This window comes from Periplaneta americana, chromosome 2 (genome assembly GCF_040183065.1).
Source record: "Periplaneta americana isolate PAMFEO1 chromosome 2, P.americana_PAMFEO1_priV1, whole genome shotgun sequence".
Classification (NCBI taxonomy): domain Eukaryota; kingdom Metazoa; phylum Arthropoda; class Insecta; order Blattodea; family Blattidae; genus Periplaneta; species Periplaneta americana.
Window position 1 is genome coordinate 145634826 of NC_091118.1, and position 144179 is coordinate 145779004.

Genomic DNA, 144179 nt, shown 5'->3' on the forward strand with positions numbered 1-144179 from the left:
ACCGATTTCAGATTTGAAATCAGCGATGAAAAAATACATAGAAACAGTTTAAAAATCTCATGCAACAGAAAATGTGAAAAAAAATCGTTGCCCAGTGTTATCTACTGGTCTTACCCATCGCAAATACATCAGTAAAGGCCGAAAATTGAACCCGAATTAGAGGAATAAGCCAGTGATCTAGGCCTAAGGTTATTGGTCGGTGGAATTAGTGAAAGTATGATGGTATATGGCGAAACAACTCCAAGGATTCGCTGTAAGGTTATCTGGTATTCGCCTTACGGTTGGGGAAAACCTGGGAAAAACCGAACCAAGTAATTAGCCCAAGCGAGTATTGAACCAATGGTCAAGCGCAGTCTCAGATTACGAGTATTATTCACTACACTCATGGCTTAGCACTGACCCACTGAAGAGACGAAGCTCCCATTTAAGGATAAGAAAATTTAATGCGAGAAAAATATGTTAGTGGAGAAAATGCACTTCAACAGGCTTCTATTATATAATACGTATAACAAAATACGTATAGAGCATTCCACCTTAAGAAAAAAGCATTGATCTTACGGGTCTTGGCTAGTACGTTGTTGCAGCAAGATGCCTCCGTTAGTAAAACGAGTGAGGTATAGTATCTCTATCTCACTCTCTTCCTAATACGTACATTGTTCAAGCAAGTTTATCGCACAACATAGGTACGTTGAATCAGTTGAAATGATAAAAAAAAAACCTATTATTGCCACAATGATACCTCAAAAAACATATATACTATATTTTATATACATTATAACTAGACTTCGGATATTTAGGCCATTAACCAACTTTCAGACACCTCAACTAGACTCCATAATGATCGAAAGTACGCATTAAAATACAGTTTTAGGGACCTAAAAAATTACTGTAATTACAAATAATAATAATAATAATAATAATAATAATAATAATAATAATAATAATAATAATAATAATTTATTCATAGTGTTCTGCCCAGGGGCAAGTATTTCACTGCAAACCCAGCATTTTCCAGTCTTTCCTATTTTCTGCCTTCCTCTTTGTCTCCGCATATGATCCATATAATCTTAATGTCGTTTATCATCTGATACCTTCTTCTGCCTCGAACTCTTCTCCCGTTCACCATTCCTTCCAGTGCATCCTTCAGAAGGCACTTTCTTCTCAACCCGTGACCCAGTCAATTCCTTATCTTATTTCTGATCAATTTCAGCATCATTCTTTCTTCATCCACTTTTTCCAACACAGCTTCCTTTCTTATTCTGTCTGTCCATTTCACACGCTCCATTTTCCTCCATATCCACATTTCAAACGCGTCTATTCGCTTCTCATCACTTCGTCATAATGTCCATGTTTATACTCCATACAATGCTACACTCCACACAAAGCACTTCACTAGTCTCTTCCTTAGTTCTTTCTCCAGATGTCCTTTTTCTATTAAAAGCTTCCTGTGCCATTGCTATTCTCCTTTTGACTTCTTGACAGCAGCTCATGTTACTGCTTATAGTACATCCCAAGTATTGAATAATAATAATAATAATAATAATAATAATAATAATAATAATAATAATAATAATAATAAGAACAAAAAGAAGAAGAAGAAGAAAACTGTTATTTTACTGGGTTAAGAAGTGCTTACAATACAGACTTAAGGTTATATGCAGCACACATTTAAATGTTAAGAAGCGCTTATAATACAAAATTATGATTATGTGCAGCACACGTTTTCTGTTATTAAAATGTTAAGAAGTGCTTATAATACAAATTTAGGATTATGTAATTATACCACACTTTTTCCATTATTAACGTCACACTATAATCAAACAAGAACCGAAGATACATGCCTAATGTCTTTGTTGTTTTGCTGACAGTTAAATTTTGTGTACTTCTTCAAATAAGCGTGTTTTAACAGTGTGAAATCTTCGCCTTAACTGTACCACCCCTACTTGTATGTTGTTTTTCAGCGGAGATCTTTGGCAAGAGAGCGGAAGACTATTCCATCAATTTAGCTGTTACCCCGTTATTCGTAAATTAAATATATGGTAATTTTAGAGGTGTAACACTATTTTAGCATACGAAATCGGTATGTTCTCAATGAAATGATGTTCTATGAATTAAATGAAACTAATTAATTCCCAGTTCTCAAGAAAAATACTTATAAATAGTTGCTGGAACAGCCTCCATATGTTGAATGCTATTTTCTTAAAGTGGAATCCTCCATAGTTTAACCACATTTACACAGTAAACAGTCATGAACTGCCACAAAAATCCTCCAAAGCTTTCATTCCATGGAAAGGTCATAGAAAAGTCGAATAACAGGTGTACACGAGGCAACGGAAAGGGGTCTTGCAGAAGATTGACAATGGAGGAGAGGAATACGTTAACAGATATAATAAAACCGGATTTAGATTTCCGAACTTGCATATTCATTTCGTTAAATACGGGTTTTTGTTGTATGGGATATCGTTGGAGACGAGTCATACTGTAGTTTTTAGAAATTGAAGTCTTTTAACTCTGAGTTTTAGAATCCGATGAAAAGGAAGGCTTGTAAAATATTCTGAAATACTCGTATATTGGATTCGAGTTCGAAGTTTCAGGTAACATATTAGTACATTTCTACTCCGCCTGTAGAAACTTTGCTTTCAAAGTTAGTAGGAATCTATACAATACAAAAAAAAAACGTTTCCACGGGTTGGCTACAAAATCAAACCTTTCACAGACAAAGAATTCCTTTTAATATTCGAGTGACAATCTGTTTCAAAAGTCCGTAAACAGAATTTATATCAAACAACTTGACCGCGTGTACTTCAGAAAATATTCCCTTTGAAAGAAAGCACATAGTCTGCTATTCGAAACATTTATATCGAAACAGATTCAACATTTTCAATACCGCATCTGCATATTGCATTTGCAATTGGCAAACATTAAACATGGAAAACATTACTTTCATAATATTCCTTGGTCAGTAGGTGATTTGTTTTGGGAAGTTCGTAAACTAATGATCATATATCAAGCATATGGGCATCAAATTAAATAATAAATAAAATTCCTCGGTTTCACTACCGTACTGTACTTATGGAAGACCCATTCACTTACAAACGTGTATTTATTGTTATTATTATTTTTTTCAACTCTATACACGAACGGCTAAAAGAAGATGAAATGCAAATTTTTTTAGTATTTATTGGCGATGGAGAAGGACTAGAAAGCGAAAGGCACGAGTCATTGTAACTACTACCACCATACTTCTTTATTACTGGTATACTACTAGGCCTACACTATTATTATTATTATTATTATTATTATTATTATTATCATCATTATCATCATCGATCATTATTATTATTATTATTATTATTATTATTATTATTATTATTATTATTATTATAGAGAGTTAGCCTATGCTTTCAAATTAGATGATGCAGGTTTGATTCCTGGAAACTGTATCAACTACTCGGTTATTTAACGTAGATAAAATTAACGATAGCAAGATGGCCTTTAAAGTGATGAGGCCAATTCGCCATGAATTACCTGACATTCGTCTTACAATTGAGGGGTGCTCTGCAATAACAAGGTATGTACACATACTTCGGTATAGTCGCCACAATGTATGTATGAAAACAAATTCAATAACTCGATTTTAACGAATAATACATGAAACTTACATAAATAAAATATCAATAATACTAATTTAAAAACGCAGATTTGCAAAGACCTTTCTTTGTTAATATAAACAATGTTACTATTATGCAAATCTAGTCTTTGAGGTAAGGCTCCCTGTAAAGCCTTATTATTCCTTTACCTTAAAATTATTCAATGTTACTATTACTTATTGCCGAACACTCACTTCTTACACATACCTTGTTATTGCAGAGCACCCTTCAATTGGGAATACCTTTGAAAAAACCCAATCCGATAATTATATATGATTATAATCAAGCGGAAATCGAACCCTCGCTCGAGCGCACACCCGGATCAACAATATTATTATTGTTTACTCAACTGTCCTAAGACAGATCTGAACCTCACAAGTGATACCAAGAAGGAACCACTTATGAGGCAACTGGACCAGGAGATAATGGGGTAGGGTGGCCAGTTCCTTTCCCCCTCCATTGCATACATCGCCGACTAGCTACATATACGTATTCTTAATATTGTAGTTGTAATCCCCTGGTAGAGGGGAAGAGAAGGCCTGATGGCCTTATCTCTACCAGGTTAAATAAATAAATAAAATACAGTAGTCAGACTTCAAATTATTATTATTATTATTATTATTATTATTATTATTATTATTATTATTATCATCATCATCATCATCAGCAGCATTAGCATTAGATTGATGAATCTTGCTCTGGATAGAGACCAATGGCGGGCTTATGTGAGGGCGGCAATGAACCTCCGGGTTCCTTAAAAGCAAGTAAGCATTATCTTTATTATTATCATTATTAGAATTATATTTATTATAATTATTATCATTATTATCATTATTATTATTATTTGCTAAACATGTATATGCTTGTTCACCCCTTTGGTCTGATTACCTGGTTGGATTTTTTCCGAGGTTTTCCCCAACCACAAGGCAAATGCCGGGTAATCTTTTCGCGAATCCTCGGGCCTCACCTCATTTCACTACATCTCGCCAAAAAACTGTAAAAAATTGTAGAAAATTGTAAAAATTGTAAAAACTTGTAAAAATTCGTAAAAAATGTAACCGTTATATTATAAAATTTTGACTTGCTCCACATCTTAAAGCTTAATTGCTCATGTAAGATCTATGGAATATAATAAATGAAATAAAAAATGAAATGTTCAGATTATTAAAACACTAGACATTCTACAGGTAGTGAAATACCTTAATCATGTGACCAGAATGGCACAAGGCTACTTCTTGAAAAACAAGCCAAATAAATAAGGTAGGAATCTAGTCTCCATGGAAGAAAAATTTCCAATTTCAATTCCGAAAACAGAATTGGGATTTTCTGTAACCAGAAATGATACCACCCGAGTCAAAGTGAAAAGGAGGTCTATATAGAGCGGATGATCAAGATCACAATTTTCCGCAAGCACAAAAATTCAAAACCCTAACGAAGACAGTAACTCCAAAAACGAGCAACAGATTAATAAAACAACTACTCATAAGAGTTTCAGAACAGATCCCTTTCTGTTTCGTCAGTTATGTACTTGCACACAGCTACCACAGAATTAATGGTTTTATGACACAAGATTAGCAAATAGAAATGACGGAAAGATGTTGGTATGAGGCGTAAGTCCCCTGGAGCACGATTCGGCACTTGTAACCCAGTGTCTTCAAAGTCGAGTCTGCGGTAACAAGCACTCCCTCCCCGAACCCTCGCACGCAGCGACGAGTCTTCTGGATCCCGGAAGGAATTATCCCCACTCTCAGCAGCAGAAATCTTGACGCACTGGGGCTTCCTGCTCTGAACTGACAGAATAACGCCTTCTCCAACAGAAACAATTTAATTGCTAGATCCTCTAATTTAGCAAGCACAAGATGCCGAACGCCTTGCTGACGGGGTAGCACACCTTTATAATATGCAGGTACAGTCCGCGTCACCGTTTTTAGCGGGTGAAGTAAGTAATGGAAACGTTAAGTGCGAGTATTTTAAATTTGCCGCAATAAGTCTGACAACTGTGGATGGCAAATGGCTGATGTGACGTGTATAGGAAGTGGTGCCATTCTCAGCTGCACTAGCAACGTGCTCACGAACTGGGCACTATATATCTAGGATACAAGCCAAAAACGCTGGCGGAACCCTAGCCGAATTCTCGGAGACCTTCCACACCAGACCCGTGCTCAAATTCCGGTAAACATAAATGCAATTTGTGATATACAAAGACGGTATTCAGGCAGATTTCCCGCACTATTTCAATGTTACCCTACCATGATTATTAAATGTTTCTTCATTAATTCATATAGATTATCAACAATTGAAAGAGTCAGGGATTCGTAATTGCGTGAAACGTTTGTGCTGTTCGTGCTTGTTATTGTGAGCATGGCTGGAATTTTAAGGATGTTTGGAATTTGAAATAAAAGTTTGATATTTATTTCAGTTTTTGTTCTCATAATTCCCGCATTTAAATTTAACAAAGCGAAGCCTCCTCGTTAATTTTACTTCATAATCGCTTCCTCATTTCATGCAGCCTAGTCTTGAGACGACAATGCAGTTGATAGTCGAAACAATTCACACATCAATATGACTCCAATGAGTGGTTTTAAATGATAATGAATAAATACAAGTAATATATCATTACAGAGAAGTGAAATATTTCAAATAGGCCCTAACACGTAACCGCTGAAAGTCCCTGAATATGGCGCAGGCTTCTGAGTGCTTAATTATGGGGAGAAGGCCCATATCCCTTCCACAAGTTTGAGTAATCCATGTCATGTAGGTATTCGTGCAGTTTGTTCTCAGCATATTAGTCACATTGTCATACAAGCTATTTTAATGACTTACGTACTGTACATTGTTATGAATCCTAATAATAATAACCAATAATTTTAAGTTGATTATTTAACGAAACTGTGTCTATTACTACATAGATTATTCGGCATCGATAGAATTAGCAATAGAAAGGCGGTATTTGGAAAGATAAGACTCAGGAATAGCCATGCTATTACCTAACACTTGTCTTAAGATTGGTAAAACCTCGGGAAAAATCCAGCTTGGTAAGCAACCCGATTGGAAATAAGATTCACGTCCGAGTGGAGTTATGATCATCAAACACGCCTCAGTATGAGCCACACCGGAGACTTATTAGAAATCAATATTATCTAGAAATCTATCATACTAGTCGGCCTGGTTGGCGCAGTTGGTTTAGCGCTGGCGTTCTATGCCCGAGGTTGCGGGTTCGATCCCGGGCCAGGTCGATGGCATTTAAGTGTTCTTAAATGCGACTGGCTCATGTTAATAGATTTACTGGCATGTAAAAGAACTCCTGCGGGACAAAATTGCGGCACATCGGCGACGCTGATATGACCTCGGCAGTTGCGAGCGTCGTTAAATAAAACATAACATGTTCTGTCATACTGATTACTTTCCATAGAATAAATTAATGATAAGAGTCCGTGTATAATGAAGATGTATGTAACCTGTACATGGTATTACTTATTTATAACACTATACAATAAATTTGAACTATTTTCTACCCTCTGAATAAAATTATGTGATTTCAGTTGCCATGGATATGGTGAATAAGGATCTGAAATTAAAAATCCTCTATCACATACCATTTTCACAAACAAGAGGTTATATTTTATTTATGGAAAACGCATAGTTCTGAAATCTTGAAGAGATATTTAAGCCAAGTAGACGTTTAGAAAAACATTTTTCATACTTTTCTTTTGTATTCACTTTCAGATGTGTCCCTAAGGGTCAACAATATTCTGCCATCATACTGCAGTTTCACCGTAGCACAAACCACTTTTGCATTATTGAAATAACCTGGTGGATACGTCCACCATGTTCTTTACTTGTTCCTCTCCCCCCCCCCCCCAAGTTCTGAGGAAAAAAGTCTAGACGGCAATCATGGATAGTATACATATTCGGGATTTAATAATGGCTCATATGACACACTCATATTACCTGGAATGTATGTATTTCGCTTAGGTCACATTTTACGAACATAATGTTTTTTTTTTTTTTTTTTTTTTTTTTTTTTTTTTTTTTTTTTTTTTTTTTTTTTTAGCGACTGTGCCACTCACACAGGAAACCAGCAATACTTGGTATACTTGTTGTATACCAAGAAATAGCCCAGATCTGCACACTATTTCCACTTGTACTTATCATAGTGTAAATAAGTAATTAAGCAAATTTCGAAAAGTTTCAGAAGTATCTTTCTAGTGAACAGACTATCCTATGCAAATACTATGGTTCAGCACGTGCTGTTCTGGTTCCTGATTCGTTTCCACTGTCGGATAACATCATACAGGATCTTCACCTTCATCAGTTTTGGCTTAGGAGGTGGAGTACAATAGTGAGGAACTGACTGAAGACAATAATGTGTTTTCATTTGGAGAATATCCTTTCATTTTTGTCAAACGAAAATAACAGTCAGCGACATGATCTTTGTATTCACGCCATACTATTGGTACCATAAATGGCATTGATGATCGAGAACACTGTAGCTACTCACGTAAGTTAATTGCACTTATTCCGCAACAAAGATGAGGAGCAAAAGGCTCATCTTTGTTCCCAACCTTTCTCAAGAATTAAGATTATGCCTTTGACTTTTTCCTGTATATTACCCACATATGTAACGAAAGATATTGGGACTACTATTTAAACATTTTCGAGACTTTTTCCACAGAAGTTTCTGACAGAATGTTACAAATTGCACAGAAACATAAAACACAACATAGCAGCAACCATCCTTACAAATATCATCTGATATCAATACTCTTCAATCAAAAATGCACGAAACCTAACTAGACAGCAGCACAAGACAAGCTGTGTTATATCTGAAGCAGATGGACGAACACAGAGATCAGAACATATCCTCAGAACATTAATTTTGCCTATTGTATATGAATGACAATTATTTTCCATAACAATAAACAACAAATAATAAAATTGAAATCCTAAAGAAATGGTAGGTACGTGATGGAGAAAAACTAAAATCATATTTGAGTTAACCATATAAAAATTAGTCATCACCACATGTTTTTATGCAGAGGGCAAAAATTGTGTTGTATAGTGATAATTAATAAATAATGCATTAAAAAGTCAGAAGAATTCCTGGAGTTTGGACTTTTCTATTCCTGATTATAAAACTATATCATAAGTAGGGAACGGATTTCTAGATGCTAAAAAAGAGAGAAATTTAGGACTTTAAAAAATCCAGTTTAGGACTTCTAGGAGTTTATATAAAATTAACAAATAATAATTTTAGTTTTAGTAAATATTCCATTTTAGGTGGAAACTATGCACAAAGAACTGGTGCTAACAATGAGTGCTACTGAACCGAAGACTCAAATTCTATCAGTGAAAAAGACTGACTTCTGATCGTTCAGTTTAATTTCGCATAACGGAGGAGCATTGACGCAAAAAATAATTTGCAAACTCTCGCCTAACCTGAACAATCTTCCACCCCTTTTATACTAGAATATTCTTTTCCAAAGGAACTTCCGTTTCAGAAAATTAGGTAAAAGCTTCTTCGCCCCTTCTAAGACCAATATAGAACGAACTTGCCAGAACAGTGCTTTTCTGCGGACTAAGATTTTTTAAAGGGGTGACGGGTGAAATTTTGGTCATTTTCAGTCATTAATCGCATTTTCGTTTTGTTGTAAAAATTTAATCAGCAATCTCTTATTTACTGTATATATTAAGCAAGTTTCAATGCCCTGTGGCGCTCGAAAGCATAAAAAATTACGCAATATCTAAATGGCTGCACCCTTGAACTTCAATTCCATGCAGACTTTACAAGCTGTTTTCTCACTTTTTTTCTGCACATTTCGTCAAGTTCGAAGTGTAATAGTAAAATGCCTTACAAGAGCGGTATGTTGACGTTTTCATGTTCGAGGAAAGGATTGAAAAAGCGAAACGTAGTTGAGCTTTTTTAATTTCCGAGAACATGAAAACAAACATACCGCTCGTGTATCGTACATTATTTTGTGCGAAGATCGTTTATTACATACCTGAAAGAGGAATTTCTAATTAGTTGCAATGAAATCTCCATCTTGGTTTCTATTCAATGATGGCAACTTTGGAAAACAAATATATCTATCTTCAACATTGTTCCTATAAAATGTTTTCTGTGTTTACTATACTCCAGCAGGCCGTGATATACGTCTGTCTTTTTTTCCCCCCAGTCTATAAATGCGAACTTAAAACAAACGGTAAGGTTTTGTAATGATTTAGAGTTTACTCAATTTTTGCAAATATTTAAAAACAATAATTAACAGTGCAATTTAGGTGAAATTGCAGTGGTAAGTTTCCAATTTATAATTATTACTATATTGAACGTCTTTAAAAATAATATGTTAAAAGCCTAAAGCAGTAAAATGAATATTATGACACTTAAGCGGTAAGAATAGGGAAATTGTTATGTGTGTTACGTTGGGAATACTGAATGTGGTATTTCACACTTACCGCGTATTGGTTTTGTGCGGAAAGCAAGCAAATACGCACGATCTCGAAAAAAAGACAGACGTATATCACGGCCTACTGGAGTATAGTAAACACAGAAAACATTTTATAGCAACAATGTTGAAGATAGATATATTTGTTTTCCAAAGTTGCCGTCATTGAACAGAAACCAAGATGGAGATTTCATTGCAACTAATTAGAAATTCCTCTTTCAGGTATGTAATAAACGATCTTCGCACAAAATAATGTACGATACACGAGCGGTATGTTTGTTTTCATGTTCTCGGAAAGTAAAAAAGCTCAACTACGTTTCGCTTTTTCAATCTTTTCCTCGAACATGAAAACGTCAACATACCGCTCTTGTAACGCATATTACTATTACAATTTTGATGCTAGGAACATGACATTTTTACTGCAAGTTCTATACACTGTGGTTATCAAATTAGATTAACAGATTTTTGATATGTTGATTACTTTTTGAATTAAAAAATAATTTGTGTAACATTAGGTAGTAGAAAATTAAAAAAATAACTTTTGACAAAATAATAATTTTTTTGTATATTATAAGGATATATTTCTAAAATATGGATGTCAGTGCTTTTCTAAGTACATCAAAGATACTGTAATTTTTTTCTACAACATATACTTAAAATTTGTACTAGGAATTTTTTTTTAATATGCTCCAATTTGTTTTTAGAAAATATCTGGGTAACATAGAAAATATCTGGGTAACATGCATGAAAATTTGTAGCATATATCATATGTGGAGTATGTGTGACAAATATGAACTAACTAGCTCAAAAACTACAGAAGTTAGAAATTTCACCCATCTCCTCATTTGAGTACCTTTTCGTTTTGTAGTTTTTAAGCATTTTTGCATTTTTAGTGCCGGCATTTTCATTTTAAATACACGCAAGATACTAAAAGGCGCTTTTCAGGCACAAACATATTTTTAGGCATTTATAGAAGGCTATGGTTTATTTAGGCGTTTTAGGCCCATAGAATTTTAATAGGGGGATCCTGTGTACATGAAATTTAGATATATCTGAATAACATACGACTAGGTCGTAGCAAACAAAATAGGTAGGGAACTAGAAATCCTTTCTCTAGCCATAACATTTGAAATAATAATAATAATAATAATAATAATAATAATAATAATAATAATAATAATAATAATAATGTAAACTGAATGATAACTTGTGTTGTCGTACTGAACAAGTCTGTTCCTGTAAATTCATCTTAAACATTTCAGGAGCTCTGAAAACTTGTTTCTATGTTAAATTAAAGTTCACACGCTGGAGTCCAGCTAGCAACCATAGCCCTAGGTTTCAATCTCCAACACAATCCAGACCGCGAGAACACATTCAACAGAGGCACATGAGGTATAGTCTGAAACTTTAAACGTTATTAGGTTTGTTGAAGCATTGCCATTAATACTAATCTTAACTGTGTTAGACAAACTTGTAAAATATCACCAGGGATGTGTCGTTAGAAAGGGATGAAAATACCCGACTAATTAAAATGGATTATAATAATATCTACTACTCCCTGTACTTGGCATCTCGCCACATTGTAGTTAGTAATTAATGGATTAATTACCTTGAGGGATAGCTCAGCACCGGATGGCTCGAGAATCATGTTAGTTATAGACGGTTAACAATTTACGGCGAGGTAACTTGCTGCAGCCGTATTCAGGACATATGTGGTTGGTTCATGGCTGTCTCTCAATTTGTCTATCCACTGATCAGTCATCCTATACAATAAAGGAGTAGTACTCTGCTATAGCTCAACTGTTGAAATATCCAACGGACCACGGGTTCGATTCTTTGCAGGGAAATTTGGAAGGAATAGCGTGCCTGTTTATCATGTTTTCCTCCAGTTTTTACCCCTCTATTGTCATTTGAGGTGGCCTTGTGCAAAGATGACCACAGAAGCAGATCTTCCATTTACAAATGAGTGTCCAATGTCTTTAATCGGTTAGTTAACGACCCTATATCATGTTATTTTACGTCAATAGAATTGGCTATAACGAAATGAGTCCTAGGATTCGCCACAGAATTATCTGGCATTCGCCTTATACAGTAGTTAGGAAAAACTCACGAAAAACAGATATCAGCCCAAGTGGGATTCGAATCTAAATACCTGTAATACACTAAAGCAATGTCCGTATAAATGAAAAGTTTCGTGTATTAGTGTATTCACATATACTTTACACAAACTACAGATTATAGGTTTTTTTTTCCTCTCAATGAGGGCAGCAGGGGAACATTCCCATGCACTACGACCCGAGGTCTATTGTGCGCCTCCTGGGATGAGTTGCAAACCCACCGATCCCACCTACGTCGAACTGAGGTAACCGCCAACACCCTGGCGACCAAGTCCATCCATCCTTCCAAATCCATGTACCATTCCATGCCAACAACCCCCACATTCCCCCCTCAAACGGTCTGAGGTGTAAGCCCCCTCTCCTGTCTCCTCAAAGGTCTCAGGCATAAGCCCCCCTCTCCCCTCGGGAGGGGAGTGGGTTCCGCTGCTGGCCACCAGCTATCATAGCTTGACATATCCACGGAGGCCTGCCGAGAGAGTCAGCAGCTTCGGAGAGCTGCCGCAGGTGCGAGCTGGAAACCAAGTAGGACAACTAGAATGATAGGATGATAGGAGAGGAGAGGAAAGGAAGTGGCGAGAATAAATGGGGTCCTATACGCCTGATAAAAGTACCTGATATTCATCCATAGGCAACTCGCCCCAAGCGGGGAATCGAACTCCGACCCGCTGGGTTCGGGAGCGAAGACCTCCATGAGACCACAGTGGTGGACATTAACGGGTTAATGAAAACGAAAAGTTGTAAAATCTTCTAATAATAGCCTAAAGGATAGTACAAATGTAAATCTATCGGTATTAAAAATACATTATAATCTAAGTCTTCGTAGGTTCCATTTTAAAAAGCCACCATTACAATCACACTTCCGTAAATTCCTCCACTTTTGTCTAATTTTTTCTTGATATCACTGATAGTTTGTACTTTTACTCCATAATATTTGGCCAAATCAATAACCCATTTTATTTTTTCGAATTTCAAGATCACTTGCAATAATTTGATTTACTAACTTATTTGAACAGTTTTCTTCAGCTTTACCGTCATAACAAGCTACTTAAAATCAGATAACTGCAATCCGTGAAAACAGAATTTAACTAAACATAAAAATCTCAGTTTTTCATACGTACAGCTGTTGGGCGTGTATAGCCATAACCCCCATGTTGCTCATTAAACGACCTTCTAAAACTGTTCAACTCTTTACCGCACCTTGTATATACACAAAATCAACAAATCAACATAATCACCATTTAACTCTACAGTGTGTAAGTTCTACAACCCTGCACATTTTAAAAACTTATTCCTTCGATAGTGTAAAATTATGTGAAATTCAAATGAATTCCTTTCTAAAAACAGTTTTCCCTTAAATGTTAAGACTATTTTAGTCAGTACTATCCATACGATTCTGATTTTACTCTTATCATTATAGGAAGAAACTGGTAAAGAACGATTTATTCCTGTACAGTTTTCAAATAAAATGGGAGGTTTTCTTGCAAATTAAATAAAAAGATTAACTCTTATCATTTTTTCCTGCCATTAAGAAGTCTGACAACACTACTACGGTCACTAAGGGACAGAATGCTGCTATTCAGACCTGAATGTATATGTAATCTTGAGTCGGCAATGCGTTGTTGCCAAAGTATGCAGATTTTCAGCCTGATTTTCTAATTAACCATGCACTTAATTGCAAAACGCGTAATAGATTTTTTATTTATTTTAATGTATGCTATTATCCCCTTCATTCTGCACATTTATATCACTTCCATTCTGTATACACTTAGCACAACTGTTATAAAGCAATTCTAAACATTTTAAAGGAAATTGTCTTTGTTTGCACACCACTTCTCCAGAGTGCTTATTACAGTTTCATTTTATCAAAACTTCTTCCCCTTCGGTAATTTTGTTTTTAGGCTCAGAAACAGGTGACTGTACAAGGGGGCAAAATCTGGCGAATATCGGGGATTGTCATTCAAGTTAAACACAACTTCATCAATTTTCTGCAACGCAAACAGCAAATTGTGAGCGAGTGCATTGTCTTTCAAGAACAGCACACTTTTGGAAAATTTACAAAGGCGTTTCTCCACAATTTTTCTCTTAAGTTTGGTTAATAATGAAGAATAATACAATTCCGTCACAGTTTTACCATGCTCTAAGTAGTCTGTCCTAACCAGGCGGTGGATTTTAGCATATTTGCATATTTCAGTCCTTAGTTGCAAATCATATTCTATCATTGCATAAATGCATTTCAAGTTATTTATGAACAAAGGTCAAGATTTTATAGTGCATATATGTATATTTAACGACTTAATGCATTAATATAAACGCATATTTTATTTTTTATTTATCTGATGCTTAAACGAAGATTAAGAATACGAAAAATTCACAGAAATGGAGTACAGAAGAAACACAGACATTGAAACACATTACAGTAATATTTTATTTATTGCAATCTGACAACATACAGACAGTGCACTACTGTCGGCGAATCATTGCTAACAATTTCGCGGTAATCAACAAAGCACTCCATAATGAAATGCACTGCTGACTGTGAAGATGTACCTATAATATAAGAGACCTTATGATGGATGAAAGTTGAGATTAAAAGAATATATAATCAAAACAAGAACGTAAATAAGATTTTGAGAGTTGTCACGAGAACGCTGCAATATAATAGACGCGGAAATTGCAGAAGTGTTGATAGACTTCTTTTCTCTAGCTAAACTCGAATTTCTCCACCTGTCAACAATAATATAGACCCGATAATGCAATTTTCTGTCTTCTACTTGCCGACGTGGCAAATCAGAATTTTTAATTGTATTGCGGTGACAAGTCAGAGAAAATTCGATAGTGTGTAAAGTGAATTATATTTTACAACAGCTTAGCCGCAAGAACATCAACAATCTTGGATTAGTTTTATCAATGATGCCAAACGAATATGTTCCAGAAGTGTACTGCTTAAGCAATGGATTGAAGGACAGGCAACTTTAACAACTGATGGTATCTCAGTATTCTAATGCATAACAAAAACCGTCAATAATACTAAGTTGCTGAAAATAAAACTTTTTTTAACAGTGCATATTATCACAGTCTAGTATATACAGTCACGAAGCTTGATTGTGAGGATAATAGAAACAACAGACTGTACCGGTACTATTTCGCATTGTCTGTGATGAGGCGATAGTAGTGATCATAGTGTCTATGGATCCATATTCCCTACGAATCGTGACTGTATATACTAGGCTGTGATATTATGTTATTTTAATGCATATACACTGGTTTTAAGTGCATATGTGCATGCATATTTTGCCGTTTTTTTAGTGCATAGTGCCCCCTAGTAATAATTATTCCTTCTCTGTCCGAAATAAGTGATACTCGAAATGCCGATTTTTAACGCAAAATTTCTTAGGACTGCGAGATTCAAGAGTGCATATACCATCTCGATACTTATTTTGTTTCTGTATCGTAATAATGGCTCCAAGTTAAGTCCATATTTACAGTAAAATCCAAAAAGTTAAGAGAATCTTCAAAACGGAGTGGCAATGAGACTTGCAAATTGTCATTCTGTGTCTGATCAGCGTTGAGGCATTTAAGAATCCATTTAGCAGATTATTTTAACATACCTAAACCACGATGTACGATGTGAAAGACACGTCCGTAGGAAATTTTCAAAATCTCCCATATACATTTGAGTCCAGTTCATTTGATACTTTAAAATCATATCATGTAGGTTACGGCATCCATATTTTCTGCAGTGATCACTGGAACAGATGTTTGAACACGGTGTTCATCTTTGATCTTCATTCTTCCTCTCAAATTTCGCAACTCAATTATTGTAATGGCGTACGAAAGACAATGACCTCCCTATGTAGGCCATCTATCACATGTGCATAACTTTCCTTGATGAGCAATCCTTTCAAAAATAGATACTTCATTACCAACTGATACTCAATTTTATAAAAAATAGAATCTCTTTGCATACATAGTTTATTTTTAAAATTCGCAACATAGAATCGGTTAAACCGGTATGGCATAGTTGCGCCCCGAAGAAATCAGGTAGCAGAATGTATATGGCATAGTTGCGCCCCGAAGAAATCAGGTACCCGAATGAATATGGCATAGTTGCGCCCCGATGGGCATAGTACACACGAAAATGATTGTCATAAAATAAATAAATTACAATAGGACTCCAATTTAGAGGAAGAAGCATTTAACTTGCAAGCAGAGTTGATTCAGTGCATGCGACGCTGCTGTCGTGTACACAACGAGTACTCGATACACGATAAAGAACAAGATTTAGCCAAGAAGAAAAACTTCAGGTTATTGCTCCAATAGAAACTAGTGAACAAATAAGCAAAATTGCTAAGCGATGTAATCTAACCTTATCTGTTGTTTACAGGATAAACAGTGACAGAGAAAAGATAAAAGCTTTTGCAGAAGAACTGAAAAAGAAAGGGGGTAATGTCAAGAAAAGAAAATCTATGAAACTTCCTGATAACAAGCAATTAGAGAATGAAATTTTTGAATGGTTCAAGCTAAAGAGAAGTGAGGGAATTCTTATGTCAGGTGAAATACTGCGTGTGAAAGCAACGTGAAGTTAATAAACTTGGTGTTGATACAACATTTAAAGCTAGCAATGGGTGGTTAAGGAATTTTAAAGCACGTCATGGCATTCGCCAGATCTCAATACAAGCCGAACAACGAAGTGCTGATACATCACCTGTTTCTCAATTTGTGAAGCGTCGATATCGAAAACTATTTATTCAGTGCAAGATAAGAAATGTCCGTGAGTTCTTAAAGAAATACTCTATATAGTCTATAAAATATGCAATTGATAACATTGCAAATGCTTGGAATGATGTATCCAGGGAAACTATAAAGATAAGCTGGAATAAATTAACACCCAATAGTTAAGTTGACTGTAAGGTATCTGATTAATGTTCAGAGATTATTATGCAATTAATTTTATAATTATTATGTCACGAAATAAGTGAATTCATGGAAATATATTTGTTATATATTCAATTTTTTGTTGAAATTATGAAAATATATTTGTGTTTTATTCTATTTAAAGACATTATATATTTTATTTATAGAAGGAATTTTAATTTTTCTTATGACACTTAAAAATGAATATACTACTTTGGTACTTTATATTTAACTACATGCTAATAATAATAATAATAATAATAATAATAATAATAATAATAATAATAATAATAACAATAATAAACAGGTTCATATTAATAAGGAACAGGTTCGTTTTAATAGTTTTTTAAGTCCCTCTTTACTGTAGCTACAATAACATCTGAACGAATGCAGGGGTCTTGCTACGTCGAGTGCACCGTCTCGGGCGAACTTAGTGTTTGCAAGGTATTCCTCTAAATTGGAGTTCTACTGTACTTTAAAATATTATAATGGTAGCTGCATTGAAATCAGGTAGCATAATGGAGAAGGCATACTGCACACTAAAGTGATTGACATAAGATAAATAAGTTACTTAAAAATATTATATTGGTAGCTGCATTTTTTTTAAGAACATGGATCTGTCTACTTACCGCTTCTGAATTTCTCGATCACGTGGTTTAAAAAACGGAGTCTTTCACGGAAGTCTCATTATTTCATCGGGCCGCAAGTATACCATGCCCTTTTCTCTACCTGATGGGAACGGGGCACAACTATGCCCACAAAACAGGGACCCTTTTTTATCTGCTGCATCTTACCTGACCGTGGGGCGCAACCATGCCACTGCCCGGTTAAACCTTTCAACACCAAACATGGAGTAACTACTCTATTTATCAAACAAAACATTCTTTTCTATGGCAACTGCTTTCTTTGTGTTTATAATGAAGGTCCAAGGTTAACTATATATAAATACCCCCAGGGTACGAATTAACGGGAGTATGGGGGGATTTCCCTATTGGAAAGTTATCCCCCCTCTCACAAATTCATATTAACATCCCTGCCAGGTATAACTTCTATCCCCCTCACAAAATATAATTGTTTCAGTACGAGTATATGTACTTTATAAAGTACAAGGTAAGTTAAGCAAAGTAAATATTTCTGTATTATCATCACCGGCAAGCTGACAATCAATAACTTAGGACATACATATTTTATCTTAAGCCTGTTCACAGATATCATCATCATCATCATCATCATCATCATCATCATCATCATCATCATCGAGATGCAAGAAAATCAACTCAGGGTGACCAAGCGTTAAGCCGTATCGAATGAGGATAATAATAATTTTATGTATGGTATTCTCTATCTAGGATTCTATCCCCCCCTCTCGCCAGAAATCTTGATTCGCACCCTGAATACCCCTATACACACTTATGGAAGGAACCCAAATAGTCACTTTCCGGACAGAAATCAAATTCTTGTTTACAACAAAAAGCTATCCCGTAAATTACAGCAGGTACAGACTTATAACTGAACGAAATTCCATCGATTGATCTAATGGAATGGAACTGTTCGCATTACGCTATAATCTCCAACTTATTCGAACGTGCAGTGCTTGTGATCAACATACATTCTATAGCTTATGAAAGACTGACAATACCCACATCGGTATGAGCAAATTCTCTTGAATTTGCTCACCGAGCAGAATATTAATCCAACTCTGTATGTAATCAATGTGAGTTCCGATGGCAGATCGAGGTCATAAAAAATTGGCCTTGCCACACCCTCGTATTGAGTTGTTTCGATACATGTCGTTTCATATATCGAACACGGAGAGGATTATCTACGACAAGTTCACTTCATAGAATTCGCTACAATTATTTTATAGTACAGGAAATTTTATTTTTATAATCGCGCATTCGACTCTTAATTTACTATTTTTTTATATAGTATTTATGTTACTTTTGTCTTTAATAAGCATATTTACAGTATTAATTTGTACAAATTTTCAATGGTATTTGAAATATGTAAACATTTATAAATAATTTATCTAATTCCGGTTATTTCAAGTAGGCTACAATAATTAAAACAATAACCGTTATCAATACGCACATATTCGTTACATTAACACTCATTTTTTGTGTAGGAAAAATGTAATTCGGGTTTAACGTTCAGTCGGATCTATTAAATATATTTGGTAGTCAATGATCAGAGAACAGCGAAAACATGGATATACACACAAACGGGATTTTTTAGAATAACGTTTCTGAACTATTTATTTTAAGTTGTACTCTTGCAATTGTCTTTGTATATATTCTCTATTTGTTTTGCTTTTGGTCATTGTAAGGTAATGACATTTTATCAATTACCTCTGCATTAAATAAATAAATAAAATAACAACGTCTGTTAAAAAGTCAAGAAATCATAATGTTCATAATCAATACTGAACATATTCGTAACATACACTCATTTTCGTAAAGAAATAATTTAAAATGGGATTATACATATGTATCTAACATTTAGTCTGGCCTAATACTTAAATATATTTTGTAGGAAATGTCCAGATAACAGCGAAAGATCGTGGACACACTAACAGAAGAGGCTTAGAATAAAAACGAGTAGGCCTAAATGTGTATAGGATGTGTGTCGACGCTGTTTCCGAATAAGAGGGCTCCAAGCAAATTTACCTATTCTTTCTCGCCCATTTCAAAATTCCGTCCTAGAACAGTGACCCATAGTTGCGTCAGTACGAAGCGCAAAACGTTTCCGAAATGGCTATCTCGAAGTTTAATTTACAAACCAATTTATTCAATGAAAGAAGTCCTTTTATTCTGTCAGAGTGTTTATGACTTATATTAAGTATAAACACAAGAGATAAATAAAGTCACGAAATATTATTTAATAACAAATACCTTTAATAACAAATATATTTAATAATTAGTTATAATATTTTAAATTAATATAACTTAATTCTTCGACATATCGATTACCGGTTTAAATTATTTGAGAACGATTATTAGAATTAACAGCAAACTTAAAGTTTGTTTACAATCGAAGAAGTGATATTAGACTTAACAGGCGACCGATCAAAACAGTTCTCAATAATTAATTAATGTTATAAAATGAGGGTGCCAAAGAAGATGAGTTGTGCAGAACAAACATCACGTTTGTGTTTATGTTTAAATATTCATCGTTGCGAAGTTAAAACTAAGGAAAACTACTATTATTTAAAAATTGAACATTTATAAATTCACACTCAATTAATTGTAAGACAGTTCATCAAAATTAAATAATAAATTTGAAGAACAATCTTCTTTACTGCCAAAGGACTGGGTTTATTATCATGATTTTATTATTAGCCTATACATAACTAGCTTATTTTATTATAATATTAAAATGTATGATTATGTCACTGATAAATGTTGAAAAAATGAAGTAGCTAGCTTAATTTAACATAATATTAAAATGTGTGATTATGTCACTGATAAATGTTGAAAAAAAAGTTTATTCAATAGTTTGTTAATATGTAGGCCTACATTTTAATTGATAACAGACATCACCTCTTGTAAATCTTCTAAACAATCGAAAATTAGTACCATACAAATATCGAACACGAAAATTTGGCTGTAGCTAAAATGGATCAATGGACGATGTTACTTTGACGTCCGCATTCGGTTGTCTGAATTCTCAAGTTGTTTCAAACTAAGGATAATTGGCGGTCGATTTCAGAAATGTACATGTATGTATACAAATCAGATATGTTTAGGAAATTATATTCTTCTTATTTCAGTTATGTAATTTTATTATATATACTGCACTTAATGGAGTTTTAAGTGAAGGCATTGAAATATTTCTTTCTTTTATTATTCTATTTAATTAAATTGTTATCTTCTTCCAACTATGATTCACGATTGCTTTTATTTTGAGCTATGCTTACTGGGGTTTCATTTACAACCAATAAAATATTATTTAGAACCACTCACAGAGAAAATAAGCTATAATTCCTGCAAAATGAAATCATAATAAAACATCACTTCTCTATTTTTTGTAAAATATGTGAACAAATATTAATTAAAGATCAGAAAAAAAACATTCGTTCCACTGAGATTATTCATTTCAGTCAGACTTAGAATTCAATTTTGACATTGACTTAAAAATAGACTTAGAAAATCCAAACTACATTCTGTGCCAGTTTCGGAAGTATTTGCATTTGTATTGTAGAGTCCGCTTTCTTTTATACAGCTACTGAACAGTTTATGCAACTTGGATGTAGATAGGTATACACACCTAACACGAGAAATTATTTACCGTCCCACAATGGCGGGCACATTTTACGTGGTTCCAAACTATGTACCCTATTACGACAGAATTACAAAATAATTTGCAAATGACGAAGAGTCCCGCACACGTACGAATGACTCAATAACAGAAAATCATAATATTAACTATTGCATATCACGTGTTAAATGAACATTTTATGGAATATATTCATAATTAGTAATCATAGCACACAAAAATTATTACAATTATAAATTTATATTAGTATCATAATTCTAATAATTCTGCGTTGAATAAGAATACAACGGAATAACTTCAAAATAAACCGTTTATAAAGCATATTAATCACAATTTCTGAATTTAAACAAAATATATTGTGAAAACGATATTATTTATAGACGTACTATGTGTCGACGTCAGTTAATTAATACAAATACCACAATATATTACTGAGAAGTACACAATAAATAGCATTTAAAATAATACCGTTCTTGTTGAAATTTTATTTTCGCACCCATCACTTAGGCCTAATGTAACTTCTGTCATGCTTCATAAATCACGAGAAATGCTGAGCAGATTTCACATACACAACATACGTAGCATAAACAATGTGAAATGATGCCCTATCACGTGCAGTCTAACCACTCTAAGCCTATATTTAAGCAATCCAATTTTTTATGTAGTTCGTAAGAAATCGAGTACAGTTCTTGCATGAAAAATTATTAAATACTATTAATTATATAAATTATTTCTACAGTCTGTAGTAATTACAAATATTTTAACTCATATTAAGGAAATCTATTACTTATTATTAGTAATATTATTTGTGTGTAATCATTTGGATTAATGTTCAAACTAAAATGAGTTGTTGAACTTACTTTTAAATTTGGAGGTTTGTTTTCGACTTCACAGCGCTGAGCAGCGGTTTCTTCCAAATATACACACTGATGTTCATTTTAATAGGCCAGATGTAGCTGTATTAAAAGTTTATAGTTGGTGTAATGTTTGTTGTCTTTATTAACTTAAGAGTCAATGTCTGTTCTATTCAAATTTATAATTCTGCACTTTTAAGTATGATTTTTAACTTTTTTTTAGCACAGTATCTTTGAAAATTCACAGATGAAGATAATTTAAAGACATCGCTCAGTCAATTCAACAATTAAAAGACAAAACAAAAACTTTCACATTGTTGTGTTATAGACGTAACGTATTCGTAGTGTTTTCTAAGAGGACAAATGACACATGAAAGAAAAGTTAAGTCAAGTTTTAGTCCACAAAAATCCCGCCAGAAATCGCTAGTTTAAAATAATAACGGTCTAAATAATTGTTTGTTGTTCCTAAAACTCTTGTTTACTATTCTGAGTTTCAATGCCCGTTCTACACACTCGTAAATCATAATACTGTAAACGAGATATTTTACGAAGAAACCAAGTTACGAGGGACAAAATATTTAACAACCGCCCGTACGTTCAAGCTTCGCAGCCCAAATGGGGAGTGAGCCAAGCCAGGCAGTGGATTGGCTGCAGTAGGTAAGCGTGCGCAGTAGAGTCAGAATCGATTCCCAACCCCAGAGCCCCAGTATCAAAGACTTTGCACTACCAAGACTAACCAATTTATAAATAGAATACTTTATATTATCAAACTGCAATCAAAGAAATTTACTCATTTGTTAACTACTTCTAAAATGAGAGATACTTATCAATAAGTTTTAAGAAAAATGAATTGTAAAATTAGACACTTGAAACGTATGCATTAATTAAAATGTATACTCAGCTACTTTGATGAAAGATTCACTTATTTGGTTCAACATTTTTTTTCTCTCTCTCTTTTAATTTGTTTTCAGTTTAAGTGAGTGGTGAGATTTGTGACGGAGGACATGTTACAGTGCCAGGCATTTCCTTACGGAGCAACGAAGAGTTGATGCTGAAGAATTTGTGAAATGATGACGCAAAGACCGGAGTCCTCCGAGAAAATCAGCTTGAATATCATAAATCACACTTGGATTCAACCGGCGATTTCAATCGAGCAATGGAAGTGGAATCCTAGTCTTTTGGCCAACCCTACGTGTAGTATTTTTTACTGTTATAATTATGATCAATTAAATAAAAAATAGATTATTTTCCTACACTTATACAAATAGAGGACACTCTTATGTATATGACAATTCTACAATAATTAATAGTAATGAGATATGTTATAGATAATTTATCAATCAGATAAATGCAAACTATACAGTATTAAGATACATAACGACTCTAAAATATTATGATAATTACAAAGGAAAAAAATATTCTCAATATAGCTTCCTCTGGAGGGGAGTAAAGCTGGTCCTTGTTTTACACTTAGAGTATATTAAAGAAGCCTGTAATTTGGCATTAAAACAATCTAAATACAGTAACAAATTAATCACAAAGAAATGTAAAATCTCTCAGCCATTCTGCTCGGCTAATCTCCAATAATATTATATTATGAAAATAAGACACATGAAATTTATTTATCGCATGATTATAAAACATAATATAGGAGTATATTTAATTATAATGTTTATTCTTTAATGAGACGAATCGGTGTACAATATACCGCCAATATTTCTCCACACAAAAATGTAGGTATACCACTGTAGTTATTCCCTAGCTAGCATTCTTCACATGACCAGAGTAGATGAGCCCGGAAATGCCTCTATGACCACATCTAGAAGCATTACCAACTACTCAACCATTAAATTCTGTAACATATTAAAAAGGTAACTTAAATTGTTAGGATAAACTTTTTTGTATATTAAAATTATTTAAAAAATTTCGTGTAATAATTAATACATAAATAATATAAAATAACTAAAATAACGATGCGAAGAAATATTATTAAAAGACGAAAATATTTGCAACAACCTATGCTTATTGTGAAAGTAGGTCTGTAATGCATAAAGCGAAGCTAAAATGAACTTATAATTATACATAAAGGAGTTGTCAAAATATAAATAATATTTCAAAACTTACTTTGTTAATTTTTTGAAATCACTTCGCACATACTTTGTTTTAATATACGTAATGAAATTTCAAGTAGAATTTTCTGAACAGTCAGATAATTGAAGATAGCCCAAATTTGACACAAAATATTTGTCCCCCCCCCACCTATGATTAAATCCAACCATTCGCCATAAAACATACAGATTAATACTCGTATGAAAATGGCACAAAATATAAAACACATTATATCCTAACCTAACTTACAAACAGGCATAAAAGTGTATAATTCAATAGTTAGCATTATTCCTTCACCAGTTCATATCATAAACTTCAACAGCTGATGTTCTAAGCTGCCTCGCCTTGAAGAGGAACAATCCATGAGGTCAAGCTAACCCCTATTCCTACTTAGCAATGCAGTTTGTTCATCGCAGAACTTACATGCTTTGGTTGTGTTCATATTCCTGTGGCGTCATACATCGCCAGAGATTTAATAACCTAGCTCACTATTTTACTTTTATCCATGAGTTGAAATGCCATTGTGGAAAGCTGACATACTATTAAATCATGCTGGACATTCCATAGACCCAAGCAATGCTATTAATTTGTCACGAAACTATATGTGAAGGTAGGGATTAACTTATAACGACCATTTTTGATAATAAATAAATAATTTTTAACAAATTATAATTGTGGGAGAATCAACTTAGAAATGAAGAGTCCACTGAAAGAATGATGGATGTCACTTTCTTGTCGAAAATGAACCAAGACTGTCAATGCCTATCTTAAGACATATATAATGTACACAGAGAGTTATATGGCATTAACACTGATAGTCATTGTCCAGTAATGATCGGAAAATCACAGTTAAGCTTTGAGCGCTAAGCATTTCAAACTTTCAATTGCTTCTCCTGCAAAATGTATTCCAAATGACATCCATCATTCTTGCAGTGGACTCTTCAAATGGAACATTTTTAATTTCCCTCTATTGAAATCTTTGAAGATGTCTGACATTCAACACTAATGTTCTATGAAAATATACTAAAAATTATACGAATCAATGGAGGACAGTTTCTGTGAACTAAAAATAATTAACAAAAATATTAGTCTTTTTACAGATTTACTAAAATTTCATGTAATTGAAGCGCCTGTTTCTCTACTTTTTACTTTTAATTGAATGTTACCGGCCAGAGGCAATTTTTCTAAAGATTTCTTTTTTGTGTTTCTTTTTTCTTGAACTAATTACAAACACATCACCTGTCCGACGCAGGACTCGAACCCACAACCCTTCGGACCAAGCGATAGAGACATTCTGTGCCTCTTTTATTTGCGTCATTCTGATAGCTAGGTCTGCAAAATAATATATATAAAAATCACGTACTTTAGGACATTAGGATTTGAACTTTATCAATCACTGTCAGCCAAGAATTTCTATAAATTTCTCAACTTTATCATGTTGATAGCATGCACATTTGGTTCTACGTATTATTGCGAATAGATGAATCTCTCAGATGAATAATATTAAAAATGGATGGAAATCTTGAATAACAGATATAAATCTCTTTGCGTTCTGCGTGTAAGCTGTTCATGATTGAAATCTAATTGATAAATTAGTGTTGGCTGTACAGTGGCATAGTTGAATAGAAACTGAGCAACAGTAATAGGGATAATAGAATCGTTATGTTGATAAAAGTAATTTCGACTTGTCATTGATTTGGAGTAAGTAAATTGAGGTAGCTACTGTCTAGCCGAGTAGTCACGTCGCATCTCGGTTTCCCCCGCCTGTTTCTGCTGGCGGCTTGCGACTGGACTGCCTTAGCTATTTTCTACATAATAACAACTGTTTAAAATAATTTACAGAAAAGCGTCCCGTTAAATAAGTAATCGGCAGTTGTATCGTGACCCTTGAAACTGGTATCCTACGATCCCAGCATTAGGCCTATCTCAGCATTATATTGGAGAAACTAGGGAAACCACAAAAAAAATCTAAGTGAGAATAGCTAGATCTTTAGAACCGAACCTCGAACCTTCCGAATAAAAGGTGGGAATGACAACCAATACACCACCGTGCTCGGTAGGATTAATAATAATAGAAAAAATATTCCCAAACACAAGAAAAACTTAAACATGAGCCGTTCAGAGCAAAAGTGGTGTACGTCAATATTAGGTAATGAGGTTTAAAGTAAAAATTCTGCAAAATACAGCGCAAAGTAGCAATTAAGATGGCCTGACTACTAATAGTTCAAATAAATTGAATATAATTGCTATTTTGCGCTGTATTTTACAGAATGTTTACTTTAATCCTCACTACCCATTTTTGACTTACACCACTTCTGCTCTGAACGGCTCACATGTGGAAGTAAATTAAAGAAAGAAAGATCATAATGTGATTCTGTAAGAGAATCAAACAGGAAAATCAAATTAGAAACTCGAAACCTACACCACTGCTCAATCATAAGAGCTAAACTTATTGGCGTGGCTTAAGAAACCTTAGGAACTATACAACCATACAATCAAGAGGAAGCGTGGATATTAAATGACCACAAACGTTCAATACAAAGCCTTTGCAACTGTCAGGACATAACAGACAGAATACGGAACGTTACAATGTAAGTCGGGTGTAAGAGCTTCCAGCAATTACAAAATTCATGTACAGTGGTCACCACCTTACATTGGAATTTTAGGAAACGAAATGTCATGCAGCCACAGTCGGTAAGGCACTTTCCTGCCGATCTGGAGTTGCGCTCGGGAGCGGGTTCGATTCACGCTTGGGTTGATTACCTAGTTGAGTTTTTTCCGAGGTTTTCCCAACCGTAAGGCGAATGTCTCCTTACCCCGAGGTCCTTACACCAAATCTATGAAGTTGCATTTTTTATGTTCTGAATCATTGTGTATGGTTATTGCAGCCTAATTGAAGAACTAACATTCTAAATGTGCTAAGTGCCAATTTTTCAAATTTCATCTTATTCAATTTAAGGGAGGAACATCCATATGAAAATAACATACTAAATTGTACTGTAAGTGACTCATTCGTGCGTCAAAAGACGGTGTTGTAGATATTTCAACATGCATTTCAGTCTGTTTTCCATCAATATCTCAGAAATTTGTTTTTGGCACTTAGCACATTTAGAATGTTAGATCCTCAGCTATATCGGTGCTGAAAATTGGACATTTCAAAAAATGAAAAAAGAAGTGTTTCTTGCTCAACATAAAATGTATAACAGAAGAGGCATCACCAAAAATCATCATAATCTGTATTATCAATACGCTCAACCATAACTGAGGATCTAAGTATATTTTTTTCAAGAAAGACTAGACTTATACGTTATTTGGCAATGAATTGAGGTCACTGTGAAAAATATTATGATTTCATATATTTTAACACATGAAGAATATAAACATTTAAAAAAATAAATGTAGGGTCTAATTTTTAAAACTAAAATACACATTTTTTTTCATATTCAGTATAAAATGAATAACTACTCTTTTACAAACATGAGCATAATAATAATAATAATAATAATAATAATAATCCGTGGCGCTACAGACTATGAAGGGCTCAGTCCGAACAGCTGCTGCTAGCCTCACGTCCACATGCCGAAGCAGAGGTGAATGATCATCCAACCAGAATGGAGGTATCGTGTGGTTAGCACGATGATCCCCCCAGCCGTTATAACTGGCTTTCGCAACCGGATTTCGCTACCTATCGTAGCTCCCCAAGTGCATCACGATGCTGGGTGGGCACAGGTACCACACACTGGCCGAAATTTCATGAGAAAATTTCTTCCCCCGTGAGAACTCGAACCAGCGCGCATTCCGTAACACGAGTTCTAGGCAGGATGTCTTAGACCACTATGCCACGGCGTAGGACAAACATGAGCATAATCTGTTCATTTACTTGAAATAATTCTTATACACAACATTTTTTTTTCAATATAATATATGTGTACACACTCATTTAATTAAGATACATGTTAAATTGCTTCGAAAACTCAGGAGCCTGCAGAACTTCGTAGATACTGACTGGTGGGACTGCCACCTTAGGACATCCTACTAAGTAAGCCCTTCTTGATAGTTCATCATGTTTTAAGAGAAGTTTGTTTCTTATTTTCGTTCCTCTTTTCGATTTATTTATAAATTATTTCATAATATTATATTCGGTTTCGGATCTAAGTAAATGAATACAAAAAGATGATGTAATCAAGTGTCAGTTCCGGATAAGTAAGGAAATATCTGTACGTCATTTAATTTGTAAAAGAAATTGTTTTCCAAGCTTTTATTTCTTTAAAGTCCAGTGTAAAATATGGATCATGAAACCGTGGCATTGAAGGATGAAAATAAAATAAAAAACGACATTATTGATCACCACTTGATGTTGCTGCATCTCGTATGTCAGCCACTGAAATAGCAAGATACGACTTCTGTGTTCGTTCCAGGACATGAGATATCTATGAGCGCTTGATATACGATCTATGGAGCAGATTCTCATACATCTCAGCAAAATAAATTCATGGCTGTGATCTACAGAAGCACGGGCTGATTGAAATCTATGTCTTCCGTCTACACACAAATGTTCATCATAACGCAAAACTGTTACCGTGACATTTATGAAACTATATTTTTAAAATTCCTATGCCTACTACGTATATTTACATTATCCGAACTCCTATACTACAGAGTCGGCTTTCCTCGCCGGTAACCCAGATTCTCTTTCCGCACATTGAAATTGTAATTCGTCGCACCAACGGTGTAGTTAAGGCGGATGGCCGTTTCACTACTGATCCACAACTACCCTTGAAGTTGGGTTAGATATCCTCTTGGGCAAAGTACCTGGTTGGCTTTGTTGGGGTTTTCTCCAACTGTAAGGCTAATGTTAAATAATCGTTTGAACAATCCTCGGCCTCATCTAGGTAAATAGCATCTCACTTTTACAAATTTCATCGACGCTAAATAACCTAGTAGTTGATAGAGTGTCGTTAAATCTATTTTAAAAAATTAACGTCCCTTATCCCATTAAAAAAATAGTGGCAGCATTTTATATGACGTAATCTTTGCCGTTTACTATGAGTTTTTGCAACAACTGCCCGTTGCTGTTGAATATCATGCTTCCTCCTGGTTTACTGTGTTTGCTCTAATTTGTAAAAGCGAAACTGTTGCATAATCCGTGTATACTATACAAGACATTAGCTTGCTAACCCTCTTTGGTCCTGTCGTAACGTTTCCAAGTCTTCTTCTGTGGTTTTAACGGCAAAGTTTCAGCTACAAATACAACGGACTCGAGTTCCAGTCTCCGATAAAAGTGGAGAGATATTTCCGTCCTACAGGATTCGGCTACGTGCTGTTCCATTGTCATTGTTCTGAATTACCTTCAGCGGCATTGCGCCTAATCAGGACTAGGTACAACTATATTTCGTAACTAAAATCTGATCCAGGCGGTTTAAGTTAGGAGTGAAAACAATCACTTCAATGAGTAAGGCCATTGGAGTCCACCGCTGTGGTCTCGTGGTAGCGTTTTCGTTCTCGAACCCAGCGGTCTATGTTTCGATTCCCCGCTGAAGTTTTTTTTTTTCAGGTAACTTTATCAGGCGCTTGGAACCCCATTCATTCTCGCCACTTTCTTTTCTCCCTTATCATCATTTCATCTTCATTTCTGGTTGTCCTACTTGGTTTTCAGATCGCGCCTGCGGCGGCCCTCCGAAGCCGCTGACTCTCTCGGCCGGCCTCCATGGATATGTCAAGAAGTGATAGTTGATAGCCAGCTGCGGAACTCACACCCCTCCCGACGGGAGGAGGGGCTTACACCTCAGACCGTTGAGGAGACGGGAGAGAGGGCTTACAAGGCAGACCGTTGAGGGGAGAAACGTGGGAGGACTGTTGGCGTAGAATGGTATACGGGTTTAGAAGGGTGGCGGGGACTGGTCGTCAGGATGTTAGCTGTTAGGTCAATGCGACGTAGGTGGGATCATTGGGCATGCAACTCATCCCAGGGGCGCACAATAGACTTCAGGTCGCGGTGCATGGGATGTTCCCCTTCTACCCTCATAAAGAGAGAGAAAGAGAGAGATTACCGGATTAGGTAATTAGGATGATTGGTACCTGTCAGGGAAGCTACTCGTGGCAGGATTTAGACCTATTCACTTTTCCCTTAATTAATTACGCCTGTATGTCCTCTCAGTATCGTAGCCCCTAGCATTATTGATTTATTAATTGTGTTTATTATTGATTGTCGTTATTGAGTGTAATTAGTTACCAATTCCACCGGGTATTTACCCATTTGCAGTGTGAATACACACACACACACATCTTACAGTTCTCTCCAGCATGTTCTGCATTTAGTTTCTCGGGTCCACTGTCCCCTGCCTCCTTCCTTAAGAGGTCTGCCCAATGTGCGCGTGATCTCCCGATGTTTCTCTTTCCTATCCTTGGGTCACAAGTTGTTGTCGACGCCCACCTCGTTGGATGAAGTCTGCACACGTGGCCACCCCACTTCTACTTTAGTCGTTGTGTTACCGTTACCAGTCAGTCATGTTCGTCCTCTTCCCTTATCGGTGTTCTGCATTCTGTCCCTCAGTGAGGCGTTTGTGATAATACGATCCATTTTCCTCTGACATCTTCGGAATATTGTCTTATCCTTTTCTGTTAGCGACTATGTTTGGCAACCGTACAGAAGAACAAGGATCACACATTTCTACAAAACTTCTTTTTTCGTTGTCAGAGATGATATTTGTTAGTCATAATGAATTTTAAACTCCAAAATTTCTTCCAAGCCAGGACTATACTCCTTTTGATTTCTTTTGTACATGTGTTGCGAAATGATTGTCTAGCCAAGATATGTGTAGTCTATGACACAGTGCAGGCTTAAGTTGCTGATTTTTATTTCAATTTCTGAGAGATTTGTCATATCATTGTACACGATAGCGAAATTATGGAAGTTACAACGCGTGAAGCGATGCTTCGATAAAATATGTCCCAGACTTTTCTTTCATTCACCGGGACTTGAACCTGGCTTCCAGCTAGGAAGACAGACATTCTTGTCTCTCGGTAAATATTGCATCATAATTTTGTATACATACAACAATGTATAAAAATATCGAATAACTTCTGCAGCGTAATATCATCTCTCGCGCTACAAATATATTTTATTGCTTGTTCTTTATTACAGTACTGGTATAAACAATAAGGTTTCTGCTTGAAAGTTTTGTTACTTGCTGCAAAATGAACTTGAATATAAGTGAAAGCATACAGTTATGCTCCTATAGCTTCCAAGTTGCGTATTTATGTGCTCAGTTTTCCATATAATCCTCACTTGCAGAAACTTTGTTCAGCTATATTCAAAGTATTAGTGCTGCCGTGATCCTATACCACTGCAACATATCACCAGAAACAGTTGGTTAGTTATCACAATAATTGTTCATAAGCTTATAATATGGAAGTAGGAAAAATCGTTTGCATTACGAAATGACGGAGGATAAAGAATAAAGTATGGGTAGATAAGTAAGTAACTGTCATGCAAGAACGACCACGTTAAACTAAAGAATTTGTTTATACCGTTTATCCTTACCACTGGATCTGTTGTTCAGTTTACTGCTGTGGAGTAACGGTTAGCATGTCTAACCATGAAACTAGCGTGCCCGAGTTCAAATCTTGGTTGACGTTTTTCCGAGGTATTTCCTCAAGCAATTGAAGCAGAATTGTCAGGTAACTTTCGGCGTTGTACCTAGGACTCATTTCACCACCATTTGTTACACTTTCCCTCTTTTATCATCTTCGTTTCTTTCCAATAATTCGGGCTTGTTTCGATGTAAAGTTGGCTGCAGGCCGCCACCGAATTTGGATCCCGTGGTATTTATTATAAGTTGCTGGTGGTAGTGCTGGTGGTGTACTGGTGTTGGTGTGCCCAGTTATACTTTCTATTTAATAGGTAGTAGAGGACATTACGTACACTCTGATGCCAAGCAATTCGTGTGTCATCTTAAAAAAATGCAAAGACCAGGAGCGGATATTAACTCAGATCAGGTACTGCTGATTGGCGAAGTAGATATTCGTCTGAAGAAAATAAGAGGAAGACAGGTGACGAAGAAATCTGACATGGAAAAACTGAAGAATGAAGAGGAAAGAAGTAAATTTGAAGCAAATTTTCAGGAGAAAGCCACTACATTAGAATCCATACCTGAGAATAGTAATGAGTACTGGACTCATTTAAAAACCTATATACAGAAAACAGCAGAAGGAGCGAGAACGAAGAAACCTTGGGTCGCAGGGAAAATGTTGGAGAAGATGGAGGAAAGAAGAAAATGAAAAAAAAAACAACAACAAGGAATAAGGTAAAAGAAACTACAGGAAACTAAACAACGAACTAAGAAGAGAAACTGATAAGAGCAAGGAAAATTGGATGAAAGAGAAATGTAAAGAAGTAGAGGATGTAGAAAGAAAAGGAAGATATGATTTAATGTACCGCGAAGATAAATGTTTGGGCGGTATACTATATAACGTCTTTGATTTGGACTTCACAAATAAGAACAGAAAATCTATATGGTTGATAGAATACGAAATAGGAAATGAAATAACAGACAAACAAGGAATACTGAACACATGGACGAAGTATGTAGAAGAGTTACATGAAACAGGGAATCGTCCAGATAAGTTAGCCATAGAAGTAGAAGCAATCGTATCAGAAGACGAAAAAGAATTTTCTATTTTAAGAGAAGAAGTTGAAGCTGGCAGTGCATGAGAAGTCCGCGCATGCGCAGTTAGATCTCACAGTCAAGTTCTTCCTGTTCTCTTCTCGCTTTCGGGGAGGGGGGGATGGACGGGCACTCTATTCGTAATTTGTGGGAATCTTTAGATTTAAGCTGAATCTACAGATGGCGTCACACAACTAACTCACGATATTTACAAGATTGCTATTGTTCGGACTTCAAAAATCATTCCAGCTATAGGAGTGGTAAGACACAATAAGCCCACTGCGAAGTTAGCCTTTGGGTTCTTCATCCGTACCAAAGAAAAATTAATTTAAATCTGAACAGACATCTTAATTCATTTCTTCCAATTTTTTTCTTTCACTCCATTTTTCTCTAGTTCTTCTTTTCTTTCATTCCTTCTCCATTTCTTTCTTTCTTTTTATATTTTTATTTTGTAGATGAACCTTTGGATTAGGTTACAATATGTTTCTGGTGAATTAGTTTCTAAATAAAGTCGCACTGTTGAACAAAACAGTTTCGTCGTTTGATTATTAGTATTACTATTTAGTTAAATACGAAAACATGTTTTATACAGGGACATCATTTTATTTTTACTTCAATTTTTATTGTATCTGAGTTTTTTAATGTACTTCACTCCCACCCCTTCCACCCAAGGCCGCATATGCAGTCAAAGTCGTCTTACAGTCACAGTATGTAATATTGAGTGAGTCAGTATAGTACATTCCAGAAATATGGTCGTATTTTCCAGTGAATAAAGTGCATTCATTATTGAATCACATTTTCGCACAGGTACGTACTGTGTCAGTTTGGTTACGTCGCCTCCCGGTTTCCCCTGACGTTTCTGCTGGTCTCTCTGTAAAGGCTAGTAGCTGGGCTGTCAGCTTTTTTTCTAAAAACATTTGCTATCAGTTGGGCGCCTACGTAATATTATACAACTGTTTAAAATAATTTAAATAAAAGGGCTTCGTTAAGTAACTGTCACGTGATTTCCCCCCTTCTACGACACTGCGACATAACTACTTGGACGGACAGTAGACAGTAATCTAAGTAAATTTATCTGTGCAAATTGGGCAGAAGTGAAGTGATTACAATACGTAAGTAAGGTACCCTGTTGTAGAGTAGGTACAGAATTATTATTTAAAGAGGCACAGAATTATGGCCCCCCCCATGTCAACTGATACTTTGCATTATTTCTTTTGGGGTATTGTAAAACAATTGTGTTTGTTAAACATCCTACAACAACAGAAGAATTAAAGAATTACATTCCAGAAACAATATATTCAATTTCAGAAGATATGCTTAAAAACGTTTTCAATAATATGCACACAAAAGAACTTAAGCCCGTATAGAAATAAACAGCCATCATTTTCAACAATTTGTTTAAATATTCAGTTTTTGATTAGGTACTTTTCAATTGAAATGCACTCTCCATATTGTATGCTAATGTGCTGTAAACAATATATTATACATTGCATAATGAATACGTCCGCCTGGATAGTTCAGTTAGTAAGTAAAAACACTTATTGTTAATACTGTATTGTATTTTGAGTAAATAAAAATATTAACGAAAATTATCAAACTGAAAATCGTAATAGTTCCTAGTTTACGTAAATGGATGCACTACTTTTCTTCCCTCCTATACCTAGTAAAGTGATTTGTTTGTATTTTACACTAGTATCATCAAACTCCGGTCGTGGAAGGAGGTAACACAGTGTTTGCGGTTCTCAACCGTTAATCCAAAGGTATAGCCAGGTCAATATTAGAAATGTTAGTAATTGGTTGGTTGGTTGGTTTATTTTTGTGGACGTCCTTGATGCTCAAATGTTAGTAAAAACAAAATGATGATCCGGTATATTGCAGTAGGCCCTAATATGAAATACCAACTGTGGTTGTAAGAAAATATTTCCCTCAATCCTAACACGTAGGCTACACTGACATTCAAAGATATTATTTGACCCTACTAATCGATAGTGATCGATAATTTGTTGGTGTAAGTGTGGATTCCTTAGTTATTACTTCTATCAATAGATGGCGAAGATAATAGTCACTGTTGGCAATCGTAGATAAATATACCCGTATTATAAAATTTAATTTTTCATCCCACTCTTCTGATTGTAAAACAACACTAAGTTTGGCTGGAAACCGCTGATATTGTCTATTAGAAGAATAATTTATGTTTAATCTACATAATAATTTTCCCTGACACTTTTTAACTGCTCCCAATAATTATGCCATCTATTGAGACCTAGCGGAAGTCTTTCAAAGCTTGTCAATTTGTTATATCTTTGGTTCTGACTTATCCAGTGGTTGAAAAGCTCGCTTACCCAATCATAAAATCGTAGGTCGGATACCTTTGAACGTCAGTGTACAGATAAGAGAAAAAGTATATGAGTAAGATAATCCATTTTACAAAAGTCTAACCTTTTTGGCTGGAGCATGTTACGTGATAAGAGGCGCTACTTGTGACTTTGTAGAAAGTTACAGAGGAAGCTTCAGGGATCAGTTTGAGACTTGCTGTCATCAGATCATCAATTATGGCTACGTATCTGGGCACAAGCACTCTGGAATTCGGATCTACTCACTCAAGCTCTCGGGTAACAAATGTGAAAACTTTATCTTTTACCACATTATAAAATATTGTATATTTCTAAGTTCTGTTGTAGATATTTACATTTGAACAACTGAAATAACTTTCCTTTCATTTTTAATTCCTGATAAATTCTTAAGTATGTGGTCAAAAGTAATAGGAACTATCTTGGAGTTCATTATGTAAATTTCAAATACGAAAGTGAAGTTAAAACATTATTCGTCCTTGAAGTTCTACAGGAATGTGAGTCCTTTAAGTTATTTACCATTTATAAATAAATATTCTGAATACAGTTCAAGTAAAATTAATAGTCAATTATTCAATTCTTTTCGAAATAATGGTGAAACTTCGATAATTCCCCACTCAGCACACGGGAGAGAAAGGACTTATTTAAATAATTGAAACCTCTCCACATTCCTCGGCCTCACGTCACTTAGCTATCCCCTCAACTAACACACTAAACTTGTCACATACTTCGGCCTCTTGCCACGTACAGTATATATCTCCTTATTTAACCTTTCTAACCCATAACGAAATGCAAATCAGAAGTCAGTCCCGTGTGCGGTGTGGTGAAATACCGAAATTACTGAAATAATATTATGCTCATTATAGTTTCTCGAAATTTATCTTTTTCGTTTAGAATATAGGATTTTTCATTAGTTTTAACAACGGTTTTCCTAACCTTTAATATAACAGTTTTAAATCCTAGTTTAGAAATGTAGCAAGATAACTGAAGATATTTGTAAAGAACAAACTTTACAGCTTTACAGAGTGATATCTTAAATTTGGAATATAACAATAAAATAGCATTACATATTGAAATACGAGTAAATTAATGTTCTCCATAGGAAGATTTTGGACTTTTTTTTTTCTACAAGAGTCTCCATAATTTAACGTTCTTTCGAAATTTTATCTTTTACGAAGAAATCACTTTTTTTAAAGCAAATGGAACTTATTTCTGAAAATAATCTCGGATTTTCTTTCTTTAAAAAAACTTTTTATTGTCGGATTGCTTACAGATATTTTAGTTTTAATAACTGCTAGTATCTATATACTTTGTTTCATAAAACGATAGGCTTACTATGTTATTTTCCGTAATAGATATTGCTGAAGACGGCTGCTAGAGGTAAGGTTACTATTTGTGATGTGACAATATTTAAAACTGTTAATTTAATCGACGCAATGAAAAATTCAATTAACATCACTCTAATTTGAAACTTATAGTATACATAAAACATCATTAACAAAATTTGGAGTAATTCCAATGATCCTTGGCTTTTTCACAGCAACATGACACTTCAAAATGCACTTTTGATAAAACTTTAAATTTTGGATTGTTTTCCGTTTGAACTGACCTGTCAATATATTCATAAACCCATTAAAAATGTCCAAAAAGGGACCAGCGTTTAACTTAAAGTAGAAAAAAAAATTATTTAGGAGACTTTTAAAATTTAAAAATTATACTACTGCCTATTGTAATTATTTCAATATAATGTTATTTTCCATTTGTTATATTGTCGCATTTTTATTCAAGAATCAAGTTGCCATATTTTAACTGCCAAACATGCTTTTGAATATGATAAAGTAATTCATTAAATAGTATTTCTCAAGTTAAGTTATTTTACTTAAGGTACGACTCGACATTTGCAATAGCCAGAAACAGTCGATTTTACAATTTTTTAAATTTGATGTCACTTTGTACTCTAATTGTTTGACTTCAAGATATTATTTGTTTCATGTAAATCTGATAAATAGTTTTCGATAAATAAACATTTTAGTGCAACGCTGCAGATTTAAAGAACCCAGGTAACTCAAACTTCACCCTTATTTCGTGAAGTATTGATTTTACGATACATTGCTGAAACAAAACTGTGATAGCTCTAAAACTATTTAACCTATCGTCATGATTCTTTTTTTAAATTAAACCTTACTTACTAATAATAATAATAATAATAATAATAATAATAATAATAATAATTCTTTATTTATACTGGCAGAGTTAAGGCCATAGGGCCTTCCCTTAGTCTACCAGGTCACAAAGTATACAAGCAGTTAAAATTTAACAAAATGTTACTAGACTAGAGCTTGAACTTCTAGGAACATCCTAATCTTAGCTTTCTATCAATTTAAAAAGCGAATATTAGTAATAAAATGCATAACTTTTTAACAATAATAAGTATAGTATTTGTTTACATCTGAAACACTAGTCACTGTAGTTATTTTACTACAGGCCCTGCAGTAACTTAAGTCCAGGAATTTAAAAAAATGAATCATTAATCTATTGTGGTTGCAACAGAAACTAGAGCAGTTGAAAAGAATATTATACGCCGACATTGACTTTCTACTGTTACAGGATAGGCTACATTGTTAACAGAACTGAGGGTAATTATTTTCTTGACATCGTAGTTGTTGACGTGCCCTTGTGGCACTATGGTGTTGTTTAACATAAGACCACAGTCTAGTATATACAGTCACGAAGCTCAATACGTAGTAAATATGCATCCATAGATAGTTGCTATCCACTAGGATCGCTAATATCGCCTCATTACAGACAATGCGAAATAGTACCGGCACAGTCTATTGTTCCTAGCACCCTCACAACTCAAGCTTCGTGACTGTGATAATACGTAACCGAGCCCCTACCATGCCGTAGCGGAGAAGTGAGAAATATGTTCCCAAATTGAAGCAGCAGAAATCCGCCATTTGTTTGATAGAAAACGCGCGAGATTTCGAAACCGCTATTTGAATACATGTACGGTATTGCGTATCCTAAAGCTAATTTTTTTTGTGTAAAGGAACAATACTTCCTTTGCGAGATACCTTTAATACCGTGTTCCTGCTATCAGCAGAGTTGCTAGGTTTTCTGCGAGGGAAATCGGGATATCAGAAGCTAACCTAAGACATTGGTCTTATCAACACTTTACCATAAAATTTATAGCAGTTTTCTGCAAAGTAGTGTTTGCGTGATTTTTAATGTAGCCTAATAGGCCTATTCGCCTCCGTGATAAACACTAAAGTACAAAGGACACACAGTACAGTGAACACTACAATTTTTTCTTTTATTAACCACGAATATGTTTTAACCATTTGTTACTAAATTAACTTTGCAACCGGTACTGCAACAGTTTCACTATCTGACGATGAATCCATGTTTAAACATAGTTCACTAAATTTTAAAATACAGCAATTGTATATGTCTGTTGTTAGTGTAAAATAAGATATCAAAACGCTATCTTTTTTGCCACTCAACGCACTCAAAGTACACAATATTTAATAATTGTGAGAGCAGCGACCAGGGACCGAAACGGATTAATCAACAATGCGGTAGAACTAGGAGAAGTATTTATTATTTTGCGAGTTTAGTTGCCTTACGACAATCAGCTGGGCTACCTTACAGACTTACTAAATATCCGTGGTAACTTCTATGTTTACAATGTTACCATTTGAATCAATATATAGGCCTAAATAAAAATATCGGATAATAGGAAATACCGACATAATTTGTTTAAATAATAATCTGTAAAATCGGGATTTTTGTCAATCCCGACTCGCTTTAATCGGGACTCAACCAGGAAATTGGGAGAATCCCGCCTAAATTGGGATACCCGGAAAGCCTGGCTGTCAGACTTGTATCATTTTCGTAGGAACTCTGAATGTGAATATTCATAACCACGGTTAATAAAAGAACTAATGTCAACTTTTTAATTCAATCTATAGGTTAAACTGCTGCATGAAGTCAAAAAGCATTATTATTATTATTATTATTATTATTATTATGATTATTATTATTATTATTATTATTATTATTATTATTATTATTAGTAGTAGTAGTAGCAGTAGCAGTAGCAGCAGCAGCATAAGAATATGTTTAATTAATTCGTAACTAAGATAAGAATTACTTTCAATCAGTTATATTAAAAAAAATTATAACTTATGCAGTTTCTGTAGCTTTAAATTCGATGAATAATTATTCATGTATGCACTGAAAAAAGAACTGTTTGAAGAAAATGGATGATATGGAGTAGATGAAGGACAATAACAATGTATATGGTAATAGCACAGTTTGAAAGGTAAAAACTATCTTCGAAATGAGTTGAACACACTGAATGATTCATTTTAGGGTAGAAAATCTCTCTACGGATTGCACCTATCCACTTTCGGTTAAGAGAATCTTTACTCAGAGGAAACTTGAAGCATAAAGAGTCACATGACAAGTATAATAATTTGTCTTCTATAACATTAATATTGAGAAAAAAATCGTCTTAGAAATGGATTAACCAATCAGTGAAATATAACATTCCTTCCTACTTTATCTTTACATCCGTGTGCATTACTACAATTAAAAGCAGCGCACGAAAGAACTGTACTTATTCAGCTCTAACAAACAAATGGCCGCCCGCCGGCTGTTCAATTTGGGAGCATAACACTAGCGCCAGTGAGCGGTCTAGTGGTTATTTAGTAAGTCTATGTACGTAACTTATTAACATGGCCGCTTCTAACCTAACCTAAGAGCTAACTAAGAGGGAAAGTGAGGTAAAAAAGAGGAAAGAATAACATAAACACTAACATAGGCAATTCAATACGGCGACACTGGAGGCCAAGGCAGTACATCACGAATAAAACCAATGAATTTTATAAAACGTAAACATTTCCGGGGAGTGAGGGGTAGTGAAAAGTAGTTGGATGGAAGTCGCACAGGAAGAAGTGGAGAAAATAAGTAGTGGGTAGGAACGGTGTCGATAAAATAAATAAATACGGAACTGAATTATTTCACTCTAGTTATTTTAGTTCTTATGAATGTTCTGTGTGGTAAAATTTTCAAAAACTGGCAGGTGAAACTTCTAAGGTTGATTCTCAAGTGTCAAGTCATACTTTAAAATTAAATTTTCATCATGTTATTTTCAAACTATTTATTGATTGCTTGCTCAGATGGATGTGGGTTACGTTTATTCTGTATATTAATTTTTTATTGCAGTATGTAGCAGTAGGTATGTAATAACAAGGGCTAATTTGAATAGAAGCCGTTCACCTGGTTTAAATCTTATTTATTGAAGATGTGTTGCGTCCACCGCTGTGAAGTAACGGTTAGCGTGCCTGATCGTGAAACGAGCGGGTCCAGGTTCAAGTCCTGGTTGGACAAGTTACCTGGTTGAGGTTTTCTCCGGGATTTTCCCTCAACCCAATAAGAGGAAATGCTGGGTAACTTTCGGCGCTGGACCCTGAACTCATTTCGCTGGCATTATCGTCTTCATCTCATTCAGAGGCTACGTAACCATAGCAGTTGAAAAGGCGTCGTAAAATAACCAATTTAAAAAAGTGTTGCCAACATGGTTTTCCGTTTAGATTTGGTGATTTTTGTTAATTGATATTGGTAATGATCTCGATTCTGAAAGCCAGCACAGGTCACAGTTATTCATTTTAAACATAAGTAATGGAATCTCGACAAAAACAAGAAATAGAAGAGCCTTTGTTACATTAATGATATTATAACAACTGTCTCAAAGAGCGAACAGAGCTTTTGAACACCCAGTGGCCACGAGCAACAACGAAAGATTGAGGGAGACAGTAAATTGAGAGTTCAAGGCCCGGAAGATATCCTTCTCAGTCGTTGGAATGAAATGAGATCAAGTTTAAGACCGGGATGAGTTACCCAGTAACGTTCAGATCATACAGGCGCCCGTCTAACAACGACGAAGATTGAAGCTCCCAGTAGGACGGTCATTTTAACAACGTTTCTTACAAACACGTTCATCTTTCAAGTTGATGTGAACGTGTAATGTTTACATTGTCTCAAGAAATATTGCTCTCGAGAAAAAAAAGTTTCGTTAAAAGTGTACAGCTGTCGAAAGAAAAAGTGGCCGCTCTCTAAAAACCAAGTTCCCTTCGGATATCTCCGCTACAATTCGAAGACAGGCGATGTTACATGTTGGACCACGTTGCCTGATATCTATGGTTATAATTAAAGTGTGCTCCGTGTTACTGTTGCAGCGTAATGGTAGCGTTTCGGGCTGGTATTCGTGAGGTCGTGCGTTCAAACACAACCTGGTGAGTTTTATATATTTTTAAGAGAGAGAAAATATAATTGCTCTCGTCTCTTTTATAACTGTTACAGTACTGTTCATGACTGTAATATGACTTTATCATTATTTACTATGACATTATGGCTGCAAATGGAAAGAAAGATTATATTCTCAACAAAAATATCTTTCGTGGCATAAAAAAGACAAACTTACTGCCGTCTGCTTTAGAAAATTCAAATAATTAAAAGTTCAAAAAACAAAACAAAAAGTCACGATTCAATATTTAGTCCATCTTCCTCCCATCTCGATCACATCTTGCAGTCGAGTTAGTTTGGAATCAACTAGTATTTTCAGTTCTCAGCGACGGCATCCCAGGTATCCTGAACGAGTTTCCAGAAATCATCAGGACGTCTTGGAGGGAAATTTGGCCAATTCTTCCGCATGTGCTTCTTTACTTGTGACCCCGCAGCTCAGTCCGAAGAACGTCGGTATTTAAATGTTAACGTCTCAGATTCAAACCCTCGTCACTTGCGTCGTGTTTGTGTTACAGGATAGTATAATGTAATAATAAAAGAAGAAAAACTAACACTAGTATTATGCAACTGTATTGATTTCAAATCTAACATTAAATTTTGTATTACTCATATCGCTAAAGAACGATAACAGAATATAAATGTTAACTTGAATATTATTTATATTGCTAAAAAACGATAACAGAATATAAATGATAACTTGAATATTATTTATATCGCTAAAGAAAGATAACAAAATAAAATGATAACTTTAACGAGGCTCAATCTCACAACCTTCGAATCATTAGGCGAACACACTACCGCTGCTCTACGAGACGCAGATGTGAATGACTCTTGCTTAAACATCTTACTTCCGAAACTACTTCTACAAGTTCATGCATCATGTAACATCATCGTTATCCGAAGTGGTCTTAGAAAATATTCGCTGTCCACGAGTGTGGCCAATTTTCTTTTTGACAGCTGTACATTAAATCTACCAAGCCAAAATGTGTTTCAGTTTCTATATTAAACTGAAATGCATATACATGGGTATTAAACAGAATAGAAGTAAAATAACCTTCACGTTTCGTGATTAAATGCACGGTTAATTAGAAAATTAAGTAAAATAAGTTTAAAGTTTAGCAGTCCAGCAACATCTCCGCTAACATAATATTCTCGTGATACAGATGTAAGAGGTCAACGAACTCTGTGTGGCTCGCTAGATGAGCTGTTCTCGGGCTCTATGTTGGAACCAACTCGCATCGTGAAGTGGCTTGAACTTAGAGGTTTTTAAAATTAAATTTACACGAAAACCGTTCACGCTATTAAAATACGCCAGAGGGATAAATTATTCTATATTAGATTTCCTATCGATAGTGACTAAAATCACGATTCTACTCGTAATAGTTACCGAATAAGAAGTTGTTAATCATTTGAGAAAAATATTTTTTTTTTTCCAAAAAAACAAACTATTAAGTTTCCACCAATATGATATTATAGTATTATATTACATACAACATGAGCTATTCGCTTTGAATATCAGCAAGGCTATTTCACTTCCATCCGGTATATGAACACATCAATAAGGTGAAGCCTAGAGTCTTACGTTCGCACAATAAAATTATTAACTCTTTCTCAAAATGGTGTATTTTTGTTTCTGCCTGGTTAAAAATATACTTTCCTGAAAAAGTTGTCAGACTTCAGAATAGTAAAAATTACAAACACATATTTAGACCATCTGAAAGTAAGAACCGTTTGGTCATAAAAAAAACAGAAGGGAGAAAAACATAACATTTTATATCATGACACATTTCCCCATTTATACTTTTGTCCTAGAGTGTTAGACTACAATTTTCATGCCCTCCTCATACAGTCCATTCAACAAGTTCTTACAACCTACTACAGCGATACATGGGACAATTTTATTCGCATAGTGTTCCGCTTCAACGTTTCGAAAAAGAACCAGAATCTCTAGATTACACTGTCAGAATCGATTTTTTTATTTCAGTAGATTATTTTACGACGATTTATCAACATCTTAGGTTATTTAGAGTCTGAATAAGTTGGTGATAATGCCGGTAAAATGAGTGCGGGATCCAGCACCGAAAGTTACCCAGCATTTGCTCATATTAGGTTGAGGGAAAATCCCGGAAAAACCTCAACCAGGTAACTTGTCCCGACCGGGAATCGAACCCGGGTCACCTGGTTTCGCGGCCAGACGCGCTAACCGTTACTCCACAGGTGTGGACTTTCAGGATCGATTTTTAACATTGATACCATCAGTTTCTACAGTGATAAGTAATATCCATATAATAAAGCAGGCCATGAGTGTGTCATAAGCAGGTCTAACTTCATTTCAAGGTGTTTAAAAAAACCTATTTTTCATACGCAAGACTATTAAAAAGTTCCTACATTTTATTGAGGTAGTAAATAACTTCACAACTTTGAAATCTTACGAAAATTTATTGAGAAGACTTATATAATTGCTTTTAATGTCATTTGACAGAAGAACACATTAAGTTTACACATAAACATTCAATGTCATTCAATATGACTGTCATTGGTCATACGGCAAACATCCCACCTGAAGTCAATTTCTTTCCAAATTCGTAGCAGTATATTCGACGTCATCTTCTGCAACTGCAGTAATGTGTTGCTTCATCGTACATCGGTATGCTTTCAAGTGCAAACGTCTTCGTAAAATACACCAAACTCTTTACTGTGGAATGCCAGTCTCACGAGAAGCACCCCGTGTTGATTTCGAAGGGCTGTGAACAAATCTCTCACTTGTTTAACTTTTGTTATGACTGGTTCTTCTGTCAGCCATACCAAATCTCCAGGTCGCCCACGTATTGCTGATGCATTCGTCGAACAGTTGCAGAATTTGACTTTGGAAAGGAAGAATTGTCAATTCTAATAGTTCTAGTATTATTAAAAAAAATTATGGTGACGAAAAATTGTAAATTTTAAATTTATATATTATTGTGTAGAGGACATGAAACAAATTGTATTACCTATATTACTTCTTAATTTAAATTCAGGAAACCGCCCCTGAGCACGAGTTTTACTCTTTTAGGAATGAGCTAAAATTTTATCTGTGTATAGGCCTATTATATTTTATGTTACAATTGTTAGCAAAATAAATAAATCACAAAACGCAAAAAAAAAAAAAAAAAAAACTGATAAAATTGCATTTAATACACTAATCAATAAAAATAAGTAATATTGAGTAGGTTTTGGACTTAAAAAGTATTAACTCGAGAATTCTGATGTATGCCGTAAAAGACAAGGTATCCTTACAAAAATAGAACCATAATCAGAAACTTAGTCTAATTTTCCTTTCATACCGTAGCCTACAATCTGGAAAATTTTCCTATATTACTGTAATTTAGGAGGCTTCTTTTTTCTTCCTATTTTTGTTACTTTTATTTTTCACCTTTCTTAGTGTTTATTTTTATTTTTATTCTTTTCTCTCATCCTCGTCTCTTGGAACCAAGCTAGTACGCACAATGGAAGATGGCCAGAAAGAAAATTCACCCAAAAAATTCGCCCAAGAATATTAATCCAGGAATATTCGCCCAAAGTGATTACGCCCAACGATTTTCATTCTCATCCTGACTCACGGAAAATTCACCCATTGCGATAAAGTTTCGTTAATTTCATAGTAAATACATTTTTAGCAATTCGTTTCCATGGTAACATTTGTATTCCGAAATGTGAAAGTGTGAATATCTATTTCATTTTCAAGAATAAAGTGCATAAGGTTTGTTGATGTGGCGTTGTTAGCAAACGAGGAGACGATACTCAGGGACATGCCACTGGAGCTAAATGACAGCTGTGAGAAATATGGGGTGAAGATAAAAGTAAAGAAGACTAAAACCATGGTCATAAGAAGAAAAATAAAGAAGGTAAATGTACGAATTCTAAACGAGGCAGTACAACAAGTGGACAGCTTCAAATCCAGGAGTTGAATCTAGGGCGAAGAGTAAAAGAACCGCTAAAAAGAAAATATAAATGCTTAAATATAAGGCAGCAAAATATTTCACAAAGGTATGATGAATTCAAAGACGAAGGACGTGTCGTTGAATATTTGCGTGCCTGTGGTTAAAACATTAAAATCTGAAGAAATCCATCCAAGACTCGGTTTCTGCAATAAAATAGGCGTACAGTTTTTCAGGAGATATGCAAATCATTCAAAGCTTCGTTCCACCTAAATTACTGCATTATCAACTAAAAAAATAATAAAATTAATATATGTGAATGTTCTTTGTTCTAATTTTCTCTTGGGTCAATTTACTTGGGTGCATTCCCTGATGCGTCAATCGTCCATGGACTAGATTTCATTTGGATGAATATTTTTGTATGAACTAGCACTGAACCCCCCACCTTGTCCCCTCCTCATTTCAACCCCCTTCTTTAACCAACTCCTATTATGGATTAAGCATATCTGTTCCGTTCCCAAGTCTCTCTCCATCTTTTTAAGTGAACGTCCCAGTTCTCTGACAATATTTTAAAAACTTCTTGAGATTCTTTCTCCATTCACAAGATGTTTTATATGTCCTATCAACTTTATTGTACTTCTATCTGCTTTTCTGACGTGAAGTATACTCTCAAGGTCTCTTCGCATGTTTTACTTGGATTCACGTCTGAACTGTCTTCATACTTCTGCTCTTCTAAGTATCTTAATTCCGTCTCCTGACATCTGTCTTTTTTCATGTTTCTTAGACGAATATAATGCAGGTTGTGCATAAACTTTATGATATATAAAGTTAAGTTTATTTAGTGGCGAAACCGAAACTCAAATATTCGAGACTATGATACGATAGTATTTTGTACCAAATAGACGTCTCCGGATATCAGTCAATGACTTCAATTACACGTTACTATTAGACACATATCCTCAATGACAAACGTGGAATGAATACTACTCTGAATACTTAGTACCAATTCGAGTCTTGCATAAAAAACTGTGATAAAAGACAGTATCATAGGTTTGAATAGCTTGTGTTACAGCAATTTGCAAAAGAGTAATTTCACACACTGTAGCAAACAAACCGTTTTCGGCTGCTTGATTTCAAATATCTTCAATATATACGAGCTTCCCAGCAACACACTTCATTTGAAATTTAGTTTGTTAATTTAGGTAAAAAAGCTCAATTTTTATACTATCTGGTGATAATTTATTAGCTTTGTTTCTATACATTAGTAATTGTATTTTATTAATGCATATACACACAGGAGGGTTGTTTCAATAGTTCATAGCCTGACATAGAAATTAGGCTAAACTAGGATTATTCTAAAACAATCCTTATTTCTCAACTTAATCCCCCCCCCTGAGATTCACACACTTGGTCATCGGTGCTACAATGCTGCTATACCCTCCTTACACATAGATTCCTCGAGATCTGCAAAAATAAAAGCCTTCTGGTGTTGCAATAACCTCTTGATTTGACGAAAATTTATTCCCAGCTAAGTGAGTTTTGAGCTTCAGGAAAAGAGAGAAGTCTGAGAGTGCGAGATCTGGTGAGTAAAAGGATGCGACAACATTTCGAACAGCAGTTCGTGAGTTCAGCAACCGCGATTACAGATACGTGAGCAGATGCATTGTCATGACGAAACAACACTTTCTTTTTGGCCATACCCGGCATCTGCTCGCGAATTTTCCGTCAGTTGCTGCAGGATTTTTTAATAATATTCTCCGGTTGTTGTTCTCTTTGTTAGGTAGTCAATAATAGTTATCCCCTTAGAATCCCAGAACACGGTTGCTAGGATTTTCCCAGCCGATTCAACAGTTTTTTTTTTTTTTTTTTGTAGGTGGAGAATCATTGTGCTTCCATTGCTTCAACTGCTGTTTTGTCTCTGGTATGTGGTAGTGGATTCACGTTTCATCAATGGTCACGGGCTGAAGAAAAGTATTGGTATCATGGTAGTAAATAATTTCTATATACATTGTTTACAAAATGCGTCGCGTTGCCGGGTGTCTCCCTCTGCTCCTTACAGACAGTAGAGTGAACATTCGACTCTCTTCAGTAGGCCTCCTTAAGTGACGTGAGGTTGTATCAGAGTGCCGAAAGAAAAATCCAACAAAGAACAGATAATAAGACGACTGAATTCAGAACATGGGGAAATGTGTGTGACTTAATTGATAAGGATGTTTTTGTAAATTTAATATTTGATTGTTCCGAGTTAATTTGAAACACAAGTAATCCTGTAAATGTAAACTTCTATCACAGTCTAGTATATACAGTCAAGAATCTTGAGTTTAAAAGAGTACTATAAACAATAGACATTGTCTGTAATGAGGCGATAGTAACGATCCTAGTGGTTAGCAACTATCTATGGATGCATATTTACTACATATTGAGCTTCGTGACTCTATATAATAAGACTATGCTTCTATTATGAGTTCATTCATGCGGAGCGGACTGTACAAGCAGCCGCTACCGTAACTAGTTGCGTGTGCACACAAGCATTTTGTAAACACATCGATCTAAGTACGATGCAACGGAGCCTGTAACCAATACTTTTTTCAGCCCTAGTGGTCACACATCATCTGAAAAAGTCGGGCGTATTTTTTTTTCGATTCGAGCCAGACAATTCCTCGAAATTTGACATCGGACGTGCTTTTTTTTCAGGTGATAACGCGGGGATATGCCCATAACATTAACTTAAGATGTGGCGCACCCGTTCTGTTGAGATAGGCTACGCACAATTTCTTTAATTTCCCCCACTTTCAGTCGACGGTCATTCAACTTCATACCGTGAATTTTTTCTAAGATTTCTTCACTTGCTGCTGTTACTGGACGTCCACTGAGGGGGTCGCCTTTCTCACTATCTCGATCATGTTTAAATAGTGCTGCCCATTTTTTCACAGTCGAAAACGCTGGAGCGGATTCTCGAAGTGTAACATCCATGTCTGCTTTAATTTCTGTTGAACTCATTTCCTTCTTTATGAAATATTTAATAACCGCACTAAGCTCGATATTTGCTATTTTTGCCAATCTGTTCGGCGTACTAAATTAGTAGTAGCTAGTTTTAGTAGTAGTTTTATTTTCCCTGGCAGAGTTAAGGCCATCAGGCCTTCTCTTCCATTCAACCAGGATCAAATCACAAAAAAAAAAAATACATACCGGTATTCAAATATTAACTTAAAAATAATAATAAACATAATTAAGTAAAAAAGAGAGATTGAATACATATATACAATCAGTATTGACTTTAAAATAACAATAATAAAATATATATAATAAAAGAGACAAATTACAAATTAAAAAGAAAATTAAACTACAAAAAAATGTAATCAACAGTAAATTGGCTCTTTCGTCATTCAACTAAAGTAAAATGGGTATGCATCTGAAGTCTGATTAGTAGAATATGTAGTTAATCGGCGCGATGTATACATTGGAGGGGGAAAAGAACTGGCCACCCTACCCCATTATCTCCTGGCCTAGTTGCCTCATGAGTGATGCCTTATTGGTGTTACTTATTAGGTTCATCCTGTCTTCGGGCATTGACTAAACTGTCTAAATTGTTATTTCAGGTTTCAAATTATATTGTAACTAAAATAATAAATAAGTTACTGTAAAATATACGTAACTGGAAGTAACAATGCAAATAACGAATTGTTGGTTGATAAATGGAGATAGCCTAGAAAATATTTTTGATTCCTTGCTACTGAATATTTCAAACAACTTAAAATACACTGTAGCAAATAAATCACACAATCGGCTGGAAAGTGGTTTTCGAATGTTGACTGCTACAAACAAGTAAACGTGAAACAACTCCTGGCTGTCTCTACCTGTTTGGGATTAACAAAATATTTCTTCTGCAATGTGTGTTCATGTGAGAGACTCTAACTTGTTTATCAAGGGCTTGTTGCAAACCGTCTGAGTCAGTTTCAATCAGCCTGAAACATTTTTCATTGCCGCAGTGTAGACCTAGCCTAAGACCTGTGACCTACTACAAAGGCAGGTGGAAAGAGTGTAGTGGAAGACACTTCACCACTCACCGCAAAAATACATTTTGTTGCGTTCCGTTAGAGGCTTATCCCAATTCAATTTCAGTGCCGTACTTAATCCGATCAATTACTACCTTCTCTCACTTTTTATGTTGTCGGATAAAAGGGACAGGAGAAACCGTAACTTAGTTACAGAAATGATTACTACGATAGCCAATGTAGCCATATTGTGCTCGGGATAAAGTTTGGAACGTCCCCAAATCAGATTATTTTTAAACGCGAATATATGCCTTCCTCCCACACATTGTTTCGTGTATTTATTTTTATTTTACTGCAAATACGCAACAGTACTGAAGAAATGATGAAAGATTTCCGTACACCCGAAAATAAATTGAATTTCTTCGTGTGTAAAAGTGGATAGATGTATATTTTTATAGATCCGGTTAAGGCAGAATTAAAACAAGCAGCAATCCACCGCTGTGGAGAAACGGTTAGCATGCCTGACCATGCATGAAATGAGCGGGTCCAGGTTCAAATCCTGGTTGGGACAAGTTACCTGGTTGAGGGTTTTCTCTCAATTCATTAAGAGCAAATGCTGGGTAACTATCAGCGCTGGACCCTGGACTCACTTCGCTGACATTTTCACCTTTACCCCATTCAGACGCTATATAACCATAGCAGTTGATAAAGCGTAGTAAAATAGCCAGTTTAAAAGAACAAATGACTAATATAGATTGCCTCCCTCACATTAGCCCGCCATCGGTTCATATCCTGTGATATTATTAATTTTATTATTATTATTATTATTATTATTATTATTATTATTATTATTATTATTATTATTACTACAAAGTTCAAATTTTGTCGTTGTTGAAATGAAAACTAATGCATTTTTTATGTTACCATCAGAGATTGGCCAAAGTTTCCTATCTTCCTTCTTATGTTATTAAGAAATTGCTTTTCCTGTGCAAAATCTATAACAGAGCCAACAATTTTAAAGAATAGAACACTGTAGAAAGTGATAGTTTATTGATCTATTTAATTATCTATTCGAAACACACTCCTCACTGCTGACACCCGCACCATTTCTTTATTTTGACTGATTGATGAGAACCATTGAGTTTCACGCATGGTGTTCAGATCTTGCTACATAAGTATTAAAAAAAGGTTTTGACGTGAATGCGTGTATTAGTTCAGTGCCATCGTAGATAGTCGACCGATACATTTTAAGGCTTGAAATTCCTAAACTACACGACATAAGTAAAGAAGTGAACGACGATCGACAGACGAAGGATCAATGTATTCAACGTGACCTTGAGTAAGACCGGGTGCGGGTGATGTCATGTAGTGATACATGGGAAAGGGGGGGGGGGGGCTGGAGTTGTACAAATTGGCGGGTCGCGCGGCAGCGAACTCGAGAATGCGAAGCGATAGAACGTTCGCAGTCGTGTCAAACGATTCGTAATGAGAAAGGCTACAATCTCAATTGAGCAACAATCAGCAGTCGACAAATTAAATTGAATAATTTGTGAGTGAAGAGGGAAAATTCACTATGTCGAGGCATATGCAGCACAAATTGGAGCTGGTGTACAAGCAACGGGTAGCAAACGATAGAGCACAATACTCACTATAGCAACCGATATTTTACTCTCAATGCATACGAGATGGCTATTCCAAGAATCCCAGAGCAATGAAGCTGTACCGGATTCTCAGGGTATTTGGAAAGAAGAGATGTTGATGCTCACTGCTGACGTTTACCTTAACAGCAATTCTATTAACGACGTGTTCACGCAGAAAGCTTTTGGCTGTGTCTCTGATGCCGCCAACACCGAATTTTTTATTGTGCCCGTCACAAATTGAATTTTATTGTGAACGATTTAAACCGTGAACCAGACATCTGAAACACGATTGCTACAGTAAAGTATCTGGCAAACTTTTTCATGAATCTGCTGTGCAAAAGAAGTATGTATTCAACATTCCAGCCTTGTGTGGGACACGTTGGTCTTAAAAGCACAGACCCAGGAACAAATTCAGGTGGCCCACATTTTGTTTCTGGGTTTATACAAAAGTATCGTTATATTCAAACAACATTTTCTAAGTACTGTTCAAGAGTTGGAAAAGTTACGGAAAGAAGATAACGCTGCTACTAAAAAAAACTGCTTTTCATCTACAGTATGCCACGACTAAATCTGAATTCATCTTGTGCTCGGGACTAATTGCAAAGTAATCGACTCTACTAGAACTCGTGGCACATACATTCTGCAATAAAAAATCTGAATGTTATGTGGGCCACATAAAAAGAATTTTAACGGTTGTGAAAGGATATCGTGGAGCAGAAAATAGTTTTTTGCGAAAATACTCTGTCGTCCACCAATATTGTAACTCAAAACATTGACATTGAACTGCAAATACAGAGGAGTGTAATACCGCAATAACATCGTTCAAATACTCTAGCGTCAACAACTAGTTTTGGAAAAGATAACCAGCAGTTCCTTATTTGGATTTTTTGATGTCGTCACTGGAGCAAAGATTTTCCAGGAACAATTTACTCTCATTTTATTTACACCCTGCTGTTATGTTGAAGATTTCAATCGATGAGTTTAGCTAAAAAGTACAGTGTTTCTGTGATTTTTATTTATTTGAAAATTATTTATTGGTTGTGGGGTAGAAGTCTGATAGAGCCTACAAGCTTTGAAGAGAGGAGAAAAAAATGAACGACAGTATGAAGGAGATGACAGTAGAAGAATTGGTGGAATAAAACGATTACGTTTTTTTTTTTTTTTTTTTTTTTTTTTTTTTTTTCGAAACATGCTTTCCTCATTTCTTTGTCCCAACCATGTACTAGAAGTGTTACTGAGCTCTCGTTTAATACCTTGTGCATAGTGAAAAATTCGTTGCGCTCAACAATGGCAGAAGATTACTTGAACAGGTTGTGTATGTTGGGAAATTCTGAAAAGTTTTAGTCCATATAGAAGAACTTCTTAAATATTTTTTGAATAATCTATTTTGTCATTTCCCCTACCTTCAACATCGAACAAAAGTCTCCTTACATCCTTATATTCAAGCTCGAATCAAATCCTTGTGTAGTTTTTTCAGTCTAAGATTGCTTGCACATACCCCTTGCTCAGACTCTAGCTATGCCTTTGAAACACTTCATTATCCTCCAGTATCAATGCAAGTCGTACATAACTATTGTAATATAAAACAGTGTGTAGGTTGGTAAAGTTACAAAAGTAAATATTACTTTAAATCTTTGTAGCTATTAGTCTTTCATTGTATTAATTATAATCTTGCAAATTAATTTCATGGCACTGTCCAAAACTTGCATCTTGTAAATCTGTAACAACTGGTTGGCCAAATTTTGAGAGAGTATTAGAAAATTTAATGTATAGCGCATACGAATATATTATCTGAAATAGATATAAATAATCTACATGTAGACTTATTTAAATGTATTATTTGCTTACTTAGTGAATTTCTAATACGAAATTTTGTAAATCTCTTATGAAATTACCTACCTTGTTTCCGGTGAATTTTTAGTCTTGTTCCATCCGAAAGGATATCTTTGATGATGGATCCGTGATCCTGAGAACGAAATCAAAGTATGGTAATTTTTGGTTTCATCCTATAGCCATTGTAATGTGGTAATAGAGAAATGTAATTATTTCCTAGCCACACTAAACGTTCAATAATAAAGAAGTAACACAAGGAGGCATATTCTATAATATTCTTCATAAAAATTATAAGCAAGGGTACGGTACTCTTAAAAGTACCTAATTAATCTAGTTTGTTATTCTATCGAAAAGTATGAAGCAAACCAGATAATTTTGTAATAAATGAGACTGTAAACAAGGTTGTAGCATACTGTATATTAAGTTGCATGTATAATTACTTCTGACGATGTCATCTGTATGTTGTGATGTTGAAGGAACCAACGAATGAATGTCATAGACTACCTACCTACATTCTACTTTTTTTTCATCATACATCAGCATTGAAGCTTTAAGATGTGGAACAAGTCTAGAGTTACATAATTTTTTAGTGAGATGAGGTGAGGCCGAGGATTCGTCATAGATTACCTGATACTTTCCTTACGGTTGGGGAAAACCTCGGTAAAACCCAACCAGATAATCAACCAAACGGGAATCTAACCCAAGCCCGAACGCAGCTTCGTTTGAACAGATAAGTGAGTCTACCGACCGAGCTATGTTGATGGATCTACAAAACGAACAATACCATACTAATAAGTAGTTGAATTATATAAAACAATATACAACACACAGCAAATAAATATTTTATAACCAACCTGTTAGATTACGTTATAAATTTTACACACGGGAAAAGTTAAGAAAGTAGAGACTACTGTCACACAGTTCCAGAATTTAAACTTGCTTTCGGCACAATGTACGCCATCTACTCATGTATTTCGTAACTAAATGTGACAACAGTGACTTGTGTGCTTATCAGAGTAGCCAACATAGTAGCGCTATTAATTGGAATATTTCTGTTCAAGTGAATTGTTTCAAACATAATATGAATAATAGAAAGTTTACATATATACTAAAAGTTCCTTTAATATGACCAATTAAATTATTTCAATTAGAGTTTTAGGATTAAAGGAAACGACAGCTAATGTATGTTGCGGTAATGTTACCTACATTGTATAAGTTGTAAAACCACGTGTGCAGTATTCGGTCGGTATTCTCCTTTCTGTATGGAGTGATTTGTAATTTACAAAACTTTTAATATTCGTGACTATTAGGTAACTTATGAAACAGTATTGTTTTAGTTCTTATACTATAATCAAGTAATTGTATTTGTTTCATATTATAAGCGTGTGAAGTTGTTTATTTTGATTTTTATACACAATTTATTAATTCAAAGAGGTTATGTTGTAAACATATGTAGACCTATTGATTGATTAGTGTTGAGAAAATGAGAATTCATGTAGTATTAATCGATATATCATTTACCAATAGCAACATTTAAGTGTTACTAATTAATTTACTCCCCCCCTTTTTCTTTTAAGCCTAAAGAAATGGTTCGCGAATTCCAAGCCATTGTAATGGCTGGAGGAAGAGGGTCAAGAATGACTGAAATAACCGCTGGTAGACCAAAATGTACAATTCCAATAGGAAACAAACCAATGGTATGGTATCCATTAAACTTGCTTCAGCGAACAGGAATTAAAGGTAATATCATGTAAAAATAATACGTACTTTTAACTCTGCAATAAGATTTTAGTGTAGCCTATTGAAAATGCAGAGAGTTCCTACGCAGACAGGTCCCAAGTAATATGTTCCGTCGGTTTAATGACAGCTGTTCGGAGTGCTCGTCTCAGGGAAGCTAAGCAGTAGGCGATGTGGGACCGGTCTGCGTAGGGAAGTGTTTTAAGGCCTTGTCCGTATGCACTCATAGTCCGCCAACGATTTTATGTAGAGATTGGAGTGGGACCGGTCTGCATAGGAATTCTCTGTATAATGCATATTCATAATTGTTTCAGATGCAATATTGGTCGTGATGGAGCAAATGAAGTCTGCAGTTCAAGCAGCATTGGAGCCTTTAGGCTTGAAGATTAATGTTGACATTGTTACTATTGCTGATGAAGATTGGGGAACTGCAGATACTTTGCGTTTCTTAAGTGACAGAATTAAGGTAAATCGCTTCACTATAAAAAATAATGCCCAAAGCTATTTCTAAGTCCAGTTTCATAGTAAAATATGTTTAGTGATTAAGTTACCTACTTAAAATCCAATTCAACAGTGATTATGGGTGGATTATGATGATGTTTATGTGTGAGAGTTGGTACCAATAGTGAAATTAAAATAATTAGGCCTCTTACGAATAAATTCGTCTCCACATTCTAGCATTTTTCTACATAGCCTACGCTTTAACTATTCTGTGTATCTTAGGCCTACATATGTGCTAAGCTTGAAATTTAAGAGCTATGATGATCTTAATTTTATCATTAGTTATATTTTACTAGTAAGATGGGCTATTTTACATAATGGTTTCGGGTTATAATAAAATTAAGGAAAAACTTAATGTCTGCTGCTTCTGTGTTTACTAGGTGTCGAATACGCATTACTGTTCAGGGACTATAGTGGAATTGGTAACAGGAACAGATATTTTGTTGTAGCTTAGATACTAGAAAACAGAGAGGTTTGAATTAATTTAAAGTGAAGTCTCTAATATTAAATAAGGCCTAGCTACTGAATAAATGTTACCTGTTCAACATAATAATGGGAAACATTGACTGTCTTGGAAATTTCTTATCAAAAACATAGTATTAGCACAGTCTAGTATACAATATATAGTCACAAAGCTTGAGTTGTGAGGGTACTAGGAACAATAGACTGTGCCAGTACTATTTCGCATTGTCTGTGATGACGTGATAGCGATCCTAGTGGTTAGCAACTATCTATAGATGCATATTCCCTACATATTAAGCTTCGTGACTATAGACTAGACTGTGGTATTAGCAAGGACATTGTCAGGAACTAGTTGGGTTTACTATCGAGTGAACTTTTACTGTTTTATAATGGGTTTTTCTTTACAGTCTGATGTAATAGTTGTGAGTTGTGATTTCATAACTGACATGAGTCTTCATCCAATATTGGATTTACATCGACTACACTCAAATGGAGTTATGGCTTTGTACTTTGAACCACAACCATCAGATAACACCCTTGTCACTCCAGGTCCAAAGTCAAAATTTAAACCAGGTAATGTAAACAAATTAAGTTACGATAAATACAAAGAAACTTACTGAGCTGCATTTCAGAAATAAAAATAATGTGAATCTATCGAGATACCTATCCTTACTCTTGAATTAAGAGAAGAAAAAGAATCTTATTTAAAATTGTTTTTTCATATTTAGTGTCATAAAATTCTTGTTAACTAAAACCTTTTATAGGCTTATAAATAATGTACTAAACATTCTCTAAAATAAAATATTATGCCATATTTTGCAAGATCAATATTTTATCTTCCTGCTTATCATACTTCGAACTATTGGCAGAAATTTCGTATACCATTGCTAGTATTGTAAAGATTGTTGGTTACATAACTTAACGGATTATTTTGATAGTTTATAAAGCTATAATTAATATTAACCTCATCAAAATATTCAATTAAAATACCGTATATTTTACGTGGAAGAAACTAGAAGGCTTTGTAATAATTAACCTACTTCTATTTTCAGTTTCGTACAATGGAAATTTAAGAGTTTCATACAGAACTAAAGTCTGCTGTGCTAATGATGGTTATCAAATTCTTCCTTGGTGACTAATGAACAGATTCTAAGTCATGCTGTGTAGAAATGTCTATTAGTCATTGAAATGCAACCCTTCATTTTCTGTTAAACAGTAGTACCGGTAATTAGTAGTTGTATTTCAATGTCAAATACGATTAAATTTAAAATAACTTGCTCATCAGCATACAAATATTGTTCTTCTTCCAGAAAGGGATCTTGTTGGCTTGGATGAAAAGACATCACGTCTCGTTTTCGTAGGATCAGTTTCAGATTTTGATTCAGAAGTACCTATATCAAGAGAGATAATGGAGAAACACCCTGTTATAGATATGTATAGTAAAATCACGGATGCTCATTTTTATATTTTCAAGAAATGGGTTGTGGACTTTCTAGTACATAAAAAGTAAGTATTCATTGAAATTAACTCTCTCACATTGTACATTTAAAATTTGTACTTACATTTGCCCTTCTTGAATGACTCTTACATTTCTTTAGAAGACGATATTTTAATTGCTGTATGGTAGCTAATGGAGTAAAACTTCATTTATACGTTTCTATGGAGGTCTGAAGAATAAAACTCATTTAAGTGGGAAAAACGTATAACTGGAATTATATTTTAATAGCATTTAGCATTTCAAGACTATATGGAAAGAAGGGGTGTAAGCTAAATTATGCTGGTAAAATTTTCACAAGGGTAATTTTTTAACTTCACAGTTAAGCTTTGTTTGAGTCTATAACATTGTACTCAGATTTATAACACATGTTCTTGAGGAATGTAAGATTATTTGTAGAAAATCTTAGCTGTTTAGGGCCAATTGTAGCAGATTATTACCTACATTTCAAACTCCTATTGAAATCGGAAGTAAACACTGATATGCTGAAACAATTGTCTTTAGAGACAATTAATATTAGGTACTCTCCACAAAACTGGCTTCATTTATACACCGACGGATCCTTGATCTCCAGAGAACAAGGTGCCGGTGCAGGTGTTACGTGCTGTCTCTTCTCACTTTATAGGTCACTTGGATATGGAACAACAAGTTTTGATGGTGAAATCATTGCAGTAAGTGAATGTCTCAGGAATCTTCTATGCCACATCAATAAATTTAGGAATGCAGTTATATTGTCAGACTCCAAAGCAGCTATTCTATCAATCGTCTCTAAACACACACCTTCATCTCAAACAGCAGAAATAACTAAAATGCTCTCTCAATTAATATCACTCAATAAAAGAATTGTATTCCAATGGATACCATCTCATTGTGGAATCCTGGGAAACGAGAATGCGGATGCTTTAGCAAAGAAGGGCAGCACTGCTACTTACAGACCTGTTACTAAATCTACGTATTACTCTGTGAAGAGATTTATTAAATCTACATACTTAGACTTCAACAAACAAAATTTGATAACACAATCCCAAGGGAAAAAATGGAACTCTCTGCATCAAAATCCACAGTTAATTCCCGATTTACCACGGAAATAGTCTGTAGCTGCATTTAGATTGGCAACAGGCCATGATTGTTTGGCTAAACACCTGCATAGAATTTGAATATATCAGTCCCCTAACTGCCCATTGTGCAACTCAAACCAAGAAATGGATTCGGAACACCTCAAAATCTGTGCTTCATTGGCTGGTCATGATAATATCTTTGAAAAATATTGGAGTGCAAGAGGTTAAATGACTTTATTGTCAAACGCCTGGCATTAGAAAACAACAACATTTCAAACTCCAATCCAGAAAATTGTACGACATTGACTTGCCTAATTTTTCTCGTGTGATCTTTATTTGAAAGCATGTGATTGATTATTTTACAAAAAAAAAAAAAAAAAAAAAAAAAAAAAAAGTTAATTGTTTCAGACTACTTGCTCCTAAGGAAACTATGCCCTCATATTGTGACAACTCTTTCATAAAATGAAGTAGTTATGCAATAAGAGATAAACTGCCAAAAACTTGTTTTCGAGATACTGATCATTGAAATAAATCTTGTTTTTATTAAACATTTCATGCAAGAAATATTGTAACATTCATACTGTTACAAAAAATAGCACAATTAATACTAAAAAAAACCTAACCGATTTTTAATAACAGACCAGCAGTTGATTTAATATTGCAAAGGAAATAAAATGAATTTTATGCTTAAACGAATTTTGCTTGTAAATAGCAGCAAAATGCAGATATCACATTCTTGATTTTTTCGAAGTTAAATAATCCAGCCAACAACAGATTTGTGCAAATATCTCAATTTCTTTTTAATTATTATTGTCAGTTGGTCTATTGTTGCATTAAATTAGGCAATTGTCCAGTTATGTCATGGGGTGTTACGAAAAGTTTCTTTGTTTCTAAAGCAGTAATAGTCATCAAAGGACGCAAAATGTGTAGAGGCAAGCATGGGCAACTTCGAATTTCCACGAATTTCAAAGTGGGCTAAATCTTAAGAAGAACACGTGCTGTATTTTCGCGTTCTTACATTTTCACTGCAAACCGAATTTCGAGAAAAATTTATGTAGAATGTATGAATAACGTTTTGTATCTCTTGGGGTGTAAATATGATTGTATAAGTATAAAAAACTTATGAACAATAAACGTCGGTCTGTAACAGAAATAAATTAACATGGAAAGTGCAGGAATTTTGCCAGGACTTTAGAAAATGCGCACAAATGTAAAAATCTTATAATAAAATTGTGAAACATATAAAAGAAATTTTACTATAATCACTGAGTAAAATATCGTAATCATTTTAGTATCTAAATGTTTACGAAAATGTGATGATGCTATGTTTCTCCATTTTTGTAATGACTGCAGTAACGATAACATCATGTAACAAAGAAAATTGTCACTGTATAACATCTTTGCAACAGTGATTCCAGATTTCCCTGAAGAATGTTTGGTTCCAGTTTGGAGCACAGGAATTTTTCCTTAAAGGGTATTATTCCTCAGCTAGTCCATAATCTGGAATTTAGCCTAGTTTAAGTTTAGATTTAAGACCTCTCCTGGTGCTACATAATCATGATCATCCTATCATATCATCGGGGTAATGTATCTCTGCCTTTGAGGCACTGCAACCTCAGAAGTGGGTTACACCTAAGCTACTGCTAAGAGAGAAGAGAAGAAATATCGAAAGACGTTTCCATTAGGTATTAAAACTGCAGAGTATAAGGTATATTCATAGAAATGTTCATCCTGTTATCCATCATAAACTGTGGCATAGAGTCTAAGACTAGTCGGCAAGACTCAGTGTTACTGGTCTAGTACAGACTGAGTGTTCAGGATCTCTTCTGTCTTTAGGTTGATAAGGAAATGAAGTTTTCGGAAATCGTTCTTGGGTCAATTTTTTCGCTATATTTTGTACTTGGTAGCACTTGATGCGCAGTAGCATTATGATCAGAACTAATGCTACATTGATGATGTTACATATTTCTTCAATATTTATTTATGTTCTGTGAAACAATTTGGTTAATATTACCATTTCTGTAGACAGACATGTTGTTGTGTATTAAACATGCATAGTTATTGTGTGAAGTTGCAATAAAAAATTCTAATGTTGTAGGAATATTAGCACCTTGAAAGGAGAACTTTTACCTTATCTCGTTAAGAAACAAGCTTCAAAGCGCAACAAGATTGATAAACGAGCTGAAGCAAATACATCTGCTATTGACGAGGATACAAAGAAAGGTAATTTACAGTATTGTACATAATCTATCATCTTCATGATACTTTTCTGCAAGAACTGTACTGAATTGAAAAAGAAAGTGTTATTGTGGAGTTCAAGGGAGGTTGTAGCCTATGTATTTTTGGTCAAAAATATAGATTTTTTTGTTTTTGTCTATCTTGATTGCATAAAGCTTGCTTAATCATCTCTCATTCTTATTTTGTGTCAGAACGTCCTAAAAGGTCCTTGAAATGTCCAGTGTCCAGTGTTACTAGAGGCAGGGCCTTTTTTCCAGTAGAAATTTCTATATAAAAAAAAAGTAAATCCTAGCATGGATAAATATATAATAGGATGCGAAACTTAATGAATTTCCAGTAACACATACTAGAGGTGCTGTTGTAGGAATTGATCTTGCTGCCATCTATTTCTAGGAGGGGTGTTATTACATCTAGCAGCGCACCAAGTAGCGAAAAGAGTAATTACTCCATAATGTTAAACTGTGCAGAAAGTATTCCCTCCCACTCTCATCGATATTCAAAACTAACCCAATTTAAAATAAAACATTTACAGTTTTTTTCCTCACAGCATATTCTACTGAAAATTCTTACTGGAGCCAACAAGAAGATAAAAGAAATTATGTGTTTTACACTACCCGATTAAAATATAACCAGACAGAGACAAAAAAATAAAGCAAAAGGTTAGATAATTGGGATTGTATTCTTTGGGTATTTATTGTACAGTGCAATGGAAATGTTTGCAAGAACTACTTAGAGAGTTCAATTTATTATATTACTATTACTTTACAATACATTCAACAACACTATTTTTACAACGTCCATAAACATCACTGTTTAACATACACTGCTTATACACACACACATCACTTTATGTTCACTTATTAGCAAGTTTCAGTCCGCCATCTCGGCTCTCCAGCTCTCCCGTACAGCAATATCTCGAACAGATAAATAGAGAACTCTGGGTAATGTACCCAACACGTAGTTCTAATATTCACCACCTACGATGTTGGGCACTGATCACCTTATTTCAAACCCCCAAATCCAGATGGTGCTGACCGCAGTTTCGCATTCTACTATATATTTATCCATGATCATAGTTTGAAATTTGCAGGACCTGGTGATATTATGCTACAATAAGGAAATAAAATGGGTTGCTTACATTGTTCCCGCCATTATATCTTTCTGCTTGGCCCATTCAGACCTTCTTCGTAAGTGTCTGCATGGGAAAACCCAAAATACAAAAGAGTTCTTCAATAATATTATTTGGTGTAGGGAACAAAAAAATATTTTTGTGGGTGCAAAGACATTGTCAGTTTGTGTACATGATGCTGTATTAATATTCATTAAGGGAAATAGTGGTAAGATTAAAATTTTAAGGAGATTAGGTGTACAACCAGGAGCAAAAATGGTAAAGGCGTGCAAACATATTGACAATCCAGGTGAAAAAGGCAGCTATGGATTGTGAGGTGAAGTGCAGAATGGAGAGAAAGTATAAAAGAGGTCTTAAAAAGGCCAGAGAGGATGAAAAAGACACTAATCCAGAATATGTACCAAGTGCATATTAAAGTTATGGCTAAATTTAGTTGTAATTTTCTTACTTGTTTTTTTCTATATAAATGTACTGTACCTTTTTCTCAACTACCACGAGTAGAAACTTGAGATTTTAAACACTGAACTAAATAATTCCTGGTTTTTTCATATTCCATATCCTAAAATTAACAAAATTAAAAAATATTTTATGTGAAAAAAAAAAAGTTAAAATTTTCCTTCGAGAAAAATTAAAAACAAAAAAAAAAAGTTTTTTTTTATTACCAGCCTGCAAAAACCAACAATAAAAAAATTAAATAATAGCCCTTTCAAGTTGTGTGCAAAGTAGCATCCTTCTAGCTGAAATAGTTCCTGAGAAAAAGATGTATCAAATTCGTAAATTTAACATGACGAACTTAGTACATACAAAGCTTCCCTTAAAAATGCTGTACATTTGTGGATTGATAATTAAAAAAAAATATGAAATATGTGGCAATTTTATACATGATTTAATTTAAAGCTAGGGTGTCATTTCCAGTATATTGATTTTGCAATGGTTAAAATATCTATTACATAAAGTTTGTCAAATTATCCATGATTTTATTCTGACAGCAGTTTGTTTTGCAAAGTAAATTTCTCACAGTTTGACTACAGACCACCTCTAATTTATACCTTCAGAATCTATAACGCACAATAACAGTGAACTCTTCAGAATTTCAGTTCAGCTTCTATTGCAAACCACAAGTGTAAGCTTATTGATGTCCAGCAATAAAGACTTTCGAAAGCTTCATCTTGTAATTGGCTAAGAACTAATGAAAATATTATATAATCCACACCTGTGGAGTAACTATCAGTGCGTCTGGCCACGAAACCAGGTGGCCCAGGTTCGAATCCCGGTCGGGGCAAGTTACCTAGTTGAGGTTTTTTCCGGGGTTTTCCCTCAACCCAATACGAGCAAATGCTGGGTAACTTTCGGTGCTGGACCCCAGACTCATTTCACTGGCATTATCACCTTCATATCATTCAGACTAAATAACCTAGATGTTGATACAGCGTCGTAAAATAACCCAATAAAAAAATGAAATATATAGATACATATAAAAATATTGCACAAAAATTTCTGTAAGACCACCCCAGCTTTCTTTTTTTCTGGCATTTACAATAACTCTTCAAATTCACGTAATCTTCCTGATCTAAGATTTGTCGTATGATTTTAGGCATACTCCTGTAATTAAGTTAGCATTTTTGAAGACAATTAATGGAGAGTAAAATGCTTACTTTGTCACTGTATATAAGAAAAAGTTCAAAAAGGAAATCATTGTTTCATATTCAGTAATCCACCTTTTTATATATTTGTTCAAATTAAATTATTTTCTCCAGTAAAAATATTTCATGTGTTTCTTGAGCTAATTGACTCGAATACCAAATATTTAAAAAAAAAAAAAATTCATGATTTTGTATAAATTGCTAAACACAGACGATAGCATCTCAAAAACCATATTCTTTGTGTGGTGGGTGCAAAAACAAATTTCCATGAAAATCACTTAAATCTAGAAATGTAATATGATTGAATTTGTGTTCAGTCACTCTCACTGAAGTTACTTTAAATACTTCTCATTGCTATTGGAGAAATATATATACAGACCCAGAAACAAAATTTGGGCCACCTGTATTTTTAAAGTTCCAGTTATAACATACTGCACATGCTCAGTATTAAATTTACTGAGCTTGGACTGAGCATGCACAGTATGTTATAATTGGAACTTGAAAATTTCAGGTGGCCCAAATTTTGTTTCTGGATCTGTACAATAGTGTATAGATCCTGTACAGTGTGTCCACCTCTATGGAATAAGTTAGGATGTCTGACCATGAAAGGAGCAGACTCGAGTACAAGTCCTGGTTGGGGTTTTTTTCGAGGTTTTCCCCTCAACCAAATGAAGCAGAATTGCTGGGTAACTTTCCACATTGGCCCTCACTCATTTTGCTATCATTAATTCATATATCATCCATACCATAATCCAGATTAAGTTCGCAGTTGGCATCGGTAGCGTACTTGGTATAGCGTTAGCCTTCTATGCTCGAGGTTGCAGGTTCGATCCCGGCCCAGGTCGATGGCATTTAAGTGTGTTTAAAAGCGACAGGCTCATGTCAGTATATTTACTGGCATGTAAAAGAAATCCTGCGGGACAAAATTCCAGCATATCGGCGACACTGATATAACCTCTGCAGTTGTGAGCATCGTTAAATAAACCATAATTTATTTCTAAGTTCACAGTGCAAAGCGCTGTACTGTACAAGAGCGTGACCAGCTATCCAGTCATTCATAGAATAGGGAGTGGTAAGCACAATAAGCCTCAGACTGCAGGGTAAGTCCTCAGGCCCATCCTTCATAAAAATTCTTGTATGATCTTAGAGTCCTTCTTCTATAATAATAAAAGGGAAAAAAAAAAACCTTGTATGTTGTGGCCAAAATACCTTGCTCCACTCTTCTAGCATGCAGTTTTGTAAATGTTGTGAATAAGTTTCATTCTACCGCATAATTAGCTTCCTTAATGGTACCGGTACTATTTAAAGCAGTTACATTTTATATAAAACTTCCACCTTTTCTAAACAAGCCCTGTCCTGCCCAACTGTCTGCTCTCTGTTGCTGTGCAGTCCAAACCAGACTTGCTATTTTAAATTCAGTGCTATTTTTTATACCATCATCTGATTTAGATTTTTAAATATGTAGTCCTGTTATTGAATACAGATGTTAAAACTAAACTCTTGTGACCAACACTGCAATACAAATTACATTTAAATTCTTTTTTAATGGGGTAGATGTACCAACAACTTGTGACCAATTAAAATGATTTTATTTTGCAGACATATTTGATTTTGCCCAGGAGAGTTATCTCACACTTAAGGTCCGGAATATATCATTCTACAATGACCACAAAAGTGATATGAATTCTGCTTATCATGGAGATTCTATTCGTTGCTATGGTTTCTTAGCTCCTTCACATAAATTTGGCGCCAGAATAAATACTATTGTTGATTACTGCAATATTAACAGACAGGTACGTCCAAAATTCTGTATTTGTAATTAAACTATTAGTCTGCTTAAACAGGATATATAACTGAAATAATTTCTTTCAGATAAAAGATCGTTGGGAAATGGTGACTGGAGGTGTCCAGTTTGTTAGAGTTCATTCATCAGCTGATATTAAATCCACTCAAATGGACGACACATGTATGGTTGGGGAGAATACCACCATTGCAGAGAAAACCTCAATCAAAGCATGTATTATTGGTGCACGCTGTGAAATTGAAAGCAAGGTTCGTCTGGCTAACTGCATTTTAATGAATGGCGTCAAGATCCGAGAAGGGTAAGTCATATACGAGAGAGAGAGAGAGAGAGAGAGAGAGAGAGAGAGAGAGAGAATAAGTTGAAAATGGAAATAGAAACCTATATTTTTTAATGAGGTGGTTGAAACTATTGTCACTTGATGGCAATATTATTGATGTGCACACAAGCAAAGCAAACAAGCAACAGTTACAAAATGCTGCAAGACATTGGTGACATGATCTGAGAAATGATGCATGCTTTGTCTCAAGATGGTAATGGTACTTCCAAGACTCATCACCTGTGGCTATCTGGACTAGCATATCATCCCCTTTGACTTGTCTGCTCAGATCAAGTTGCTGACCTGTTACACATTTGCCTCCATGACAATCTCCACTGGCAGACTAACTTGATGTTAGATACTTGTCTACACTTCAGAGAACTTCTGCACCCAATTGTAGACGGTTTGATGTGGTAGGTAATGCTCACTATAAAAGGTAGTATTTCTTTATGAATATCTTCTGCTGCCAGACCTTTTTCACAGAAAAGTCGCACAATGGAGTGCTTCTAGACATTAGTATACTCCTGTAAAGGTGCTGCCATCTTGCAACTGCTGCTTTTTTGTTTTGCCTGTGCCACTTGTGTGCACATAGATCACCTTGACACCTGGATTATATTATCATCTAATAGTGATAACCTGAGTTGCCTTGTTAGAAAAATAGGTTGCTACTTCAGTTTATAGCTTACTGACTCGCCTATGTATGTCATAAAAGTTTTGCATGCAATTTTTTACCTACAAAACCACTACCTGATAGTCTTTACCACAACAGAAACCTGCATGAGAAGAGTTGGTTTCATTGTCTGTGAACATGTGTAGTTAGTGTCACGTTGTGCACATGTCATCCATATTTGAAGTAATATTTTCCAGATATGATGCATTTCTGCCAGCATTGATAGAAACAGACCAAGCATATATTTTTTAGAACTGACCAAAAGACTTCCATTGTAAATGTATAAACTTTGTCTACAAAGCTAGTTTTTCTTGCGAAAAATTGGAGAGAAGAATCATCACTGTGCTAACTTGGAGAATATGGAATTATAATATTTTCAGACTTTTGTTTACTAGTTTTATTTCCAAAAAATGTGGCACTATTAACACTTTCATAGTGTTTGTGATTCGAAATTCATGAACTTCTACACTGCATCATTGCTATAGAAACATCTAATGGTTCAGAAGAACACATCATTCCATCATCAGGGAAGGAAAGGAGATTCTAATGGTTAAATTCGTTACCTACAGCTATTTTACCAGCATTGGTAGAGATATAGATCTTAGTATTGTATTCTTCTGATAGTGTAGATAAGGAAGAGAGGACCTAATAATGAAGCCTACACATAGTGCTATAATCTTAGATGTCTCTACATCAGGGATGCAAAATTGTACTATAATTGAAGCACACGTCATAAAAAACCGGAACACGTAACTCATCCCTATCCTGCTACCCTTGCATCATTGTACGTCAGGGGAGAGGAGAAGAGAGAACAGTGTATTTGCCAAATGTCACAAAAAACGTCATTGAAGGCTCAGGCCTTGTGGATGGAGGAACGAACTCTTTCCCCATGCTTCCATCCCTTTCTTCCCCAGTTCTGCAACCCTGTTCTACATTCACGTCGTGATACGAAAACTAAAGAATTTCGAACCACTAGCATAAAATGTTGCACACATTCAGATGACAAACTTAACAAATATCATAGTTGCACACTTTATGTAATCCAATATTTCCTCAACCATAAATGTGCAAAATGCAGTTGTTGATTTTATGTAATGTGCAGCAGAGTTGAACAACTGCTAGTCCACGAAATGGTCTACTACATGTAGGGAATAGAAAAGTGCGCATGGTCGAGAGAGAGAGAGAGAGAGAGAGATATATGCGCGCATGTGCACACACATGTATACTATAGATATCACCAGCATTCTTGAAGAATTACCTTCAGTCCATTGCTGTGGAGTAATAGTATGTTGACTGTGCAACAAATGGGGCCCAGATTCAGATCCTGGTTAGGACAAGGTAAGTTACCCGGTTGAGGCTATTTCCAGGATTTTCCCTCAACTCATTAAGAGCAAATGCTGGGTAACTTTCGGCACTGGATCCTGGACTCATTTTGCTGGGATTATCACTGCCATTTCATTCAGATGCTAGATAACCATCACAGTTGATAAAGCATCTTGGTTATTAAAAAAAGACTGACTTTAACCCCTGTACAACTAGCGAGTCTCTTGTTGCCTTCCTTGCAGTATCCCCTCTCTATGTAATCCAGCTGGTTTGCCAACATAGATAATTAACTCATATCTGTAGGCCCTACTCCCATTAAAATTTTCAATTCATCTACTGGGTGTTCAGTTCAAATTGTGTCATGGCTCGCTGTATGCCGTCATATGGCTAGTCGATGAGCCTAGAGAATTCAATCTTCCTACACTTCCGCAGAAGTGTATTACCTATGTGTTAGAGAAGTTACATAGCAAGTACAGCGTTCATTCTGAAGAGTACTTACTCATATGTATGGTAATGCCGGTAGTGGCAGGAATGTGAACTGTTTGGAAACTTGTACTGAGGTGGGTTTTTTCTTACTGTCAGGAGAGGGTTAAGACGATTTCTTACGTATTTGTTGACATTAACTTCGATGGTAAACATGGACACGGAGCATTTGATTTGTATTGTGGAATGTTGCTGTACGACTTGGCCGCGCAAAACACAGTTCGAAAAAGGTTATGTAGCACACAGACAGTACAGACCGTCCTCTGTTGCTACAACGTTCAAGTTATATTGCACACGTTCTCAAGTTCAGATTGAACGCCTTGATTAATAAGCAACTTCTCTGACATAAAAGCTGAAATTTGCTTCAAATCGCTGACTCACAACAGTGACGTCATGACACATTTTGAAATGAACACCCAGTAGAATGTTGGTGATACCTGTAAAAGTCTATGCTCCATGTGTTCAGTATGCACAATACAAGATTAACACCACACAAGGAACAGATTCCTAATCTGTGTAAAACATTTTCTCATTTGGAGTTGATTGTGGATCATTAGTAACAACATTATTACCACTGGTAACACAATCTCAAGGGAAAAAATGGAACTCTCTGCATCATAATCCACAGTTGATTCCCGATTTACCACGCAAATCATCTGTAGCTGCATTTAGATTGGCAACAGGCCATGACTGTTTGGCCAAGCATCTGGATAGAATTGGAATATATCAGTCCCCTAACTGTCCATTGTGCAACTCAAATCAAGAAATGGATTCAGAACATCTCAAAATCTTTGAAAAATATTGGAGTGCAAGAGGTCAAATGACTTTATTGTCAAACGCCTGGCATTAGAAAACAACAACATAGCAAAGATTCCATTTTTAGGAGCAGAACTTCATAAAGGTGGAGCAAATCATCTTCCTTGTACCTCATGCCACTACTGTTATTACAGAATTATATTGTTAATGATTAAAGCATGTTTTTATATCCAATGGCGGTACTTGACTGCCTCATTCACCCAAGCAGTCCCATCTATGGGTCACATACCAAAGCTGTACTTCTTTTTGCTACCATATGCGTTGCTCATGGTGCATTATAGGAGGTGAACTACATAGTACTACTGCATGATTATTAATGTAGTAATGGTGGAATGCTGGTAGAAAAAACGGGCGTACCCCATGAAACCTATTACGAAGCACCACCACAAATTCCACTTGGGTCTACTTAGCATATGTTCCTGACCTTAAATATTATCTTTGTTAGCATAGTTTTCCATATACACGTCACTTAGAAGTGAAACAAAATTCGAACTAAAGTTAAAATTTAAAGAAGACTAACAAATTAAAATCTCATTCTCAGTGATGTAATGGTTGGCTTGTTTCCATTAATACAAAGTTTGAGAGTTCAAAACCAGCGAGAAGAGATGAATTTTTATGAGTGATAGTGATTCTTAGAATTGCTTTCTTCAGAAGAAACGTAAAGGTGAGAAACTCGTATTTTAGATTCATAGTAAGTGTAAGAACCTTCTCCCTGAGTGAGAGGGCTCAAGTATATTTTCGACCAATTTTCGTTCATGCCGAAATTCACTCTGCAATGGGCTTGTATGAATGTCCTGTATGTATTTGTCCACCCTCCCATCTATACTTAATTTATTCAACAAATTAATTTCGTTAATTTATGCATATTAATAACAAAAGCTGTGAAGTAATTGTTAAAGGAAAAGTTATGAATTAAATGTAACAATAATTATTCAAAATGGGGTCGAAAATGTCACAAAACAGAAAGATGAAAACAGGTAACTTTTGGATGGACTCTATATTACCAAAGTCCTCCCACCCACTTTATTGGCACCAGTGTTCTGTCCAGTATGTTGAGACTCCGTATCTCAAGGGTCTTGTCATGTATTCATACTTTCAGGTCGAGAATAAGTCGTTATTTCAACTTTTTCCTAAGTCCACCCTTGGCTCTATAATCAGAAAAGAGACAGTATTAATAAAGTAGATTTCACGTAACTGAATTACAGTTTTATCTTTTTCTTCCAGATGCATCCTTTCTAATTGCGTGGTATGTGATGGCGTAGAAATCTGTAACAATGCTGAACTAAAGGACTGTCTGATTGGAAGCAACAATGTTATAAGTGCTGAAGGTAATCTTTTATGCATAACTTGTGTTCTGTCAGCTTTTCTCCAAACAGACTCTTTCTTTATATGGACATCTGCATAACAGTTATAAAGATAGATTTTCATGTTAAGAACAGTTTCCATCTCTCTTATGAATTTTAAAGTCGTGAAGTGCAGAGTATGATTAAAATATATATCAAATGTTTATGAAATTCATTCTCTCAGACATTGATTCTACATTGTAAACATTGTTTTTAGATTAAAATAAATATCTTGAAAGTAAATCAAGATAAATGTATTTACTTCAAGAATGAATAAAATTTTGAGACATTTTGCTATAGGTATTCTATAAAAAAGAATTAAAATGGTAGAAGAATGATTATAAGATAGGTAATTTTTTAGTTAATTTCTTGTTTTTTCCTCATAAAGCAAAGCAGGTGGAGATATTGTACATTACTGTAGTGCGTATTTGTCCTTTCATTTAAGTATCCATTTGTATAATCTCTAGTATTTTTCTTTCAGCTAAACATACGAGTGAAGTCCTCACTGTGCCAGATCGCCTCATGCAGATTTGAAGTGGTAAGTGATAAGTAGTCTTACTCTATGGCAAAGATCTTTCAAAATGCTGAATATTTATACAATAATTGTAGAATCAGACAACGAATGCACTAATTTTAATTCACACGTGAAACTTCTAGATTGTTCATTGGAATTTGTTTATGCAGGGTGATTCAAAAGTCCCAATCCATTTTCATGAAACTAAAGTGTAATGTTTTTCTTTTACAGGTAATATAAACCATGCTTATTAAAGAAGAGAGAATAGCCATAGTTTGTGGACTGTTAAAAGTGTTAACCTATGCCCAGGTCCAGATGATGTTTCGCGAAAATTTCACAAACCTGGTCCATCAGGAGCAAATATCGGGATTTCCATGAGCAAATTTCTCAGAACGGGATCTGTACTGGATGAAAGACCTTCAAAAAGACCAACAAAACTGTGCGCAGCATACAGGACGCAATTGAATGTAGCCCTCCAGCCTCAACACGCAAACTCAGCAGAGAACTTGGTGTATCTCAACTGTATGCTTTAAGCCTCATGGATATCGTAACACATGCCCTCGCGAGACGCATGGTCTTCATCCTCAAGTGCATGCAGCACCTACACATGATATGAAGCTTAAAGCATAGGATTCTCCATATGGTTCATTAGGATACACCAAGCTCTCTGCTGAATCTCGTGTTGAGGCTCGTTCATTTGCGTCCAGTATGCTGAGCACAATTTCTGCCAATGTCGCTGGTCTTCCTGAACATCTTTCCATCCAGTACAGAGCCTGTTCTGGTCATCAAGAGCCTGACATTTGCCCCTGATGGACAAGGTTTGTGAAATTTCCGCAAAACACCACCTGGACCTGAGCATAGATTATCTCTTTCAACTGTCTACAAGCTATGGTTATTCTCTCTTCTTTAATAAGTATGGTTTATATTACCTCCAAAAAAATTTACACTTCAGTTTCATGAAAATGGATCGGGACTTTTGAATCACTCTGTATAAGTGAAATTTACTCATTTTCTCTTTGAGACAATAATTGAACATACTGATGTCTTTACAAAATTAATTTTCACTTGATATAATTTGATATTTTTGCAGTAGTTCAGAGTAACAGCCTCTTCATTCTAATTTTGACTTTCCATTATCTTTTAAATTTTTATTATTTCTCATTCCAGAATTTTCATTTCAATATTTTTTTTAAATTTTGTGTGTAAAGTCTGACCTAGAGTTGATGAAGTATATGTCAACTATAATTAAAAAATTGCAGTTGAACTGTTTCATAAAAATGTATATCTTTCTTGCATCCAAAAGAGATACAGAAGAGATGCAATGGTAAAAACTTGACCCATTTGTGTGTCATGTCAGTATAGTTAACCCCACTTTTCAGTGTTTCCATTGCTTTATGGGAAAAAGCAGTCTTTAATAAATTTGTATATAAATCATTCCATAAGTAATGCATTGCATGTTATTCTGATTGCAGTGAATGGAAACGACTAACTGTTGCAATCTGTGATCTCATGTAAAGAAGAAGAACTTACAGTTTATGTAACTCAATAAGATTTAAATTTATTTTCTTTGCTTACATGTCTTAAATTATGAACTTGTTAAAATATATTTCATTTCATAAATAATTGTTTCTTGTCTTGTATCTCCTATACAATTTGAGATTTTAATGGAAGTCATATTTCCATTTTTTTTAACTTTAAGTAATTTTGTGTAACCTTGAATTATGAACTTTTTGCAGTATGAGTATAATTTTTAAAACATACATTTTCTTGTAATTTAAAATTGTCTAACATTTTTCACTCAGTTCTCCTTTCTGCCTTAATTTCCTTTTTCCTCCCTTATGTTGTATTACTTCGAAGTTACTGTTTAGACATTGTTTTCTGTTTTTGCTGAAGAATGTGCCAGTTTGTAAGGCCAATTACTTTGTTGTTGATATGGAACGGAATCATTTAATATGCTATAGTCCTACAAATTAGAAAAGAACCTTATGCCTACATGCTCAGTTACAAAAATTGACCATGAGACCAGGTTACACTGACAATCTGAAGAGCTTGCTTTGTTGGCACAACCACTGCTGTCGGTCTGAATTCTTACCTGTGGTTTTATACTGCCTTTTGAGTTATTAAAAAGATTTTCAGCGACTTATATGCAGAGATAAATTACTATTCCCATTTCTCTGTATTAATGGAACACTTGAAGATATCGTGTATGCCAAGCTAAATCCACGGCTTCTCAGTCAAAAGTTCTCTTCTAGACTATTATCTCAATCTGAAACCTTTCTGAGAATTTCCATCAAACTCTTCACTGTATTAAAAAAATTTCACGTTCTTATAAAACCATATTAACCTTCCTTATATTGATAATTAGCTTTTATGATATAAATAATTTTTTACACAGCCATTTCTAAAAGTAGATCTTTTAATGCTAGGCAAGCATGTTAAAAACTATTATATTATAATAGTACCTTTAACACTGATATTCAACTGTTTGCGCAGATTGTCAAATATTTCCCATCAGATGCCACAGTGCATCACTCACAACTGATCAATAAAGCAGTTCAAACAATGCCAGGCCTACTTTTAAAAGTGACTGTTTTCGGTTAAGGAACATACACAAATTAAATAAATTGCTTCAGTTACTTTAATTATAACTAAATGAAACAGTTTTAAATATAGTTATAAAAAATTAGAGGCACCCAGAAACCTCCTGATTCGCAGTCCTGTGCTCTACCACTAAGTTAAATTGCACCTGCTTTTGATGCAATAAAGCTTCACCATTACAATGAGGGAGAATACAGCAGCAGAGAAGTCGGGGGAATTGTCTCGCTACCATCACAAACAAATGGCTATCTAAAAATAGTTTGATGCACACATTGAAAATTATTTTGTTTTGTTTGTAGAGTTTGCTATACTTGGCCTGTTGTTATTTCACTAACATCCCTGCTCGCAAAATAAAATGCCATATTTAACATTTGTATCCTAAATAACGATCAAATTTTCCTTCTCACTACACTATCAGTAAACTTATCCAAGATTTTTGAGCTCTCTGAATTCTTATCTCGAGCTGAAAGATATATCTGCCACTATTGATAAATGACCTTGTTCCCCTTTCTCACACAATCAAACAAATATTTGTTAAGATCTCGTTCTTGGCCAACTGGTTAGCTTCTCTGCCTTTCATCATGTTGACTCAGGGTTTGATTCCTATGATGTGAGCGCAAGGGGTTTTTCTCGGGGTTCTCCCATTTCCCCTCACAAATATCATTCCACCAGTACTTCACAATAACCCTCACTCTGCGAGGTCCCGAGCCAGACCTCCAGAACAAATAAAATTGCTGAACATTGTACACATAAAGACTATTTTATAGACTCTTCAATATTGTATTTCATTCATAATGTACTATATGTCATGCTTGGCTTCGCAATAGACAACTAGAATATACGCATTTAGTCAAGTATAAGTTACTTAAGAATGATTTGAAATTTTCACAGTGATCAGTATGGTGCGAGGTTTTGTATTTGCATCTTGCCTCAGACATACACATTTCAAAGTTTCAGAACTGCATATTGGCTCTCTACATCCAACACAGTGCAAATACCCAAAAACCTCGAACCATGTTGGCTACTTGTTTACATATGATCTTTACAGTAGCATGACTTTAGTCAAATTGATCTCTACTAGTTTCTTGTACATCAGAAAGAAGTTTGGATGTACTCAGATTCTTTTCTAAGTTACAGTCTATAAGAAAACCTGTCTTAACATAATTTTGTGCACAAATGTTAGCTTTGAAGTTCATTAAGATTAAGGTAATATGAATTTATTGTTGTCAAGCCTTTGCACTAGCCCATTAACTATTAGAATAGAACTGAAACAATTCAGTCAGAAGAAATGCCCCTATGTAAAACCTGTGTACTATCCATTAAAAGATAAAATGTTCCATTTAAATAATTCAATCAGAAGAAATATCCCTCTGACTGGTGAAGTACTGTATAAGGAACGAGTTAAGAAAAGGTATAGCAAAGATTTTAACGTATAAACATGAACAAAACCAGTAATTACTGAAAAAAGTACAAAATTATTGAAGAAATCTTATAAAATATCACAATATTTCTTAGAATTCAAAACTAAAGAACAAAGGAATCGGAGATGACGTCAAGGAAAAAAAAAAAAAAAGGTAGACTATGCAGTGAATTAGAACAGGCAGCATTGTCCATCCAAGAAGTTTGGTCCAGCATTGGCTCTCTGTATACCGAAGTGTTCTGCAAAATAAATATTGAAGGACTAGTTGTAAAAACAACATACAACTTCCTGAGAAAACAGATATTAAGCAATTAAGAAAACATTTAATCCATGGTGCGACAGCCCATGGAGGGCCATGTCCATCCAGCTTGCTGCTGGCCTCACATCCTGCATGCCTCAACAGAGATGAACGATCATCCAACCAGAATGGAGGTATTGTGTGGTAGGGTTGCCAACTTTTTTTTTTAAGAAAATACTGAAGACAAAGGAATCGACACAATTTCACATAGAAAATGGACAAATTATCCAGTTCCATTACTAAAAAATAACTTTATTCTACACTCTGGAAGCTAAACTTAAATTTAGAGTATTTTGAGACATATTTTGTCATGCATAATAGTTGAAATCGACTGCAGTTTGCAGTTCTGATTTGATTAGATGCATTGTGTTCCTATATCGAACATCTGTCCAATTATTGTTCATCAGATGAAACATCCTCTTTGTATGAGCATTACTAACTACTTGATATGGTTAGAATAAAACTCGCCAGTTTTTCCAAATTTACACATTAAAATTATTTCATTTTAAACGAGTGATCACTAAAATTCATTTCTGGCAGGCATTACCTTTTACAAATGCACATTTTAGTGCATCTCAAAATTCATCATATAAATGATCATTCACAGCAAAATCAAATGTTTCGAATGAAAATTTTTACATTATGCAAAAACGTTGGAGAAAAATGCTTGAAGAGAAGAAAAATACGTGAGCCGGGAGTCTGTTGAAAATTAGGGCCAAATACCAGAGATCCCAGGATATATGTGAGAGTTGGTAACCCTGTGTGTGGTTATTATGATGATCCCACCTCTCAAATGTTATAGCTGATTTTTATAGCAGAATTTTGCTACCTATTGTAGCTCCCGAACTTCTTCATGATGCTGGATGGGCTCTGGTCCCATGCTCTGGCCGAAATTTCATGATAAAATTCCTTTCCCATGAGGACTCGAACCAGCATGCATTCCGTAACATGATTCCTAGGCATGATGCCTTCGACCACGATGGTAGGACACAGGACATATTGTCAGCTGAGTGTTTGAATGTACTACTCACTTTTAGCAAAATATCAGATTGAATATATTTTCAACACTCAATTTAAGTACGTATCATATGCACATACTGTGATAATAATATTTCATCTTTGATATATTTTCGAAAGAAATACCCTTCAGCTGTAGTAGAGGCACTCTAGGAGCAAAGTGCAATTTCCTCCAGAAACGTCTTGCCTTCAATCTAATCTTTGAAGCTTTATCAATAGCTACCCTATCATTGATACAGCTGTCAAGATGTTCAGTGCACATAAACTTTAGTAAAATGGAATCAAAGTTATATAAAGAAAAGAAAAGTATCAAAGTCACAATGACAAATCATCGTCGTTCCTGCAATAACTCCTATGTGCAAAATATAAAATTTTTCAGTAGAAAAAACACATTTATTCATTCTATGGCAGTGGTACATAGGAGATTGTGAATTCTTACATTTTCGAAAGAAAGAAATATAATTACTTATAGGAGATTTTATTATTTGCTGTATCACTATTTAAGTTATTTTATTTAATAGAGCAAAAATCTGAAAATCGATAAATCTGTCACATAGGAGATATTGCAGGAACAACGACGAAATACTTCTCCATAACACATTTCGCAATATTTCAACAGGGGCGTATTTTGCGGGCTACCGGGGCTACCAGCGGTAGCCTAAGGAAATTACAAAAGAAAAAGTTTATAATATAACATAATGTAATAATTTTTTATTATTAGTTTTACCATAGTAATTAAAATTGAAGTAATTGTTAGATATATTTTGTGTAATAATAGGGTCAGCGGTAGCCCAAACCCTTTAACCAGTATACGCCACTGTATTTCAATAATTCTTAAATAATGTTGCGATACCTATAAACTGTCTATTTTCTTGAATTATTATTCAGATTACACATAAATGAAATCATTACTCTTTATCTAAATAAAGTGGCATTCTGTATTCTAAAGATGAAGTAACCCCATTACAGGTCAAATTGGCCTATGGATGGTGGGAGATCGAGGCTTCCACCTTTACACACAGTTGACATTAATGGCATTAGGGATGTCAGTCCTACATGCCCACCACCTTCACCTCCAAGGAAAATTCCTTGGTATTCATTTCATTTAGAGGCTGAGTGAACTCTATGGCCATATTGCAGCTAAAAGTATTAGATCATTGGAGAAAATCCAAGACCCCATCAGGAATCGAACTCTCGACCTTCCGGCTTTGCATCATTATACCTTAACTGCGACACTACCATGTGTCCCTCCTGTTTTCCAGCTTATATTTTATAGTTCTAAACTTAAAATATCTGACTTAATTTATAAATTGTACAGTTTAAGTAGAAGTACGTTGTCAACTTTGCACAAATTCACATCAGATAGCTATTTGCAGTCTCCTCTAGTTGACAGTCGACCTGGTTGGCGAGTTGGCATAGCACTGGCCTTCTATGCCCAAGGTTGCAGGTTCGATCCTGGGCCAAGTCGATGGCATTTAAGTGTGCTTAAATGCGACAGGCTCATGTCAGTAGATTTACTGGCATGTAAAAGAACTCCTGCGGGACAAAATTCTGGCACATCCAGCGACGCTGATATAACCTCTGCAGTTGTTAGCGTCGTTAAATAAAACGTAACATTAACATTGAGTGGGATGAATGGATCAAGATTCTCGGCCACATCATTCAATGCCATTTCAGCTACAATGGAGCAGTGGAACAAACGACAGTACGTTTTCGTTGTGGAAATGTGTTTTAAAACAGGTGATTCTGTAGTCCAAACCCACCAATCATTTTGTCGATCAACATGATGGTGTATCCAGTTGCAATGCAATAGTGCATTGGCTTAGGAATTTTAGAGCGACATCTCTAAAGGGCATAAAAAAAGGAAACTCGTAGGGCATTCACATATCGTTTGTACTGAATTGTTGAAGCTTCATATTAGTCAATTTGGCTTGGCTTTTCGAGGGTTGGACCTAGAATGGGTCCTTACAGAAGATTTGCTTTGGCCCATTGTGTGCCCTATATATGCGATGGTTGTCCAATCTCGACAAGTTGCCTGAATGGCATTCGTGAATTCGATGCTGACAGCTGGGCCATCCTGTGACAACCTGGTCCCATACTCAGATGAGTAGCCTGATAAGCTCCAAGCCCTTCCTATATTAACATTGGAAATCGATATTATCACAATATTTCACGCTAGTCTATTTTTAACTACTGCAAATGACATGAAAAGAGAGGAAAGTGGAGGGTGTTGGTGGAATAATAGAGGGAAACGGGAGAATCCTGAGAAAAAGTCCTCTGCAACATGTGCTTTGTCCAACACAAATTTCGTCACGACTTGTGTGTGGATCGAACCCTGACCACCTGGATGGACGACCAAAACTCGCTTCCACTTAATGGAATCGAATTGAACAGAATTTATCTTCACTAAATGTATTTAAATGGAAGATAGCAGAAAGCAGCATGTCGAATCAAACCGAAGCAAACGAATAGAATTCATGAGCTGGAATATTTATTCCACTGATGGAACAGAATTTCTTGTTTCGGCTATAATCGTATGTTCTCGTAAAGCCTTCGTGAAAAAACAAACGAGTCATATCCATTTTTGATAGCACAATTTCTTTATTGAAAGTTATTGTTGAAATAGTATGTATGCCTATACAGAAAATTACAATTAAATTATATGAACAAAGAAAAAAAATAAATCTTGTTCAAAATTATCCTCTATTGTATGACAAAACACAGAAGTACTACCATAATAATTATTCCCGTGATAATGCTTGAAGCGAAATAAGTAAATTACTGATAACGAAAACATTAGGTAAAAGTTAAAATCCAAAGCAGAATATAGTCAAACAAAGTGAAAATTCTCCATGTATCCAGTATTTCCATTTCTTGTTTTAAATACTCTTTCTACCTCTTCACATAACTGTGCTAAAGCCATTATGCGATCCATTTTAATCTGTACATGGTTCAGTTCGATTCCACTATATGTGAGCACCGGCAGACGTTGTGATTCAGTTCGATTCCGCTAAGTAGGAGCAGGCCTTCAGTTACCAGAAGTCCATGATGCCTTGCCACCCAACACACTGCTACTCAGGGTGTATCAGATATCGCGCAAACTCATTGTCACATGAAGTGAAATGAATGAAATGCCTCTAGAAAATGTTCGAGGCTTGTCCCAATTGTTTCTTACCCATATTATTGAAAGATAAATCGCATAATGAATGTCAATATTTAAAACATAATGTTTACATAAAAGTTTATATGTATGTTAATTTGCACATAAACCTATTACCAGTATAACTTCTGACAATGAGGATTATGCTTTCTTCATATCTAATGCTCGAGAGAGACAGTACCCTACATCACTTTGACCTGGAGGGGGGCACTGCCCTCATCTGCCCCTGCCCTTTATCTCCGCCTATGAGTAGGTGTAACTGAATTCGCAGGTGACTTAACTTCTTTGCAGGTGGAAATGAGAAGCTTGTTCCATATGACAAATGTCTCAAATCAGGTGGTAACTACATGAAAAAATAATTTATGGAGGTAGAAAGTGATTTTCCATGTTTTTTTGTCTCGTACAATACTTTATGCAACCCTAAAATGAAAATTACCTAACACATTTGTTTAGGCTTTAATCAACAAAAAGTCTACGTACATTTTATGTAGTATAACCAAACTGTTTCTAACTGTAAGTAACTGAATAACACACAAATGACTATATACAGATTGCTAAGTAGGCCTACTTTAGTTTCACAAATCCACTAGAAATTACTTTTCAAACCACCCTTATAAATCCTGTATTGCGAAGGCATTTCAAATGCATCATGTATCATTTCGGTTTATGACGAACAAAACATGATAAAATTGTTTGTGGGTTAATATTCATGTTTATCCTTGTACTGTCTATATTACGTATATTGCATATTATTTACAGACATGTTTAAGATTGGTAATTAAAAGTTCAATAGATAAATATCAAAACAAAACTAAGAAATTTCTAAATGAAATATGTTTACCAGTTCGCAAAAATTTTGGCTAATCAATAACATGTTATGTTAATCACAATATAAAAGTTGTGTTAATTACCTTCAGATAAATTTCATACTTCGGAAGGTAAGAGAGTCTTTCTTCGAGGTTCGAGTTTAATCAGAAAACCTTCAGTCCTTTTTAGAATGATGTCTCCTTGGAGAAGGAATTCTTGTTCTGGAATATCAGAATGCACTTTGAAGTTCCTTAGGATCGTTGATAGTAAGACTTTAAGCTTGAGTAATGCATACTTTCGCCCTGTGAAAACAATTGAAATTTATAAGATTCCACATTCATTACAAAACAATTATAGAGAGATCTGAGTTATTTTTATATTAATCACAAGAAACATAGATAAGATTTAGAAACACTTAAAAAAATAATTTCACGTTTTTATATTGCAAACTGTCCAAAATAATGTATTATTGTAATCTGTATGTATTTTGTTTGATGCACTATTTTCTTCGTTAGTTAGCAGGTCATTCCTCTACTATGTAAGCATGCCCCAAACCATTCTGACTCTTTTTTTTTAATTTGTGGCAACACTAAGACAGCAAGTGAGAAAAAAAAATACTCTTCTCTGTCCCTTCCTCCACAAACGCATTTTACCTTCTTATCTCTAATCACATTGTATAAAATTGAGGATCGCACAAACATCAACAATATTTCATTAGATCAAAAACCTCAACAAGGTTCCTGCCTCTGACACGCCATCTCTACCTTCTTGACTTCAGTCCTTCAATATTCACCCCAAATAATGGCAAGTTAAATTTTAGAACTCGTCTTCATATACTTTCAGATTACTATTTCTCTCTTAGTCCCTCGATTATTAATTGCTACGAGACTGAAAGTTTCACTGTCTCTGAACATGCACTGCAAGCTTAACTCACAAACTATTAAACAAATAAGCAATGTGTTAAAATGGTTGAAAGGGACTATTCCTTACTACTATAATGATCTATCAAGTAGTCCTTGTGATCGTCATGTAAAACAATCACAAATGCAAGAATTACATACATTTACCCATTCTAAAGCAAAAATATGCTGGTACGTACTTGTCAAATCTTAAAATTTTACTGTTACACTAATTGTAAAATGTAGCTTATGACGGCACACCAAAGTATAATTTCTTACCAACACAACTTCTTGGCCCAGCGCTGAATGGAATGAAAGAATAATAATGTCTCTCAGCTGCCTTCTCTGGTAAGTGGTTATCAGGATTAAACTTATCCGGATCATCCCAGTACTGCTGTAAATGATGTGTTTTTGCAATGGAGACAATAACTGTAGCACCTTTTGGTAGTATGAGATCCTTTGAAACTGTGAAGAAAAATATAGTATACATATTAATTGCTATCTGACTTTGCAGTGATGGAGTGTTGCATCAAATAAAAAATTGAAAGAAATATATAAGTCAAAAGTTTGGTAAATCTATAATATTTCTTTTTCTATTGCATATACTTCTTATGTCTTGACCTATAATAATAATAATAATAATAATAATAATAATAATAATAATAATAATAATAATAATAATAATAATAATAATAATAATAATCCGTGGTGCTACAGCCCATGAAGGAACCAAGACCGACCAGCCGGTTGTTGACCTCACGGCCACATGCCGAAATAGAGGTGGAGGGACGATCATCCAACTAGAATGGAGGTATCGTGTGGTTAGCACGATGAGCCCCTCAGCCATTATAGCTGGTTTGCATAACCGGATTTCGCTACCTATTGTAGCTCCCCAAGTGCATCACGATGCTGGGTGGGCACTGGTCCCATACACTGGCCGAAATTCCATGAGAAAATTTCTTCCCCCCATGAGAAATCGAACCAGCGCACATTCTGTAACGCAAGTCCTAGGCAGGATGCCTTAGACCACGACGCCACGGCGTGGGACCTTGACTTATACAGGATGTTTAAAAATTACAGATTCAAACTACAGGAGTGACTGGAAGACAATGAAAGAAAGCCAAAGTCCTAATAAACATAGATCCGGAAAGCAACCATTTCCGAGATATAATGTCATCACCATGGACACCAACCTAATTTTTTACCTCACAGACTTAATGGTCATACGTACTTGTATTTTTCTAACATGAGCTAGGCTATGTGACCTTTTAGTTTATGTGCCTCTTCAGAAAAGGCAGTTGCTGTGGTACATGCATGACGGAGCACTGGCTCACTTTCATTTGAACTTTTCGAGAGAGTTTTTATACACACGCTTCCACAATAGATGTATTAGCCATGGCTTATGAAAACCACGTCCTCCCAGATCCCCTGACTTCAGTCCCCCGATTTTTTATTTGGGAATATTTGAAATGTTTTGTCTATCTCAGCCCTGTAGATAATGTTAACAAACTCCGGGAATATATTGTTAATGGTTATCAATGCATTAGAGACATGCCAGGGATATTTGAACGTGTATGATTGTCGATGAGGAAACATGCTGATGCCTGCCTTTTCATTAATGGTGGCTATATTGAGCACATGTTATAACGTTCTTGTCCTCCAGTGCATATAGGATGTTGTGTTACCTCAGAGCACCTGTACTAACAAGGCATAATAAAACCCCATAGATTTCGAAAATGGCTGGTTTGTGGACCTATGTTTATTAGGACTTTTTGCCTTGTTTTATTGCCTAGACTCATCCCTGCATTTTGTACCTGTAATTATGAAACATCTTATATAGCCTATATAAAGATTAGGACTTTCCATTACCATCAGACTACAATGGGCAGGACACATAATTAGGATGGGAGACAATCGAATACTCAAGAAAACACTATTCAGTAAAGTCGAAGGTAGAAGGCACAGGGATCGCTGGATTCATGCAGTGGCGAAGGATGCCAAAACCAGACGGTGGATATTAGCCACAAAAGATAGGATTATAATCTTCACGCCTTTGGCGTGAGACGAACTCGATAACTCAGTGGTAGAGCGCCTGACCGGAGAACAGGAAGTCGCAGGTTCGATTCCCGCTCGAGGTTGTGGAATTTTTCTTTCATACCATGGCATGATTGTGACTATAATAGTATTTAAATTCATTAGATAGGATTATGTGGAGGCAGATGATTACATAATATCATCACTGTCATTGTAATCATCATCATCATAATGGGCTGTATTTTAATGACCAAAAAGTGCTTAAAAATGAGAATGACGATGACGTTAAGAAAATAATCTAAAATATAAGAAAATGTCACTTTTCACAACCACTTCGTATTATAGTGGTGAAGATGATAGTGCTAATATTGATTATAACGGCAAATAATATTTCTATATGATAATAATTATTGACTACGACAAATTAATAATGTCATCTCTATTCCGGTATTACCTAATTAATGTAATTATAATTGTCGCAGCCCTTATTAAAATAGAAGAATCATTGTATTTTACAAATGAAGCAATATTATTACTTTAATTTAAAGTAGAAGTTTCTGTAATGTTTGTATTTCTTCGGTTTTCGAGTATTTGTAATACCCACTATAAGACTGGAGGTTGTTAGGTTCAGACCCAAGAATAATGGATGTACTTCAAGGATAAAAATTCCTAAATTACTCTTTTTTGAAAAAGTGTAAATTTGGGTCTAATATCATAAATTTCTAAACAGAACAGGACCGAGGTATAGAAAAATCGACTATTAATTCTTTCATCTCTCTTCAATACTGCCAAATTAACACAATTCACGAAATCCTTACTTCGCCGTATCAAGAGCACTAGAATCCAAAGAGAAATCCCTCATACCTAGTTTGATATCTTCATTTATTTTTCTGGCAATGATGGGCACTGGTGGATATAAACGCAGTGTCTCTAGGAGGCACCTTTCGAGAAACTTCATCTGCAATGTGTCAGCAAATGTTGCTGGGCGGTCAGAATCACCGAAGATCTGATATAGTTCTTGATAACACATTTCCTGTAATATTCAGAATTATAAATACGGCAATATACTAAATGTAAAGAATATTCTAATACTTCAAAAATTCAAATTTTTTGCGAAAATACATTTTTAAGTATTCCTGGTAATACCACAGTCTACTATATACAGTCACGAAGCTTAATACTTACTAAATAGACATAGACAGTTGAAATATGCATTCATGGATAGTTGCTCACCACCAGGATCGCTACTATCGCCTCATCACAGACTATTTCCCTAGCAGACGATGAAATGTATTGTACTTTCGATATCGTGTTCTTCTGAAAAAATTAACACCTTCCTTCCACTATTGAAATATGAAATACATAAGGTTTATATATTATTTTCATAAAATATATATTATATTCTATAAACTCACCTTCCTGGATCTTTCGGAAGAAGGATAACTCTAACCTATTTTTATTACAATTTATAGTACTAAAAACGTCTCCTTGTCCCATATTATTATTCAAATTATTGTATTTTAGCCATTTACAGTTATTACAACCGATAACGAATATTTCACAGTTTACATAGCTTTTCACAAAAATGCGAAATACGGCACAGTCAATGCTTTTTCGATCTAGACCAGGCCGTAATGTTTGTTCGGGTTTTCTATTTCAGTGTATGGAGCTCAGTGAAATATTATATTATAACTTTATTGCTTATCATTGCTAAGCTTTATTTAGTGTAATTTGTCCATTAGTTCCGTTTACTTCTTGTTGCATAATATGTTGCAGAAATAATTACAAAACTGTGTTATTTTAATGTGAAGAGAATTTTACATGTTAACATAATCTGTTCGCGTCAACATTTCAAGTTTAGAATGGAAGCTATTTTGAGGTTCAATAAAAACGAATTTATATTGTGATTTTAATTTAGCACATCTACCTTCCTTAATTGTAGGCAGAAAATTTACCATACCACTCCTATGAAATTAGTGTACGTACGATTGTGTTACTTCGTCTCTTACAGTAGGTAGTAGATAAATACAATAATTCAGTACTCAATTGTAGTATTAAAATACAGACAAATAGAATGTGACGGGTGTCATACATTACATTATGTTTAATTATAATGTATAATTGCGAATATAGGAATATAAGTTAAATATAGTAAACATAACCTATAATATCCATATGACATAACATACATATGTTGTTGTTGTTTTCTAATGCCAGGCGTTTGACAATAAAGTCATTTGACCTCTTGCACTCCAATATTTTTCAAAGATATTGTCATGACCAGCCACTGAAGCATAGATTTTGAGGTGTTCCGAATCCATTTCTTGGTTTGAGTTGCACAATGGACAGTTAGGGGACTGATATATTCCAATTATATGCAGGTGTTTGGCCAAACAATCATGGCCTACATACATATGTAGTGACAGGGCATTGGAGACCACTAAAATTAGACAGAAAGGGGCAACTGGTACAGTAAACATAACCTATAATTTCAACATATCTAAATATTCGTGCAGTGCAACTGAAAATTATTGAATCGTGCATAAATGAATGTACAAGAATTTCGCAATATTTAATCGAAATAAAGGCAGGCATTACACATACGAATAACGTAATTTTCACACCAAAAATAATATTACACCTTAACTCGCAAGGAATTATGTCTGAAGTGTCCCTAATCATTGTTTTAAATTTTATTAATGCAATTACACTACATTTTAGAGAAATATATGTTACTCGTTATTCATTCCAATTAATTTATATGGTTGAAATGCCGCCCTTCGTGATCGGGTTAAGCGAGTCACATGGCCTGCCTTACGGCCTGTATTAGATCACGATGGCAGTGACACAGTCTATTGTTCCTAGTACTTACAGTGCTCCAAGCGGCTAGCAACTATCACCAGAAATGTAACTCATTGGCAAAAAATCATTCCAAGCTTCGCAACTGTATATACTGAACTGTGGTAATACCATACAAGAGTAATTTTTTCCGTACTGTTAATACATACAGAAAGCTAACAACTTAAATATTTATCTATAGAAAACAAGTGAGAAAAGTCACTTGCATAAAATTTTTTATTTAATTTTCAGTGAGTGAAATTATTTATACCTTTTTATTACCTGATAATGTTGATGAAGTCCCATTAAGGATAGAAAGAAACTGCTGCCAGCTGCAGTTGTGTCATGACCCTGTAACAAGCATCAATCATATATATATATATATATATATATATATATATATATATATCTCGCTTTACATTGAAAAAAAAAACATTTATCAGAAGGTATTTAAACTGAACTTTTTCCACTGCTGACGAAACATTTTGTTTTGAAGTACCAGTATGTTCTAACTTCGCCTAGGGTGAAGAGTAAAGAGAAGAGTTTTTCTTCTTCTTCTTCTTCTTTTTTCTTCTTAAGACCTTTCATGAAATATAAAGATGTGCATGAGGTTTGTAAAAGACATACGAACACCCAGTGGCATAATACTGCTGTTGAAGCTGCAAGACGTGCTGGTAGACATCCAAATTAACAAATTGTTTAAGACAATCATATAAGAAAATAAAAATAATTTAATGTGTGCTGAAAGATTTATGTCATTTACAAATAGATGCAGGAGACCAATCATTAAAAAAACATGTTGAACATGGGAAGAAAAATGCCATATACCAATCAGTTCAGATTAAGAATGAAATCATTTCTTTATGTGGTAGATGCTGGTATAAAGGAGAGCATAGTGAATAAGGTGAAATAATTGTGTGTATAGCTTACTAACAGATGAAACTACCGATATTTCGGGAAAGGAACAGTTATCAGTATTTCGACAAAGAGGTCAAAGAAATCAAAGAGAAATTTGTTGGCTTTGTTGAACTGGAAGCACTTGACGCAAAAGCCATTGACGATTTTGTCACAAGCGAAGAAGTGGATCCTGAGAAATGCGTGGGCTTGGGTTTTGATGACAATTCTACGATGTCTGGTAAAGAAGGTGAGGTCCAAGCAATATTGCGGGAATAGTATCAAAACGCGCTGTTCTTTCATTGCTCTTCACACAAACTGAATGATTTGAACACAATACCTGGAATCCACAATACTGTAAGAACCATGAAGGACATTATTATGTTTTTTTTTTCCGCGAGTCGGTCTTGAGAAGAAAATTGATACCAAATATCCCACGCCTATGCGAGACCAGATCGTCTGAAAAACAAAAGCGCAGCAGAATGTTTAAGGAACACTTCGTATATATAATAAAATTCAGGTGTTAAAAACCCTTTCCATTGAAGTAAATGCCGCTACAAGAAAAAGCGCCTTTCAGTTGTAAGTCGTTATTCAACATGGCTATAATTTTGATCGCGAAGTACTCTGCAGTGTTGTAACCAGTAGTGAATATTCTCCAATCCAAGACCTTGGATATCGTCAAAGCCTCGTATCATATTCGACGCATTGTGGAAATGGTTAAGCACCATCGCGAGGATGAAGAAAAAATCACTGATGAAGTGTTAAAAGAAAGTAATCAAATCGCCGAGCAACTTAGGCTGGATCCGAATATCACAGATAGTTGGTAGGCAGCAGCACCGCAGCAACAAATCCCTCGGAGTTCTGGAAAAGATCTTTAATAATTTCGTACCTGGATTCTATTATTTCTTCTATAGAATAACGGTTTTCTACTGACAATACATCTGCCTTTGAATTGACATATCTACATCCTTCGCACATGTTGCTCATGACAATCGATGAATTAAAGGAAAAGGCAGCTTCATTTTTTAGTTTTTATCATTTCGAGGGCCTAGAAGCAGAGTTGAAATTTTGGTACAAAATATGGAAGGACAAGAAATTGAGTAATGAAGAACTAAAGGACCTTGTCGTCTTCAAGTCTTAAGGAGACTGAGCCTTTCTTTCCGGCGACGAGAAAGGCTCTGCTGATACTGCTTGCCCACCCATGCACCACCAGTACAGTAGAGCGCTCTTTCAGCACTCTGTGAAGGATCAAGACATGCTATGAAGCACTATGGAAGAGGACCAGTTAAATGGACTGGCTATGATGAGTCTACATGGAAAATTTGTGTTTGGCAACTACGATTACTTTATTCAAACATGAGTTGGAAAATTTACCATACACCCAAGAAAATTACTTTTTCAATAATTATCAATTATTTGCAACTCTTCCATATTCTGAATTTTTCATCTCTTCATATTGTATTATATTTGCTATTCTATTCTATTAATAAAATATTAATTATTTCCTTATCAATACAAATGTTTCTAGTTTATTATATCTTCTTCTTTTCCTGTAAGCTCTATAAAATTTTAGCTGCCCCCCTCCCGTCTCCCCCCCCCCCAGCTTGGAACCTGGTGACGCCCCTGATTAGCATCATAAAAAAGATAATCAAGAAACACAAGCTACATTAATATCTATCAAACATCTTATAAGAAAATCGGACATAAATTTATTGAACAACACTAGACCAAATCTCAATGATCAATATAGTTCAAAGAATATGAAAGAAAACCTACAGTATTCATTCCTGATTAGAAATGGGATAGGATGTACTGCCGAACATTAATACAAAGTAATAACTTCAGATTGATATACATCCTCTTAAGAAAATATAAACAAGGGCTACTAGACAATATGTGAAAGTTCTATTAGAGATGAAAAAGATTTGATATCGATATTTCAGAAGGAAACTGGTTAAGATAAAAAAATAATAAAGAAAATCCTGATATTATTCGAAAACAAACATATATTTTAGAGAATATATTTACCAGAATAATAGTACGGTACCATACCTGAATGTCTTTATTCAAATTAATTATGTAAAATCATCATTCCTATTAACTTTATTGGTGATATCTGCAGCCTACAGTATATTACAAAATTACTACCAGTAACTTTGAAGTGTGACTATCATCTCATTTTGACTAAATATATTTCTTACCTCAAACATAATTGTGTCAACCTCCTCCTTTATTTCATTATCAGAAAGCACAACTCCATTCTGCGAAGTTTCTATCATGAGGTCCAAGAAAGCCATCCTCTTCTTTAATCCTAGTAATGGATAGTTTTATTATATTAATTCTATTTATCATCATTTACATAGGTACGGTAATAGAAATATACATTTTCAAGTAGAAGATAAAAAGTTTTATAAGAATTGACTGGGCCACTGTCTAAGAAGAGACTGCCAAATGAAGGATTCACTGGAAGGAATGGTAAACGAAAGAAATGTTCGGGGCAGAAGAAGATATCAGATGACAGACAACATTAAGATACATGAATCATATGCGGAAACTAAGAGGAAGGAGGAAAATAGGAAAGATTAGAGAATGCTGTGTTTACAGTGAAGCTGCCCTTGTGCAGAACACTGAATAAATGAAGGATTTTATAAAATCATGCAAAATCCTTAAAACCCAGAGTCCATCATTTTTCTTCCATCTATATTCACATCATATTGAGAACAAATGTTAGAATATGTGCTAAAATTAAAATGTGCCATCTGGTGTGATTGTAATAAAATTATAATTTTTTTTTTATCCAATGCCACCAGGTTGTCTTTTCGACATTTCTGGTCTTCTCTCCTGGCCGTGGCTTAATTGTAACCCACTTCTGAGGTTGGGGCGCCTGGAAGGCAGAGTTACATTACCCCGATGATATGATAGGATGATTATGATAATGTGGTGCCAGGAGAGGTCTTAAATCTAAACTTAACCTAAATTCCAGACCATGGACGAACACAGGAATAATCCCCATTTTTTTTATATAATATCTATGAAATATACAACGATCACCCCAAAAGTAATGCAATTTAAAAGAACCAATTAGAAGCAAAATTTTGTTTTGTAGTTGAACAAGTAAGCGCGTTTAATTATTTACAGTGGAGTCCAAATCTCCTGATGTTTCGCGAGAGCCAATAACATGCATGCGCGACTTTGTCAAACCTACATAGAGGGTGATGCATGCTCCACCGAACTTATCTGGTGGGAGGGATGAGCAGCGTTGCTGAAAAGAGGTTCTATTCTCAATAATAAAAGTGTAATACAATAATAAATAATATATTCATATAATAATAAATAATGTATTAAAAAATCATACATTCAAAGCAATGTTTGCAATTCCAGAGAAAAATCCAATGGTGTGATTCTCGAAGTCATTTAAATTCGTCAATCTTTTAGGTGTATTAATATGTTTTCTAGGAAATACGAACAATTTCTTAGCACCCCGTGTTTCAGATTTTTGCATTTCTTTGCATACATGTGACACAGTTGATACACTTATTGAACATGTCTCGGCAGTTAGTTCTTGATACTTAGAAAAGTTAAGATTTTTACTATTTTCTTTAGACGAATATTTCTGAAGAAATTGTAGACAATATAATTTTGCTACTATATCCACTGGATGTATTACTTTCACTAATATTGGTCTTGTTGAATGACATAATTGAATTTTATACTACTAATAAACAAATTAATTAATAAACTGATATTAACACACAGAAAATGATTATTACAAACGAATTATTGATTTCACTGACAGACACAAAGCACATCGAATACCTACACACAACGCAAACAGAAATCGAACTGGTATTTTCGGCTCCCTCTTCATAATTATTTTTATCGGATGTTTATGTTTCTGAATGGACACTGTTTACAATTAATAGTCTTGGTACTTCGGATTGCTTTCTTATTGACATGCAGCTATGTAAAAATCATTTGTAGATGACCATAAAAACAATGAATCAACAGGAAAGCGATTAAGACGCATAAAATGCCAACTGCTTGGCATAGAAATGAGATGCTTGTTTCTATATATCCAGAAAAATAATGTTATTCATCCTAATCACATGTAAAGACCCTGTTCCGAAGAACTTGGCTGAATGCGCATATTATTTTTACAAGTGCCATCAACAAATGTCCATCTACTGGCTATTGCTGTATAAGTAAACACGCCCCTAAACGTCAAGAGATTTGGACCGTACTGTAGGTTTCGATTATTATGTATGGCCATTAAAATCTCGAAATGTACTAATGCGACTGGTGTAATGTAGACCTAAACTAAGTTTTCAAATCATTCCAAATGCAGAAGCACATTAGATTAAATAAATGTGAAACTCTCATTTGATCAGTATTAGTTTATGACAGATGAGAGTCAGCTAACAGCAGCTGAGATGAAGTATATAAAAAAGAAGCTACTGGATGCACACTGTTGTAGAGACCGATTGCAAACTCGTGGCACCTGCGTGAAGAACTAATTGGCATCCACTTACGTGGACTTGCCCAAGAGTCTTGCTGGGGAGGTGTTTGAACAGTACGCTCTATGAGTAAGTAGTCGCCCGCACACACACAGAACTCCCTACTCTGAAGCCTCAGAAAGAAGCTCGCGCATATTGGTGCCACGAGTTTGCGATTGGGCCCTACCACTGACGAAATGAATATGTACAACATGTACTACAAGAACTGAAAATGTAACTTACTCATAAGGTAACTGGGAAGTAGAGTTAATGTACGCCTATTGGAAGGATTAACTATTATTTTCTTTATCAGTACTTAGCACAAGGATAAAGTTCTTGTCTTTATGCTTGCCAGCTTTTATATCTTTTAGCTGGACAGTTCTCTTTAAATAAATATTTTCATTAATAAAGAATCGGAAAGTTATGTTTATGTACCACTTTTTTTTTTAGAAATTATAAATGGCATAATTTGACTTTTTCTCCAAATTTCCTGCCTTATTTTTAGTAATAATGGTTGTTCGCCTGGAAACAGGTTTCACTTAGTGTGGTGCTATTCTATGTACCTATATATCTTAAATAGATAAATTTTAATGTAGTATATTCAATTACAGAAAGTGTCAATGTTCATCTATGTTTTATTGTTTTTTTCCCGTGGTTATTTAACAATGCTGTATCAACTACTAGGTTATTTAGTGTCCATGGAATTGGTGATAACGAGATGGTATTCAGCGGTATGAGGCCGAGGATTCATCATGTGGTTATCTGACATTAGCTTTATAGTTGGGGAAAATTTCGGAAAAAAATCAAACCAGATAATCAGCCCGAGCTCGAAACAAATCCATGCCTGAGTACACTTCCCGATCAGCAGTCAAAGCACAAACTACCTGACCTACGCCTGTCGCCATGTTTTATCTGTTCTATAGTTCTGTTCTACATGAATTAAAATTATTTAAAATTCATAATTAACTTATCTGCGATAAACTTGTCTTTCTGAACTCAATACTTCAAAGCTATGTAATTTATTATAAAACAGTACAGTACTATAATATTCTCCTTAATGTAAGTTATGTCAAAGATACTAACTTTCACATACCAATGTCATTTTCATCCTGTTCATCCAAATCATCTCTCAATCCCTTTCCAGGTGCCGTCACAAGATTTTCTTCAGGCGTAATGAAGGATTCAATGTAATTTTTGTTACCAGTGTTGAATTCTTCCTTCTTTCTCTTGATGACCTGTTTAATATATTTAAATTTAAGTATACAGACTATTTTGGAATTAATGTGTGAGAATTTCAGAGTGTGTTCCTCGGCTCATTTTACGTTCATATGACACAACATAACTATATCCAAAGTTCGATAGGGTATTATGACGTTATTTATGAAAGAAGTGTGGAAATATGAGATTGTTATTGTAACAGTGAGTGCTACCAAAGCGAGGCTACAAGCCTAAGTACTGCTCTTCATTCTGTTGTTTTAGCTTGTCCAATGACTTTTACTTCACTCATTGAATTACGATATGTATGTATTCAAAGCATTTCCACATACTGCATAGGGCTTACCCAGATACTTACTTAAATGTGATAGACAACGTGTAATAATAGGGCGAATTTGATTCAACTACTTATCTGTAATACTAAAAATGACGTTGTCATGACAACACCCCATGCTGTCTGGTCGAATATCAAAGAGTCCACTCGTTGCAAATATGGAGTGTCAATTCAAACGTTTATAGTTTCTTTAAAAGAGAGTGTGCATGACCCCACTCAACAGATGTGGAGTGTCAATTCAAATGTTTTTGAGATTAAATGTGTATGAGTTCACTCGAGGAACTGATATGAAGTCAATACAAGTAGGATTAAGTGCATGTTTACACTATGCATGCATTGCAACGAGGACTTCTATAGTTAACATTTTCATTTTTTATAACTGAGTACCGTCATGAGTTATGACCAGAGACCGGAAGTTTAGGCATTATGAATCAATAAAATAGGCAGGCAAAAAGGCATCATAAATAGCTAAAATAGGCAGGCAAAAAGGCATTATAAATATGTAGCTGAAATACGCAATAAAAGGTAATTACAAAAACCTTGCACTAGACCCACAACCTTGCACTTTCCACAAAGGGATTCCGGCAGCAAGAAAAGCTTTACATAAGTCAAATGCAAATTGAGATTTTCGACTCGATGTTGCAATTACTGTTGGAAGCAAAGAAATCTTCTTCCCAGTAGCCTTGGCAAGTGCATTTTTGTGTTTGGATGTATTGATATCACAGTCCAGTATATACAGTCATGAAGCTCAATACGTACCGGTAGTAAATATGCATCCATACATAGTTGCTAACCACTAGGATCGCTACTATCGCCTCATTACAGAAAATGCAAAATAGTACCGGCACAATCTATTGTTCCTAGCACCCTCACAACTCAAGCTTCGTGATTGTGCTGATATGTTGCGATATAAAATATTTAGCTAGCTACAACAACGTCGCAATGAAAACTGAAAGAAAAATAACAGTTAAAAATAATGTTAGTCCCATACTTATTGTTGCCTTGTCAAATAAACACAAGCGATAATTAAAACGCTTACTGTCATACATTTTTGCATGGCAGCACTCATTGTTGCAAAGAGTATATGAACTGGTTGAAAGACAATATACATTCGATGAAGTCACTTTCATTGTAGCGGTTATAGAAATAAATTAAAATATACCTGTAGGCAATTTTTAATAATAAATTAGTAAGTAATAGATAAATAATAATCAAATAAAGACAAAAAAACATTTATTTTGTAAATTAGGCATTTATTTTAAAAAAGGCAGAAAAGGGCAACATAAAACTGTGACGTTTCAATCACAAAGGTATAATTCATACAGATTTACTTTCAAAATGAAGATAGATTTAACACATTTAAAAAGGCATTGTGCCAAAGTTCCGATCTCTGGTCATGACTAAATTCTATGGGTCACTATTGCATTAAACGTTCAAAAGTACAGTACAGGTTTACGAGGTTTTCAAAAGACTATTATATAACCATAGGCCTTATATATATATATATATATATGGGTGTTCCTTATTTTCTGACTTCAATATTTTTGAACGTCTATCCTCCAATTTTGTTCGAATGACTCCAAAACATGTCTACACAAAATTTTATTGTGATTGAACCATTATAATCTGTGCCGACTGGAGTGCGAACTCGCATGAAGAACATGTCTGGACTGTCACGCTGAGTCAGGCCTCAGCCTCTTAGTACATTCAGTTCTTCCTCTGTTATCGATCACATCGCATGTGTTTTCGGGTCGCTACTCTAACATAATGTCACTACAATTACGCATTGGAAAAGAACGTGTGTTTTTAATAGGTAATATAAAACACCAAATAATTGGACATAAATTACCGTCAAATAGACAAGTGTTGGAAGTTTTATTTTATAACATATGGGACGTAAAATTAACTCTTAGTAAAAGTGCTAATCTTATGGTTTGTGAGTGCGTTATATTTTGGGATAAAGCAAGAATTCCGACAAGAGCTATTCAGCATTGTTCACAAAAACTTATTAACTTGCATTCGGAGTGGAGAAAATTAAAAAAAAAAAAACGCAAAGAAGTGTGCAGACATTTTTAAGCACTGTGAAGAGGAGTTTATAAATAATTTGGACATTCTATTTAATATCTCACATACAAATGTTCTACAAACAATCAAGTTGGAATAAGAAAGGATGTTTTTACTTCAACAGCAAGAGCCAGGATGTAAAGGCTATCTTGCAGGAGTAGACAGAAAACTCGTGGGGGCGAGGCAAAGAAAATTAGAAGAAGAGAAAAGGCAAATGAGACAACAGTGTGCAACATTTACTTGTATATCTTTCGTTGCACCTCCTTTTTCATCATCTGAAGATTCAGATAAGAGATTTCCAAGTTTAGATGAAATCGATGTTGGTCAGTTTTTAAGAGAGACTTGTGAGAATACATCAATGCAGAATGCTACAAGGCGAGATACCAAAAATTTTATTACTACAAAATTAGTGGCTGCTTTGGATAGATATCAGCTGAGTGTAAGAGATACTGTATACATCCTTCAGGCGACAGCAGAGGCACTTGGCCACAAGACTGATAAAAACTAAGGATAGGATCAAAGAAAAAATGGAGGAAAAACTGAGTCAATTGGGAAGAGGGAATATGGAGAAAAATTGGGAAAATTTGAAGGAAGCTGTGCAGTTAACAGCAGAAGAGGTTTTAGGATGGAAAGATAAAGAGGAAAGAGATCATTGGTGCGATGCAGAGTGTGAAGAGGCTATGAAGGCGAGAAATTAAGCACGATTAAAATGCTACAAAGGACTACAAGAGCAGCCATGAAAGATTACTCTAACAAAAGACGTTTAGTTAAACAAATAGTACTACTTACTTACTGGCTTTTAAGGAACCCGGAGGTTCATTGCCGCCCTCACATAAGCCCGCCATTGGTCCCTATCCTGAGCAAGATTAATCCATTCTCTATCATCATATCCCACCTCCCTCAAATCCATTTTAATATTATCTTTCCATCTATGTCTCGGCCTCCCTAAAGGTCTTTTTCCCTCCGGCCTCCCAACTAACACTCTATATGCATTTCTGGATTCGCCCATATGTGCTACATGCCCTGCCCATCTCAAACATCTGGATTTAATGTTCCTAATTATGTCAGGTGAAGAATACAATGCGTGCAGTTCTGTGTTGTGTAACTTTCTCCATTCTCCTGTAACTTCATCCCTCTTAGCCCCAAATGTTTTCCTAAGCATCTTATTCTCAAACACCCTTAATCTCTGTTCCTCTCTCAGCGTGAGAGTCCAAGTTTCACAACCATACAGAACAACCAGTAATATAACTGTTTTATAAATTCTAACTTTCAGATTTTTCGACAGCAGACTGGATGATAAATGTTTCTCAACGGAATAATAACAGGCCATTCTGAGGCTTATTTGAAGGATTCGTAACAAGCTGTTTTTTACGGTGATGGGTTGTTAGCCCTTCGCCCAACCCCCAAGGTGGAGGACCACCCCTCATCGGCTGTCCGCGACTGCTTATTCAATATATTCACAGCTACCCTCCATATCTGGAAGCCATCTCCTCGATCCGCAACCTGAGGACGTGCCATGCCATGGTGATAGGGACCCACAATACATGGAGTTAAACAAATAGTAGAAAGAAAAAGTAAGTTTGAAACAGAAAAAAACTTAAAGAAATTCAGAGTGACTATAAAGGGGAAAAATACAAGAAAATGTTATAAGGAAATTCAGAAGATAAAAGGAGGATTTCAACCAGGGTTGGATTTCATGAAAAAAAAACTACATATTTTTGTTCTTTTATGTATCAACAGACTAAAAGGCAGCTAAAGTTCATTTCTGTAGGCTGTATGCGATCTGCTGGCCAGGAGATGAACCACATAATGAAATACATATTCACTCAAAAGAAATCTTACTTGACTTAATGTGCAATATGCGTAAATGAACAACAAGTTATTAAACCCTTAAAAATATAATTACATTTCAAAGCGAGTGAAGTAATCTTACCTTCTTCGTTAATCCATGAATGATATTCAGAAGATTAATTTGTTCCTTGCCATACTTAGAAATTTTGAAAAGCCAGTCCGGACGGAGCCAAATGTTTGTTTGTCTCAAATGAAGAATGTTACACATTCTGAAAAAAGAAAAAGAAGAAAAAAAAAAGAAAAATGTAAGTTGCTATGTAGCAATGATATTGCTGGTGGTGTAATTACATAAATCATGATATAACTTCAAAATGCAAGAAGTTAGGTGCTACTTGTACTTGAATATCCTTACTTCATGACAGCCATAGCATAATCATATCCACTGTCCTGAGTCTTTTTGTTCACGCCCATAGCAGTTTCTGGAAAATAAGTAACAATCTATTAGTGAATTTTCCATGTCTTTTTTTTAAATATGACATTTAAGAATACCTTACAGTGACGTGAGATTTTAGATAAGATAAATAAATCTTGCAATCTGTCAATAGACGTTTCGTAAAACAATTTTCTGACAAAAATTGACACATACGGTACCTAATAGAATTTCTACTGTGCATTCACTCATATAATCATGACAGTCAAACACTTTGCCATTCTCTTTAGCCATTTTCGCACAAGTAGCTCGGCTGTTGGTATTGAATCGCTCAATGTAAGACTTCAACACATTCAGGTGGAATGTGGGAGCTATCAGTTTGCGATGAGTCTTCCATTTCTGACCTGAAACAATATAAACATTACAATATTAGAAAAAAAATTAATCTAACTACTACTTTTTAAACTGTTTTTATTGTTCTGATCGTGACTAGCCTATCACTTCAATGTGGAAGTTCTTAAAGTTGTGTTGACAGAGACACAGTTTCATTATTTTTACCTTAAATTTATGATTAATTGATTAACTAGTGGACTTACTCGTGTTAATTATGTAAGATTTGTCCGGCTTACAGCTGTTTCAGTGCTTCATGCACCATCCTCAGAGCCTACTAGATCACGGCGGCATCTCGAACTTCTCTGCCTGTTAAGTGGGTGTGTTTTATTGTTGAAAGGTGTTGAAGAGTGGAGTCGAATAGTATGTGTGTACTGAAATTGATCTATGTGTTGAGAATTTGATCGGGGTGTGTTTTAGTGTGTTTGTATATTTCGTATTGTTCTAGTGTGTTGAGTTTTTGGTTCTTGGGTTGTATGTTAGGATTTCAATTAATTATATTCAAGTGTTAAAAGTAGTGTACGCAAGATTCAAAATGGATTAAATTTATGACTATTTGATAAAAAAATCAGGACCTTTAAAATAAAATTTATTCCTCTAAGTGAATAAATTAAAACGAGAAGAATTTAATTAAGAATGTAATTACATTATCATCAACATCATCATCATCATCATCATCATCATACTCTGCTTATACACCTTCAACTGTTTACAGCTCTTTCCTCAGTCATACCAACATAACTTAGGTGACATTACGACTTTCACGTTAGTGTGCAGTCGAATTTTTTATAAGTGGTAATGATGATATTTTAAAGAATTACGCTCCCATTGTTAAATTTATTTACATTTTATTGATATTGTTGCACCTAATTAAATATAAATTAATTAGATATATATCTAATATTGTATTAATAACTATCTATTATAATTAGAGCTGAGACGAGATGTTATGGCACCAACCTGCGCGAAGTTTTAAATTGCCGGCCAGCAGGGTAGAGGAGTGGGGGGTGTTTGGGTTACGGTTCTCAAGCTCAGAGCGGCAGGTATATCCATTTCATCTCTTTCTAAAAACATTCGTCTTACCTTAGTATCACCATTTTCCTATTCAAGAGTTCGAAGGTACCTAATGAAATTACGCCCGCTATTCCATCTTCATATTCTTATTCTCCGTCCGAATCAGATGACTGATCTGTGCTGGAATCAGATGTCCCTAAGTTTATGGAAATGTTCTCCAAAATACTGTCCATCACGTGCTCACTTTCAATGTAATTGTTCTGTACTATCTTCACATAATCATACACTGATATCCATTCTTGGAAGAAGCAATTGCAGAGTCGGCCTCTGCTTATGCGTAGCCGAGAAATTATAGAGGAGTCTTCTTAGGACTTCCTCATCAAAACTGTCTACAGCTGCAACAATCTTCTTTTTCGGCTGTGATTTTTCCGGACTGGAGAAATAATCTGCTGTTCCTGCATCAATATTTTTCCCTTGTTTCTTGATTCTTGCCAAGGTTTGCTTTGAAATACCAGTGGCAACCAGTACTCTTGCACACACGCTTTTCAATGGAATTGGTATTCCATTTACAGCCTATTCTGACATGAATTTCCATACATTGTATGCTACTTCATGTCCTTGACTATGAACTACTCTATGATTTCACACCTTAGACTATGTCATAATGAGGGCGCTCAGAAGGACAATATTTTTAAATATTAGCAATAGCGGTAGTAGCAGAACGATCTGAACACTCAGAATGCAAGTAACCAACTAACTCAACACCCCTCCAGTTGAGTGTGAGGGCGAGTCCAAGCAAACGAACTAAAATACGTCCCTCGTGCTGGTGCCATAACTTCTCGTCCAGGCTCTACTGTATGTTATAGGCCTAACTAAAATTGTATGCATAGGCTGACTTAAGAAACGATACCAAAAAAAATTAATAAAAAATACTATAATTCAGAAGATGATGCACACCACACTGAAACTAGTTGTTTAAGGTAAAATACCAACATGTGCGTCCAATAGATTCACTTTCTATTCTAGATCTGTCAATACTCTAACCTGAACTGATGAGAAGACCTTCTCCGAGCCAGGGTTTGAAAAATGCGTAATCATCAGATTTGTCAAGATGTGTGCTGCTTCCAAGAATAAGCTGAAAATTAAACATTTTCCTCTATAAATCATGAAAACATAAAAGCTATGTTAAAATTTGTACCAAATATAAAATTAACTTACATAAGTAATGAGATTAAGTTCTCTTTTTCAGTATTTATTCATAACACTCTGAGTTACCTCAATGTCCCTCGGATCTGAGATGAATATTAGTAGTTTATGGAAAAGCCAAATTTTCAAGACACTGGAGTATTGTAGACCCAAAGAAATAAGTTGTTGTGAAATAACTGTAAATAAAAACATGCAAAAAAAGTTGTGAGACTCGCATGGTATCAGAACAAATGGTATAGCTTTAAGAATTTGGTGGCCATTTCATAAAGAAAGAACACTACACAATATATGACAAATGCTGTTACTGCAAGAATTTGTAGGTGATAAAAATGAAATGTCCTTTTCTTTGTAAGAGCACGATCCTGAGCAGGTACAAGCACTCTTCTAGACTCAGCCTGTTTATCTAGCAAAGATTATTGCACAAAAGTAACTACAGTATTAAATAATCATCTTTTACATGTTACTAAAAAATCTATGGACAAAACCTCTTCAGCAAGAAGTGTAGGTATTATGCCCCAAGTTAAATTTGCATCCTGTGAATGCAAGAGATGAGCGCTAGTAGCTCTAATTGCTCTAATTGTTGGTATACAACATACTGTTTCGTCTGTGAGTGAGATCATGTTACAAGAGATAGGTAATGCAATGAGTGAGGTAATATATAATATGTGTAAGAAATACGGTGCATAACATTAACACTTTCACAGTATTTAGTATTTATATGGATACAACACTTTCAGCACCTCTTATACACGTGTATTCACCATTATCTCATACAACTCACTGGCACGAACAGTAAACTCCTCTTAACGGACCAACATGCCTTTAAAATTCCTCTTTATCAGCTTAGCATTTACTCACAGGGCACAAAGACCAGAGGCAGAGGGTACGGTGATTCACATTCTTTCCAGATGCAAATTTAACGTGGGCACGTAGTACCGGTACTGAATGAAACTTTGATGGTTAGGAAATAATAAAGTAGGGAAGTATTTTGTAAAGATTTATATATGAATATACCGTTTTTAATTCAATTTTTATGTACTCGTGCGGAATTGCTAGTTGCCAATCAGACGTCCTGGTGATTATATTTCACACCGGTAGTGTTCAAATAACATATGTAGGCCTAGCCTACTTCTTATGAATTTCATATTATTATCAGTGAAGTGGAGAATCTTTACTGAACAGGTACAAGCCCATAATACATATCAACATACAATAAATAGAACAGAAAATTAACCAGTGTACTGTTTCAAGCCACAAACACGTCAGAAAATTGCTATTAAACTCTCAGTGTTGCCACTACAGTTTTTTCTTGTACATTTCTCTTCACAAAATTGATGGTAAGGAGCACACAGTACTATCTGTTGATATTAACGAAATATGATTTCCCATCTTGCCCACACTTTTTGTCTTGCCCCCCACTCCCCTAGTCTTCATTTATAGTCCTAGGTTTATTGCATTTATTTATTAATAGAATTAAATTTACGTTTATTTTATGTTATTTATTGCTGTGATTATTGTAATTTTATTGCTATAGTTATTGTAATGTCATTATATTATGTCACTGCCACCGAGTGTATACCGTACCAGTACGGTACCGGTACCCAATTGCAATGTTAAAAAAACACCCACATACACACACCATGTGGATTTTAGTACACAGTTTCTATTAAATTACCTGAAAGACTTACATTTTCAACACCATCTCCACAAAAAAAATCCTTTACAAATTGAACGAATTTCACTTCCAAAATCACCGTAAGTATCGATACCTGTTTGCTAATTTTTCCTTTTTCCCCCGTCTTATACGTAACGAGATCGAAGATTCACCTCTTTTTAAATGTACGGTAACATTGTACTTGCTGCGGGTATTCTACAATTCAGCAATTATTTTCCTATGTTTGGTTAGGTTATGTAAGGATAACTTATGCTACGGGTACTAAGCGTTAGAGTTTTAGTCACTTCTTAACGACCTATCTTTGTATAGGCTATTTATAAAGGATATTCTAATACATTTTCAGCTTTCACGTCATTTTGAGCTTATGTAGCACGCATGAATGGTTATAAACGTGCAAGATTGTTACTGCAATAGAAATCTATTCCGAAATTAATATTAATGGAAAAAAGAAACGGTCTTCAGCCGATTTATTCATGGCGATGGTCACTCTGTCTACCTCGCAATATATTAACCGTACCCACTTCTTGCTGCAAGAATAGTATTAGGAATCATCAAACATCTATTTAAATTTCACCTTGTTTTCTTTCAATTGTTGGATTTTTTTATTCCTTCAGTTACAATCATTGTTACCTACTTCCCAGTACCGTACTCACTTTTCTAATATTGATACATACCTACTGTAGGCTAAGCACTGGCACAACATAGCGAATGCTCATATTATATTAACATTATATTGCGTTAGAGTTGTCCTTTGTGAACGATATGAAATAAGATGTAATAAGACTTTAAAGCAATTAGGCTAAACTAAATCAATTTTACAAAATAAACATTAGAAAGTTACGCATCAATAACCTTAAACTGGACAGTCAAAGTTGAAGATCTACAAGTGCATTGTGGTTCGAGGTGTTTTGATTATAGATCGATAAGTGGTTTAGACCTGATAGAAACATTCAAGATATTAGAAAGCGTTATACGAATCGCCAAATTAAAATATTTGACCAGAATCAGAATTGAGTACGTCATATCAGTGTCTCCGTAAAGTGTGGACGGGTTCATTACAGAGCCATCTTCAGTTACAAACCGGAGCATGGGTAGGTTTGGCAACGCTGAGTGGAGGCGGGCGGAGGCGACAAAAGGCATGACGTTTGACGTTTTAGTGCTTTGATTTCGTTGTCATATGTACATTTTCGACATTAATTGATACAAAACTAAGTGCATATGATCAAGATTCAGTGTACTGATGAACGTAATTTATTACGGAATCCGAAATGGTATATTATTTGAGTTTCAGAATACCGCGTAAGTACTTGCATACAGCCACTTATAACTTAAAAAAATTAAAAGCATACCTGTTTTTTTATTGATGGTACAAGGGAAAATAAATAAATACTTAAAGAAATGTTACTTGTACCAAAAATAAATAAAATAACGACGTACTTTCGCAATACCATATTCCAATCAATTAACCATTATCGGCTAGTAAATTGACAATGTTTTGCCGCTTTATGTTGTTTCACATCTGACGTGAAAGGTCTAGGATATCATATACATTTTAATTTCATGTGATTATCTGTCGTGCTTTTCTATAAATATTTCAGATGCCCAGGAAGCCAGTTTTAGTTTGAACCTCGCTAGTCACCATAATCCTAAATTATTTGTTATAAATTTTCTAAAATATAATTTTAAATAGGCCAAGGCCAAGTATAAAGATCTATGAAAAAATGAAGAAGCATACCTTCAACATTATACGTAACAAAACACATCATTATCTATTAAGTGTGTGCCAATTAGCGTAAACTCAGTGAACTTTAAATCCTGTAAGTACGAAGTGAAAAGAAACATGTTTATAACTAATTTAGTAGAAAGAAACAATATTAATAAACAAACCTTGAAAACCAACAAAGTGAGTGTATGCATCTACAAATTATAGGTAGTTCTGACGTATAGCAGGCATTCCGAATCTTCAACAAAATTGCAACATTAATGGGATCACAAAACAGCTGTTTACAATGAACTTGAAAATCAACGGCGTAACTTTATTGATATAGCACGTGAGAACCAACAATTTGGCTAGAATTCTGATACACCACAAACCATAAGACTATCAAATTGTACCAAGTTTATAAAATATTTAATATTTAGAAGAACTGTCAATCATTTTGTCATTAATAATAACTGTAAAACTTGCTAAAGACTGCAGCCATATTTTCATTTATTGTCTTGTTTTTATCGCCAACACGCACTTAATTTATAATACATCAACAATTAACGTTTGGTACGACCGCGAACATAATTCCATGGACACACACTTATATTGCAACATTAATTTACATTGAAATTCGGCATTAGTACAAACACATTTTCTGGATAGTAGGCCACCGTTTGACAGTTAATTACAGTGTTGCCGACGTAGGGCTCCGGCTTGTAACTGAAGAAGGCTCTGTATAAACCCCAAACTTTTGTTTTTAAAGATCATCAGTCACAAATTTTCATCATCTGAAAATTGTGAAAATTCATTAAAAATAAATAACTAATACATTACAAATTCTTCTCAAAATTTCATGTACACTATTAAGAAACAGAAAAAAATACTAGGCTACAATTTTTTCTTTAAACCTTTGAATATAGTTTTTCTTTGTCGTTTTCCTCAAATTTACGTCAATTGACTGATGCTTTTAAAAAAAATCAATTTACAGGGCAATTACAAAGGATTTACCAGGTTTTAAGTGGCTGCATAAAGAAAAAAAGCATCAAAATAAACAGAAACTATCCAAGTTTCGAACACACCTTCACAAGTATTCGATGTGGCTTGCTCTCGTTACACGACACACATCGATTCGATATTGAAGTTAGTCCCGTACGCGCAGTAGCATATCCCTGGTAGTGGTCGTAAATGCATCTGTTAACAACACTACTTTAAGTCATCTTCAGCGTATCACCCAATCCAACGGCGAGGGAGTTCTGTGTTCAGGTAGCGACATACTTCAATATGAAGTTATTGGAATCTTCAGTCACTTGAGGACACAACCTTTGCTGCAGCATATTGAGGAATGACATACTGGTCATAGTTGTCAACGTGGAAAAAAAAAGTGGGCCGTACATCTTTAATTTGGACTGCAGCAAACACATTCACTTTTGGAGAATCTCGTTCATTGTCCACTTTCAAAAGTGATTTTTCAGTACCCCAGATGCGTACATTATGACGATTAACTTTGCCACTCAAGTGAAATGTGCCCTCGTCGCTGAACATTAGAAGGTCCTCAAAAACCATCATTCTCCTCCATAGCGATCTGAATGGCATTATAAAATTCATATTGTTTGACGAGGTCTTTCGCTTTTAGCTTTTGCAGTAACTGTATGCGGTACGGTTTCATTCGCAATCGGGTTCGTAAAATTTTCCATACAGTCGGTTGAGGAATATGCTATTAAGTTCCCGACTGGCATGGTCTGTTGATTACTGAGGACTGAGAATGAAACTCGCTCCACTGTTTCATTAGAAATGCTGGGCGTCCACTGCTTTTACTACCTTTACTCACGGTAGGTAATAGTTGCCTTAAATTGACAATGCCATCGCGGAATTCTTTGGTGACCTGGCGGTGAAGTTCAAGGGTATTATCTCCAGAACGCACGCTGTACGGTACCGGTAACAAAGGAAAATGACTTTCATATTCTAAAATTGCGAACGCTTTCTACTGCATATAAGCTACACCATTTTCAAAACTATGCTTGTGCTGCCGTCTGTCTACACGCACCAGAGTTACAACAATGGAAAAGTAAACTTAAAGAGTTTTGTGCGAGATCGTGTGTATTTGCTTGGTTTCCGCACAAAACCAATCCGCGGTAAGTCTAAAATTCCACATTCAGTATTCCCAACCTAATACACATAACAATTTCCCTCTTCTTACCGCTTAAGCGACATATTGATTTTACTGCTTTAGGCTTTTAACATATTATTTTTAGAGACGTTCAATATAGTAATAATTATACATTGGAAACTTACCACTGCAATTTCACCTAAATTGCACTGTTAATTAATGTTTTTAAATATTTGCAAAAATTAAGTAAACTCTACAACTCCACTAAAGTTACTACATTCGTGATGCAAGTAACATTAAGGAAGCCGTGAAAAAATCAACGAGATCCCAGATTCCGATGTTATTACTGCAATATGTTATATAAATAATATTGTTAAAATATTAAAATGAAAAATAAATCATTACATAACCTTACCGTTTGTTTTAAGTTCGCATATATAGACTGAAGGAAAAAAAGACAGACGTATATCACGGCCTGCTGGAGTATAGTAAACACAAAAAACATTTTAAAGCAACAATGTTGAAGATAGATATTTTTGTTTTGCAAATTTGCCGTCATTGAACAGAAACCAAGATGGAGATTTCATTGCAACTAATTAGAAATTCCTCTTTCAGGTATGTAATAAACGATCTTCGCACAAAATAATGTACGATACACGAGCGGTATGTTTTCTTCCAATTCTCGGAAATTAAAAAAGCTCAACTACGTTTCGCTTTTTCAAACTTTTCCTCGAACATGAAAACTTCAACATACCGCTCTTGTAACGCATATTACTATTTCTTTCGATTCACGATCAGCACAAGCATATTGCATCCGCAGTTTTCGCAAATATTTGATTTAAAAGCTGTTGAATCATTTGTAATTGCCCTATACTTATACTTCGACAAGAACATTTATAATACATAAATAGCTTGAATTGTGTTAAGTACAATCAGCTTATATTTGATAGGTACTGCCAGTACTTTTTTCTGGTGAAACGCGCCTGAACGGCGTCTCGGCACCTTTTTACTGTATTTTTCATCATGGAACCGAGAATGCATTAATAATTATGTTTTTCTTTGAACTTCAGTTTCACCTTTAAAGTCATAAGTTAAACGAAAAAAATTCCCGTGCACTGAACAATAATCATTTCCCCGTCTTCTATAATATACAGTATTCTATCGAGAGTTCCACCAGGTTTTTATCCACAAAAAAAAGCACTGGGTATTGCAAATATCCCTCATCGGTATCTAAGCACTTTTCTACTCAACCCTCAAATTTTCGGGATACATTAAAAAGTGTTCTCAGTAGGCCAAATGATTCTCTCGCTGCAAAGCCTCTTTGAGATCTGTGTTTGTGTGGTTTTTTATATACATTCATTCTTCAGTAACACACATAAAAAGAAGTCTGGTGATGATTGGTGGCCATCATTTATTTTATATTATTCGGTCTCCAAAAAAAAAAAAAAAAAAAACTTTGAATTTCTTCCTTGCTGACATATGAGGTGTGGCATGTTGCACTCTCTCATTGAAAATATTCATCAGTCAATTCAACGTCTGTTAATTGATTCACAAACTGGCTGAATATATCAGGTAGATTTCTGTTGTAATGTTTTGTTAAAAGGAACGGGGCTAATTATTCATATGTGAGATACGTCATACCACATTCCAATTTTCACCGAATGTAAAGGCTCTTCTCTCTCTCTCTCTCTCTCCCTCCCCTCTTTTACAGAGGAGGGATCCGAAGGTTTACACTGCACCCTGAGACTTCTTGTTTTTTATCACTCCTGTTCTGTTAATGACACATGTAGCCGACTTGCCGCGCTCTTGTGCAAGTACAGCACGCCGCACCTTGAATTTAACCCGGGCTATGGTATTGATGATGATGATGATGATGATGATGATGATGATGATGATGATATGTGAATTAATTATGGTGAAATAAGTCCGAGATTCAACACCGAAAGTTTCCCTGAAATTCTACTTCAATTGGTTGAGGGAAAACCCGGAAAAAAACCCCAAGCAGGTAATTTGTCCCAACCAGGATTTGAACCTGGACTCGGCTTTCACGGTGAAACGTGCTAACCGTTACTCCACAGCGGTAGACCCGTGGCCCTATTTTATACTTATTAAGATGCTGTAACATGTATACATGATGTTCCAATATTTAGAAAGGAAGTAGAATGTATCAAAACAAGAAATATTAGTCATACAAACATGGGTCCTAAAATTAATATCTTCTCATAAATGAGAAAATGTTTACCATCACTGTAAAAGCAGCATATCTTCCACTGTGAGCTCTTTGGCAAGAAACAAACGAGGAAACAATGTAACCTTTTGTCACTGTGTATTACACAGCATACCTTGGTTTGTGTTTGTATCAAGAGAACTCTTAAGCAGGTGACAGTACTCTTACAGTGATGGTAATAATAATAATAATAATAATAATAATAATAATAATAATAATACTAATAATAATCTAAAAAGGAATATATTACAGAACTTCCCATGTATCACTTTTATCACTGGTTTCTATACGTATGTATCCATTATCCTCCAAAAGAAAGTACCAAAAACAGACTAAATGCAGTAGCAGAAATGAAGCTACAACTTTTCCGCCATACAACCAGATATAGTAAGTATCTGCAGGCTGAGGAAACAAACACATTCATCCCACTGAACACAAAATTAGAGATACAAGCTTTCACATCTTTCTTAATTATTGAATAGGCCTACTAATAAAAAATGCAATACATTTGTGTCATAAAGATGATTTTTTTCAAGTTCTTATAACATTTCATAGTAATTTATTATATCGAATTTGTAGGCCAGTTTCAGTAAAATTGAAAATACAAAGTTTTGAAAATGTATGCGCATTATTAATCCAGTTTCAATTTTGTAGGTACACACACTTCAATAAATCTATAATAATAATAATAATAATAATAATAATAATAATAATAATAATAATAATAATAATAATAATAATAATAATCCGTGGCGTTACAACCCATGAAAGGGCCAAGACTGACCAGCCGGCTGCTGGCCTCACGGCCACATGCCGAAGCAGAAGTAGACGATCATCCAACCAGAATAGAGGTATCGTGTGGTTAGCACGATGAGCCCCCCAGCCGTTATAGCTGGTTTGCGTAACCGGATTTCGCTACCTATTGTAGCTCCCCAAGTGCATCACGATGCTGGGTGGGCACCGATCCCATAGTGGCCAAAATTTCATGAGAAAATTTCTTCCCTCATGAGGATTCGAACCAGCGCGCATTCTGTAACGCGAGTCCTAGGCAGGATGCCTTAGACCACTACGCCACGGCGCGGGACAATAATAATAATAATAATAATAATAATAATAACAATAATAATAATAATAATAATAGTAATAGTAATAATAATAATAATAATAATAATAATAATAATAATAATAAAATGGATAACAAATATTCCGCGGTTACGATACTTACAGGTTGAAAATGGTTCCGCGGCGGAGCAAAGTTTGAGAAGCGCTATTCTAAAGAGAGGTGCAGAAGATATTTGACAATAACACACTCTGTATTTCTTCTTCTGGATTGTTATCAAAATCAGTGTAACCATATTCATTCACGTCATCATCATCTCTATCAATGCCGTCGTCATAAGTAGCAGTATCACTTGTTCCTTCAAGCAGTGACTTATCCATCTTAATATTCGTAGAATCGTGTTATGCAGTACTATAAATAATTTTATAGTAATGATATCCGAGTCTTTTGCAGTAGTCTAAGTGGTAATAATTCAACCGGGAAGTCACCCGGCCAGAGTTCTTTTATCAGCAAAGACGTGACGATTTTCTCCCATCCATCAGGATTGAATGCGTTTCCTTTACTTTAGGCTATGTCTGTGGCCTCTGTTGTCTTCAGCGATGGCTCTAAACCAGCGGTCATCATCATAGTGCACTCTCGGGCTAGCGTCTCTTAACCGCAGGTCTCTTACAGCACCAGCGTGCAGCCACTGCTGGCTGGTATGCTTTCTCTTGCACGACGGTGCATATTGCGACTCCCTCCTTAACCTTTACCCATTTCAGCGAATGCTGACGACCGCTGCTCTAAACCATGTTGAACACATTGCTACATCCCTGCTACTCATGAATGTTTATAGAGGCGAACAGAAAACTTAGCTTACGTTCAGCAGCAAAAGTCCGGTAACACTTTCAATATTTTATTACACAAAAACTACTAATGATAGCACTTTCAAACACATGTCAGTTTAAAGTCAAACTCTCAAAGTTCGTTTTACACCTTACAGAGATTCAATGTGTGAACCACGAGTGACTCGGCAAATGTCCAAACGATAATCAAACTCTTCCCATACCCTTTTCAACATATCCTCTGTGACCGTGGCGACAGCTTCTCGAATTCTGGTTTTTAGTTCCTGTAAATCACGTGGCAAAGGCGGTCAAACACACGGTCCTTTAGGTACCTCCATAGAAAAAAGTCACATGCAGTCATCGGGTGACCTTGGTGGGCATGTCATGAAATATCTGTCCCTTACTCCGGCACGTCCTATCCAACGATCAGACATCTCCGTATTCAGGTAAGCACGAACTGCATTGTGGAAATGTGGCGGAGCCCCATCTTGCTGAAAGATGAAATCGTCATCGAGATCTTGTCTAAGTTGAGGCACTAACCATTGCTCCAACATGTCCAGATATGAATGTCCAGTCACAGTAGCCTCAATGAAGAAGAAAGGTCCGTACAGTTTTCGTTGTGACAACGCGCAGAAAACATTCACCTTTGGTGAATCACGCTCATGTTCAATGATTCTGTGAGGTTTCTGTGTACCCCAAACACGACAGTTGTGCTTGTTAATTTTCCACCTCGTATGGAATGTCGCTTCGTCGCTGAAAATTAAGCGGCTGAATAAGTCATCGTCGTCTGCTGCCTGTTCCGCCACATTTCCACAATGCAGTTCGTGCTTACCTGAATACGGAGATGTCTGATCGTTGGATAGGACGTGCTGGAGTAAGGGACAGATGTTTCATGACATGGCCACCAAGGTCACCCGATATGACTGCATGTGACTTTTTTTCTATGGTGGTATCTGAAGGACCGCGTGTTTGTACCGCCTTTGCCACGTGATTTAGAGGAACTGAAAACCAGAATTCAAGAAGCTGCCGCCACGGTCACAGAGGATATGTTGAAAAGGGTATGGGAAGAGTTTGATTATCGTTTGGACATCTGCCGAGTCACTCGTGGTTCACACATTGAATCTCTGTAAGGTGTAAAACGAACTTTGAGAGTTTGACTTTAAACTGACATGTGTTTGAAAGTGCTATCATTAGTGGTTTTTGTGTAATAAAATATTGAAAGTGTTACCGGACTTTTGATATGCCCTGTATTAGTGCCAAAATGACCTAATGCTTGAAGAAATAAGACTATCGCTTTTTAAAGTAATTATAAGACTCTTTGAATAATTAGATTAAATCCTATTTATTTCCTAAACTAGCATAAATCCGATTACAACTGCATATACAAAACTTACAGAGAGAACCTCCCAAAAACTGTAAAGCGTTTCCTACGATGGGAAGTCCTTTTGGTCCAGGAATTTTTTCTGCCAATTCCACATATCTTCTTCTTTGAATTTTCCAGTAAATAAAGAAAATTATGATAGCCGAAATCAGAAGGACGTAGGAACTGTAGGTCTCCGATGTGTAAGGTTCCATTGGCACTTCACTAGTCACTGTCATTTTGTTCGACTGCTTGCTGTTCACTAATCATGAGATTCTTTAACCCGACCTTTCTATATAAACTCCGTGAACAATAACTCATTAATTCCAAATACAGTACATTAAGTTGTATGGCAACATTAATACATTAAAGCGACATTACGTACTTTCATCACGTGTGGTGAGTGTCTTTATTATGAGAGTATAATGACTTCCTAAAGAAATATAGTAAATAAAAAACTATTTTTTTATTAAATGGACCAATGATAGAAAGAGAATAATTCGAAGAAAATATTTTCCAAGAAATGTGAAGCGTAAATCATTTTTTCAAATCTTTCCCTTTCCGACGGAAGGAATTCTGTGATGAGATCGCCAGAAGAACAGCTCTTATATTGGAAAACATGAATCATAATTTTATTTTTAAGTGGATTGTACAATATTTAACTAGGAGATTTTCATACCGGTACATTATTTAGAACAGGAAAAAAAGGATGGGACTAGCGTGGTGGAGATTTGGAATTTGGAGGTTAAAAAATAGAAGGAGAGACGTAGAAAAAATATATATATTATGTCCTTTATGTAATCAAAAAGAAGAAGCGATACATATTCTACAATCTTTCCCAGAAAATGAAAGAACAAGAACAATTTTATTGAGGAGCCTTTATTAAAACTAAAATGTAGAAATAGCGTATAGGAAATTATATAGAATAATAAACGGAAGAAAATTGAGGCAACTCGAAAGATTTTTGTATATACGAGCATATAAAAAAATGGGAAGAGAAAACTGAGGTATGAACATATGCATATAAATAAGATATAATAATTAAAGGGAAAGAGCTTTTGTTAAGAAATAACTAGAATGATGCACGTAGTACGGAATACATAGTAATAGTTATTAATAGTAAAATGTAGTGAACGATGGGTTCCTGGAAAACAGAAATATAACAGGACCACCATTAACGAATGATATACAAATTGTACATAATTTAAATATACATGATTTAGACTAAACACCTCTGTGTTGAAAATTACATTTTTAATGCACTTTAATCTTTCGTCTTTCGACGAGAAGTCTAAAATCGAGTATGATTGATGTGAGATACAACTTCGTACAGGCACCTAGGTTCTAGTTAGCCTTGTTGAGGTTATGCACATTGTATTGTTGTCTGTATGCAGCTGTTCATTATTTCTATATCCAAAACTAAAGTGATGGGTGATGAAGGATTCTGTGAGGAGCAATTCGAAAGTTACCACGGGTAATTCTAGCAAGAGATAACTATTGTTCCGTGTTGGCCATAGCCACAATGTAACCATGTCCTCTTCTATGTTACATAAGGTAATTGCAAGTAAGTAACTACAGTAATTAAAATAATAATAACTGCCAAAAAATATGACAATTAAGTTGAACTAAGCGGCTATGGAATGTGCTAGGAATGCGATTTAATCTGTTGTCCATATTCGATAATATTGCGAGTATTGACACCACCATCGAGAATACAGTGCGCCTCGTCTGTTTACAGTATTCGAGGTAACCATTCTGGTTCTATTTCCATCTAAGCTAATACAAGCAATGAAAAGTTGTAACTATTTTCATAATCATCTTCCTTCAAATCTAACATCACTTGCAGTTTATAAAGATACATTCTCTGAAGTTTTCCATTTGTCAACTGACTTCTGTGTCACATGGTACTTATAATATACTGTCTTTAGTTTATTGTATTTTGACTGGATGTGCGTAATATTAGAGATACAAAAATTACATATGTCGAATTCCCTGATTTCGCTTGTGGTCTTTCTAGGGAGCTTTCCCTTTTAACATTTTTGTGCTTTTGGTTTTAAGAGAGTTCGCAATCCTTCATAGAGTTTTTTAGTGCCACTTTGTCCGTCTATCTGTTATTCTTTCTTTCTGTGTGCCTGCCTGCATGTATGAAACTACTCATCTTCCATTGAACCAGTCTTAATTAAACTTTATATTTTAATTTTCATCGAAATCGGACAAAAAGGAAAAGGCATAACTCTCGATACAAACATGGAAATAAATTGAAGGGTTCAGAGCCATAGTGGGCCAAGCGCCATTTATTAAAAACGGAGAAAACAAGAGTTGAAATTAAGTGATTACCATAATTTAACGAAACATATAGCAAGAAGATCAAGTATGCACATTAAAATTAAATTATATGTCAATCTTAATTAAATTATGGTATTTACTTAACTTTAACTCTTGCTTTCTCAGTTTTTAATAAATGGCGCTTGGCCCGCTATGGCTCTGAACCCTTCAATTAGTTCGGAATATCCTTCGCCTTTACTCTAAAGGCTGTATGGATTACCAATTAATGACGTAAGAGAATTGACATCCTGATGTCCTGCAGGATAACATGTTTGAGTACGATCTGGTTCTAACCGAAAATTGATGTGAAATTCGCGTTGAAGAAGAGATTACCACTCCCCTCACGAACACCACAGACACCATTTGCACAAGGACATTTGGGATTGCCTAATTCATCACCTACAGATACTTTCCTTTGAGAACTGTAGCCAGTTCCGCTGCTAACGCTTCCATTTGGTGACAAAATAATAAGAATACTGCAAGACTCAGACGTAATGACGTCTGAAAACTAAAGGAAACAGCCGAAGGAGACTAAAGAGCAGAAAGAAGTTAGGCTTTCCCACAGAAGGAAGCCATTTAATGCTCGGAATGTAAGGGAAGGGAGCTAGTTCATCAAACAATCCGGATAATAAAAAAAAACTTATTGTGCCGTGTGTTGTGGATAGTACTACGATGACAATGCTAGAGAAATTTGTATTCGGTGTGTTGGAGAATAGCATCGGGGTTCTTCTGTTACGATTTCTAACGTTGAATTCTTTTTGTCAAAGTGTACAAAGTTTCTCGTTTCACACGTTTAGCATCCTACCACAATCGTGATACACGTTCACAGCATAAACTTGTTCTATCAATTCCATATCATCAAACATCTCTCTACTCTGCTTCCTTCACAATTCACACAGCCCGTTCCTGGAATTCCTTGTCACAGGAAATCAGGAGCAGTCGGAGTCTAAAATCTTTTAAGCACACTCTACTTAGAAATGTTTTTATTGAACAGAACTAGACTCTTGCGGAAGTTTCTAAATAGTCTTAAATGACCAAGTTGTTATTTTTTTTCTCCTCTCTCTTCTTCTTTTTTTTTATTATCTTGATATATTACTTAATCATTTGTATTTGTATGCCATTTAGTACGACTTTGCTAATCAACATTTTATGTCTTGTAACCCACATGTAGTCTCCTATTAGTATATTAACTGTATAATATATTTCAAGTGAATTAATCGTCGAATTTAACTCGAGCATTTTAGGTCTTATAAATTGTGTGTTTGTGTGTGTGTGTGTCTGTGAGTGTGTATATTCCCCTTATGTTATGTAACTGATTTTGATTATGTGTAATTTTCTATTTTATTTTATATATTATGTAACCGATCTTGACTATTTGTAATTTTATATTATGTAACTGATCTTGACTATTTGTAATTTTCTACTATATTTTATGTAATTTCTAAGGTATCTTCTTTTGTGTTGTTTTGTAATCTAATTTTGTATTTCATGTATATTATTGAAACCTGGTTGAATGGAAGAGAAGGCCTCATGGCCTTAACTCTGCCAGGCAAAATAAACCTACTACTACTACTACTACTACTACTACTACTACTACTACTACTACTACTACCGCTACCGCTACCGCTACCTCTGCCGCCACCGCCACCACTACCACTACTACTACTACTACTACTACTACTACTACTACTACTACTACTACTACAATGAGGGATATAACAGTTGAACGACTCAAGTATTTTCTAAGACAAAGAATGTCACACTGCCCATGCTCCGAGCCGAAAGTTTTGGTTCATATGTTGACAAGATATTCGTTTCGATTTTTTGTTTAAATATTACATATCTATGCTGGAAGGTAATTAAAACTATAGCTCTTATGAACAGCGCTACAGATCTTGAAACATTTTCGCGTACGCAACAAATTATGTCCCTCACTGTACATCGTATCAATGTCGTCATTCAATACATCCTTTTAAAACTATAGAAAGCTAAATCAACAGTACTTTAACAGTTACGAAACGAATAAATAAACTAGTTAAACTACGTAAGTCTGTAATAGTATTCTGAAGTCTCTGTTTAATATCAACTGCAAGAACACCTGAATAGTGTATGTCATTAACCGACTTGTTTTATTGCATAAATTAATATATTAATATCGGGAAAACCTGCAGTATCATATTCTAAATGTAGAACAAATCCACCATGTCTGTGTATAATTTGTTTCAAAGAGAAGGGATACGTAGCCTGTCCATTAAAAATTTTCCATTGTCCACACCGGGAATCGAACCACGGATCACTTAGTTGGGAAGCACATACGCCAGTGATGTCAAAGCAAGCGCATTTTTCTGACCTTGACGTCGTGCGCGGGCATCAAGCGCTAAGTATGGAAAGAGGAAGGGTTATGTATATGAATAAGCAGCCTGTTGGCTTAAGAAAACAGTAGTGCACAAACTTCAAACGGAACGTGAAGTTTTATGTTGTTATTTTTATATGGCTTTTTTCTGTTTGATATTATCTATATTGTCTGTAAAACAAAAGTACTAATACCAATTTCTTAATATTGCAATTGTGTTTTAAATGTTAATAACATAATAAAGAGTTAAGAAGGAATATTCGCATAAATTCCGTAGTAGTACAACTATACTGTACTAAATGAATGAAACACATCATTCATAAAGAAAGTGATATCCCAAAAAAAAGAGACTGAGTATGCCATAATAAGTTGGAATTCATATTGATGGTATCTTTAGCTCTATAAAAGTAATAAATAAACTAATCAAAACAATATTACAGTGCAAAGCAAAGTTACCTAGGTGCTGTATATGTTTTAAGTGTAACTAATATTCCATAACAAAACTCTTATCACATTATGCTTTTAAGGTGATATTGGTGAGCAACTTCCTATCATCAGAATATTAAATTATTTTCTCGAAATGTGCTGAAGCTATACTAGTAGAGCTGACATTTTTACAACACATGGGCACGTATCTTTTGCTTATGATGTAACCGTAGTTGCTTTGTTAATTCATTTCCTTACAAACAATTTCCATGCGAATATTTTCAAAATTTTCAATACACTATCTTCAGTAATACGTATTTACGGCATATTAGATTTACGAAAACATTCTGTAAGGCTACTAAATAAATAGGCCTATATCTGAAAATTTCACTTTTCTATAAAAAAAAGTTGAGAAAATATTTCTTTCGAACAAAAAAATCAAACTTGTGATAAATGAACATTAAAATTAAAACTTACATTCTTATAATGCACTTATACTTCTCAGACAAATCTAAAAATTAACATGGATACAGTTTTAATAAGTTCTCTTCCCTTCATCTATTGGCCATCCCTGTATATAGCTCGACCAAGCGGCATATACCACCTCTTTCGTCTGTCTCTTTCCTTTCCGCGGTAAAGCGCTCAGGCTCTCCTGATCTTTAAAGCGCGAGCTTGCTCCTATGGGCATCAATTGACATGACTGGCATACGCCATCTAGGTACATAGCCAAAGCGATGGTCAGTAATAGTAATAGTAATAATAATAATAGCTATATTTGGGAAGGAAACACACTAAGAAACTTAGAAAGTACGTATGACTGATATGAGGAAACCCTTCTTCTGAAATCATGTTTCATCATTGCCATACAAGTCAGAGCCATTTGATTCATAATTTAACAAAAATATAACTTTAAAAAATAAATGAGTGATAAATGGAGATTGCAAATAAACACCACTGAAGCTATACAGAGTTCATGATAAATGCCTCAAAGGTCAGGGGGTGGCAGATCGCATCAAAACAAGCATAAACAGGGTAGTAATTTAATATGTATCTTGCAATTTATCTAATTTTAAACGGTTTTTAACTCGAACTCTAACATGTGAAGGGTTCAGAACCATAGCGGGCCAAGCGCCATTTACTAAAACCGTAGAAAACAAGGGTTAAAATGAAGTAATTACCACAATTCAATGGAAACATATAATAAGTAATATAAAGTGTACACATTAAAACTAAATGATATGTCAATCTTCATTAAACTATGATATTCACTTAACTTTAACCCTTGCTTTCTCCGTTTTTAATAAATGGCGCTTGGCCCACTGTGGCTCCGAACCGTTCAATTATCTCCGTCGACCATTTCTTCTTCTTTGCCTTTCTATTTAACTTCCTTTTTATACAGACTTAAAATCCAATGCGATGTTGGGGAAGACATCTTTGGACCAACACTAGGCTCATAATGTGGGCCTTCCCGACCACGCGATAAACAGGATGCACGATTACTGTGACAAGTACAAGATAGGGGACAAACACCCAATCCCCTGGAAATGAGATAAATTTCCGCCCATTCCGGGAATCAAACCAATGACAGGTTTACTGAGCGCACGCTCTACACATAAAGTGTACGACTCAGAAGCCAATCAGTGTAAGTCATCAAATGAAGGAAAACATTTTATATTCCAAAGAAAATAAAGGTTTTGTTAGATTGTTTATTCCAAAATTCCATTACGATTTAACAATTAACTAATCAGTTATATTTGCAAGACAACAATTGAAGTAATTTAATACATCCTTATACAGTACAATGTCAAGTAATAAATGCAACTAGAGGCAAAAACACAAAAAAGCTCTGATTTACTGTTTTTGTCCACTGAACTTTTTTTCAGACATCTTGTTGGCAAGTTTAATTCGAAGTCTTCTAACACAATAGTCATCGGTATCATCAATGTGATGACATCTCTGTTGAGTCTCTGCAGAAGTGCTGGTAGTGCAATCGAATTCTGAATGATCATTTACAGAATTATCTGAATTAAAACAATTAAACTTAATGTTGTGGTTTTTCCATTTTCTGCTGTTGCAGTTTTTCTATTGGTCAGTTGATTGTATTGTATTTTTGTTGTTCTTAGTTCCGTTTTGTTCATTCATTCCATATTTTCTTTGTATTTCATATTAATATATGTAATATCTTAGCTTGCTCTGTCATTTTAAAAGTTGGGTGAACTAAGTGAATAAATCTTACAAAATCCTCAAACTAATTTAACTGTGTGTTAGTTCACTTGAAAATTGGCTGAAGTTATTGGTTACGATGACTGCAGAAACATCTGAATCAAATACACGAGTCTCAACAAGAGAGCATAAAGTTTTCTTGACTTACTTTGAATGACAACTGAAATTTTATGTGATTTTTTTCAGAAGAACTAATTGCTCCCTTCCGGTTAAAAATCATACCACTGACAATTGAGTATCACCTGAAGAAATGTGTCATAAAGAATCCTTCAAGCCCAATATCTCAGAATTGAATATTTAATGACTTACACTGATTGGCTTCTGAGCCGTTCAAGTCATGCGGACAGCAGCTATTTCACTGTCCAGAATTACTCTTCCGCTCCTCTTAGCACCAGTTTGCTAGAAATAACGACATCCGGAAAAGTGGGTCGCGTATCACGCTTTGAAAACCGGCGCCTGTTACAACTGGCGCCAGCGTTTTTGGCGTGTGTCCTAGATATATAGTGCCCAGTTTGTGAGCATGTTGCTAGTGCAGCTGAGAATGGTACCACTTCCTATACACATCACATCAGCCATTTGCCAAACACAGTTGTCAGACTAACTGCGGAAAATGTAAAACACTCGCATTTAACGTTCCCATTACTTATTTCACACGCCAAAAACGGTGACGCGGACTGTACACGTCCGTATTGTGAACAACATGGTTGCTTTCAACTAAAGGGACGCGCAATCTATTGAATTCTAACATTACTTTGAACTACAACAATTATTTCTAATAAAACTTGTACAATATCTACTGCTACTCCTACTAATAATACGTAGCTACATAGCTACTACTACTGCTGCTGCTGCTTCTGCTGCTGCCATTAACCAGTTTGTTTAGTCAACTGTCTGAAGACAGGTTGAACCTCACAAGTGATACAAACATGGCGCCACTTATGAGGCAACTAGGCCAGGAGACAATGGGGTAGGGTGGCCAGTTCCTTTTCCCTCCATTGCATACATCGCCGATTAGCTACATATTATACTAATCACACTTCAGATGTATACAAACAATTGTGTTTCCTCTCACATGTCGTCAAGTGATGTTCTGCCTGATTAGATGTACATATCAGCCAGAACCTCATCAGAGGCAGTATATAATATGAAAAGTGGCATAATAAGAAACAAAATTATTCCTAAACAAGTTTCGAGAAATGACAAATTTATTGAGGGAGATATTTCCTAAATAAATAAAAATAAATAAATAAATAGATAAATAAATAAGTAAATAAATAAATATGTAAATAAGTAAATAAATGCATATATATATATATATATATATATATATATATATATATATATATATATATATATATAAAGTGCTTGATAATGTCCTTGTATAGGCCTATATTTCCACCTCGCGTCAATGGAATTCCACCTCGCGTCAATGGAACTCCACCTCGCGTCAATGGAATTCCTTGTCACAAAGTATTAGGGGCTGCAAGACAACAAACACCTTTAAGAACAGCTTAAAAGATAACCTTATTAGCATTTCACTCCAATCATACTGATTTAAAATATTACTGACTACACTGTTGCTTTTTTTCTTTAGACATCATCCTGATTGTGCTGCATTTTCAAAATTGTCTCATAATAATCTCTTTCTATTATCTAATATAATTTGAAATATATTAACATTCTATGTATTTTAGTTTAATTCTGCTACCCAGTTTATTTCAGTGTTTAATTAATAGTTCATAGTATTTTGTTGTTTAATTCGTAAATAACTCTTGTATACATGTAACTCTCATCTAAATCAAATTGCTGAATTCTTTGTAAGTTCATGCATATGTATATACACTTTTTGCTGGTTGTGTGGAAGAGAAGGCCTTACGGCCTTAACTCTGCCAGCTAAAATAAATCATTATTATTATTATTATTATTATTATTATTATATATTGAAGTTTTAAGGTTAGAATTCATAGAATCAGGCATTCTGTTATACGATCTACAGCGAAACATAAAGAAAAAAATTATTTCTAATTGAATTGAGTGTAGGCCTATCTTTGTACCATAATATCAACTCAACACACTCTATAAGCATCATATAATTACTGGAACTTGGTGAAGAAATTAATAGACATGTAAAGTTGACAGGGTACGCTATGTACTCTTATCTCTCATTATTTCAGTGATAGTCATCATCGCAAACTCCATCATTTCGACTCTAAAGTACTGGACTCAAAATATTTGATCCTGGTTCTTCACAGATCTGCATTACTTGAAACTTGTTGCATTGTGGGAATGATAACGTGTGATTATTAGGAAACGGAAGTTCATGCACTTTTATATTATTTTCCAGTAGCTATAGCTACATGGTGATAAATTATGTATAAGAACCGCTGCTTACGTTATAGGTGTAACCATTCTCACGTTATAGGCGTAACTACAACGTAAGCAATGATACAATTATTACGGCCCTTAAATACAATCTTATTTTGCATACAGTATAACTGTATTTATTAAAAATGAATCACGGATACGTTAACTTCTATGCAGAATGTTAATAAGCATTTTTATATCTGACTTTACCAATCTTCATTCTTCTATCATATCAGTATTTGAACACAAACAAGCGTATAGCCGAAGATGAAATGCAATATGTGAATCCCCTTGTTGGTTACGAAATGAATGCTACGTGTAAGTCTGAGTATGGGATTCGCCATTGTTTTCTGTTTGTGGATTAATTAATATTTTCCAAAGTAACTAACATAGTTTAAAAAACAATTCCTAGATTCCAAGGAATGCAAGAAATTAGAGACGTTCTTCTGAAACGAAAATTTTTCAGCACATAAAAAGCTTCTTTCCCACATGTTTAACCCGGCAAAAGAATGTTTACGTTAACGTCTCTTTGTGTTATCAGGAGATAATTCTTATAACTTGCCCGGATAGATTACCAGATACTGAACCTGCGTAATATTGACTCTGAGGCAAGATGAAGGAAAAAATGTTTCTGAGCAGACTTACTATACTTCATTCCATAGTGTCCGACAGGAGATGTAAACATTGCCGGCAGAGGACAGTACAATTGCTATTCAACCAATGGCATAGATCTCATTCCACGCTTGACTTGAAGTTGATCGGTCTGAAGCGTTCTACGTCCAACTTCAAGATAATCATGGAATGAGATCTCTGTCATTGGTTGAATAGCAATTATACTTCTTTCCTCCTCTGTTGACAATGTTTACTTCTCCTGTCAGACATTATGGAACGAAGTATAGACTTACCACAATTTATCAGTTGAAAGAATTCATCATACAACATATAATAGATAATCCAGAACATGAATTTAGAGTTGTTATTTATAGAATTAAGGAGAGGATGAAGATGCAAGAAGAAAATGGTGGACACATACAATATTTACAATGAAGAAAATTGATGGCTGTAGATGATGCATTACAAAATTCCATTTCTTGTGTAATAAGGAAGTGTAGAAATCTTTAAGGCTGTATAGAAAATAACGATTAGAACAATTACTATATTTTTTATTTAGTTATCTAACGACACTGTATCAACAAAAGTCCAGGAAAACCGAGAAGCTTTGGAATTGAACGGATTACAACAGCTGCTTGTGTTGCGGATGAAATGAATATGTTAGGAGAAAATTCAGAAACTATTAGGGAAAACATGGGAATTTTACTTGAAACCAATAATGAGATAGATTTGGAAATAAATATCGAAAAGACGAAGTATATGATTATGTCTCGTGACCAGAACATAGTACGAACTGGAAATATAAAAATTGGAAATTTATCCTTTGAAGAGGTGGAAAAATTCAAATATCTTGGAGCAACAGTAACAATATCAGTGACACTCGGGAGAAAATGAAACGCAGAATAAATATGGGAAATGACTGTTATTATTCGGTTGAGAAACTTTTGTAATTCAGTTCGCTCTCAAAAAAGCTGAAAGTCAGAATTTATAAAACAGTTATATTACCAACAATTATTGTTTTGTATGCTTGTGAAACTTGGAATCTCACTTTGAGAGAGGAACAGAGGTTAAAGGTGTTCGAGAATAAGTTGCTTAGGAAAATATTTGGGGCTAAGGGAATTGAAGTTACAGGAGAATGGAGAAAGTTACATAATGCAGAACTGCATGCATTGTATTCTTGACCTAACATAATTAGGGACATTAAATTCAGACGCTTGAAATGGGCAGGGTATGTAGCACATAGGCTATGGGTGAATGCATAAATACGTATAGAGTGTTAATTGAAAGACCTGAGAAAAAAAGATCTTTAGGGAGGCCCAGGCGTAGATGGAAGGGTAATAAAGTGGATGCTTTTAAGTTCGACAGAAAACAAGTTCGACATCCCATAGTTCGATGCTTACATAGGAGAATTACACGCCCCTATACGGACACTAAGAAATGGGTTTGCCATTTGAATGGGAATTGGTTGTGTCTTGTAGTGATACTTTTGTTAAAGGAAAACAGAATATTTTATTGATTAGGACATCCATATTGATTACTCTTCTTTTTCTATTTGAGAATTGTGTCGTTTGTGAGACGGAACCATAGACAGGACGGAACTATCGAAACCCACTGTGGTATTAGAAGCGCATACAGAAGCCTCGGGACGAGCAGGAAATGCAAGTTCAGTACTGTATTCGTTGATGGATAACCAATAAGAATTTGTATTCATTTCACCTGCCACCCCCACTACCCTTATTGGACTGAACTTTCAATTCTGTTCAGTCGAACTTAGGAGAATCCACTGTATTAGAATAGATTTGAGGGAGATGGGTTATGAGGTAGGGATTGGATTAATCTTGCTCAGGATAGGAACCGAGGTGAGGGCGACAATGAACCTCCGTGTTCTCTAAAAACCATTTGTAAGTAAATATTAGGAAGGTACGATTTATTTGCGAGTTTTCAAAATGAACAATACATTTTATAACTTCCGAATATTTCTAAATGCAAATCGACTACCTTACCTCTACTAATAGGTGTTCGGTTCCAAAAATGACAAAGTTTCTTATAGACATATTAAAGAAAAGCCTACTCTATTACATGCCAATAATAAGGTAAACGTGCGAATTCAAAATGAGGCAGTGGAACAAGTGGACAGCTTCAAGTGCTGGATGTATTATAAAGCTGCATTTCCAATTTTGTAACTGCGCAGGAGTAATGAGAGGCAAGCAACAGTTGTCAGTCTCTTGCGCACATCTGGTTTCCATATACACACATATTCCAGCGAATATATTAGGAATTTTGATCTAGTTCAAAGAGCAATGTTAACTCTTGATGATGTAGCTTTAGCTGTTTTGATTATTATTGTTGATCAACCACAACGGAAGCGACGAAATAGATCTTCATTTTGAATGAGCAGTTGTTACAAAGGAGAGGATGGAACTAGAATCATGATTAAAGAAGTGAAGCTGGCCGAAAAACAGCTTTTTCACAATTTTACTCGGATGTCACGATCAGATTTTGAAATGATATTACAGTTGATTGAACCAGAAATAAGTCAAATCAATACTTTTTCTGTTCGTGAAGCAGCTACCAGACTGGCCATATGTTTAAGGTTTTCAGCCACTGCTGACATCTTTCCAAGTTTAAGATTTGCTTTCAAAGTGTCACTTCCTACTATTTCATGTAATTATTATTAAAGTGAAGGCTCTCCAAATTCACGTAAAGATAAGATTGTTTTAGTTATTTGTATTACCAATTTAATTTTTTATTGGTAAAACATACACTATATAAAAATAAGTAAGACAATAAAATAAAAGTTTTACAATCAAATACATCTTTTCAGAAGTAGTCTATTAGTTTAAATTATTAATTATTAATTGGATTATCGGTACAGTTTATGATACGTAGAGGTAGGGAGAGGGGGATAAATAAATCATTTATTATTGTTATTTACAGTGGAACTCTGCTAGTTCGAACCCCGTTAAATAAGGTGCAGTTACCTGAGGGTAAAATGCCAATTTTGGAAGGTATTTACCAAGGCAGTCATAACCTGTGAGTAGGGTGAAGGCTTCAACTGATGATTTTCTTGAGCCTTGCGGTATGAGATTATGATCTCTATAGCTATATTTTTTACCATTTCTTATTCTCAGATGCTTGTTTCAGCCAGTTTACATTTGAGTGCCTTACTTTTGAAAATATTATTCTTTTTACAGATTCATATTATGATGTTAGTTTCTATATGAAATGAAAGATGGAAGCTCCCTTTTTGGCAAGCAAATCAGATGTTTCATCACCTGCTAAGTCACAGTGTGAAGGCAGCCACTGAATTACTACTTCCTTATTCATACTCTGTAGATTCTGCATAAATTTGCAGCAAACTCTTCTTTCGTTGTCATCTGCTTTCATTATTTCTTCTATGGCTGATCTGTAATCTTGCAGAATTACTACTTTTTTAAATTACTCCAATCTGAATTTTGAAGGACTTTTTTTGTATTGTTAATATTTCGCCGTTAAATATAAGACACGAAAGAATTTCTAAAAATACCTTTTTTTTATTTTAGTAGCCTTTGTCAAGATGTTGGATCACAAATGTTTCACAGCACATTGCTCTCCGTGTAAGTATACGATCTCACTAAAATCGTAACTTTTTACTGTGCGCACATATATATTTACTTTTACAACTCAGTCCCTCTATGGCTAAACTCTACAAGCCGCCAAAAGGCAAGATCTGTAAGAATTCATGGGAAATGAGCCACACAATATAATTATAGTATTCTCTTCCCCCGGTAAACCTGGCCTATATTCAGCAGGGATTTCTGACCTTGCCACTTATTCATAGAACAATATACAAGTCTTTATCGAAGACAAAATTATTTTTTCAGCGATCAGTGGCGGTTTTTGAGATTAAGTAAAGTGCACGAAAATGTCTGTTTTAACGTTTGTTTTCATTCATTTGTAGCTTTTAAATAAAAAAAACAGAGCACGATAGAGATTTTTTGGTGATATATTCGGATTTGGCGTATAAAAATCATGTAAAATAACATGTTTTCGTTTAGGTTACAAAATGGCTGCTGACTAGTGAAATCAAAAAGAATCGGAGAAAATAACTTTTAAATGACCGTAAAAACAAAAGAGGTCAAAGCGGACAAAAATGGCACAAAATGCAATGTGTCAGTGGCAGTGCAGTAAACATGAGAACAGCGAATCTTCATTTATGATACAAATATTACGAAGAAATCGGAAAAAAAAAATATCGTGATGGATTTCTATGGAAATACTCCAATATTAGTGGAAAAAAAACCGGCACGTATCCAAATAAAATAGAAGGCTCATAAATGGTGTTCTAGCTGAATAAAAACTCGATATCATAGGCCAGCGGTGGCGAGAATGTAATCGTGCGCCGAGCCACTGTGTAACCTGCAACGTGCATAGAACCTATGGAGGGAGGCGGACACCCGAAGGGGAAGTGAAGCAACTGTCTAACTTATTAATGGATTTTCATTTTCCTTACATCAAGCACTTAAATATAATTTTATACAGTACAAGGCTACAAACTAATGTTTAGTACGTGTAACGAAGAAAGAAATGAAGAATAAATGAACAATATCACAACATAAAATTAACTGTCTTCAGAATGTCTCTGCGACAAAGTTTCAAAATCAGAAATGATGTCACTTCCTGCTAGTCGTAGTTGATCACGAAGGTATTTGACTGTCAGTTGTGATCTAAATTTGGTTCTTACAATTTTAATTGTTGAAAATAATTTTTCACAAACGTAAGTTGTAGCGAACATGGCTTCAATAGAGCAAGCGAAAGAATGAAGTTTCGGATATTTATTTTTTGGCAAAGATTTTAAAGTTCAACATTTGTCGAGTCCTTACATCTAGCTTTCATTTGACATCACATAGTAAACCAGTGAGTTCAAATTGAAGAGCTAACCGCATTATTCGTACATCTGCTGAAAAAGGGTCGACGTACAGAGATGATGATGATGATGATGATGATGATGATTATGATGACAACAACAATAACACTTAACCTTTTAATGTTTCATCAGTAACATGTAGTATAATGCCGTTTTATGTTATGTAACCGTTTTCCTCGTAATACTTGTGAACAAATCATACATTTAATATTCTCATCATATTGACGGCAAAAAAATGCGTCCTCTCATCCTACTTGGAACTTTCGTACATGGTTTCGAGAGAGACATATCACACTCGTAGATCATTGACAAATACAAATGGAACGGAGTTTGACTCCAGTGAGTGAGAGGGTGGGGGTTGGCAGAGGTTAGAGGCAAGCAAGCTATCACTGCGAGCCACAATGTCTCGCGATTCACGTTCTTGCCACGGCTGTCATAGGCTATAGGCTAAAAGAGTCTCCCACGAAATCGTTAAGAAATTTAGCTCAACAGGCAAATATATGCAAGACATCAGCTTGGAAAGCGACGAAATTGTTCAAACTAAAGCCTTATAAGACAGCAGTTAATTATAAATTGAATGAAACGGGCCATGTGTTCGTAGTTCAGTTCTATCGATAGAGACAAAATCCAGCATCTGTCTAGAAATAATTGAAAAATATATATAAATTTGCATTGGAGAGGATGGTCGACAGTTTCAGTAGTACTTATTATGGGGTAAGCCAATAAATTACACCTCTAATGTAATTTATAAGTCGTAAGATTTCATTACTGAATCTCGACGTGATAAATCACCGCTAAGCGGGCTGTTACTTGTCCATGTCACTTTTCACACGGCACCATACTAAGCGAAACCTGTTTCCAGGCATACACCTGTTGTTATACGATAAGAGAATTTAAATTCTGCAGAAATTGGAACGTATTCTTAAATTAAAAATGCAATAGGCTTATTTTGAAAACATGAAAGTAGACTACAGGTAACTAAAATTTTCCAATTTACTATAAATTTCTTTCCATATTTCATGAAATTGACTTTTCTCTTGAAAAGCATTTCCACCGCTAAATGTGTAAATGGATATCATATTTAATTCACATGAAATCTTAATATAAGTAACTTAAATTCACGAATTAATCATGACACTCGCATCTTTTCAGTCAGATTGCATTTAGAATTGCTCATTTATGAATAAATTCAGAAGTAATAGTAAAACTTTATTACATATCGTATACATGCTCAAAAATTAAATAACCTTGTTTTTACATTTTCTGTCTTTCACTTCACATTTCAAGAGCTGCATTTTCGAAGAGCAGATAAAACAGTACATTCGTGAATGAAAGGGTTAGTAGGATAGATAATACATAAGCGTGACCAACACATCTAATATATGCCTCTGAATAAATAGTACATATAAGTAGCCTCCCTTCATATCACATAAATTAGTTGTCAAAGACGTATTAAGACTTCTCTGCAAGAGCGTCATATTTATCACCCAGTCAAAATAAAAATATTGGTACAATATTTGATGAAGGAAAAAATTGAACATTTCGTGCTTAGGAGGTAGTTAAGAGAGTCTTTCTACGTGGCTCCAGTCTGATCATGAAACCATCAGCCCTCTTTAGAATGATGTCTCCCTGGAGGCGGAAGTCTTCTTCTCCAACTTGGGAGTAGACTTTGAAGTTCCTAAGGATTGTTGATAGTAAGATCTTAAGCTTCAGGAGAGCATACTTTCGCCCTGAAAGGAAAATATTGAAAATACGTTTTGAAACATAAGTATCATATTCATTAATCAGGTAAAATAATACAATGAAGAGAATTCAATATATCTGTGAAACAATTAACGATAATCGTGAGACAAAATGAGGAAGTAAGTACCGTATTTACTCCAATCTAATGCGCACTTTTTCAGCTGAATCTAGCCTCCAAAATCGGGGTGCGCATTAGAATCTATGGCGCACTAGATTCGTATGCTCACTCGAATATTCTGCTTTTCGTTCTGCGTGTGCTTCGGCTCTGTTCGGGTTATCCCGTTGCTCGTCGTTCCTCAATGTTTCTTACTTCGAGCGCTTTCGTATTCTTCTAGGCATTATTGTTAATACTGGTAAAAACTTCAAAAAGTAAGTTGTACTTGATCAGAAGATTGAAGACAAAAAGCGAAGGATATCGTATGAAGCAAGTTTCAAACGCTGCGCATCACATTCGTCAGTAAACATTTTTTTTTAATTTCAAGCCTTTAAAAATTGAGGTGCGTATTAGATTCGATGGCGCATTAGATTCGAGTAAATACGGTATATCGAAGTTAAGTTACTGTACATTAATGTGAAGGTCACATCACAACAAAATGGAAGCCACAAAAATAAAATTAAAGCTGTAAGAAATCCTAAACAAAAACAAAAAACTTAAAAACGAAAATGTTACAAATAAATCAGTATTAATATGATTTTGTTTCTTCATAGGATCATAGTGAATACAATGGCCAATCTATGAGGAATTTTCCAATAAAATTATCCCTTTTAAGATTAAATAAAAATAATGTGGAGAATCATAATCTTTTGTCCCTACGTTACTTAGTATAAGCTCTTAAACGCATAAAATATAAATTTTAAAGCTATCATTTTCTGCTATTATAGATGAGGCACATCCTCACTAATATATCCAGTAGGATATTTCGATTAGAATTTAAATAATAATATTATATTTCTTTCATTTTATTACCTTTTCTTTTTAAAGTTAAGTGGAGTATGGGGAAATTTATTCAATAAATCAGAATTGAAGTGTAGATATTTATCCAAACATACATTTCGCCTTGCATTATTCTTACTCGTTACACCACTGAAATGAAAAGCATGACTTTTTCCTCATCGCGACTACTCTGCACAGCAGCGCATGGCACGCAAAAAATGTGGTTTGGCGATGTCTGCTCTAAGGAAAGTTTTATCAATTTCCTCATCTCTCTTACATTTACGAACTTAATCGGAAAAATTAACAATTAAATTACAGCTGAAGCAATGGTTAAAAAAATTATCGGGGAAACACAAAGACAAACATGGATACTTTATCACATTACATTTTTTCGTCTTACTCCCACACAATCTTATTTTTGAATAAGCGTTCCATTTGCTATGATACGTTTACAGTTCACTATAAGATGCTGTCGTTATTTCACTTACCAACACAACTCCTAGGACCGGCACTAAATGGAATAAAGGAATAGAAGTGTCTCTCTGCTGCTTTCTCCGGAAGATGGTTGTCAGGGTTGAATACATCAGGATTTTCCCAGTGTTCCTCTGAACGGTGAGTTCTCAAAGTCGCAACAATAATTGTGCTTCCCTTTGGTACAATGTGGTCACTTGAAACTGTTAATAAATACAGAATACAAGAAAGTAATCTTTCGTAACATTCTTCGCAGTTTTTTTCTATAAACAATAGTATGTACTGCTGTGGTTTGAAGTTTATTTTATTATAGAATCTACAGGCTTAATCATATTATTTCCCAGAAACTAGAATATATACACAAAAACACTGAAAATAAATTGAATGTACTTACTGAGAAAAAGGTAAAATATCAAGCCCCAAAAGCATCAAAATTAAAGGGAGCTGGTGTCGAATAACCATGACGTACGAAAGGCATCGAGCCATGTTGTGCATTAACTGGGGGCAATATTTCAACTACAAAAGGAGTTAGATAGAGTAAAAAAGAATGGAATGATAATCTGAAAACTTATCTTAATGAAGAAACGAATTATTGCAGGAAGATAAGCATAAGGATTCTGCTGTAATTGTAATTCTTACGTATACCAATTCAACAAGTGGAACTGTTGTGTAGTACAGGGCTGAGCACCAAGAGCGAATTCTACTCTCTCACGGGGAGCCATATGACTTCTCTTCAACTCCTTTCTTCCCCGCCGAACACCGCGCAGCTTTGATGCTGTTACGGATGAATGAATATTAAGCGTCCCCGTGTAGAGTCTGGATTCGCTCCCGTGCCCAGCCCTGGTGTAGTACGTAATATGAATATGAATTATTATTATTATTATTATTATTATTATTACGCCTACTAGTACACCATAATATATAAATAGGCCTATATACAGAATTTTTCGTAACACACAGGATACACTTCTAAAATGCATTTAAGGTCTAATAGTAATAATAATAATAATAATAATAATAATAATAATAATAATAATAATAATAGTAATAATAATAATAAAAATTGCAAACCATCGTTCTTAACCTCTTCGTCCGTTAAAAATTAAATTCTTGGAGTCTGTAAAATTCTTTGAAAAGCTTGGAGCCATATTCATTATAATTTTTGCAAAAATTAATCGTCAAATGTTTACTACTTGTCTGCTACTCCGTTAACTATTCTGTTCATTTCTGGATGTAATTCCCAGAACATCGATTACTATTGGTTCCACTTATTTTTTGTAATGTGAAGCCTATATTCGACGTATGCTATTAGAAAAAATTAAAGGATTTTGTGTAACAGAAATTCGACTTCAGTTGCCATTGGAATGCTTGCGTCATTTCCGATAAATTGAACAATGTGAACGAGTCTATTCCTTACACAAGGGGAGTTCATATATCACCTTCTGGAAGAATATATTATAATCAAAGGGCGGTTGCAATATAATTAAAAAATAATATTATATAATTTACAAATTACTGAGACAGACTTTTTGTTGTGGGAAATGAATGCTCCGAATTTTAAAGAATACGACAGAAACATTCACGCGTAGCAGGAAGTCCTGATTTTTCGATTAGCAAAACGTGAGGTCAACACTCGGCGAAAGCATGACGAACTGTATGATGACAATCCATTTTCACGTCACTATAAGCTATACAGACTCTTTAAGTACAGTGTTGCCATTTTATTGCAAGTATTTCTTTTTTCTGATCCTAACGCACGGCAGGCTGAAATCCTCTTGTGTTGTCGGCGGTTTTGGTGATGATAAGAGGATATTTGGCGAGACGAGTGCAAGGATTCGCCTTTGAATTATCTGGCGTTTGCATTTGGATTGTTTAACATTCACCTTTGAGTTACCTGACATTCACATTTGGAATAATAATAATAATAATAATAATAATAATAATAATAATAATAATATTAAATTTATTTATTCTGGTGGTGTTAAGGTCATCAGGCCTTCTCTTCCACGCCACCATTAGGGGAAAACCTCGGAAAATATCCAACCATGTTAATCAGTCCAAACGAAATTCAAACCCGCGCCCGAGTCTAGCTTCAGTTCTAGAGTCCAATTCGCTATCGTCTGAGCTACGCCAGTTATCTATTTTAAACTTTTCTTCTATAGGATGAAGACAAATCTTATCTTACCTAGTCTGATATCCTCCTGTAATTTTCTGGCAATGATGGGTACTGGAGGGTACATACGAAGAGTCTCCAGTAGGCATCTTTCAAGTAACTTCATTTCCAATGTGTCAGCAAAGGTTGCTGGCCGGTCAGAATCACCGAATATATTTTGCATTTCTTGGTAACACATTTCCTAAAATTTCAGAAGAATGTGTTTATTTAACATACATTCTTATAATGTGATATTTGTGTTTGTTAACTTTTTTATTTTATTACGTTAGAATTTCTTTATTAACCGTTAAGTTATATATAAAAAGATAAACTCCATAAAAGTCATTGCTTAAGTTAGCTTATGTTCACCTTCAATGCTTTAAAGAAATGTCTCATACTTTTATATATTTTACTTTATACAGACGAAACAGTAATACAGAACAATGAAGGTGATTAGGGATGAATTTTATGCTATTTGAATTATCTATAGTAAAAACCATGAAATTAAAATTTCTTATAAAAATATAATAAGAAGCAATACTAGTAAAATAAAAATTCTTAGTCTATAACAAGGTTCTTTATTATTAATTACTAGGAAGATGGAATATGAATTTGGGAAAATATAAAGACAAGACAAACCTATATGAAAATACATAAGTTGTAATGCAGAAGCAAGAATGCCATAGCGGTGCTAACGTTACAATAATTTATACCATGTATATCACAGTGAAAGTTGGGTCCATACTCAAAGATATAAGTACAAAATAGGACACATTTCTAATTCCGCTGTATGTTCCATCCACGAAAGCTCTACTTACGACCACACATTAACTAATGATTTCTTTGCACTGGATACATTTTTTATAGAATGAGGATATGATTAAGGTTTTACATTTCATTTTCACTAAATTCGAATGAAAACCTGGACAACCAAAAATGGTATTTGAAGACCATATTTTCGTAACGTGACTTGTTAATGCTAAATGTGTGAAGTGTGGTAAGCACGATAATCCCCCCAGCCGTTACAGTGGCTTACGAAACCAGATTTCGCTACTCATTTTTAGCTCCCTAAATTAATCACGATGCTGAAGTAGGCACCGGTCCCATACAATGGCCGAAATACCATTAATTTCTTTTTACTCATGAGCAGGCTTCGGCCTAGGGACACAGAGTAACCAGTATGAGGTTTAGAGTACACGGAGTATAAATGACGTCATGCCCCGTGTGCAGTCACCCGACTGCAACAGGTGGGTCCGTAATGTGCTTTACCGTTGTGTGTAGGCCAATTGCTGCTTGGCTGCGGTACGTGTAACAGACTTCGGCGTAGGGACACCTGATTGAAGGTTACAACTCACGTTAATACTTTAATGGTAGTCATTTATTATTTACACTAGGAATGTACTGTATATACTGCATCTGTACAGGGTGAAATATATACTGTGGCGGACTGTTTACATGTTGAGACACGAAGTATCGGCGGTCTTCATCTCCCGCTCCACTCAACCAACAGAACACTATCGTCCGTGCGTTCTGAACTTCATGCGTTTCTGTGCCCAGGACCGAAGCTTGCTCATGAGGTCTCGAAACAGCGCTTATTCCGTAACACTATTTCAAAGCATGACGCCTTAGACCACTTAGCTATGACGCAGGAAAAGTCCTTTTCTCCTTTTAATTAAATTAAATGTTTATTGCCTACGTTTTCACAAATAGTTTCTGATTCTACGAACAGAATAACTTTTTACAAGGACATAATCCACGTTCAATAATATTTAACACTATTTTATATCATCCTCGTTAACGTGCCTCTGTAACCTGAAGTCATCTACTAAAAGCTACGTGAGGTAACCAATCATAAACCTTGCATCAGCAACTAATCATATTTATCGGCATTAGAATCTGAAAAATCGGATGAGCGCCAATGAATTTCATCTGTGAATTTAATAACTGTTCTGATGAACACTGATCAATTCCTGCTGAATATAAGAACGACTGATGAAAGTGCAGTGTCATATATGAGTTAAGAAAGGTGTCTGCACAAGATGTAGAGATTAAAGAAAAGAAAAGAACTGCACAAGAGAAAATCGAATAAGAATTGAAGCCATAAGAAATTAATTAAAAATGAAGACACCGGGTAAAACGCTTCATGACCACTTTCGGTGAAAAAGAAGCCGATACTGTCATCTAGTTACTTAGCATTGAATATTATCACGTGCCTAAAACACGAAACAGAAAAACAAACCCAGTCGTACGAAAAGCAGCTATGAAAGTTAGCCGCCTAGGGGAAGATGCTTCATGTCCTTGTAATATCGGGGATTATCTCAACACCAAAGACATGTGACATGATGCGTTGTTACCGCTATGTCTTCAAATGTGTGTATGTGTATCTAATGCCTACCCACTTCACTTGAGTGATTCGGGTTGTATGTTTTCAAATTGTATATTAAAAGAAGTATGTAGAATGATGACAAACCAGTTTTCCACTAAACCCAATAGAAACTTCGACGTCTTGGACGAAAAGGAACATATTATGAAGCACAATACGCCGTGTGCTGTGTATAATCATTTATAACTAAGCGCACCTTTAGCCGAACAGCTAGAGCATCGGCTTTCTATGCTGGTAACTCAGGTTTGAATCCTGGCGAGTTCAATTGAAATTTATACTTGTCAAAGACGTTGTTGGTAAGTTGTCGCGGGGTGACTCCCGTTTCCCATACCGGCATTCCACCATTGCTACATTAATCGCCACAATCATCATATTGTGTCACGTAGTTCTCCTCCCATAGTGTACCAAAGGCAACACCTTCTTGGCGACTGAAAGAACTACAAGTTTCGGCGCGTCGCCCTGTAGATGGGGACGCTTGAGTGAATGATGGAAGTCAAATGCCAGCCATTAGTTAAAAAAAAAACATTTATGAATTTTGTTGTAGGAGATTCCGATTGATAATTCTGATATATACCGAGGGTATGGTATCTGTAGCATTTTATGAAAATACCATACCGTGTCCTCCCATGTCAAAGGCAACAATGGTAACAATAATCAAAGCAATCATACAATTAATTTGCGGCCTAAACATGATGCTACTCTACACCTAGATGGAGAATGAAGGTCGATTACAGGCTGGACATCTGCCGTGTCACTGGGAGTGCACATATCGAAAATGTTTGAATATAACATAAAATTCAAGAGTTTCTGTATCAGACATCAGTTCTTTTTCATTAAATTATGGTTACTTTGAAGTACGTGTTTTCTTATTACGTAAACCCGCAAGCCGGACAAATAAATACCTAAAAGTACAAAGCACAGACGAAGAGGACAAAGAATATATATTTTTGAATTGGAGTTTATATTTAATTTGACTATATTTCGTGCTGAAATTGAAAATAATCATGCTACTTTGTCATAAACGGCTGCATAACAAGAAAGTGATTTATAAAAACTAAGTATATTATTTTACCATGAATGTAAATACCCTTAGATATTCAATATACGAGTATGTAGAACACTTAACTTGTGTCTTAACCTATTTCTGATGTATACTCACCTGGTATTTTTGGTGGATACCCATCATACAAAGGAAAAAGCTGCTGCCAGCAGCAGTTGTGTCGTGACCCTGCAATAATCAATGTTTAATATTTAATTATCAGCTATTTTCTGAAAAAAAAAAAATAGAAACATAATCCTTACTTCGCCTCGATAATCTAGCTCTAGCAGTTATTATGTCCGACAGAGGGCAATGAAATCGTAAAGTATATGAAAATTTTCAAATTTACTATTTCATGTAAAAATACAGTGCATACATTTTATCCTTCCACCTCGCGGGAAGTACAGTGGAAGCAGCAGTGCTTAGCGCAGCTGTCCTCCACATGCGAGCGTGGAAAGATAAAATGTATGCACCTCGCGGGAAGTACAGTGGAAGCAGCAGTGCTTAGCGCAGCTGTCCTCCACATGCGAGCTTGGAAAGATAAAATGTATGCACTATATTTTAGCATTTAGAAAGTATAATTTTATTCTAAGTATACTTCAAAAAAGGACCTTAATTTCCTATTACGGTATCACATGAGAAAATTTTGCAGAGGTTACGTAACTCTTCTCAGTTATAAACCATTATTTTTTTAGATTTAATCAGACTTTTAAGAATTGCACGTGGCACAATAGCAACCTTTCTTTTACCTCAATCATTTTGGGTAACTGTTTCCATATCTCTAATATTCCTCTCTTATTGTAATATATGTTAAAGAAGTTTATTGAAATGTATCATACAATGCTATTTTGGCACAGAATTACTTCAAATGTATGATAAGTTACCTCAAACATAATTGTGTCAACCTCTTCCTTAATTTCGTCATCAGTAAGCACAACACCATCTTGTGAAGTTTCAATCATGAGATCCAAGAAAGCCATTCGCTTCTTCTGGCCTACAAGTGAAATATTTAATTACTCTTTGTTTCAGTATGATCTAATGTATTCATAATAGATCTAGTACATGTGATTAATATTGTACTGAACATTCGATGGCTTGAAGCACAGATGTTGTATATCTATTTTTAGTAAAAATTGAAATATGGTGATATACTGATAGTACGAGGCTAAATCTTCGTGCTGCACAGGTATTATATTGTATTGTATGGGGAATTATTAATATAGCAATTAGATTTTGCTGCATTATTTCCATAAGATATATGCAACAGGAAACATTGCTTTCAAGGTTTCCCATAGTTAGAAAAGTGGACAAAATATTTGTGCTCTAAGCCATGGATGCGATGTATATTGAAATTTTATCTTGAAATGTTTAAGATATACTATTGAAGACTGAGGCTTGGAAAAAATTTCAGTTCACTATCAAATTGTTCAAATTTCTTTTGCATGTTTCGTTATATTCAGTTAAATTCAGACAAAAACTAGGCTAAATATTACTTGATAACCACCCCAAAATCTTCCGGTATATATTTGGTAACTTGATTTTAGCTTGCATATTTAATTAATTATAATAATATAAATTATGAAACTAGAAACATATTGATTACTCATCAATATAACAATTGTTAGTGTCTGTTTAAATATCACATTACGGTAAGTGAAATTATGCTTAATATTTAGATTAGAGCAATTGTTTTACATACCGACATCATTCTCATCCTGCTCATCTAGATCATCCCTCAATCCTTTGTTAGCTGTTAGCACATTTTTGTCTTCTACCGAAACGGAGGAGTCGATGTATTTCTTATTTCCCTTTTTGATTTCCTCCTTCTTCCTCTTAATGACCTGAAATTATTATACGTATAGTGAGACGGAGAAAACATTAATTATTTGTGTTTAACATAACTCTTTTCCTAATAAATAGATGAAATGCTAAATGAAAATATTAAATTACATTTTATTGAACAGTATACAATGTTATTATTAGAGCATTTCAAAAGTCTTTTTTTTTCCTACAACTGTGCTTCGGTCAATTCATACGAATCTAATCGCCTCTGTTTAGAAACGATAATAAATTGGTGCAGATGGCGACAGACTATGGCCTTAGACACATATTTTATATAATTAATAAATACTCAGCATGTTCGTTTATAATGTCAATACCTAAAAATATTCTGAAATTATTGAGGGAGTCCAGTGAAAAAAGTGGACAAGCCACAAATCCTGATCTGTAGAATATTTCATTATTTCACTGGGATTTTTACCTTTCATCTGAGCCCAAGACTAAATACGAGTAATATGATAAGAACCGGAGATAGATATATTCCAAGAATTGGTACAAACGGTTTTTCGAAATTTTCGTAATTTAATATCTGCCGAAATTACATTACTAGAAAAAATATGCCCGAAAAATAGAAAAATAAAAAATGGAGATAGCAATACGAAATCTTGATAGTTTGAAGTGGAATGGCTCTTGTGCTGGGGTAGGAAAATGAAACAAGACAGCTTTAGTCCACATAATAATAATAGTAATAATAATAATAATAATAATAATAATAATAATAATAATGGTGACAGTAATACCAATTACAAATATAAAGACTTCTGTGATATTCTTTTCATTTTTCTGAATTTCAAAGTATGTCATATTAGTGTTTAATCAGCTGCAGAAGAAGCCTTCAAAATGGGTTTAATTAATAAAGTAGTTCCTTTGGGAGATTTAGAAAAAATATTAATAAAATATAAGACTATAATAAATAGAAATATAAATAATAATATATGAAATGAATGTTATTTATGTAACAGAATTATTTTTATTACATTTCAAAACTTACGATTAACTCGAAAAATTTAGGCAATGGAAACATTTCGAAAACAAATTTTAAATCACCGCGATGGTTTCTATGAGAATCCGCAGTTCTAACAGGCAACAGTTTAGCCACTCTGCATACTGACGTCCGCCAAAGGAAACTACCCTTTGTTTAACTAGCCGTAACAATGAAACTGGTAAGGATTTTGAATAGCAACCATTTTTAAAACTAATTTTCATTCTTTCTCAACATTTCTCTCGCTTTGACCCTCATTTAAAATGAAAAATAAAAAAGTTTGCTGCTTACCAATATTAACTTTTGTTAAAAATGAGAGATTATTTTATTTTGTATGTTTCTTTTATTTCAATAACAATTTTTAAATGTGAATGTATTTTAATCATTTTGTAATAGTGTAGATGTGAATGCTGTATCGTTTATATAAAGCCTTTTTATCTTGATAAGTTAGATAACATTACTTTAAATTATTTTGCTTCATTGCAATCTACTATATTTATGAGAATAAAAATGTAGGCTGTGTTAGAAATTCGAACATATTATAGTATAAAATAAATCATGAATTTAACAGCATGTGTTAATGTAAAAAGATGCACGTTAAATTATTTGATTATCTGTTACACCACATGGTAAGCCTAGACGATAGACAATCCCCACAAACTTAGACTTCCGTGTAACTATTCAAGCGTTCATAGAGAAAACAAATCGCCTGTAAGTACCTATTAACTAACCTAAAAACATGATATTTTTATGTCTAAAAGTAACTTCGAAGATTGAGAATTTTTTTATATAATGTGGTTCAGTATGCTATACTCGATTATCTCTAAAAATATTTGCACTTATACCCCTCCCTTCCTGCACATCCACAAGGTCATCATCAAGGAGCGAGTTACTCCCCAAGGCATAGATGAACGATGTAGCCTATGTCTGTTGTTGACATTGAGTATTATTCTTTTGTTTTGTCAACAAATGAACACAGCCGTGTATTAAAGTAAATTCAATATTTTGAGAGACAGCATTGTAGAACTGTTCAATTTTAATGTGCAGTAGCCTATGTTTTTCTCCTGGATATGAAGGCTTGTTATGCAAACTTTAATAAATATCGGTCAAAGTGTGTAGATTTGTATAGAGAACATACATACATACATACATACATACATACATACATACATACATACATACATACATATACATATACATATACATACTACATTCACTTTTATGTATTAGATTATGAACCATTATGTTTCAGTGTATTGTTAATCAACTGCGTATAGTTACCCTGACATAACATTGTAACGCAGGGCTTTGATATTTGGAGATGATGATGATGATGATGATGATGATGATGATGATGATGATGATGATGATGATGACGATGATGATGACGACAGCAATGATTATGATCATGAGAATAACCGAAAGTTGTCCGAAGATTTTTAACAAAAGGTGGTGTGAAATATTTTATAATATACTTTATAGAAAATGTCGCTACTTGCCTTCTTGGTTAGGCCATGAATGATACCCAGAAGATTGTCTTGTTGCTTTCCGTACTTTGTGAGACCGAAGAGCCAATCTGGACGAAGCCAAATCTTTGATTGTCTCAAGTGAAGGATATTGCACATCCTGGAAATATGGAGTTTTAAGTAGCATGAAACTAAATTAATATTTTGTTATGAAGAACTCGCAGTTAAAAATAGCTCCTAAGGAAGTAATTTTGCTGTAATTCTTCAGCTCCATTGGTGATGTATGTATTTATTTACACTGCAAGTGGGCAAGCACCCGGTGGCAGTGGTATACACAATATAAACAATACACAATAAAATGATAAGCAATACACAATAAAATAATATGATACTCAGTACTACAACATTTCCAATAACTAATGATCTATGCACTCACGCAAACAATACAGTAACGGTAATGCCTTTTTTTTTTACTTTAACTGGCTAGATCTTTAATATAGTGCATACAGTTTATCTTTCCGCAATTTCAAAACCATCTTAGAAAAGATAGATTTTTTTTTAGCACTTTCACAATAATTTCAGATTGTAAAAGACTGCCCGTTCCGCGGTTTATCTCACGTGTTCTAGACTCATAACCGAGCTCTGAGTGCGGGCAGCTTGTGGGCAGCTGCGCGGTGTATTGTCTCTTCCACCCTACTTCCACGAGCGTGGAAAGATAAAATGTATGCACTGAATAAACTAGTTATAAAGAATCATAGAAGTCACATCATGTGTTCACGTTCGGAAATCGTCGTCCTCGAAGTAGTTACCAATCTAGCAATTGCATCCGAGGTTCAAACAACATTTGGGAGGGAATTAAAAATTAGGGTCTTGCGTTGTAGAATTACATTATGTAAATGAACACTTTCCCTGATGCAGCTCATCAGGCAAAATTTGTCCGTTATTTCTAGCCCACGTTGAAGTTTCGATGTTGATTAACTTCTATCTTTGAAACCCTCATTAAATAAAATAATATCATTATCTTCATACAAAGATTAGACCTGATCCGGCTTAAATCGTTGCCACCACCTTGAAATAAAGTACTACTAGGCATTAAAAATATTATTATTGTACTTATTCATGTAAACATTGTCTCAAAGGACAAATAAGTACGTAGAAGACAAATCATTTTTGCACTGCACTTGTTATTCCTTTGCGCCAACGCAATATTGTTCGTTTTCAGTAGAGCTTACTTACTTGCATAAAAATAAAACCTTTCTCTAAGTAACAAATATAATTATAGAAATCTATACTTCTTGGTTAACTGTTATATGTACAGAACAAAGAATTCCACTTATTAATGCTACGCACCTTTTTAACAATATTACAGAAAGTTGTAATAACGGTAGATTAGAGATCACAATATACTTTTTACTGCGAATTTTCCATCAATTCGTCTTTAAGACTAGAAGTAATAATGCGTATTTCAGAATGCAGATCCCTGTTGTAAATTTTCTCCTAAATACCTTAAAGTTCGCCACTATATCAGTGAAGCAGAAAAATGGCTATGCCGCTGTCATCATGTTATGTTGATGAACATATTTATAAACAGATATTCTCATGTGAGACGATTATATGTTGCCATATTTTTTTGTGGTATATTTTACTACAGAGTGGACGAGACGAAACGCTGCCTCTCAACAGAAGATCTAGAGCTCCTTCCAAACTATAATCGTAATTTGCGGCAAGATAAATTCAAACCAAAAACTCCTCACCCTATTATTGTAAAAGCTAGAATTTCTTCTGTTACTACATTCATGCATGCTTCAAATCTCTTCAGCACATTCCCGGACAATTTTTGTGTTTTCATTATGACTTACGCTGCATATTTCTTGTTGGATGATTTTATTTATCCTAGAGCAAATCCTGTTGGACTTCACGAGTTTTGTACAATTTTAACAATTTTGTGGCAAGTTTTAAACATGCCTTACCAGCTGAGTAAATCGGCATAATGATTTTTGAGGGTTTTTTTCTAATCGCAAACCTATTTTGTTCACGTTAACTCTCTTCTTGAATGGAAAACGTCGTAAAAGGGAGCATATGAAAACTATAAAACCAAGACCAATTATTTATATTTTATTGTGTAGGTTATTAATTTCTCTGAAAAAAATTCATGTATTATCTAATTTAACCAGTTTTGTATATATGTATACCTTCTAATTCAGTCATGCTTTCCTTAATTACGTTAAATATACCTACTTCATCACAGCCATGGCGTAGTCATATCCACTTTCTTGCGTCTTTTTGTTCACACCCATTGCAGTTTCTAGAATGAAGAAGTTGAGATTTTCACACATAATACTCAAAGTAAAGATAAGCGGGAAACGACTTGGAAAATACAGAGGAAATACATAATAAGTAGGTAGGACTAAACATTACTTATAAACTGTGCAAGGATGTTGAATTTCCATACTTTTATTATCTAAGAAATTGTAGAAGATGAATGATAACATCAAGCAGCAGGCATTTACCTCTAGGAGAGTATACTGTATAGGAATATGGACAAATGAGAAATAGAATATGTGAGTTTTTTATAAAGTCAATAACAACAACAACAACAACAATAATAATAATAATAATAATAATAATAATAATAATAATAATAATAATAATAATAATAATAATAATAATACCTAATATACAAATGTGTTGTTTTTCCAGAAGATTTTTAAATTTAACTTATTTCAATTCATTATTTTTTTTATTACTTACTCCCATTAACAGCTTTTTCAATATTTTTCTTTAATTATTTTACAATTTTCATCTTCCTAAATGTACATTATGTTCAACGCATTTTCCCATTTCTTATTTTATGTAATATTATTGCACTCATATTCAGCTAATTGGAACTCTTGTACACCAATTCAAAATTCCCTTTCAAATATCCTTTCCTACACAGACAAAAATTGTGAAAAACATACAAAAACATAGCTGCCAAACTGCAAGAAACAAAAAATAGATTTTAAATACAGAGTGTATTATTTGATGCTAGTACTTAAGCAATTTTCCTTATTTGCTTTAACGAAGACAAGTCAGACACGTCACATATTATACGATAGTGCGGTATAGATTGGTAACGTGTACGCCACAATTTAAATATAAGTGGCCACACTTTAAAAATAAGTGTGTACTATGAATTGTATGTCATTTATTCAAGTCTGCTTCACAGAGAGCTTTACCTGAAAGCTAGATTTGCATAACTGTATGTTATGTTTGAAAACTAATGAAGAATTCCCCAATCATCTCTGATAATAGTAGGCCTAATTCAGTTAAAATATTATTGAAATATAAGTGTTAAGCTATTTAGAGCTGTTTTTGTGCTCTGCGTTTCGTATTCAAACCTGATAATTTGTATTTAATATTTTCTTCACAGTATCTAATCTGTGTATGACGTTACAAGAATGGTTTCTACCTGATGAGTTTTAGAAGGTTTCATTGTACATTATCCTCTTTTCTTACATTATGCAATTCATTATAATAGAGTGATTAATACAGATTAGACCTATATCTTACTGTAACGAACAAGACATTATTACTTTAGTGTCACTGTAAAGTCAAAACGTAAAATGACTTACCCAACAGAATTTCCACTGTACATTCACTCATGTAGTCATGGCAGTCAAATGGTTTGCTGTTCTCTTTATACATTTTCTCACAAACAGCACGGCTGTTTGCATTAAACAGGTCAACGAAAGACTTCAGCACGTTCAAGTGGAATGTGGGAGCTATCAGCTTGCGATGGGTCTTCCATTTCTGGCCTGAAATAGAACAAACGGATATTTAAGAAATATTGTGGTCTAAATGAACAGAACAATATACATTTGACATGTGTAATTTTATTCTAAAGTAATAAATAGAGTACCTCGGAATATAGATCAAAAGGCTCGAAATAATAGAATATAATATATCTTCATTAATATCAACTTGGATAAATAATTTATAAACTCTGTAGTAGACTGGTGTAGAGTTAAATCAAGTTTTAATTGTATCTTGTGTTGTACCTAGGTAATGATATTAAAATGATTTTCTGACAGCTTAAGGCAGAATGCTAGCGTATTATTCTACGAACTATCTGAAGAGGAATAGATAAGAATTCTATTTTAAAAATCAATTGGACCGGATAAAACGAAGATGGAATGTAATCTGGTGTGACTTATGTGAAATGGAAATTATGGAGCTTCTGACGTGCAATTTCTTGCCAAAACACTTTACGAAAATTCAGGATGAATACCCAATTTCTGAAAGTGTAACAACTGTAAACGTATTTTTAAGTCCGAATCTATCTTAGTTAAATTCATTATTAAAGTGTTACAGAATTTACTTTGTTTTTTTAGCGGTATCCTGTGCTTCTTTAAAACAATTTTATTATGAAAAATAACAACTCCTGTTTGGACTGAAGATTATCAGAAAATTGTGTGTGACTTTTTGTAGAATAGAAATTGTGAAAATTTTAATGTATAATTTGTTGCCAACACAAATTACGAAAATTCAACTGAATAACCAATTTTTTAATGTATAACAGGTGTAAACGTGAACTGACCTTGGGAGGAAAAGGGGAGATATATCAGAATTCAACTAGAAGAGATAAATCGAAGAGAGAACATAACAGGGTGTGGTTTTTGTAGAATGGAAAGTATGGAACTTCTAGTGAAAAATCTGTCGCTAAAATATTACAAAAATACACGTTCTAATAAGACGAGAAATATTATGTCCAGAAATGTTCCCTGCAGATACTGAAAAATAGCCTCAATAAAACAGAATTTCTGTTCCCAATATACTATATTAAATCCATCTGATTCTAACCTGAGCTGATAAGAAGTCCTTCTCCGAGCCATGGCTTAAAGAATCGGTATTCCTCAGATTTGTCAAGATGTACACTGCTGCCCAGGATAATCTGAAAAATAAAGGGCAAGTTTTGGAATAGTATTATTCATTCATTCATTCATTCATTTATTTTATTCCATAGATCTTACATGAGCAATGAAGCTTTAAGATGTGGAACATGTCAACATTTTACAATATTACAATTACAATTTTTACAAATTTTTATAGTTTTACAATTTAGTAATTTTCTACAATTTTTACAATGTTGTACAATTTTTTTTTACATTTTGGCGAGATGTAGTGAGATGAAATGAGGTCCGAGGATTCGCCAAAATATTACCCGGCATTTGCCTTTTCGGTGGGGGAAACCTCGGAAAAACCCAACCAGGTAATCAAATCAAAGGGGGTAATCAATCAAAGGTGTTGATGCCAAGGATTCGCCATAGACTGAAGATGCCACACTAGAATGGCGAAAACGTTAACATTTTTAAAATACAATGTAAATTTATAATTGCATAATTCGCATTAAATATAAGACATGATTGAACAGCATTCTCTTTGAATTTATTACTTGTCTTATTGGAACCTTTGAAAAATGAACTCAAAATAGGATAAATTATTTGTTGA

General features: G+C 34.8%; 3 protein-coding genes across 4 annotated transcripts in view; 1 reads left to right on the top strand and 2 right to left on the bottom strand.

Moving 5' to 3' along the window:
• Positions 1-35535: 35535 nt before the first annotated feature.
• On the top strand, positions 35536-72219 carry eIF2Bgamma (eukaryotic translation initiation factor 2B subunit gamma). Of its 2 annotated transcripts, none has more exons than XM_069818580.1 (11): positions 35536-35643; positions 54654-54816; positions 55128-55279; positions 56184-56349; positions 57087-57282; positions 60428-60552; positions 64939-65132; positions 65212-65441; positions 69976-70079; positions 70576-70632; positions 72081-72219. In XM_069818580.1, the coding sequence occupies exons 1-10, from the start codon at positions 35584-35586 to the stop codon at positions 70626-70628; spliced, it is 1443 nt and encodes a 480-aa protein (XP_069674681.1). In that variant the 5' UTR covers positions 35536-35583; the 3' UTR covers positions 70629-70632; positions 72081-72219. The 2 variants fall into 2 exon arrangements, with proteins under 2 accessions (XP_069674681.1, XP_069674682.1); XM_069818581.1 differs by lacking the exon at positions 35536-35643 and adding an exon at positions 54256-54386.
• A 2505-nt stretch (positions 72220-74724) lies between these two features.
• Positions 74725-110745, bottom strand: LOC138694643 (cytochrome P450 4g15-like). Its single transcript, XM_069818579.1, has 13 exons — positions 110506-110745; positions 99580-99686; positions 99349-99439; positions 97122-97304; positions 96883-96949; positions 96613-96739; positions 92160-92301; positions 88775-88884; positions 85962-86030; positions 83706-83874; positions 81087-81272; positions 80013-80210; positions 74725-74865 (listed from the first exon to the last, which is right to left on the bottom strand). Exons 1-12 carry the CDS (start codon positions 110708-110710, stop codon positions 80026-80028), a joined length of 1641 nt encoding a protein of 546 aa, XP_069674680.1. The 5' UTR covers positions 110711-110745; the 3' UTR covers positions 74725-74865; positions 80013-80025.
• A 16131-nt stretch (positions 110746-126876) lies between these two features.
• LOC138694646 (cytochrome P450 4g15-like) overlaps positions 126877-144179 on the bottom strand; it is a 21738-nt gene continuing 4435 nt past the window's right edge. The window contains exons 3-12 of the mRNA XM_069818582.1: positions 143532-143622; positions 142304-142486; positions 140928-140994; positions 138723-138849; positions 136102-136243; positions 135287-135396; positions 134523-134591; positions 131014-131182; positions 128846-129031; positions 126877-127410 (exon numbers count right to left, since the gene is read on the bottom strand). Of these exons, the coding sequence (XP_069674683.1) occupies positions 127229-127410; positions 128846-129031; positions 131014-131182; positions 134523-134591; positions 135287-135396; positions 136102-136243; positions 138723-138849; positions 140928-140994; positions 142304-142486; positions 143532-143622 (1326 nt within the window). The 3' untranslated portion in view covers positions 126877-127228. The remainder of the gene's footprint in view (positions 127411-128845; positions 129032-131013; positions 131183-134522; positions 134592-135286; positions 135397-136101; positions 136244-138722; positions 138850-140927; positions 140995-142303; positions 142487-143531; positions 143623-144179) is intronic.

Coding starts and splice junctions, on each gene's coding strand:
- eIF2Bgamma (XM_069818580.1), top strand. CDS start 35,584: ATGGCTACGTATCTGGGCACAAGCACTCTGGAATTCGGATCTACTCAC. Junction 56,350..57,086: donor AAAGTCAAAATTTAAACCAG/GTAATGTAAACA, acceptor TTCTTCTTCCAG/AAAGGGATCTTGTTGGCTTG. Junction 57,283..60,427: donor GACTTTCTAGTACATAAAAA/GTAAGTATTCAT, acceptor CTAATGTTGTAG/GAATATTAGCACCTTGAAAG.
- LOC138694643 (XM_069818579.1), bottom strand. CDS start 110,710: ATGACAGTGACTAGTGAAGTGCCAATGGAACCTTACACATCGGAGACC. Junction 96,740..96,882: donor TATGCTATGGCTGTCATGAA/GTAAGGATATTC, acceptor TTCTTTTTTCAG/AATGTGTAACATTCTTCATT. Junction 81,273..83,705: donor AAATGAAGATATCAAACTAG/GTATGAGGGATT, acceptor TTTTCTTCACAG/TTTCAAAGGATCTCATACTA.